We start from the raw sequence: 135,374 nt of genomic DNA on the forward strand, positions 1-135,374 counted from the left end.
ACTAAGCGTATATACTAATAGCAGACGTATAACTATTATAAAACTACTAGCAAAAGCTTACTACTTATATATAAATTAGATTCCTTATTAGATATATATCTAGTAATTTATATTATATCTAGTATCTAGTGTAAAATAAGGTTTTTACTATATATAACATAATATTTAATAAAAAATAAACTTTTAATAGGTTAATAAATAGATTACTTAATAAGCTCTATAAAGCTAATCTTATAGTAATTTAATAATAAATTAATAAGCTAATTATAGCTAGTAATTAATCCTTAATATATAAAGAAGCTAATAAAGAAATAGATAAAGTAATTAAGTATACTAATATTACTTTACTAGGCGCTTTATAATTAGGTAACACACTAGAATATCTATATAAGTAAGTAAAATTCACGCTTCTTCTTACTTTACTACTATTACTACTAAGCGCCTTTTTTATAGCTTTTATAGATATTAATATAAGGGGTAGTAAAATAGGAACTAATAGTTCTAAATTAATTAATCTAATAGCTAATAGCTAAATACTTACTAATAGTAAAATAATTAATAGGTAAATACCTAAATTAATAGCTAATAGCCTATTAATTAATTTATTAATAGCTTATAGCCTATAAGCTAGTAACTTACTTAAGGTAATTAAAGCTAATAATAGTTTAAATAATTTATTAATAGCTAATAGCCTATAAGCTAGTAACTTACTAAGAACTAATAGTTCTAAAATAATAAGGATAGTAATCCCCTATACCTTATCTTATTCTTATATAATTAATTTATAAGACGTTACTAAGCGTAAAAAGGTGTTTAATTCCTAAGTAACTATAGCTAGCCTATTAGGCAATCTCTAGCTAGTAGTAACCTTATTTAAAGGCGTTATAAAAAGGTATTACCTTACTATATATATAGGTAGTTAGATTACACTAAGGACTTTATTTAAGGCTGCTTTCTTTATAAGGCTTACTTTATAGTAAAAGATTACAGACTACACGTAAGGTAGCTTATAGGTAATAATATAGTTTAGTATACTATAAAGTTAACTAATAAGTAAAGATTACTACTTTTAGCTAAAGTGTACCTATAGCTAAAAATTAATTAACTATATAATACTTAATAGGTATAATAATTATAAAGATATTACTAGTAAATTACTAGTATATAATAAAGGAGTTACTAGACTTTATAGGCTAATAGGTATATATTAGAAGTTACTACACCCTCTACTAATCTATAGATAGTTAAAAAGCTACCTATATAAAAAGTAATTTAAAGACACTAAAAAAGCGTATTTATATAGGTATAAAATATTAAAATCTTAGGTAATAGTGCTATAAGTAGTAGCTAAAGGGTATTAAATCCTTAGCTACTACTAAGTATATACCTATAAGCTTAATAAATATAGTTAATTAACTAAATTTAAAGTAAGACTTATTATTTATAGTAACTAATAAGTAAAAGATCTATAAGATACTTATATAGCTACGTTAGTAAGTATATTATTTAAAATACTTATAGTAATAGCTACTTACTTTAATTTAGAATTACTTTAATATAACGTAGTAAATACGTTTATTTATACTACTATTAATAAGGTAGTATTTATAGAGATACCTTTAGGCTATTAAATTACTAGCTAGATCTTCTAGTTATTAAAAGCACTTTATAGGCTTTAATAATTACTACTGCTATAGTAAAAGCACCTTAAAGAAAGACTTACTATATAAGGCTTTTACTAAGTGCTTAGTAAGAATTACTATTAGAAAAAGGATTATATTATATTCTTTTTTTATATTAATAACTACGTATTAGCTTATTACTATATAGATAAAGCGTAAGTAAGTAATAAGATAGTAGCTTTTTAGTAATAATACTACCTTAAAAGCAGAGGCCTATTATAATAGTTCCTTAGCCCTTAAGGTAATTTATAACTAAAGTAACTACTATCTCTAGCTTTTATTAGTAGTATACTATATTAAAATAACTAAACTACTACTAATAAATAAGAAATTTAATAAATTATTACTTATAGTAAAGGCTAAGCTATTACCTAGTAAATATATAGCCTTATTATAAGAGGTTAATTAATATTAAAAAAAGTAAGGATAATCTTATATATAGTAGTAATAACTTAGCTAGATATTACTTTTATAGCTAGCTAGCTTACTTACTTTAACTATAATCTAAATCTAAATTACTAAAAGGTAGTAAATTATATATTTAGATATTTTTACTATATATAGCACCTTTACCTTAAATATAAAGTAACACTAGGTAGTAAAAAAGATATATTAGAGGTTACTTTAGACGCCTTATTTACTAATAACTTACTAGACTATTATAGCTTATAAGCGTATATACTAAAGCTATTTAGAGGGCTTATCTTCTAGTAAGCTAATAAGTAAGATATAGTAATAATATTAACTACTAAGGCTAAATTACTAGCTTAATTATTTACTATAAAGAAGGCACTTTTTACTAGTAGATTAATTACTACGCTAGGTATTTAACTATTAATATAAATAAGAACTAAATTATTACTTAATAAGTAGGTAGCTACTAAATAGCTACTAACTATTTATGTTAGCTATAATAATACCTAGACTATTAGGTTTATTACTAAGGAGTTTATCTAACTATAGATAAGGCTATAGTATATAAATATTTATAACTACTAGCTATAATAAGAAGTAGTAACAGATTAGATTACTATTAAATATAAGAAGTCTACTAAATTAATAGCTAATAGATTAATAAAGGCGCTTAGCACGCTATAATTTACTATATTTATAGCTTAATTAAATATAAGTAACTAACGTATACGCCTTAAAGTAAATTAATAGCAAGAATTAGCTAATAATAAAGTAAAGCTTTACTACTAGATAGAGAAGGAAAATATATAGGATATTAAAGGATAATTAATAAATAAATAGGCTATATATAAAGGATATTTAGTATAGGCTTTATAGTAATTAACTGCGTTACTAGTGCTAAGGGGGTGTATTAAATATAGGAGAATTATATATAAATTAGCTAGTAAATATATAGTTACCTTATAGTAAATTATTAGGGAATAGGTAGTAAATTAGCCCTACTTCTAGTAGTAAGTCTACTAATAATATTACTAGGATTAGCTAGGGATTTCCTAACTAAGAAATAAGGGGTTTTCCTTATTTCTATAGTAATTTACTATAAAGATATAACATATAATAGAATTAATTAACTATTATAATCCTTACTATTTAATAAGAATTCCTATAGTTTATTTTAGCTCTCCCTTTTATACCTTAAGGTAAGTAATCTTTTTAAAAGTATATTAGTATAAAGTTACTTAGCCTTTAGTTAAGGATTAGTAGTTATTTTTATTTCCTTTTATATATTTTTTATTAATATACTACTTTAAAAGGCCTTAATTTAATTAATTATCTTTTTTTTTTTACTTTTTTTACTTCCTCCTCTAGAAAGGCTTTTAGCTTTTTCTCTAATAGCTTACCTAAGTTAATAGTATACTACTTATTTACTAGTAAAGACTTACTTATATTAGGCGTTAGTTATCTTATTATAGCACTTCTTTATTACTAGGCTATAGTTTAGGATTTAGTAAGCACTATTACTACTTTAGTAGTTAATACACTTAAGGATAAAAAAATATTAAAACGTATTAGAGGTAGAGATAGTATTAAGTAAAGGAGTTAGTAGTAGGCGTAGTTAGGGTTTAATTATAATAATTATTCTAATATACCTCCTCTAACCCCTATTTTTTATAAAGTTTTCCCTTTTTGTTATTCCTTTAGTGACTAGTTTATCTGGTCCTGGTCCTACTCTGGTGCCCCCCTGGGGCCCCGCTCTGGGCACCTGACAGCAGTCAAGTTCTTTGCTGCCCACACATAGGACTAGAGATAAATATTACGAGGACGAGATGGAAGACCACTAGATTATTTGTTTTACGGCACGTACGTCGTAAATTCTGAAAAACTGCTTATTGCTTTCTCCCGTGCACCTCTTCTGTTACAGCTATCAAACCCGTCTCTAATATCGTTCCGGATATATACCTTTCCTCAGGCCGGCGACCAAGCCACGACAGGGCATGAGAATGCAGACCATGAACATAGAAAAGGACAGACAAGTTATGAACATGTTTTTAAAATATACCAAGAGAAGTAAAGAGAGGAGAGGTATACTAGGACAAACACGTGACTTAGGAGATTGGTAGTATGGCTTACAGTTGCGATATCGGCGATATGGATTAACGCCGAAATGGCCGGGATAACTACGGCCAATTTACCGTAGATCCACCGGACCCACGGGGATGTTACGCGGTGAATTCACCGCGTAATCCCACGATAGTTTCCCTTGCTTCACGCATAATTCAGAACCGGTATTTACCCTGATTATTTGTCACTGCCTATTGATACGTACGGTTAACCGCATCACCACCTGGTGAAACCAACACTAACGTAATGATAATCCATCTATAGGTTCATCGCTCTAAAGGCCAGTTGGATAAGGCTCAAAAACCCTACCCCATCTTTCCGTTGCTGTCTATATTGGCCATAGGCGCTAAATGCTAGTAGAGCCTGATACATAACTTCCTTTACAGATAGGCTTTCTGCTAAATTATCATAAGCAATGTCTTCACGCATGGTGAAGTGTCTACAAATAGTTCTCTACGCTATTTGTGTTAGTTATCACTAGGGTGGTAATCAGTTAACTGTACGTATCAATAGGCAATAACAAATAATAGGGGTAAATACCAGTTCTAAAATATACATAAAGAGGAAAACTATTATAGGATTACGCGGCGAATTCACCGCGTAATATACCTATGGATCCGGTGGATCCACAGCAAATCAGCTGTAGTTATTCCGGCTATTTCGGCGTTAATCCATACCGCCGATATCCAGGCGATGATCAACATCGCAACAATTTGATTTTAGTCAGCTGCACACTTCCCACGATGCGTGCTGTGACACGCATGTCTATTATACGCCGCGATATCCCTAATAATCTGCTATGTGCGATGATACACGGGCCCTTGGCAAGAAATAGTCCATTCAACACTATCTATACCCCAAAGCGTTTTATGAAACTCTGGAGCGAGTTGACATAGCGCGAAAACAGTTCTGAACTCGACCGATATCTCGCGCTCAAGAAGGTGGAAACGTCGCGATGGGATGTCTGGCTCAATACACTGAAAGTCGAGAGTTAGACTTGGGAGACAGGAAACAACAGCGCATGCTCGCAGGCGCACGAGCGCAACAATATGAAGTGAGTGCCCTCCGTGTTGAGGAGAGGACTTAAGGAATAAGATTTAAATAAGCGTAAGGTTGTTCGCCATCATAGGTTAATACAACGACGTCAAGTTTTAACCAATTTCCCGGAGTTTGTTGCGTGTCTTGAGCAGGAAGCCAATCACAAGCTGGTTCAGTCAGCCAGAGTTAACACTCCCGGCAATCAATGCTTGCTACCACTTCATTACTAGACAATTATGAACACTAGGATCAAGGTAGAGAGTTTCTCCTTGTGCTAGTGTTTACGGGTACAGTATCACATAATAATTCTCCTTTCCACACCCATCATGTTTTTGCTCCTTTAGTCTTGGCCACCGTTCACAGAAATGTAAGCATGCTGTTGCGTAACGAAACAATACTGTTAGTTGAACGTAGCAGTAACTAACCCCTTATACCCCCAAGATTAGGCCTACGTCTAATCTAACACTGCTTTGTAGTAGAAACCTGGATATAGGTAGTGTAGACTACACACCATCTTATAGGCTAGGTATCACAAATCTAACTAGGGGCCCTATAGGAATTGAGCCTATAGTGCTTGAGACTTAAGCTTAGTTACTACATGTACTACTCTGGTATAACAGTACGGAACACATAGTACTTTCTTCTCTGCTTTGTTCTTCCCGTTTCTCATTGTTTATCTTATCTGTTGTCTTTCAACCTTTCTCCATTTCAGTAGATGATCTCGGAGGAGTAGGAAGTTAATTAGACCACACATTAAACCCAGGACACAAGTTCCCTGCCAAAAGTCACACCCAATACCTTGGCCAATTCCTGCCTTCGCCTGTTTAGACACACTTCTATCCAACAAGTGACTTTTCAACCTGCCCAGTACCCCATTCTCTAGCGATCAATGGGCCGCCTTCCTCAGCTTCACCAGCAACGGACCCCGCTTTGCGAGAACATAGAGGCCCTGGTCATCCCAGTTCCGACACGACTCGTCAAGCTCCATGTCGAACTCCCAGAGCAGCTTGGCGAGAAAAGTCTGGGTGGTGAGATGGGCTAGATTTCTGGCAATGCACTTCCTGGGGCCGTAGCCAAACGGGTTGAAAGCATTGCGATCGTCGTTCTCGAATTCGGCTGGTCTGGGATCGAGCCAGCGCTCGGGCCGATAAGAGTCGGCATCGTAGAAGTTGGAGGCCGATCGAGAGGTTGCGAACTGGTTGACGCCGACGACGGTGCCTCCTTGGACGAACTTGCCGCACTGGGGGGGGGGGGGGGGGGGTTGGTTAGACACACGTATGAACAAAAGAGAAAGGTAAGGAGGAAAGTGACCTACAATATGGGCCCCAGCTGGAGGGACCTGGCGAGTGAGAGTTCCGGGGATGGTTGGACGTCTGCGCAGCGTCTCCCGGAAACAAGCGAGCAGGTAGGGCAGATTCTGAACATCCTGAGCCGTGATTTCATCCGACGACTTGAAGGCCCCACGGATCTCTTTGACCGCTGCGGCATATGCGTAGGGAGTCGTCAATAAGTGGTAGATGGTGCTGATGATAGAAGACGGCATGGCCTCTGGGGTTCCGAGGATCAAGTGCACACAGTTGATCCAGACCTTGTCGTCTTCCAAGCCTTCGCTCTTTGCTCTGCTCATCAGGTAAGAAGCAAAGTCACCAGAGTTATCCCCGCCTACGTGCTTCTCCTCGGCCATTCGCTTGAGGGTCATGTCGTGGACGTCCTTGACCGGCAACACGCAGTCGTAACCTGTGAATCCCGGCATGCTCTCGATAGCGTTGACCAGGAATTTGGGGCTTCGACGGAACTGCAGGTAATAGCACTGCACCCAGTCAAAGAGCCTCTTGAAGAGCGCCAACGAGGGGTGAACGGTGCCCTGCGACATGATAGCGTTGAGGTCGCGTCCCACCGTGAGTTGTCCGCCGAGATCGAAGAGCGCATTCTCGGTCCACGCGCCAATGTCAACCACGGCAGAACTGCCATCAACCGAGACCGAAGGTGTACCGATATAGGCGTTCAGGCCCTCGATCATCCTGTCAATGCATCCTGTGATGATGTGGCCCCGTTCAACCAACGCCTGGTGCGAGAAGGCATAGGCAAGCGTCCGCTTCTGCGGTCTGTGCTCGTCACCGTCCGAATCTATCAGCGCCTTGTGTTCGGCAAAGACGGCCGAGTACAAGATGGGGTCCTTGTTGAAGAGCGTGGTCTCGCCGTTGGCCTGCTTGTTGCGCCCGTAGATGTCCACCCAGGCCTGGGCGCAGTTGTATGTCAACTCGTCGGGGGCAATTCGCACCACGGGCCCGTACTTGGCGTGCAAGCGCTTCAGGTCGTAGGGAATCTGGCCCCGGGAGAAGCGAATGACGTAGGGAAGCCTCGAGGCTCGCCACAGGAGGGGTCCCGGGTACGAGCGAAGCGGGTGGAAGAAGAGGTTGTATGTCGCCTTGAGTACCACGGCGAGAACAATGAGTGCCGCTGTCCAGACCGACATGGGCAGCGACGCCAGCGGCTCGCTCAGAAGCCCGAGGACTGCCATGGTGAGTTATGTTGTCGATGTCTATACAGATTTCAGGATGCCCGTCGACCTGGTTAGAACCCACGGATACAGTGTAGAAACCATTGTCTAAACCATGTGGCCTGCAACTGGTATTATTGCTCCCATCCCTTACAAAAAGCTGCATTCTGGTCCCATAAAACTCATGGAACTAGCCCCCACGGTACACGAGTCACGACGGCATTCTGCCACGATGCCCCTGGCTGAGGCGAAGCCCAACAAGCCCGGGAAAAGTCGATCAGATGATACAACCCCTGGCACGTTGCGGCCGCTTCCTTTGCTATTCTTGCGGCGGTGAGCGCAAGGACCATCGCGGCGGTCCCTCCGTGTGCGGGACCCTACCGGACCGACCACAAGGACTGCCCGGCACGCCCGGTCAAACGCAAAGACCGGTGGAGATGCACAATCTCGCGCGTACCCAACCAGGCAATCGCGATTGCAGACTGAGCCACATGTCAGTTATCTTCCGAATCATGACCTCCAGAATTTCAATCATCTCCATGCCCGCAATTCAAGTCTAACCCCTGGACCATTCAATGACTCGAGCTTGGTCCGCTTTGGTGAGCGCTTCGTCATGTCTGGAGCATGAACCCCAGGGGTCTGTCGACCAAAACCGATATGCTTCCAAGAGACTGAGATATCACCATGCCTCCTCCTCCGCCCGTCGTCTTTGACATCTCCCGTGGTATGAGCCTCACTACATTCTGTCTGTTTCCCATCCCCTTACCATGGCTTCGACAATCGAGAACTACCAAGACTGCGGGCCCATGCGGTACAAGTCTTCGGTACCGGTGCCGGCATCTTTGTACGCGAACACTGCCTACCCCTCCAGGTTCCGCCCGAGAATTAGCAAACACGTGGACGTGGCCGACAAGGCGTGCTGGGAAGCGTGCGACGACTTTGAAAACGCGACTGGGTTGAAGTTGAAAGCCGACAGCGTTGGATGCATCAACCCCATCGGCGGCAATGTCAACGCATTGTGGTTTCCAGAGGCCATACCAGAGAGACTCCATATCATTTCCTACCTATCTGAACTTCTCTTCCGACACGACGGTTAGTCTTTATGATCCTGAAGGGTCTAATTTTCCTTGACTTGCTTCTGAGGTCCGCTAACTTGACCTGGACAATGCTGCGTGCAGACCTTACCGACGATGCTGTAACACCAGAGCAGGTACGCTGAGAGCCAAGACTTATCGCATCCCTTCTCTATGGTTCGAATACTAATATACGTGTGTTTATTCCAGTTCGATGAGGTCCACGGACCATTGGCGCGATTCCTCGGTTCCGAGTCGAAGCAAAGCGATCACACCACCAAGCACAACGCAATGAACACGATGCAGGCACGCGTCGCCATCGAAGCGCTCGAACAGGACGAACGGCTGGGCAAACTTGTCATTGAGAAGTGGAAGGGCATCGTGAGTGTTCGCGGGCAGGACGCCTTCATGGAGCACAAGACATTGGACTCATATATGCACGTGCGGCACTACGATGCCGGAGCCTACTCGGTTTGGTCGCAAATACTATTTTGCTGCGACATTAGCCTCACCGACGAGGAGCTCACAAGTCTGGAGCCTCTCACCTGGCTGGCCTTCACGCAGATGATCCTGTGGCATGATTACTGTTCGTGGGATAAAGAAGCAGCCACATACCTGGAGCGCGAAGAAGGCGGATCCAACATGAGCGCCGTGCAGGTCTATATGGCCATGTACGGTCTCGACCAGCATGCCGCCAAGGACTTTTTGCTGTCCGAGATCGGGAGAATAGAGGACGAGTACTGCGAGAGGAAGGCGGTCTACATGGCCGAGTGCTCGCCAGCACACCACATCACACACTACATCGGTCTGATTGAACTGTGTATGGCCGGGAACACGCTGTGGCACCTGTCCTCGCGTCGATACGACCCGGCAGCTCCGCTTCCCAGACGAGAGGACATCGGCAAGGTGAACCAAGTCCCGCTTGATGTTTCCGAGGTCAGCAAGCCTGTAGACGCCTCAGGGTCGGAAGGCATTCTCACTCCGGCCTCGAGCTGTCTCGGCACGAAAAGACTCAGGCCATTCTGGAATAACCAGCGAACCGAGTATACCACCATGACACCCGCTGAGACCAATTCCGACCACAAGAAGAAGGCCAAGGCATCACACGAGACACGGGAGGACCTGCTGACCGTCTCGCCCTGCGCTTGGCCTGCTGAGCTGGACGAGAAGAACATTCTGGCGCCCTACCTGTACACGGCGGCAAGACCTGCAAGTGGCGCTCGTGACAAGCTGATGGACGCGCTTGACAACTGGTACCGCGTTCCTCCCGGTGCCCTGGCCACAATCCGCACGATCGTTCGAATCATGCACAACGCCAGTCTGATGCTGGACGACGTCCAAGATAATTCGCCCGTGAGGAGGGGTAGTCCGAGCGCCCACGTCGTCTTCGGCACGGCCCAGACCACAAACTCGGCAAGCTATCTCATGATCAAGTGCGTGGACCTGGCACGGCGGCTGGGCAACGACACTTTGTCGTGCCTCTTGTCCGAACTCGGCCAGCTGCACCTCGGCCAGAGCCACGACTTGGCATGGACCTTCCATTGCAGGGCGCCCTCAATGCCCGAGTACTACAGCCATCTCGAGCAAAAGACCGGCGGGCTCTTCCGCATGGCATCCCGCATGATGCGCGCCTCGGCGACCCAGAACAAGCATCTCGACGCCTGCAAACTGATGAGCCTCCTCGGCAGGCTCTACCAGCTGCGCGACGACTATCAGGATATCACGTCGGAGTCCCTCTCGACATATGACGACCTGGATGAGGGAAGCTTCACTCTGCCGCTGATCCACGCCCTTCAGCGCGAGAACGAACACGGCGACGTCCAGCTGCACAGCATTCTCCAATCCGCACGGGCAGCGCGCTCCGCCTCGACATCTTCAAATAACAATGGAAGGTTGTCGGTCGAGACAAAACTTCTGATTCGCGAGGTTCTGGAGGAATCAGGCAGCCTGGAATATACGAGGGGAGTAATTCGGGGCTTGTATGACGAGACAAGAGCCGTATTAAACGCACTAGAGAACGAATCTGGGCCGGGTGGCAAGAATTGGATGCTACGGTTGCTTACTTTCCAGTTGAAAATCTAAGACATAGACAATAGCTAATACCTCAGTCAAAATCCGCTTCGCCTGCAACTCAATCATGCTCTTATTAGGTTTAACAATAGTATTTCTAATCTTGAAGCTTAGTACCTTTACATTGCAAAGATTAAATTATCAGTAATGTATATATGGTGAGTTGTATATCGGTTCGACGTTGTCATTCGTGTACGCTGGCAATGAGTCTGAATAAGATTTGCATTCCTTGATAAAGAGCATTCAATATTGATGGGACGCACCAGGGCACTGATGACGCCTTCAGGTCATCGATGACGGAAACATCCATAGGCAATTTCCTGCCTGGAGAAATGGAGGGTCTTTGGGTTTTCCTTCCATAGCAGCCACCCCATTTGGGATTTGGGCTCGGTAGCGATCTTCTGCACAATCTTGGGCAGGATAGTTAAAATCAGATCCATTTAATGATTGCCTACGTCGCGCCTGTAGTTCTCCAGAGATGACTGGCTTTGACGACCAAGAGGGCCAGTGACAACTGCATCTTTACCCAAGGGTTGTGAGTCCAGTCTCATCAACGTCTCGGTGTGGCTTGACGTTCCGGTATCACCCCAGGAGAAACATGTGCCAAATGGCCCGCAAGCGCAGATCTCGGTTCAAAGATCTTTTCGCAGCCTAGTAGACATCGATATGTGCAGATATGATGTTTCAACATGTTTCACATCCTTTCGTCAAGGCCCAAGAGGGTATTGTCAAAAACTGGGAGATTTCTGGCGAGACAAGCTGTATGGTCTGACATTTACCAGCACGTGCTTTCTGACGGTTGTCCATATGTCTGGACTTACTTCCACGAAGCTGCAGTATTCACGAAAATTTCTGTGTGACAGTAGGGACATTCCACGTGCTTTTTGATCCCGCAGTCTGGTAGCTGTTAATATCTTATGCCTGTTTTTTTTCCCGTACCTGTCGTATCCGTGCTCTTCCTGATACTGTCACTAAGGTCTGATGAGGTGCTTGGGATTCTCGCCGCTTCGAGTAGGAGTCCTCGCCGACACCGTCACCCGATGCGTTATCCTGTTTCTCGACTTTTGAGGGAACCGTATCACTGGGCACAGACACGCGTTGACGTGTGCATCCATGGGTGCTAAGATCCAAGCCAGAAGCCTTGTGATGCTGAAAGTGCTCAAATTTTCGTGATATAGCTCTTCCTAGGGTGAGATAAATACTCTTCAGCTGCTGTAAAACCATCATATGCGTGTTGCATATCCAATAGTTTCAAGCCGACGGGGTTTTCCATTCCTGAAGCCAGTATATGATTAGGAGGTGCCGGTTCTTTTATTGAAGCGGTGAGTCTTATTAATCTGCCAATTGTATACGTAATGTCTGCTGGCAGCTGCGGAGTGCTAGTCTCACAGACCACACTCTTAGCGATCAAGCACGTCAGGAAGCTTGAGGTAAAGTGGGAATCGAACAGACTCGTCGGAGGAATCTTTGCATGCAACCTAGAAGCGTTCGAGGGACTCGATGATGCTCGAGGCTAGATTCGCAATGATACTGGCCATTGCTACAAGGATGAAGAGGAGGTGCACAATGATATTGAAACGCGTAAGTTTTATGATGGTTTTTTGGATGTTCGGTTTGGTTTGCAACGCTTCAGAATGAACATGTGGTGGCGAAATGACACATTTCTTGAGGATGGCATTTGCACTTGCTTGGGCAACGGCCAGCCCAGCCCAGGACTCTTCCAACGTATGAAAGGATCTAAAAGCCGAGGATTATATGTAGGCGTCAGTATCCAATCAGGAGATACTAGTTGACAACGCACGATACATAAATTGATAATCTATATTGGAGGGTATTGCAGGCTTACCAGTGGAAGGTAGGCAGAGCTGCCGTTTCACGACCCAGTAGATGGAGGAAAGGAGAACAGCTCATCAGGAACCTTGTGCTTGGAAAAGAATTTGCAGAAAAAATGACATTGGGGGAACATAAAGTAAAGACCATATCTGGGATCAAGGTGGCAGACGCTGTGCTTCGGAGCATCTCGCTTATCATCTCGGCCCTCGAATACTATCAACGAAGCAAAGAGGTCATTAGCATATGGTGTAACTACGATCAAGAGCGGACTAGTCTCATCCAAAACCCCAAGGTAGAGCGGTTAGGCTATAAGACGTTTGAGGGAGGTTCCTCATTGGTCTCGTGCCATCTTGCCAGATCGAACGCATGATTTACAAGGCCTTTGACCCATCATGGTGTCAAGAAGACGTCCAGACGAAGATCAAAGGCTGAATGGGAGCATCTTCCGTCGTGTTCGGGGAGATCATGAGAGACATGGAGGCGGTGGTCAAGGATGTGGTTCGAAGTCCGAATCTAGAGCCTGAAGAGGTGGTAGTGGACGCCCCGGCGTTTTAGTTTCTCGCTGATCATAAAGATAGGGGCAGGCCTGCGCTACGGGATAGTAGTTCGAACGCGCTAGTTGCGTATTCAAGAAGCCTGACTACAAGACCTCACTTGATGCCATTCGAAAGGATATCACAGGCCTCGAGTAAGTGCTGAAGCAAAGTCGCGAAAAACCAATAATACAGAGCCACCGCTACCATTCAGCAACCAGCATTTGCGCCCAAATCCAGTACTCACTCGTCTTTGAGCATCACTCAGGCTGTTGTCAAAGCTCTTCCATGAATCGATCTGTGCGCTGAGCTCAGTTGAAACCAAGCGCGGGACTCGTCAATTGTTTAAGGTCTCTGACCGGACTGAAACCAATGTTTGTGGGGAGAGTCTGGTCGAGCGGTTCTCGACTTGAGCGACGGTGGCTTCAAACAAAGAGTCTATCATGTCAGAGGCTGCGATCGTATGGAGGAAAGGAGGCAACAAGAGGTGTAATAAGAGGTCAATTGTGACGATTATTTGCTAGATCTCTTGCGGAACAACATCTTGTGTGCCCTTCGGCCCACATTAACCCCTTCCGGCTCTACCGCCGGTCCCGCTCCGGTGCCCGCCGGTGCTCCCCTCCGGGCAACTGGCATATGCGCAGGTTATGTTTCTGGAATACGACTACAGATGCGACTGAATCGTATAGGGCCTGAGCTTATATAATCTGAAGAGCCTGGTTGGGCTAAGGACGGAGTGAGTTGCCCGTCCTCACAGATATACCAGGTATGGGCTGGATTAAGAACATAACTCAGCTGATGCGTTCAAGCAGGTTCGATATCCCAGTTCAAATGCTTAATCTATCGATCGTGTAGAGGATCAGAGACATTCAGGGAAACAGCATTAGTATAGAAACGTTCAATGACCATGGTCTTGGTTCTCTTGGGTCCGTCGTCTGCTGTTACTTTGTTCTCGTTTTCTCAGGCAACCTCAAGCAACCAGCGTGGGGCCGTTCAGGTCCGGCGGTCACGTGAGAGAAAAGCCACATACACCTCACCGGGAGTTACCTCGGTGAGGGTTTTGAAACTGACCATCCCACAACAAAGCCAGTCTGGTGCCACCCCAACCCCCGTCCAAAAGCCTGACACCGGTCGTTCGACTCTTTCCCACTATCGAGAAGGGTTTAGAACATACAGATAGTTTTGTTCCCCCACAGTTCGCATCCGCTGTTGCGCTCCCCCCTCGCACACAACTCACCACAACCTTCATCAACCATTATCAACCATCGTCACCGATACCTACACGTCAGAAAAGCCAAAAAGGCTGATCCCCACCCGATTTGAACGGATAACCTTTCGATCTGGAGTCGAACGCGCTACCGTTGCGCCAGAGGACCGTTTGTGGCTATTTCTTGTTGGAAGGCGGGAGGAAAATGCCGCATGTGAAGGCCATGCGGCCCGGACGGGATTTCTTTGCACAATTCCTGTGCGGCAGCCCCTCAGAACCCCACTTGGATGCCGCCGTGCGGGGTCGACCCCATCAGGACTACCAGACGCGGTGAACCTTAACCACCACGTGGGCGAGACATCAAAGCTGCATACCTAGACCTCTCCAGCGGAACTCATGGCGAACTTGCTGAGCATCGAGCTTACAATGGAATCTCTGAGGTCGGGCTCGTTGTACCCGCGTCCCCACAATTTCGTCGGGGTCCTGAAGAGTTGTCAGAGACTCTTGCCCACCAACGCATATGCCATGCTCACAGAGATGCCCATCAAGCAAGTCCAAGCTCGTCCCGTGCTATACCGCAACCCGTTCGACAATTTGATACAAGCAAATGATCGGCATGTATTCAACTTGTGATACCGGCGGCTAGCTCGTTGCCGGTTGGTTGGGGTGTGCTCGGCGGCCCGATGGTTACAGGTTGCCTGCATCGGAGATTCGTTGCCGTCTTCGGCAGGCGACAAGAACCTCCTTGTGCGACCATACACTTTGGTCACGCACGGTGATCAGCGTCCGCCTTGTTGCGGCCGTTGTTGTGGCTGTTGTTGTCATTTGTGCTTTTGGTAGCTGGCGGCCACACGCGCGACTTGACCACCTTCGATGGGCGAGCGAAGCGATGAGTTTGCGGTTTGACTGGCTACGCTGATTGAAATGCAAATTAAGATGTCCAGTGGAAGTGGAACTCGTCGTCACTCAGATGTCATTTACAAGATTCAGACTGCTCTTAATAGCCACCCCTGAGCACATGGGCACTTCTGACGCATCAATCGAACCGCGAATTCCTTTTTTATGTACTAGAGAGTCATCATGAGAGTGAATCAAGCCTCTCGCCCCCTGCTAAGTATAATGTATATGCATGAAGTCGTTATGAAGCGAGCCAATTGGGCTGCCTCCCAGTCATTAAAGCGATATTCCCCGCATCCTCACCACCCCTCGTATATTCACGGCTGCCCCTACACCGCGGCATTGGCGAGGTTGTTGGTAAAGCTGCCGTCCTTCATGGGCACGTTGGCGCTGCCAAAGTCGGTGTTCTGGAGAGCGGTGCGGGCGGCGTCGGTCAGGGACTCCCACGCGATGAGGGGCTGCTGGCCGCCGGTGACGCTGGTGAAGACCATCTGGTGGTTGAGGGGCCAGATGCTTTCGTAGCCGAGGCGCGAGTGGGTGTCGTCGGTCACTTCGAAGCCGGAACTCCTCGCGTCGTACTTGCCGTGGGCCGAGGCGGAGACGCCCACGATGGTGGCATTCTCGCTCATCTCGGACAGCCAGACGACGCCGTTCTCCCAGTCGTGGCGGTGGCCCAGGCCGGGCGAGGGCGAGTCCTTGGGCATGTAGTACGCATACATGATGGCGTAGAGGCCGTTGTAGGTGCCGGCGCGGGCGTAGACCTGGCCGGTGCTTTTGCTGCAGTCGCCGTCCGAGGCGCCAGTGGTTTGGAGGCCAGCGCTGAGTCGTGTGTTAGTCAAACGTGCGAGTGACACGGGGGGAGGGGGGGCAGAGGGGGCCCTTGAGTAGAGGAAGAAGAGGAACATACCCAGTGTTACCTGCGGCGTCGACGGCAGGGAAGGGCACGCAGCCGTTGAAGACCTTGAGGTAGGGCTTGTACTTGAGGTACAGTTCGCCGACGAGGCCTGCGGGGACGGTCTCCGGGAAGCCGACAACTTGATCGTGATCGATGACGGCGCGGCGCTCAACAGGGGAGGCCATGACAGTGCCGGCTGCGGCGGCGAGCCATGAGGCGAGGCGGAAGACGGAGGGAGCCATTGTGGGTTAAGAGAACACGATCAGGGTATCGGAGACGGAGGATGCGGCGGCTTGGCAGTTGTCTCTAGTGATGCGATGGACTTGGAGCGATGAAAATGAGCGTGAGGAACGACTGATGGGGTTCGTTCCTGCATTCGGCAGCGTCGCCCTGGTCTTATAGTCTGGCACCTCGCCCTCCTTCTTGTCTCGTCGCGGTACACGATCCGTACACGAGGCCGAGATGAAGGGGGTACCGGCCACACATGGGTCTACCCCAAACGGGCAGCCCAAGTGTCCAATAACCCATGATACCATCATCTCGGAGCTAGGATTGTGATCACTAGAGCTCCTTCTTTGGCCCCTGGACTCCGCTCGTGGCACGACAGGGCCACGCAATTGGGACAGTCAGAGCCGGGATCTTGATGCCTTGTGCCGCGTGTCGGTAGTATCGCCGACGCCCACTCTCTGCCTGTTGACCAAGAGCAGCTTAGAACGTGACCCCCCTCGATGTCCGCCCCGCGTCGTAGAGTTGCATGCCGCGTTACGCTGTCGTCTGGTGATCAAGCATCAGACCAGGAACAGAAGGCAGGTTGGTGGGAGCCGGGTGCTGGGCACCACTAAGAACATGAGAGTGGTCTGCAATACGGATATTGAATGACGACTACTATGTGTAGTAGTTTGGGTGCCGAGACGACCCCTGTCGTGGTTCCTGCATCTGGCATGTTGTCCGCCGCCAGTCCCAAGTGATGCAACCTCGACCCTGGCCGCCTCCCCGCTCGCCGGTATCAAGAGCTTGGACGAGCTTGGACGAGCCTGGCCAGTTGGCGTCGGAATCTGTTCGCGTTTCTTTTCGTTGGGCCACTTGGGTTTGATTCAAGCGGGGGTACCAATCGGGAATTCGGACGATTTCCGTCACATATCGATCAAGACGGGGCATCAAGATTGTCCAGGTCATTCCTCCTCCTCAAGCAGCGACTCTCAGAATTGCTTAGGCGGTTGCAGGCGCTGCCCACCCTTTTGCAACCGTGGTCGGCGTGAAACGGCAAACCGGTTATGGAGATTGACAGTTTCCACGGGTTCGACGATACGGTTCCGACGACCCTTGACGCGAGGAACACATGCGAAGAAGAGCATCATAACGAGAACCAACACATTACATGGCATTCCTTCCGAGGAACGAAATCAGTGGTTGCGAGTTTGTAAATATGATCTGGAGTAAACGCACCCTAGAAAGAATTAAGGTCGCCTGACAGGAAGTTAGATGTGGTCAAGGCGCCCGACAGTCAATATTGCAATATACACGAGTCAGGTTTCGGTACCAACCGGCGCTGTGACCGTACCAAATACCTCCTTCGATGGGTTTAGGGGGGTTGCTCGTGCGGACCAGATTTAAATTACATACACCGGATATCGGTGCTCACGCGCACATGGGACAGGAATGTAACGGTAGCCAGGAGGGACCATCGATAAGGTTAAAATGAAGAACCAATTGCCATGGTTGCCGACTTATTGCCATAGCGCCGTCAGAATGCGGAATATGGCGTCGTGGCTATGTCCTCCGCGAGTCAAGACAGACAAATACGATTGTTGCATCATTAATACATAGATCTGCCGAGAGAGGTACTGAGATGGGTATCACAAGCTTTCCGAACATCCTAATCGTAACCCGGGACGGGTTTTCGTCCTCCAAAACTCAGGGATAACCCCCTTGGGGCGCCTCGCACGACTCCCCGTTTTTGCCATATCAAGACGGCCGTCGAACCACCATGATAGATAAAAGACAGACACCGCCTCAGCTAAAGTCCCACGATTCTCCCCACAACTCGTTCAAGTTCAATCCCAAAGCTTCAAGACTAAAGTCGGGATTGAACGACTGCGCCTTTGCCAACACACTGTCAGCGACGAGTGCTGGGGAGAAGTCGCCATGGAAACTCACCTGCGGTTCGATGGACGCGGACATCCACGGAAGCGGCTGAGGGAGGAGCCCGTCGACGGGGTTCTGCGACGGCGGGTAGCCCTGGAAGGAGAAGGGCGTGACCGACTTTGATAGAAGAGTCAGCAACTGCGCGATATCTGACGACGACAACGCCGCCGAGAAAAAGTCTGGAATGCTCACCTTTGATCTCTCTGGGACCTCCAAGCCGGGAATCTTGGAGAGTTCCGACGGCTGGCTCGATACTGGGGGCTCCTGGTTCGCCAGCAGCTTGTAGTGCAGGTTGACGAACCGCTCCGCGGACGAGGCCTTGGCCTGCTCGGTGGTCTTCGTGCCCAGATGCGCCTCGAGCAGGCCGAGTGCCGAGCACATGATGGAGTAGCCCCACGGCTCGGTGTTGCCGCACCGGAGGAGCCTGTCTTCCTTCATCGAGAGGCACTTCTCGAGAAGCTTGACCGTGTGCTGCGAGTTTATCATGATCATGTTGGTCGAGCCGCGCGGCTGCAGCATGGTGACGCTGCAGAGGTTGACGGCTGTCGTGAGGGCGTCCTCGCGGAGGAAGTTGAGGCAGCGGATGCCTTGCTCGTAGAGCTTGTCGTGCAAGAGGACAATGTCTCGCGCGGCGTTGTAGTATATGATTTCCGAGTACTGGTACTTGGCGTTGGACTTGCGCAGCTTGAGGAAGGGTTGGTGCAGGGGGATGATGTACTGGCGGAGCTGGATGTGAAGCAGGGTGTAGGCGAGGAGCGGCCGCTTGCCGCCGTGCGTGTTGTTGTTGTTGTGTTCCCAGGAGGGTAGAGAGTCGATTTCGTGCGTGATGTCGTTCGTGTAGCGGATGACTTGGTCGTAGTCAATCTCCCCCGGCGGTCCGCAGAGAAGCCGGCTCAGCTCCATACGCAGGGGCAGGCTCTGACGGGCCAGGTTCTGGTACGAAGAGTACGTGTACTCCTTCCCGTGCTTGGACGGGGGCAGCTGCGTCGTGTCCTCGTCAAAGTCCTCGTCGTCCAAATTCCTCGGCGGTTGCACGTCGTAGTGCAGCTGGCTCACCAACGTGGGCAGGCCGTGGTCGAAGGACGCCTGCATGTCAAACTCCTGGACCGTCGCCCAGATCCTCCGCCTCATTTCCTGGTTATACACCGAGATCTTGCCCGACATGTGGCTGGGCTCCCTGTGCAAGCCGACCGAGATTCCATCTTGAATGAGGGCGCCCGAGTTTGTCCAGAAGCGCTTCTTCTTCAGCGTGTTTACGCGCTTGCTGAGATACAACAGGCAGGCGATTTGGTAGTGGATGAGCTTGCGGTGCTTCATGCTCTGGCGGCTCTGCCACTCTTCAACGGCCTTGATCCACTTCTCGGCAGCGGCATGCGCGTTGGAAATCATGCCCGTGAATCTCAGAGACTCATGAGTGTGGATGCAGTTCGTTACGGCGCAGATTGCCAAGACGAGAGCAGTGAGTGCGGCGTAGCGTGATTCGGTCGGGTTCTCCCAGAACTGTGAGTATTCCCGACGGAACGTGGGGATGTGAACGATGCGATGCATCTGCTCAAATTGGTCAATGTAGACCTCCACCAGCGCGTCGCAGTGGTCCTTGGGCGGAAGCAGAGACTCAAGATGGGGGTCGGGCTGAAGGTAAAACTTGTCCCGATCCTCCTTGCGCTTCTTGCGGTCTTTGCGGTCGTGTGCCTTGACCGGCTTCAGCCACTCATCGGCCGTCTCCTTCATAAAGGGACACAGGCCAGTCAACTAATAAAAGGATCAGACGAGTGCTCAACATGGGCAGAAAGAGGCTCTCGGAGCCTTTTCCAAGAGGCTTACCTCGATGAAGGCCATCGTGGCGTTGTGAGGGCCAAAATACCGCGTCCTGAATTCCTTGCCTCTGAAGAATCGGAGCTCCGACTTGTCCCCATCGCTGTACTGATGCCAGCAGGACTGCAGTTCCGAGTTGTTGGCGCAAGGGTCCGGGGGAGTTTCGCCAATGTCATCCTTTTGGGTGTGCGGTGAGTTCGTACCGGCTATGGTGCTTCCGTCGAATGAAGACATGACCTGTCGTGTGAGCTGGGTTTTGAGCTGAGAAACCTCGAGCTCCAGGCGGCGGATGCGGTCATGGTCCTTGGCTGCCTCGCGAATGACGGACATGTCGGCCTCCTTGCCGGGCATGACCAATTCGCCGTTCCTCCGTGAATCGAGCTGGGCAAAGGCAGGCGGGACACCGGAGCTCGCGTTCAAGACGACTCCCGACTTGGTCTCGTAGGTGCAGCGGTCGGGGGTGCCGCTCTTCAGACACCGCTGGCACGGGTAACCTCTGTCGCAGGACAGCTTCCTCCGACGACACTCGAGGCAGCTCAGGCGTACCCGCTGGCGCTTGCGGGGATGCTGCGAGTTCTCGTCGTCATCACGAGAGTTGGTGGGCGACAGACTCCCTGCTTCATCCACTGAGGGAGACATTGCGCTGTTGTTGGCTGGATTCATTCTCGAAGGGCGGCCCGGGTATGGCACAGTCAGTACGGTACGGCACGCAAGGCGAAAAAAGTGATCGAAAACGAGGGGGAAAATGGCGCGCGCAGGGGATGGCCAAGGGCATGGTTATATCATAAGGTACGAAGTGACAATCCGGACAAAAACGGTCAGACTCCGGACCGGAGAGGGTACTTTTGTTGGCTACCGTTGTTTGCTGTCAAGATGTGCCCTCGAAAATCAAGGGAAGAAACTTGTCCCTGTCAGTCGTTGCCACATACCACCGAGGGCCGAGGGCTGTGCTGTCGACGCGTTAACAGACGACTATGCATGAATCGCGGTTCATGCGTTAAGACACAAGGGAGGTAGATTATATAATCATGGTGATTCCGAGCGCCGAGGTGTCATCGCCGAGCTATCCCGAGGGATGGCGATCCACTTTAAGTCTCTAGGAATACCGGTAGGTACCTAGAGGTGAGTGAGCATTGTGGGGCATCTGATAAGATTAGATCGGGCCTTCCCTCCCAAATGTTTCCATTCTTGACTCACACTATCCGTACAGGGGTTTAGATCAGATAATTTTTTTCAATCCCTCCATACCTAGCCCACAAGCCTGACTCCAACAAAAGATCAGGACATGCATGCATGGGATACGCCGATGCAGGACTCGCGGTTCCCTTCAGTTCCACTTTGATCGGCATGCCCTCTGTCTACCATCATCCACGACCACCCACAACCATCACCGTCGTTGGCCTCGAAGAAGGACCCTATTCTCGTAAAGGGACCGACAATAAGCAGACGACGACACGACGAGGCTAAACAGAGCACTCCAATCCGGAGCCGGCGGATGGCTCTCTTTAAAACATGCAAGAACATTACTAGTAGTGTACGGCCATTCCAGGATCGCCTGCTCCATCCGTCCTGGCAGGCCACGCAATTCATCAAGGGCTTTGCCACACCGACTGAGACTAGCTCTGCCGACCGAGCCGGCCACTTCGAATGGGTCCGTCTCCGTCAATGCATAATGTTTGTTCGTCATTCAAACCACGCACACGCTTGGCGGCTGTTCGCTCTTGACCTGCGTTGACACCAATTGTGGACAATTGACATGGCAGATGGACTGATCAACTCCGAAATGTCACGCTCCCAACAGGGCCACGAGGGGGGAGGGTGAGTGGTTTTTATGTCCACGCGAGCTTACAGCCCCAACCTCTTCAGCCCAAGACATGGGACCAGGAGCATCAATTCGAGGCCATTCATCTTTCCTTGAAGATGGATCCACTTTCCAGCTCCAATGACGCGAGCCCCCCCCCCCCCCCCCCACACCAGTCACAGAAGGTCTCTGGAGGACGCCACAGAGGCTTCCGAATCGCCTTGTCCAGGTTTTCTTCAACCCAACAGAGTCTTTATCAGATCTAGACATCCCTGCCAACGTGGATCATTTCTCGGAAAAGTTGTGTGCATGGGCCGACGCGAGTTACCGTACCTACTGTGCCACAATGAGGCGTCGGGGAGTTTCAAGGAGATCGACATCAAACACCGCACGGGATGATTACAAGCTACGCGACACAGGGCCACCAAGGACCCCCAGTGTGCTGTAGCATGCTGAGACGCACCCGGGGTAGCTGCGAGTCCGTGGGGGCTACAATGTCTTGGAGCATTTCCGTCGCGAGAAACCGCGGCTTTTGCGCCGGAATAAACAAACACTTCACCGCACTCTTGTTCCTCGAGATCGTCACTTGACGACTGCAGCGCCACAACGTGCTCGTCCGGCTGCAATGCGTCTTTCTTTCATTTCTCTGGCCGGATCGCTGGCGATTGTCGGAGCCACTCACATTGGCGGCAGAGCTTTCGATCGCTACATCTCCATCTGGCTGGAAAATCAGGTATGTGAGCACACATCACCCTGTGGGCAGCTCTCACTGACTGGCATTGCTTGCCCAAACAGGACTTTGTCAAGGCCGTCCAGGATTCCTCGATTGCCGATCTGAAGAAGGAGGGGATTTTGTTGTCCAACTACTATGCGCATACCCACCCAAGTCAGGCCAATTATATCGCGGCACTCGCCGGAGACTACTTTGGCATGAACCACAACGACCGGGTGCGACTGCCACTCAACGTGTCCACCATCGTGGATCTTCTCGACTGGCGCGGACTGCCATGGAAAGCATACATGGAGGACATACCTGGCCCGGGGTACATGGCCGCGGCCAGCGACGGCCAGACTGGTGATGGCAAGTGGGACTACGTTAGACAGCACAAGTTTGTTGCCCCGTGAGCGTTGCCGGGTCTGCGGATGCTAACCATCGAGAAAGCCCGTTCGTGTCGTTCGACTCCATAAACCTCAACGGTAGCCGACTACTGAAAATCGTGGGTTTCGATGATTGGAAGGCCGACTTCGAGAAGAAGGAAGTGCCTCAGTGGGTATTCATGTCCCCCAACATGATGAACGATGGCCATAATACATCCCTGGAGTATGCCACCAAGTGGGCGCACGACTTTCTGATGCCAATGCTGCCGCAAGGCGTCTTCAAAGAGCGCACGCTAATCCACCTAACGTACGACGAATCAGAAGACCACGAGAAGCCGAACCAGATTGTGTCATTGTTGCTCGGCAGTGCGATACCTAAACAGTTGAAGGGAACAGAGGACAAGACGTTTTACACCCACTACTCGATGCTATCGACAGTCGAGTACAACTGGGAGATGCCGAATCTGGGCCGATACGACGTGGGCGCCAACATCTTCAAGTTCGTACAGGATCTCGGCAGCCAAATCATCGTTCCGAACAAAGATCCGCCCAACATGGCTTCTGTGAATAACTCGGAATCTTATTTTGGGGCGCTCAACAACGATACGAGCCGATTCCGCCCTTATCCGCCCCCCAATCTTGCCCTCAACGGATCCAGCGGGCTTCCAATTTTGGACCACGTCCGCCTGCAATGGGTCTATCATGAAGAGCCGACACCGTACGATGGAAGCGGTACTCTCTACGACGCCAACTTCCAGCCTCAGTACATCCCAAAGCCTGTATAGAAGGATCGATTAGACAGGCGAGCTCGACAAGGGCACCACGACGAGCCTTGATGGTTCCGTTGGCCAGGATCCTCGCTTACTCGCAGCATCATGACGCCCCTGACTCTCCTCGGTATGCCAGACATGCATTCGATAAATATGGCTGCCTCATCAGGCCTTTTCCTTCCAACATGAACCCACTAAGCCACTTGTGGGGGACCTCCGGACCTCTGACCTCAGTTGTCGGTTCTCCTGATGACAAAACTGCCCTTATCTAGAGCTTGTTTCTTGGCGCTACGAGCGATCTGCCTGATCAGCACAGGGTCTATAACGGCACAAACAATAATGAAAGACCCGGGATTCATATTTCGCCCATTCTTGGCCTTTACTTGTGCCTGGAGTCCATCAGCTTTATCGTAGCGAGCCAACTTAGACTCCTGTGACCGGATCAATATCTATGACCGGAAAACTCGCCTGGCTTGGCTATTATCAGGTTACTGCTTCGAGCGGATGCTCAGGCGGACTCTGGCAGATTTGCTTCTCGGATTGCTCGGTTCCCACTGGCCTATGCTGGAGCAGGACCTAGACAAGACTGAAAACTTTTGTCCTAACTTGGATAAGGTTCGACGGGCCAATTGTGTTTCTTCGGGAGCTTAGACATGGGCCACAGCATTAAGCCTTTATCGCAGACCTTTTCATCGCAATATCCGCCTTGAGGCTCTGAATAGCAGGGGTTCTTCTGGCTCCCAACCCACGATTGCCATGTTACGAACACTAGCGTGCCCGGAAAAATTAATAGATCAATGGAGAGGGAACGGCTTTTCATAGAACAAGCTGGTTGATTTGTTCGGATCTGGAGAGATGTAGGGTGTATGCGGCATCAGCAAACCAGAGATGCGCATGACGGCACCTCCCATCTAATCCATCCACGACGAGCTACAAGCCATGGTTTCACCCGAAATATAGATAATTAGATGTCCAAGCGGCGTCAAAACACAGTCATTCAACGATTCAACGCAGCCACACTATCGAGGGAAACATGACTCTTTACCTAAAGAGTGACATACCGTCATCGGCGACCCCAACAAGGCACCGTCTAACGGATGGGACTGAAATCTTGACCCATTGATGTTATGATGACGCTTGAGATCCGCCGGCTTGAATGACTGTCGTGAGTGGACTCACTGGAAACCGTTCTCGAGAACTTCGTTTCGTTTGACATGACGGCGACTAGAACAATACATCTGACGCGCCTGCATATTAGCGCCACGGAATGTCCGAGATCCATACGCTAAAAGCACACAAGCCCTTCCAGAAGGTCCTTCCTCCTTTTCTGACATGGATCTTCTGTGACAGAGATGTTTTGGTTTTGAACAACAGGTATCAAGGCATCTGTCTTTAGGCGATGTCCCCCTCCTAGCCACCTCACCCTCCATCCTTCGCCGTCGCCGCCGCCTGATGAACCTCCAACGAAGGACAATCCACGTCACAACCGGGTGCGACGAGCACGTGGGATTGGGGCTTCTCCACAACACCGGATTCTAGCGAGCGGAGAGAACATGTAGGTTACCGCCAGGTACGGAACGGGAGGGCTTTGGAGGACAGCCGTCCCCTCCTCAAGAGGCAAGCAAACCTTTGAGCATCCAGGGAACGCTGACGCACTGCAGTTTGACAAAAACGGGCATTGTACCACTGTTTCATGTCTAACATCCCATCGTGGAACCAGGCCTCTCGTCACACGCACACGGATACTATAGTGTGCCTATAAGTGTTACTTGGTGTTCCTGATGGTTGTTAGTATAGATCTCAACTGCTAGTAGCGCTCGTCTCAGCACAAAGGTTTTCCTCAGTAAGAGACGAATGTCGTGCATAGATCGGCTCTGTATAGAAAGAGCGTTTCGTTCAAGGCCCGGCACGGTCCCGGACATTACCACGCCACGATGCACGAGATTCGAAGATCGGTAACTAATACTCATGTAGATGCGATGGAAACCGGGCAAGGTTGACATCACCCACACACCTCAGCTCGCCATACTGTCCGTGTCTTACTTGTGTCGCCCGTAAATCGGATTGAACTTACGCAAGAAATTTCGCGCGCCCTGTCAAAGGCAAGCAAGATTTCAGCCAAGCTCCCAAGGGCAGCCAATCAACCATCATAGAGCATCGACGGATGACACGGCGATCGGAATGGTGATGGGGCTATCCGCATCCTTGCCAAGCGCTTTTCAATTCTGTGCGATCTAGCTCGTCAGTGCCTCATAGCGGCATACGAAATGAACGACGATGAGTCCAGTAAGCCGATTAATCCCCCCGCTCCAGTGCCACAGGATATGCAAGAAACCGTCCCGCCCAGAAAACCTCATGGGCTCGTGGAACTCGGACACAGAATCCGCTGTCCTGAGGGTTCAGTTGTTTGTTCCATCGACAGAAGCCCATTGCCAGACTTATCGCAGATCAGTCGAACCCGTTGAAATCGTGGACGTCTTCGCAGCCTTGACGGTAAAGACCCCTGATCCCAAAATGCCACACGCTTTAGCTCCTACATGCACAGGCAGACCTGGGTAAGTTCGGTTTCGTACTCCGGGCCGCTAGTCATGCATCCCGTTACCCGCTGTGCGCTCTTGAGCCATATGGTTCTAGGTAGGTCTAGGTCGAAGCTGTCGGGGTTGGGTGCTTGCCTCTAGTCAGTGGTTTACAGCGAGTCGCCCACGTTAGACTAGATGACTAACTAGAGCTTGTACTCCGCGCGGTCCTCTGAGAGACTTTAATCTGGATCGAAGCTTGTTCCTTATATTTCAGATGGTTTCCCACACTCGGAAGTGGCGGCAACGGAAGCGTCTGTGGAAGACCTTTAAACACGAGACTTTTTCTCGGCCGCGGCGAACCTCAACCTGCCTTTTCACTATTTCCTCATCCTCCCACACCTGTCGGATATCATCCATATCGGCTGGCGGTATCTTGGCAGTATGAGGCGGCTGCGACTGGTCGGCCTCATGGTCGCGTTTTGTCGGGCCTCATATGGCTCTCTCTTAGATTACGCAGGCAAGCTACCTGAATGTGGGGTGAGTCGCTTCCATCGAGGAGACGCGTAAGAACATGACAGAGCACTTTGCTAACTTGGTTGCATTCACTTAGCTTACATGTAGTCTGGAACATATACCACTTTCGGCGTGCAAAGTTGTGACGAACGATACCTGCCTATGTAACGACGAAAATCTGAGAGCGAGCGTGGAAACGTGCCTTTTTGAGCGGTGCGAGAGGATGGACGCGATAGGTACGCCATTAGTCGACAGGCAACTCCGTGGTGACTAATAGACAAATCGCTACCTAGATGTGGCAAGGTTAGAGGCCAAAGCATGCAAACGACCAATCCGCAACCGAAAGATCGAAATACTGGCACCCATCGTGATACAAGTCATCGGACTGCTCATGGTGCCTCTTCGGTTATATGCTCGCTGGACGACTGTGCATCGAATCGAGACCGACGACTGGATCGTCGCCTTTTGCGCGGTACGTGAGGCGTGCAAGAGAGTACGGACTCTCAATCTGACAGGTGATAGCTCGTTTTCATTGTATTTGTTGTTTTTGGTCAGCTGGGTATGTTGAACCGTTGCTCTACGTCGTCTCGTTTGCTCACTAACAAGAACCCAAGCCGGCTGGGTTGCATTTGGGGAGGATATTTGGATGGTTAAGCCGGACAAGCTCACATTCGGGCTCAAGGTGAGAAAGGACATCATTGTCGTGCTGGTCCCTTTTTTTATGCTGACCGGACGTCTAGATCTTCTTCATCGACGAGAGCTTATACCTTATGTGCCTGTGTCTCACCAAGATTTCGGTTCTCTTCTTCTACTTACGAATATTCCCGAACAAGTCGTTCCGATACGCCACTTACGCGACCATGTCCTACATCGGCTTATCCACCATGATCCTTCTCTTCTTGCAGATATTCCAATGCATACCGTTGTCATACAACTGGGACGGGTGGAAGGGCGACTTCGGCCCGCACCACTGCCTCAACATCAACGTGCTGGCCTTCGTCGCGGGCGGGCTCAGCATCAGCCACGACGTTATCATTCTCTTCCTCCCGATCCCGCTGCTGTGGCACCTCAACATGGGTCTGCGCTCCAAGATTGGCATTTTCATCATGTTCAGCCTGGGGATCTTTGTCCTGGTCACATCGTGCGTGCGATTGAGGTACATCACTTTGTTCACGCGGTCGCTGAACCCGACGTGGGACTTCACAGACCCTCTCATATGGTCGGGCGTCGAGGTGTCCGTGTCAATGATCGTCGTGTGTCTCCCCACCATGCGGATGCTCCTCAAACGCGCCGTGCCGAAGCTGTTCACCATGGCCTCCCTGGGGGTCTCGGCACCCAAGCGACCGTCGGACGCCTCGTCGCCCAAGAGGCCGTCGGACGCCTCGTCCCGCCTCGGGCAGCACGTCAAGCCCATCGGCAGCGGCGGCCACCGGAACAACAGGCCCTTCGACTACGAGACGGCGGCCACCGGGATTGAGGAGCGGAGCAGCAGGTTCTTCTCGCAACGGGCGGCCAGCCCAAAGCCGGACGAAAGCGATCTGGAGCTGGGGGACAAGGTGTTTGGCGAGGTGCGCACACAAATAAGGTTTGGTGACATGGAGTCATCCCGGCGCAGGGGGTCGATGGAGTTGGGCATTCATGTGCGCACCACTACCACGTTTGGAGACATTGGTGAGGTCGACGTAAAGCCTCTTCTGAGGGCGCATGACTCAGTGGCATCGGACCGTCCTCGCGATACCGAAAGCCAGCGGAAGCTGGACTGAGAGCAAAGCTGAGAATGGGACGAAGATGGGCACATTGCGGGGCTGACCCGCGGCAACTGTACTGGGAGAGAAGATTCGGGACACTTGGATCAAAAGGGGGGGAGGGACTAGGGGGACGGGAAATGGGCGTTGGGGAAAGGGATGGTGATACCACTGCATCGGGAGGCGTTGGGCTTAGATATGTGATAAGGGACAACCGTGGCATTGCTGGAGCAATATCGATTTTCTTTTCTTCTTCGCGTTGGGGCACTACCACGTGTTACCTCGAAGGATCTACTTCAAGGGAAAGCCGTCAAGGTACAGGATGAAGATTGACACCGCCCCAAAGGGAAACTCTATCGTCGAATTTCCCGGTCGCAAGTTTGAGCCAATCAGCACACCGCCTACACGCACCTGTCAAGCGACTCGTCGTGCTCGGGGCTTTTTTCTTAAATAGAAGGCAGAGAGACGAGGTTGTATCCTGGCTGGTTGCGGGAGGTCCGCGCCAGGGTTGCCCACCGTCTGAATTCCAGATAGGGGGGAGGATGTGCCGCGTTGCCGGCGAGTTACGTCGAAAAGGCAGAGGGACCATTCTTGCTGCCCGCCATCGCCACCCCAGTCGAACGGTATAAAGTTTCCCGGCCCGAGGGTGGAGACAAGACAGGCACGCGGGGAAGAATGCATGCCAGGGGACCGACGTCCATATTCACCTCCAGGAGGCTCATTCGGCGTCTCACCTGGAGCTTGCTGGCATCCGACGCAGCAGCTCGTCTCGAGTGTCATTAACTACCGCCAGGTTGGCTCTATATGTGGGCGAAAAGGTTGGATTGTCATTAGGAGCGAGGAGTGAGGGTCTTGCGCTCGTTGGCTGGCCGTTTGTCGGAGGCATGGTGCTGAATAGTCGCACCTAGTTGCTTGTATTCTTTAAGTGATAGCCTTCCGGCCGCCTGGAGCATACCTAGGCGGCTCTTGCGAATCATGAGAGCTCGTCGTTTCCTTTCACGAGAACTCAATGAGTCCGAACTGTCGTGTAATGATACCGCCACGTATACCTCAATACCAACCCAGCCATCGTGTCAGAGCTCGGGAGAGGGTGATGCTGAATGATTATCTGATGTTGCACCCCCCATCGAAGCCTTATTGCTGGCTCGAGAGGACGTAACGTCTCTGGCAAGTACTTCTGAAACCGTTGAACCATCCCATCTGCATCTGTCGAGGTGTGTAATCGTATATCATCGGTCCAAGGTGTCGCCGAGGTGTGAACAGCGACATTTGGGAGGAGGGATTTCAGAAGGAATTTTCGACAACGGGGTGGATAAACATGGTCTCGCCCGTTCCTACTGGGAGCCGAAAAAGACGTCGGATATTCCGGTGGCTGGTGTCAATGATGTGCCTACAGACGAATTTCCTCGGGCGAAGAGAATTGTGTACCTACTAGCATCGCACATTCATCCCGTCACCGCTTCTACAACTAAATACCTCTCGACTTGCTCCATACGTGTATCTAGACAAGAGCAAACCCAAGACATCGAGTAGGGAAGTATTATACTCGCGAGGCAACATCTTGAATCTCGGTAATCGGCAGCAGGTCAACCCAAAGGTATGAGTATTGCTCGCACTTGACCCTACGCTTTATCGTCCATCACTGGTTACCAGAAGTGCCGCGGTGATGTCTACTCAACACCAAACGAACCGGTTAGTCGAAACAAGATAAGTAAGCATCCTGTGGCTATATGGAAGCGCCAGAGGGCCTATCATCAGCAGGTGGCAAACTCGGACAGCGATAGTATCCATTGTATCTGCATGGGATGCCGAGTCTCCTATGAGACAGCAACAGTACTATCATATCAAGCCCTTGGCCTTCTTGAACCTCCACTGGTGGGCACAACAGATCTCGTACAGAACACCCAAGATTGGCGTGGCTATCCCGTGTTTCTGCGCTTCGCGGACGACTTCGCCGAGAATATTCTCGTGCTCAATCAAGTTCCCCTGCAACGTGTCAGCACCGCTCCCCAGTCACACATACCATTGAACGCCAGCCGAGGCCAGACCCACCTTCTCGAAGTCGACTTGCATACTGGGCTTGATGTTGTCCTCGACGGGGTTGAGGCTGATGGTCTTCTCTATGACGTCTTCGGGAATGCTGTGGCCTGCAGCCGCCGCCACCGCGAGGACCTCCCTCATGGCCGGGACGACCATCGAGCCCATCGTCCTGCCCGTCATCTGCAGCTCGCTGGCATTCAAGCCCGTCAGGGCGCAGATCGGGTTGAAGGAGGCGTTGTAGACCAGCTTGCTCCATCGATCAAAGTCGACGTCCGGCCTATGCAGGCACGTGGTCATCCCCGCCGCGCTGTAGATCTTGACAAATTGCCGCGCGGCTTCATGTTGCTGCTCCTCGTCGAGCCTGGGGCTTCGGAAGGCGCCGATGTGCAGCAGGTCGTGCTGCTTTTGTTCGACGACGCCCGGAGAGACTTCGTGGGCGTCGACCCGGCTTACGCCCGAGAGGACAATGTTTGAGGGGAACCGGCTGAAGAAGGGCCGCTGGATGTTGAGGCCGTTTTGGATCAAGACGATGACGGTGTGGCTGGGAGACACGGCTGGGGCAATGATGTCAGGAAGGCTCGGGCCGGCATCGGGGATGTTCTTGGTGCAGCAGACGACGTAGTCGTATCGTCCAGCGGGGTTCGAGTCCGGGATGGCCGGGACGGCGTTCAAGACTTTGAAGTCGCGTCAGCTTCGGACGACTCGACTTGACGTTGCGGGAAGGGGCAGCAACGGAGGGGTGGCAGCAGACTGACCTTGACTGGGCCGCCAGTTCTCCAAGCTGCCGTGGTCGCACGACTTTATCGAGAAGCCTTTGCGACTCACAACGTCGTGATTAGAACGGAGCACGGCGGCTACCTCGGCCGATCCCCCGCGCTCGAGATTGAGGGCGGCTATTGTGCCGATGCCGCCGGCGCCAACGAGGAGCACCCGCCACTTGTCCGTCATGACTTTCAGGGAAGGGATGATGCGCGTGGTGGTATTGTAGGTGGTGCGAAGCACAGAAGTCGAGTCTATGAAGCCAAGACAGCCTCGAGGATCAACAATTCAGACCGAGAGACCGAGTCTGGTGGGCTGGCAACGTGGTTATTATGCGTGACAACTAAGTGTCGAGACTGGCGCCGGAACCGGGCCGGCACTTGACACACGGTTTTACCCCGCGGTGCCCCCGCCATCCTGGCCCCACCCAAACGCTGCCTGAAAAGCCCGGGCCGGTCGTCGAGGTGCCCTAGGTCCGGGTTCGGCTCTGGTCCCCGAGGCGCGGCTGATCCCGCTCGGCCACCGTTCTTAAGCTGCTCAAAGCACCGGCCGCGGGCAGCCTGTCACACGTCAGATTCCCAGAGGGCATACGGCCCGCGGTAAGCTCGGGGCGCCACGACGTGTCATAGCATTTGTTACACACGTCTCTGTTGGTGCGTCTTGCAAACAGAGGGCAGTTGTTCAGACGGAACGGTCTGGGTGAGTTAATACTTGCTTGGGGAGGTTCACGGTGGAACGGACCTCGCGCTTTCTCGCATCAGCACCGCGACGAGAGTGTATTGTCGAACACTCTTCCAGCCGTCGGACCTCTGGAGCTGTTGGTTCAATCGCTGGTCCTCGATGAACCTGGGTGTGCGGCGAGGAATGCAAGATCTGTCGATGAGCCGAAAATAAAAACGCGTTGCATCGTCCGTGGGGAAGCCGATGCGCTTTTCCGGCACAAATTAAACACGAAACGGGATCCAGGCTGGAATGGAAAGAAGGGCAAGGGTCGCACGGGCCACTCGTTGGTTCCTATGTTTCAATACCTAACCTCACTGACCCTCTCACTTTCCTACCGAATCGTCATTTTTCATCTCCCCGTCCTCTCCCGCACGCCCACACGTCCGCACACAATCCCGCGCGCAAATCGAATCGCATTGCTTTTCACTTCTTCTCGGAACATTTCTTTGACCTTATCGTCGGGGCTACGCAGAATCTGGGAACCCGGTGGCATCCAGTCGGGAGAATCCGCATCCCCTCTCACCCCACCTATCACGCCTTATTCCGTTCCTCAAACCAGACTTCCAATCAGAAAGGCAAACAATGACACGCCAGACCGACGTCGCCGCTGCCGCCTCTAATGGGGCAGATCCCGCCGTCACGGCCCCGCCGCCTCGCGAGCGCATCATGGCGCACATGAACCGCGACCACAAGCGGGAGCTCTCCCTCTACCTACGCCACTACGCCGGCCTCAGCCGCTCCGCCGCCACAGCGCCGTGGCTCAAGGATGTCACGCTCGAGGGCATGACGATTGCAGCGGGCGGGCTCGGCGGCAAGGAGTTTCACGTCGCCTTCCAGCCCGCTCTCCAGTCGTGGTCCGACGTGCGCCCCGCCGTAGTCGAGATGGAGCGCGTAGCGCGGCAGGCGCTGGGGGACAGCGACATCGTCGTCGGGTACTTTGCGCCGCCGCAGGGCTTTGATGTCGTCGTGTTTGGGGCCGTTTCGTTTTACTTTGTCTGCTGGCTCACGCTCGGGTTTGTGCTGCCGGGCGCGCCCATCTGGTCCTTCCTCCAGGCCGTCTTCCCCGGCGGGCCCATGTTTTACCGGTGGCTGGTCAAGGCCATCTTCCCGTTCGTGTTGGGCATTCATCTGACCGAGTGCTTTTGGTTCCACAGGACGAGGCTCTCGAGGCACGGGATCGAGTTCGGCACGAGTCTCTGGTGGACGTGGATCGGGAGTCTGTTCTTCGAGGGCGTGTGCGGCTTCATGAGGTTTGACAGCATTGTCGCCGCCCTGAAAAAGGAGAAGGAAAACGAGAAGAAGAGCCACTAGGCCCTTACTGTGCGAGGAGGCGACTCAAGTGCCGACAGAGGGCTCTCTTTGACGGCGAGGGACCTTCTCCTCAACCGCCTTTCTCCACGCAGAGCTCCCGTCGGTTTGAGACGCTGCCAGCCAGCTACGCACGACTGGACACGGCCTGGGCAGCGTCTCCAAATACTGTTGTTCTTCATGTTCGCTTTAGGTCTGTTCTCGGGATTGCCGGCATCGGACAAGATGCGAGGCCGCTGGGTCATCAACTTCGTGAAGCCTTGCAAGCCGAGGTTTCTGCCGGTGACGAGAGATGGAGAGAGGTGGAAGCATCCGGCTAATAGCCAAGGAAGAGAGCTGAAGCGGAAGAAGCAACGGATTTGCACCAATCTAAACCATGTTGCTTGGCTGCTGAAGAATTAGTCAGGGATCACGGTTATGAGTAATGTTAATCCATGGTTGATATCCACGAGAATGACGCTTTTTGTGCTCCCAGCCATGTGTTCTTGTGGCGACAACGAGCCGTGACCGAAACCAGGTACCAGTTGCGTACCTAGCCTGTGCTGCTCCCGCGTGAAATATACAGCCAGCTGTGCTCAAGTTGATCCCCCAAAGAGTCAGCCTCGTAAGAGGTCATCGCTCGTAAGAGGGATGAACGAAATGGAACGGGACGGAACCACACAGTTAGGCAAAACAAGAGGAATCTGATAAGATCCGGACGTGGAAAGTGCTGCTTGCCGCGCCTGCCACGCCCAGCCGTGATACCAGACACCTAACCCCGTGACGTTCTCGCTTAGGCGAGAGACCGACCCAAGTCCCACTTTTGATACGTGGACGGCGTCAGCAGCGAAACGAACAATTCTCCCTTCTGCCACTTTGATTAATCGACGTCGATGCAGCAATTGTGTCTTGACTCTCTCCCTCGACCCTTGAAGTTACTCAGATGTACGTACGGTGTACGGATACCTGTAGTACTGTACGGGTACAGACAGATACGGATATACTCCGTACCTGTTCGTGGTAAGCCACGCCAACGTCGATGCCCCATCGCCCCACAATCGTGCTAACCCTTTCCAAGACAAAGTTGCGAATCTGCCAATGGTCGATGGGCCGCGTCCGACTGGGGTAATAATGCCTCCTCTGGGATGCAGTGTATCTCGGGGGAGGGTGTTCATTCTCCATCTTTCAATCTCCTGATCAATAATTAACGCAAGCCACAATCCAACGACCTGGTCCTCCTCAGACTCGAACATCCCTTAGGCAGTATCCCAGTACCATGGTTGATGGCCCGCCGTCGTCACCCGAGCACCCACCCATTGAGACCAATTGCCGACGGCCAACCCACGCCTTGTTGCATCGTCGCTCCCGTTACTTGTCGACGACAACGACAACTCTGATGGATTGCTTGGACCCCGTTCCAATATAACGTGACCGCGGACCGAGGCGCCTTCAACGGGATGTGCACAACTCACAGCCCCTAGCTAGCCTGAACGACCTAGGTATCTTCTGATCTCAACGGCGTGCCACGTATACGGCCAGCCATCCATCTTTCCCACGCTATGCTGAAACCCCTCAAATACCTACTGCGGAAGCTACTATTACAGGGATGACGGCACCGACGACGCTCGCCCCTTGACTTCAAACTAGTTCGCCTTAACCTCCCCCCTCTCTCTGTCCAAAGTCTGCGGGTCTCTCTTCCGTCATCCATCCGAAGGGCTTCGCGCGCTGCCTACACCGTCCAAACGTCCGTGCCAAGTGGGGGCTCCCGTTCTCAATCGAGGCTCTCCCTGGCTTCGACGGCGTCCGAGAAATTGGTGGAGGGAGCGTTCTGCACCTAGCGGGCAGGCCGGCCTAAGGCATACTGTTTTTGGCTGCTTCCATGTATGCGGGAGCTGCCGGAGCGTCGACAGATTGTGCTAGCCAGCGCAACATCAATCTCTAGTTTACGTGTTGACTATGACGAACCTCGGTGCACACGGTGTGCTACGCAAAACCTTGTCCGATCCAGGGCTAAATGCGATTCAAGACAGCATGGGCTGGGCCATTGCAACGACACCGAGGCAAGTACCAGTGATCTGGGTGGTGCTGAACCGAAGCCTTTTACCCTTCTTCTTGCTGTCAACGCGCATGTGTGGTCATTACCATGCTTCAAGTGCGCCGTGCCGGTGCATTGACACTCGAAAAGATCAGGGGAGAAAAAGAAAAGGTCAAAACGGCCTCATGGTAGGCTAGCTTTCCCAGCAAAACCAAGAGGCGCCAACTCTTTGGGCCTCGTACCCCAAACCACCATCGGAACATTCTAGACAATAGCAGCAGCGATCATCTCTTTCACCTGAACGCACCTGCTGTCAAAGAACGGCGGTTTCTCATTCGCGACGCACCCCTTCTGTGGAATGGTGCCAATACGCCACTTCCTTCTCGAGGGTTTGACCGGAAGAGGTGGTTCTCCAAGACGCCAGAGGAGGGGTCCAAGACTGCAAACATCACACCTTGATTACACCACAGCAAGTGATGACCCTGCTCACGTTTGTCCAGGCAGCAACCCAGCTCGATATTTATGCTTGGTTGCGTCCTGGGTTCACCGTTGCTGCGCACATTCCAAGTGCGCCCCCCCACCCCCAAAGTGTCGCACTGCATTGCAAACTGCCAACTAAGGTGTGGAAATCCATGTTGCTTTCTAGATGCATCTTCCGCTGTCACCCACGCTGCAATCGATCGATAGCTGCAGTTTGGTGGAAAAGCAAGCAGCGGAAAAAGAAAACAAGAAAAGGCCCCGAAGTGGACTGTTTGTAAGTCCTTGCTATGAGCTAATTTAGAGCCAAACTTGTGTCCCCGATTCGGACACGCTTGCGAAGTGATCCACCAGCCGTTATGATTGCCAAATCATGAGGCTCTTCTCCATACATACCTAGTGCACAGCAGCTTTGGGTAGAGCAATTTCATGAACAAACTTGCCATTTGCTCTTTTGCCCCGGCAACATGGGAGCAGGGTTCCCTGCGCCATCCCGGTTGAGTCGCGCAAGACCAGCCTAGCCTTCAGCAGAGCCTGTCCCGACGCGGGCTAGCTATCCGAGACCCCCGCCATGCCGATGGGATGATGGCTGGAGACTTCGCGTGTCCTAATAACCGTCCGGGGAGTCATGGACTCATGGATCGGCCCCTCTATGAGCTTGAGCTACTATGGCATCGGCAAAGTTCGTTGGCAGACATAAAGGACGGGGTCAAGGCCACCTTCGAGGTTGCGAGGCCTACCACATCACGGCGTTCCTCTTATATCTCATCTACCCGCAGCCTTGAGACCAGCCGGTCCCGTTCCCGATCTTCTGTCGTCTCACCCACCCTATCCCAGGTCTTTGGTCTCCACCATTTGAGCGGCATCCTCATCGTCATGAGAGTCCACAGCAGCCTCCCCAACGTCCTGAGGGTCGTGGTTACTGCCTCGTGTGTCGTTGCCGCCAGCCCCTACAGCCCACGTTTTTGGACTGTCGGCCAGCCGGTCACGACCACGAGCGGCCGAGTCGACGGGCACGTCGCCTCCGGCGCAGACCAGGTACGCACTGGGAATATTATAGCTGCGATGACGGGTTTTCTAATCATTCTTGTCATCAGGTATCGGAATATTTGGGCATTCCCTATGCTCAGCCGCCTGTTGGAGCGTTGCGCTTCCAACCTCCAGCCACTTACGACGCCTCCTCCTCCCCGATCAATGGGTCAGCATTCGTAAGTAATGTCTCCATGGTTTTCTCCCCACTTCATGCATCATTCTCTGTTTGGAAACTGACAAGCAATTCATCAGGGACACCAGTGCATGCAGCCCGCATCTAACTCGCCCATAAGTCTTGAGACCATCATGCAACTGGGAATACCCGCCTCTGCCGCTGATGTGACCAAGGTGCTCGAGGACACGGGCTCCCAGAGCGAGGACTGTCTGACGCTGAACGTGTGGACCAAGCCACAGACGGGGGATACGAAAAAGGCTGTGCTGGTCTGGGTCCACGGCGGTGCTTTTGTCACAGGTAAGATGCTATGCAACCGTCCGAACAAAAATCGGAAAGCCTATCTACAGCGTGCTGACTCGGAGTGTAGGAAGCTCCCGAATCCCAGCATACAATGGAAAGTTCATCGCGGACCAGGAGGACGTCGTGGTGGTATCCATGAAGTGAGTTTCCGCCAGACCGCCCTTTCTATTCTCTTTGGGGGGAATAAAAATAAAAAGCGGTTTGCTGACGCAGCTTAACCTTGAAGCTACCGCCTCAACATCTTCGGCTTTCCGGGCAACCCCATCTCCGCCCCCAACCTTGGGCTGCTCGACATCCGCATGGCCATGCAATGGATTCGCGATAACGTGGAACAATTCGGCGGCGACGCCAAAAGAATCACCATGTTTGGCCAGTCTGCCGGGGGATCTCTGGTCGACTACTACTCGTATGCATACGCGTCCGACCCTATCGCCAACGGCTTCATCCCGATGAGCGGCGTCGCCAATGGATTTGGCGTCTTCGCCAACGAGACAGTCAGTCAGAAATGGTTCCAAATCTCGTCGATTGTCGGTTGCGGTAGTGCCTCGACCAACCCCAAAGATGTCTCGGACTGCATGTCGAAAAAGAACGCGGCCGAGCTCATTGCCACCCTGGCCAACACCACCAGCCCTGTATCGGCCGGGCTCACGTTTGCACCCGTGGTAGATGAGCATCTCATCTTTGCTGATTACGCTATTCGTGACTCGGCCCAGGCGGGGTACCTCATCGGTAATGCTGAGAACGAGGCCGGTCTTTTTAAGATTGGAGCCCCTACCGTCAACGAAACCTACTGGTTCGGCTTTAACCTCGTGGCCTATACGTGCCCTGCTGCGAGAAGGGCGGCACGAGCGGTGTCTGCCGGTCACCCGACCTGGCGGTACCGTTACTTCGGCGACTTCCCCAATATGGCCGTTACCACGACGCCGCCAAGCGGAGCTTGGCATGCATCAGAGGTTAGTCGAGCTATCTTGTTTCTTTTTACAACCAATTCCATCCTCGGCTTTCTCCCTCTTTTGCGTCACCGGCAGACTTTTCTTGCTTGGGAACACGTCAACTGACATCGCTTAGCTCCCTGTCCTATTCGACACGGCACCTCAGACGGCCGTCAAGAGCACGGAACAGGAGATCGCCGTCGGCAAGTACATGCGCGGCGCGTGGGCAGCCTTTGCAAAGGACACTCAATCCGGCCTCCTCAATTACAACGGCCAGTGGCCCATGTATCAGATCAATGGCGCCACTCTCAACCGCATCTCGTTCGAGAACCAGACGGGCACGAACCTGGCACTTGGAGACTCGTACGACGGGTACTGCGCGCAACTGGGATTTCCCATTGCTTCAGCCCCCTCCTTCCTCCATTAACCCGAATTGTCCACTGAGACGTCTTCAATTCCACTTGTATATATTGGACATGACATAGATAGACTACGTGATACCTCATGGAATTCGACTTTTATCGAGCTTATTTTTCTACCTTTGCTCGCCGCTCGTAACCGCCTTTTTTGAGGTGCCTGCATCGCCTGGTACGGGAACTTTTGTGCATCAAGTGAAGAGAACATAGTGAGACGAGGCCGATCCGGCACGCTCTCAAGCGCCTTGTATCATCGCCATGGCGTTACTTATTTCTTTCAACTACTCAGAATAGACGACGGCATGCGGAACCATTCCCTTTTTTGTTTTCTCTCCCCCCCTTGCGACGAAAACATGCTCATGCAGTGATGTTATTGCGGAGCTCCCATTCGTACGCGGCGAGCAGGAAAGGGCCGACGCCACGCGTGTCGTCATCCACGACAGGGATGCCGATGTAGTACTAATGGGGGTTGCAGGTCAGCATCGTGCTCAACGAGGGGGGGGGGGGTTCTGTTAAGTGCACTAGGGGAGGGCTCTCTCTCTTACCTCGAACGAAGCGTCGCTGTTCAGGGACCCGACCTGGACGGTGTCGGTGAAGGTGACGGTGCCGTTGCCGTTCTCTGTGACGAAGTCGGTGACGAGGTGGGTGTAGGCCTTAGTGGCGGGCTCGAGGTAGGTGGCCTCGTCGAGGTAGCCGAGGCGCAGGCCGGCGAGCCAGCCCCAGGTGAACATGGCGGCGGCGGAGCTCTCTAAGTAGTTGCCCTCGCGGCCGGGGTAGGGCCCGTTCATGACGAGCCACCAGCCGTGGGAGTCGGGGTCCTGGGCGCGCCTGAGGGCGGCGGCGAGGGTGGTGTAGTAGCCGAGGAGGCGGGCGTGGCCCGGGTGGTCGCGCGGGAAGAGGTCGAGGATCTCGACCAGCGACATGAAGTACCAGCCGACGGCGCGGTTCCAGACGAGCGGGGAGGCGCCGGTCTCGGCGTCGGCCCAGACGGCCTCGCGGCCCTCGTCGAAGCCGTGGAAGAGCAGGCCGGTGTCGGGGTCGCGCACGGCGGCCTCAATGAGGTCCCACTGCAGGACGATGTCGTCCCAGGCGGTGGCGTTGGCGGCGTCGAAGAGGGACGTGTAGTGCGCGTAGAAGGTGTCGGCCATGTAGATGCCGTCGAGCCACATCTGGTTCCTGTAGACGGGGTCGCGGTGCCAGAAGCCGCCGGAGGGGGTGCGCGGGTGGCGGTCGAGCATGGCGCGGATGGCGTCGGCGGCGGCGCGGTACTTTGACTCGGCACCGCCGGCGTCACCACCGCCGGTGGTGGTGCGCTGGTGCCAGTAGAGGATGTTGCGGCCGATGCGGTAGTCGTCGAGCGAGTAGTGGGCCGGGTCGAAGCCCGGGATGGAGCCGTCCTCGGCGACGACGGGGCCGTCGATGACGGAGCGGTACCAGGCGAGCAGGGTCTCGTTGCGCGTGAGCTCGTAGACGGCCTCGACGCCCGTGTAGAGCGCCGCGCGGCCGTACCAGCCCGCGCGCTGGGCCTCGTTGTTGTTGCGGATCCACGAGTCGATGGTGCGGCCGGCGAGGGGCTCGTCGACGGTGGCGGCAGCGGCGCCCGAGGCGAGGAAGAGAAGGGCGGAGACGGGCTTCATGACGGACGAGGGGGGGATCGAAGGGCGGGATCGGACAACGATTGCAGAAGAATCTCCTCTCTCTCGGGGCGTACGCTCGTCCGTCTTTATACAAGTGGTGCAGCGGTAACAGTAACAGGAGAGAGCATCAGGTCGTGGCATCCACCCCGACCCGCGTCATGGAGGAATCACTAGCATGGTGACTAGGAAGCTGCAGTCGCGTATGCCCAGGGAGGGGGGGTTAGCTCTCCAATATTGATTTCCCGCATGCAAAGTGACATGTCTGATGAGTTCGTTTCTCTTGGCCCGGCGGACTTTTTCTTCTTCCTTTTATTCTCTTCTTCTTCTTTTTTTTTTTTTTGGAATTGGAGGCGGGCTCTTGCATATGCGCCATGTTGGGGTACAGCATGTCCCCTTTTTCTTCTTTTTCTTCTTCTTCTCTCTCTCTGATTGTTTATTGGTCCCCCCGGGCGTTTGGTTGCATACCGGGACTGGCCTGGGCAGGGCGGGGGAGAGGGCACTGACGGCCAAGACTCGACAACGGCGAGGAACGAGACGTGGAAAAATAGAGGCCGAGATGAGATGAGCGTTGAGGCTCTCCCCCACTCCCAAGAGCTTGGCTGGGCCTTGGCGCATGCGGGGTGGGCGAACGAGGCCGACGGGTCCCGTTGGGGTACATCAAGGCCCGGGTTGGTTTATGGGAATCTCGGCTTTGGTCTCCTCTTCGAGAGTAGCTGTGTAAACGGGAGGGGGAAATACAATCTGATTGTGTTTGCTGCCGGCCATCATTCGATGCTGACTATGGAAAGTTGTGGCGGGTGGCTCGGGAACGGTGAAGGCTCTCGGCGTGGTTCGGGTGCGACTTCGACGGCCTCAAACGGGGAAGATACTGGACCTCCTTGGCGAGAGGGCTGTCCGGCTGGGGGTCGTCATCCCAGGCGGATGATGTTTTCTGAGTTCATGTTGGATGATTTGGTACATGTGGTGATAGCCGGCAAGACGGCTGGAAGGCGGGGAGGAGGTGAAGGGACTGGGAAAAGCCACAGACAGAGAGATAGCTGGCCGTGGTAGACGGGAATGGACCAAATGCCAATGGTTCAAAGTCTTGCTGAAGAAAACGTTCACCCAAAGGGCCGACGAAGAGAGCAAGGCATTTGAGAACTCTGGCGTTGATTTGGGGGGACAATGTTGACGGTGATGGTTTCAATGTTGGTCTCAACGATTGAAAGCACGGTGCGGTAATCTCTCATGGCTCTCGTGAAGGCCTTTTTTCACGTGATCCTAAGAGGAATCTGTCATCGAGTCAACGACAGAAGGAAGCAGCGTCATGCGGTGCGGCGGAGCTGCCCAACGCTCCGAGTAGGTCAAGTAGAGCAGGCAACGAGTTCATCAAAGGGGCAAGAACAGACTGTCTTCTCGACTCAACGAATTCGATTGTTTCCCTTCTTTATCACAACCCCTCTCCGGCATAGTCTTCGACCGTGTTCATCTGCCACATCCAATCTCTCGATCCCGGAATCCCAACCTCCGCCTAGAAACCCAAGATGCCCAACGACCAAGCCGGGGGAAATGACCGTACGGTGGCAGTAAGCAGACTACAGGTTTCTCAGAGCGCTTTATTTCCATCTCCGATTCTCGCTCCGCCGCGGCATTCGGCGCCACCGATGTCCTCGGTTTAGAGTTGGCGACTTTCCAGTTTCCATGGTCCGCCCGAACTGAAAGAAGGGCATCAGTGCAGCTTTCATATGAGACCGACCGTGATGGACCGACAAGGCAGTAAAAATAACCCGGATGGGAGGGAGCCGCAGCCGGCCGTCAAGCTTCAACGATCCGCTGGTTCTGATGAACGCTGTTGAGGATGCGGCGCTCTCTTAACCCTTTCTCCGGTTCTTTGAATCATTCAATCGGAGATTGCGAGCAATCTAAAGTACTTAAACCCTCATAGCATGCGTATTGCTTTCAGCATTCTTCTAGTTTTCTAGATAACATCCTTCTCATCCCGCTTCCAAAGCACACACAGAACTTATCCTTGACCCAGAGAAGAAACAAAATGGACAAAGCTTCTTATATTACAAGAAAGCTGGGTCTCCGCAGGCGCGGTCTGTTTACCTTGTTCGGACGCAGGACAGCGGCGGAGGGTCCCACGGGCAACGACGCGGGAGACATGGCTTTGGATCCAAGTGCCTTGCCCCTCGAACAGCTTACAATCACATGTGGCACTATCGAGCCTGCGAACGCTGAGCCGATGGATTTGGATCCAAGTCCCCTGGACCTTGAACAGCTTACAATCACATCTGGCACTATCGAGCCTGCGAACGCTGAGCCGATGGATTGGGATCCAAGTCCCTTGCCCTCTGAACCACTTACCGCCGTACGCTGCGGGCCATCGCCGTGGGAGAGCAACTTCGACCGGAACCGTCGTCAGAGTCGCCTCATCGGTCTACCAGACGAGCTCCTGCTGCAGGTTATGAAGGTTACAGAAGTGGCCGATCTATACATGCTTCGCCAGGTATCCTTCTCCTTCTGGCGCATCTACCGAGGCAGAGATTTCAGCGAGTTCAACAGTGATAAACTGCGACCGGATACCGAAACCAATGAGACGATCGCCCGACGCGCCAAGTTGCAGGCATTTTGCGGCCCCTGTTCACAGAGGAGGTTGTTACCAGAGAACCGCAGCGGAAGGCTCGGCTTGCGGTATCGTTGCAGAAACATGGACTGCTCTCATTGTAAGGATTGCCATTCGAAGCCGACCTTCTCCGTCCAGCAGCGCCAGCAGCCCCCAGAAGTCCGTCGGTGCATCGGCTCGTATTCGTTCTTTCGGCTGTGTCCTCACCTCATGGTTCCAGCGTACTCCATCTTCAAAAAGGCCGAGGAAGTGTCCGCAAACCACCGCGAGAGGCCATCTGTTATTAAATATGAAGAATTCGTCCTTGGAAGCTGCTCCCAGTGTAAGGATTTGGCGCTCCAGGACATGGCTGGATACGAACGGCAGTACTTCTACCCTCCAACGCTCACTCTTTACAAATACTTGAATTCGAACAAAGCGCAATTCTACACTAGATCCAACTGGTGCTTGCCATTCTGCAAAATCCCTGAAGGAGATTCTCTCACAGCCGCATTCCTGCTCCAGAAACAAGAAGAGTTCAGGAACAGATATGGCAATGTATTCTGTCCTCATTTTGGACCTGGCCATAGCCAGGTCCTCAGAGCGTTTGATCCTCAAAATTGCCATTGTCTGGGCGGGGATAGTCGGATTGGTGTTTTTGTTTCCCGCGACCAACAGGGTTGGGGCAAGGCTTTTGGTGGTAAATGGGCCCCACAGCACGATGCACATTCCGTATCGTGTCAGGCCTGCTCTACCCATTACACGTGGATGAGGAGGGATGGGGATGGGGAAGTGTTTCTGTCACGGCATTCTAATGCTGGTCTCGCTTCGACACATGGCGAGAAAAGCTGGCATGGTGGACATTCATTCCTCGCTTTGCTTGATCCTGAGTCATACGCTGCAAGGTCAGATCACGAAACCCAGTATATGTTTTGGTGCGAAGACTCTCGGTGCAGAAATGGTAGGGACTGGATCGAGTATGGTAAAACTTTGAGGTAGTAGACAACCTTTTCTCACGCGTATGAAAAATCAAGAGAACAAAAAATGAGCAACACAATTTTCCATGCCGGAGTATCAATGATTCCGCATCCCAACCAATTGCTTCCCTCACAGAACTGAACGACCACAACCAAATCCCAAGTCCACTCCAACTTCGCTAGCATCTCTGTATCCAGTTAGTAAATTATTCCCAGACTCTTGCCAAGGGCTCTATTCCAAGATACCAGGGCGATTCCAGCACAGACAAAATTCTAGGTGAAATTCCATGTAATGCCTTGGACGAAAGTTCGGATAATACCCGGGAGAATAACTAGATGATGCCCCAGATGATATATCGCTTTTTGGGAGAAGAGGTAGGGGAAGTGTAGAGGGGGATAAGGACATCAAATACCTCTTCATGAGCACACTGTCTCACTAAATTACCCATCACAAGTGGGCCATATTGGCCGGCTGGGTCATGTGATACTTGAGTTCGCCTTTTAAATCACAGACTTGTTGACTACTCTTCTTCTCGAGCTCTCCGACTGTGTTATCCGTTGTTGTAACCCGGCCTTGCAAGTTGGTAAGGTCTTGCCGTATTTGTTCCAAGGCCTTGGTCAGTGATGAGATCTTGGATCTTGGTGTTCAGGTCGGTAAGGTCTTGCCGTATTGTTCCAAGGCCTTGCTCTTTGGTGAGCTTTTCAACCGTGCTTTTCAGTGCTTGGACCTTGTTCTTCAGGGTCTCGACGTCTGAATCGGTATCCTTCCAGGCTAGGAGTCGTGCGAGCCACTTCCAAGATTTCATGATCCTCTGCTGCAAAAAGCTCAACAGCGTGAACGCCAAGCTGATAACGAGGAAATCGAGTTCAAACTTCCATGTCTCTGGCTCTTGAGGCTCACTCGCTTTCTCTTGGGCCTTGGCGATGCGTTCAAGCAAGCTGAGCAGCTAGGGGTCGGTGTTGTCGGTTTGGCTGTTGTCGCGCTGGAAGCTTTCGACCATGGCAGAGAGCTTGTCTAGCTTGTCTAGCTTGTCTAGCTTGTCTAGCTTGTCTAGCTTGTCTAGCATGTCTAGCCTGTCTAGCCTGTCTAGCCTGTCTAGCCTGTCTAGCCTGTCTAGCTTGTCTAGCTTGTCTAGCTTGTCTAGCTTGTCTAGCTTGTCTAGCTTGTCGTCGATGCTCTGTATTGCAGTGCCGGCTTCGATATATCTAAAAGCAGGCAATAGGGGTTAGCAAATAGTCAAGAAGTTGCCGCTTGATTTCTCACCCTTCGGGATGGCAGATGCCCATCGTGTCGCTTAACGCAGGGCTGGGGTCGGCCGACATGTACTCGATGGCGTCTGGGCTTGAGCGACCACGTCCGAATGGGCCTCTCTTGGGGCCACCACAGTGAGCGACCCTCATCAGAGAGCCCATGACGGCCATGACAAGAGCAATAAGGTGAGACAGTTTCATTTTGATTCAAACTGACGGATCAAACTGACGGATCAAACTGACGGATCAAACTGACGGATCAAACTGACGGATCAAACTGACGGATCAAACTGATGATTGATGAATGACGAGTGGCGGATATGGAAGGGGTTGAGCGTTGAAAAGTGAATCAGGGATCTCGTCGTCAGTTATAAGAATATCAAGGTGAAGTGGTTTGAACCGATCTCTGGTCTGGAGTCTGGTCTGGAAGGAAGGTGCACCGCAGATCAAAGGGAAGGCACCCGAGGCATGATGGGAAAGTGCATCCAAGTGGAAGGCGCGCCAGCCAGCAAACGGTGAGACGGAAAGACGGGTTCAAAGATTTCATTGCCTTAGCAGCTACATACATACATACCGACTGAAGCCCGTTTGTTAGTCTCCCCGGTTCAAAGCCTTCCTTGCTTCTATTATCCCATTGAGTGCCGAGTGACCTCACATAACCTCAGACCAATAAGACTACAGCAATCCAGGCTGACTGTCCAGTAGCTGTAAGTAATTATTTACAGAGACCCACTTTTGGGTTATGTGAGGTCACTGGGCACTCAATGGGATACGGACGGGCTCTGTTCTTGCAGCCATACAATGAACACGCCTGGACTGCATCAAAACCGAAGCAACGCGATGCTTCCATCACTAAAGGCAGTTTGGCAGTTGGGTTCTTCATGGCACTTAGTTCCTTTTCACAGAAGGAACAGTCTACAGAAGGCAGCAGACCTGCAACAACCTAGCCGGAGCATGGCATGGGATGGGCAAACGGGATTTGCATCATCGGTAATACCTCTCTGCTCAACCCAGTCACTCAACCCGCTCATTTCAGGTAGGCTAATTACATATCTAGGAATAGTAAACACTCTTCGTCAATCAACCCACCTAACGGAATTGTCTGGCCAGGTTGAAATCATGCGACGGAATGGATGCATACTGATACGGCGCCTAGACGCATCATGTCATTCTCATTGAGTTTTCACGTTGATTTTCAACGACAAACACTGCCAAAGCCGAAAGCTGACAAAGTGCAACTTGCACCCATGAGCGTCTCCCACTCTTGGGCAGTCGTTGTCTAGCCTAGGATTTAGACAGTGAATTAAACGGACCTCAAAAGTCCCTTCGGACCCCACCCAGCAAAAAGAACATACAACACCAGGTATTCGCTGATCGTCACCGACTCAACTACTAGTCCGGCCCTCACTGGCTTATCTATGGGAGAGCGGACGGGATCCCGAGTTTTCCAATGGGTATGGTCGTATGTGACGACTTGTGGGTGTTGTGGAGATTATGTCGCCCCTCAGCTAAGGGAACAAAAGCAAAAAAACATACAACACCAGGTATTCGCTGATCGTCACCGACTCAGCTACTAATCCGGCCCTCACTGGCTTATCTATGGGAGAGCGGACGGGATCCCGAGTTCTCCAGTAGGTATGGTCGTATGTGTCATGAACCGGCGTTTGACGTGCTCATACTGGTCGGTGACGATGAGAAACTCGGATTAGGACGCGATGCATCTAATGCATTACGCCTTGCACTATCCGTATACCAGGGTCTTATGCAACCAAGGGCGGAGGAGCTGCGACAGGAAGCCCTTGAAAACGCAAAAAAAAAAAAAAAAAAAAAAAAAAACCTCACCCTCGGGCATTTTCTTTATGGTTTTGAATTGAGATCGCAAGACAGAAGCACTGTGTATCTATTACAAGTAGCTTCATACACCTCCGAGTCGGTAGGTTGGATTATGGTTTAGAGTCGGATGAACTACACATAAACTCCAAGCTTATCATACCAAAAACTCTACAGAAGCCTCAGTAGCGCCATTACCTTGGTCTGTTGACTGCAAACAGCTTTTACAAAGGCAGTTCAGAAGCTCAATCAAAGCACGTCCGGCAAAAGATGGGTTTTCCTTTTACTTATCCCAAAGTGCTGCCAGCTGTTCATCTCAAGTGTGAGGTGGGCCGGCGGCATCTTGGATGTCTAGGGGGCTACATACACATGATGTCTGTGGGCTGGCTCGTAACTGGCAGTGCCCGCATTAGCTTGACCCGATGGCTCGGTAACCGGCGCGCGCGTAGCCCCCCCTGGTTGCACTGCATCGAACAGTTTGCCTATCGTCAGCATGCCAAGAATGGTGGATGGTCCAAAAAAGCTGTTGATGGAGGCAAATGTCTCGGAGCCCCGTTGAGCTCAATCCAGCCAAAACCATGGTTGATTAAGCTGATTGCGATACTAAAGCATGTATGCATTGGGGAGGGGGGGTTGTGGTAACCAATTTGAACGGAGCATGGGGCCTATCGGTGCCGGCGTACATGACATACCGGGCCATCAAGGCAAACACACAGCCGTCTCTAGGCTTCCTGAACGACAATTCCAATAAGGTAGTATGCCAAGAGCTTGCTCAGATTGGCAACGGTTGCCGGTATTCAGCCAGTGCACTTTTGGTTGGCGGCCAGTGTCTAACCCGATCTAGAAGTATTACCACACAGGAGCTGGAAATACCATATTCCGTCACCCTAACTCTAACTAACCCAGACCCTAACCCAGACCCTAACCACCCTAACTACTAACCCGTTAGGGTCTGGGTTAGGGTCTGGGTTAGTTAGAGTTAGGGTGATGGAATAGGGTTAGGGTTATCTGTGTCAGGGAAATGTGGTGGTGTTGGCAGTGCCTTCCTAAATAGGCTTAACTCACTGGCCGCCGACCAAAAGTGCACTGGCTGAATACCGGCAACCATTGGCAACACACCTTCGCAGCTACGACACCGCTGATCGCCCCAAGGCCGTGAGTGTGCCGCATATGAGCGGGTGCAAGATTTCCTAACAAGCTAATGCAGACGACCGAGCACGTGGGCGGGCCAAATTAGTTGCATTGAGGTTGGTGATAGAAGGGCATATTATGAATATCAACCCGCGGGGAGGGCGGAAGCCTGTGCACCCGGAGGGGGGGCCTCCGATCCTTTGTGTTTCTAGTTTCTGGTTGCGCATCCAATTCAGCGGTCCAATCGGGCACCGGGGTTTTTTCTTTCATGTCAGGGGTTGACGAGTTGCGTTAAGGAGCCGAAGCTGGACATCTATCAACCGATATCTCTGCAACATTGAATGAATGCGGAACCCTATGGAGGGAGAGACATGCCACCCGTCTACGCTTGCCGTCTTTGGCCTCGCAAGAACAGGTCCGAGGGAGGGGGGGAGGTTAAAAAGTAAGAAGTGAAAGAGATAAAAATGATAATAATAATAATGCCGCGTTTGCGTTGAAATATCAGACTCGGTCATAACCGGCCGGGACGTCCGACGAATGAAAAGCGACGGGGATGTTCATCCTATTTCGTTCCGGTGCTACTACTGTCCCTCCTTTGCTCCGTCTTCCTTTCGGGTACGAGTCAACAACACACACAACTTCCTGACCCTGAACGACTTCCTCGACCGGGATGGGGGGGGGGGGGGGGGGGCTGTTGACGTTCTTTCGACGATACGCATCGTCACCCCGGTCCGCCGACTTGATGCCCTGTTCAGATTGGGCGGACGAATGACGAAAGAATCACCCAAGGGGTACATTGGAGCAGCTGAAGACGAAACCCTAGTGTGGCAATGATGTCTGCTTCGAGGCTGAAAGTTTTCTTTTGTCGAGTCGTGCGTGAGCTGGAAAAAGCTAGAAGCCCAATATCGCTGCTGCCAAGCACAATAACACGAGTAGTATATACAAGGGTTATCATTTCACATACTACTAGGTATATCGCGGGTGGCGTTTCCCCACACGCAAAATCCCTCGCGCCCCGTCCGTCCGAGGACTCCAGTATTTCCCATCCCAGCCGGGGTCTGTTTCCATGATGGGTCTCGTATCGATGACCCCGAATGTATTGCATGCGTCGTCCGTTTGAGACCATGCCGATCTCGACGATCGTCGGGAAGCGTATTTTTGGGCAAGAGAGCGTGTCGCGCGATCAAGTGTCGGGGCTATCAAAGCCAAGTCCAAGGTGAACTTGCGGAGAGCCGTTTCTTGGCGCACAGTAAGGTAAAGTGATGATATCAATGTGTAGAAATGCTGATTAATAATGATTGTTATGGTTCATTCATGCGTGCCCTTTTTTTTCTCTCTTGTGGTTCCAAGTGAATCGCCCGCCGAGGTATGGGCCCAAATCACATATCCGGACGGGCAGGTCCTGGTTCTGCGTCATTCTTTGCAGAGTAGTGTAATCTTTCGCGCCGCTGTTTCTGGCCGTGGCTAAGATGTCCTGCGAGGCGGCGGCGGCGATAGTCCTTGTTGAACGTCTCCTAGTTCGACGTCTAAGAAAGCTTTCGAACGGTCCAAGTCGAAATCCAGGCTCTTGCCAAGGCTGTAGGAGCCGACTGTCAGATCCGGGCCCTCGTTACCCGACAACGGCCACAATTCGGGGAGCGGCGACGCCGGCCGGCGCGGCGACGTAGGCGTGCGAGGCCTGAATGCCGTGTTGTATGGGGACAATGTCGGCCGCCCATCGCTGCTCAATAACGCCCGCTTGCTAGGGAGGGGCGACGTGGGCCGCCGCGGTTTGAATTCCGTGCCGTGTGCTGATCTCGTCGATGGTCCTGCATTGCTGCCCCTCGAGGACCCCCAGCTAGGCAGCGGCGATGTGGGCGGACGCGGCTTGAATTCCGTCTCGTGTGGCGATAACGTTGATGATCCTGCATCGCTGCCCCAGCCGGGGAGCGGCGCCGTGGGCGGCCGCGGCTTGAACTCGGTCTGGAACGGCGTCGCCGAGGAGGGCATGCGAGGGCTGGAGCCCCAGTGGGTTTTGTCGTCGCTGTACTCCTCGGGAATCTCCTGCAGCGCGATCCTCTCGCCCGCGTGCTTGTCGTCGGCTTGGGCGCCGCCCGACACCCGCTTTTTGCTGCTGGTCTTGCTTCCGAACGCCGTGCTGCGGCGGTCAGTCGTGGAGGAGCCGAGTTTCTTGGACGTCAGGGACGTGTGGATCTCGCGGAGAATTGGACGAAGGATAGGGATGCACTGCACGATGATGGTGCCAGTAATCTCGGATGAATACCTACGCAATCTTAGCCAATCTATCCCTCTCCCCGGGTGGGACTTATGGAGTCGACGTGGGCTTGTCTCTCCTGATAAAGAAAAAGAAAAAAAGAAAATGCAAATCTTACCAAACCTGGGACACTCCGTTGCGATCTGATGGACAATATTAGCGGCCGTAGGATCCGTGTAGGTGATTACGTTGACTCACAGATGTACCAAGGGTCGCGGTCATTACCGCTATCTTTCCAGCTGACTCTGATAGCCGAAACAATAGCGACGCTGTGAAGGGTTTAGCATCTTGTCCGAACAGGGTCGAGTAACTGACTCGGGTGCGACTCACATCATTCCCAAACTCATCGTGATGCAGAGGCCGATTTTCTCGGCACGCTTCATCTCCAGTGAGCGGGTGATAAACCATGGGAAAGACGCAAAGACGAAATCCATGATGATGTTGTAAACTGGGCAACAAAGTCAGCCGATGAACAAAGCCCGAGGACAGTGTCGCGCCAATGGCAGACGTACCATTTCCGCCCTCCTTGACGTCGTTACGGGTTTGCTTGTCGAGGCAGAACTGGAGTCGATAGTCGTTGTCGTAAGATTTGCTGCCGCAGACCTTGCCCCACTGGATGAAGACCTTGGCGACCATGTAGATGTTCATCGTGGCGATGCAGAAGTACAAGATCCATCGCTGCCATTGATTGCTCATCCGGATAAGCGTCACTCCAAAGGCCGTCTTGGTCCATGCCTGGCCTATCAACGTGCCGCAGGATGATATGTTGATGAGAATGTGCATGCGGTCGTCCCATGCCTTGGACGAGTCTTCGAGTACATAGCCGGTCGCGAATTCGTAGATGATGAGGCTGTTGTTTGCGAGCAGCACCGACTACACATGCCGTCGTCAGCTTACAAGTCGGGGGGGAAAAAAGGTTGTGTTACCCGTTCCCAGGCCGCCAACCAAACAAACATGAATGCTTGCAGGGAACGTGCATCATGTTCGTGGAAGAGAGGACGAACTGAAGGCGAAGATTTAACTCACCCAAGATACTATAAGAATATAGTCGTCGTACCACAGGCCATGGCGCCTCGTGATCTTACACCAGAGGCGCAGTGCGAGGAAGATGGTTGCACCAGCAAACAGGGACCACAACCCGACGTTCAGCTGCAGATAAGGGTTCACAAAACGGACTGCCTCTTGGTCGTTTTTTTCCCGTGGTTCGATGATCATTGTCACATTCTAGGCCGGGCGTGAGAGCCACAAACCTTGAATGGGGGAGATTCAAGCAGGAGTCGTGGGATGGAGTCGGACGGCAGTCGGCGGACACGAGGCACGGCACGGACGGGATGGGAAAACCAGACTGGGAGGGCGAGGGCCGAGGATGAAGTAGAAACACAAGACGAACCAAAAGAAGGTAAAGAGCGGCCTATGCGCGGGAAAGGGCAATTCAAAGAAAAGGGTAAACGAGTGTATTGGCCGACCTGGCTAGTCAAAGAGAGGCAGCTTGTAAGAGTTAGAGAGATGAGGAGGGAAGTGGGAGTGCGGCACAGGATACAGGATCAGTCGTGATCGGGCACTATCCATCCAAGCGGCACAAGCAATACAGGGAACACCCCCAGACACACACACAAACACGCAACAAACAACAAGGGGGGGCAGGGGGGCGGCCAACGAAGCGAAGGGAAGCGTCGCTTTTGCTGCCCACGTACGCTTCCACCAACGCGAGAGCCAGCAGCTCCTGGAGTTATATGAACGACCGGGGTCGCGAGCGTTGCAGTGCAACTCTGCCCCACCAAGACGCGCAAGGAGCGCCGGCCGGTTCGTCATACGGGCGAGGCGCTTCTTGATCATGTATAAGGCACGCCAAAGAGCCATGCCAAAGGTACCTACATGGCATTGGTGGGTAGTCTTACGCCAAGGCGGGCTGATGCAGTCCAGCCCACGCGGGCGAGCGGTCAGACGGGGCAGGTGAGCTCACGGGAAGGATGGGATGCCGTGCAAAATGGCCTGGGGGAGGCGGAGGACCGTCTGGTACCGGTCATGATGGCTACCAAAAAGAAAGTATTGACGATATCATGCCGAGGGGATCATGCGTGAAAGACCATCATAGCGTCCTCAATGTAACGCACCTCACTGAAACCGCGCTACCACGTGGATAAATAGCAGCTTTCTTCTTTTTCTTCGTTCTCAGGTCGAGATACAGGACCAGGTGAGCCACCGTGGCCTCACCGAGTCAAGATCCCCCCCCAAGCTACATACATACCTAGGTGGTAGTAGAACCAAACTAAACGGGCTGTGAGTGTGTTGGAGTTTCTCCGAGAAGTCGGTGCGACCCTGTCAGTGATCTGCGTCTTCCCCTTCTCGAGCTGGGTTGAACCATACCAATGGGTTCCCGTAAAAAGACTGTGCAACTTTGGGGGGAGCCACGGAGCGTACTCTCGGTCGTTGAAAGCCCTTCAACTTGGCGCCACACAGATGGGTGCGTGGGTAGGTAGTCCGTTCAACGATTCAAACCGATTCCCCGCTTCCATGACTGGGGAGTCCCGGAAACGGCCCATCGAATTCGTGTCGGAAGGATTTGATTTAGATGAGACATCCACACCCCCCCTCCCTTCAAGCAGCTCGCTTCCTGCTCCACTGACCTCTGTATCCCGGCAGATCGTCGCTCGTGTCCACAGTCTACCAAGAGAGCACCCCCGGTACTGCCTCCCAAGAGAAGAATGCCATTGGCTTTTGCGGTTGTCGATTGTTAGCTGGATGGATTTGTGACGGCCCCGGTGACGAGCACTATACCGGGCTTGCTGCGTTCCATCTAGTGGCATCTTCTTGTTGGTTGATGGTCACAAATGCACGCAATGTTTGTCTGTAATCCCCGGGATGGCGATATCACTTGCAGGGATAGGCCTGAACACGATCTCGGGGACAGGGTCGTTGTGGCGTATTATTTCCACCTTGAGTTACATTCTAGCCTTGTCCACCCTGGTCAGGGAGGGTCTGACAACTTCCTCCAATTCTGTTTGGTGGGAGTTTTCCCCCAATCCGGGCTCGCTGGTCGATTCCGTGTGGCCACGCGAAGTCCAACGTTATACCAACAACTTTTCCGAGTTCCCAAAAGAAACTCCGCATATTCCAGAAATGGAATCGTTTCTTGTTCAGGTGGACGATCCTCTGTGTTACCATCGACACTCGAGAGGCGCTGCTACGTATCATTTTGGCGGGCGCCCGCTGTGCGGTCCTATCATCCACTCGTCTCCGGTTGGTTGCCGTCCCATCTTCCGAACCCTTTGATTTGACTGAACTCAGAGCCGCCGGATCATTCGAGGGTTCATGCTTCAAATTCACGTCAATGGAGGGAGGGAATGCGACCTATTTGAAGTTGGTTACGATGTAGGTTTTGTTTCGGCCGAACCGAACCCCGGCTGCCCCTCTCGCCGGTCGCTGTACCATACCTTTACAACCCATGGCTCGGCCAAATAATCACATGCGTCAACTGCTGATGAAATCGGGCATTTTCTATCGCGGCCGCCACATGTGTTGGCGATAGATTAGGGTAGTGGGGAAGGGGGTGGTCCTAGGTAAAGATGGACGGACCACGGGAATTCCCCTTTCCCTCTCTCTCCCCCCCTCTCTCTTTCTGTCTCGCGTATTTTGTTTGTCTTCCCTTTCGGTTCCTTGCCTATCTGTGCCTTTCCGTTTTCTGCTTGTTGGCAGTTGGCCATGTTGGAACAAAGTGTGGCGCGTCAAGTCGCGGTTTCACTTCGGGATGTTGGAGAGTCCGCAGGGTTGCAATCGTCCAGATTAGGATATTAGCAACCGGCCGTCCGAGCGGCCCTTTCCTAGCATGCGGCGGACAGAAACACTCGGTCGCAGTATCCATGGGGGTCTCATGCTTTCAAACAGCAAACTCGGGCCGTGACGAGCCGAAACCCGCGATGCACCCGGTGAAAGGCAAAGGCCGTGAGGAGTTGAAGCTGGAGACGATGAAAGGCCACCAAGATCCACATGCAAAGGTCCAGACTCAAGTCGAAGTGCACACACGGAGCCGCTAGGGTTGGAGTCGGGGGCCCAACATGATCCTTGACTTCGGGAGATTCCAGGAGTGCCGGGCGTGCTCCGCGGACTCGCTCCGATGTGGAACTCTTGGGGTTTGGGGACCCAAGCGACGAATTGCGCTATACGAGAGCGTCGCGCAAATTACGTAGCAATGCCCTATTATCTCAACCCGCAGGGAGACCAATTTTGGTGGCGAACGCAGGTACACCCAAAAGACGGGCGTCGAATTCTAGCTTGCCACCCTATGACGGCACGGGGGAAGCGAGCCTGCAAGTGGTATCGGAGATGGCTCCCCGAAAGACATGCCATCGCCGGATGAGCGCAATGGAGAGACCAATTGGCGGGGAAAGGGAGGGATGGTGTTTGTTCTCGTCACACATGTCCTACACCAGAAGCCATTGCAACGGCTCCAACGGTCGGCCTACTCTAGGTATCGACACGTGGAAATAGCTTGTGCTCTCTATTACCCAGGTAGTGTGCAGTCTCAGCCCCCAAAGGAGCAAGCCGGATCACTGCCCATTCAAGGAAACGTCTGCCGTGCTGGACAGCCGCTTGTGGCGTCATCGCCAAGAGTACATAGCTTCACGTCTATCGAGCATCAAATCCGAGGCTCCCTCACGCCTGGGCAGCTACGTGATTCAGGCAGTGGTGGTGCTCGTCTGCAGCCTCATAGTGCACAGGCGACCTAGCCATCGCATCTTCACCGGCGATGTTGAAGAAGATATCCCATGTATTACAGCGGTCCTTGTTGTGACTCACGCACATGGACGCTTAGCGTCGAGTCAATCTAAACAAGCAACCCTGACACAGAATCTACCAAACGTGTGGTCCGGTTCTTCATCGGAGCTCCATTGCAGCTCACTATCGAGTATCGCAGAAGCCCAAGCAGGCGGTGTGCCAAGGACATGTAAGCTTGAATCTTGGTTCATCGTCACGCGGAGATGCACGTACATAAAGTCAGCAATGTGCAGCCACGTCGCAAGCCTGGCTGCATGCATGCCGCGGAAACTCGCGACTCGAAGCGTTCCGCCAATTGAAACGCAGTTTCTCGACAACCAACTCGACTAAACTGGCCACTGGAAGAAAAATGAAATAACAAAAGGGGGGAGCCTTTAGGCGATCCTAGCGTAACAAATTTGATGGTGTAGCGGAGGGGAGAGGCCCGTCATGCGTGATGCGGGGTTTACCCTGGACGAGCATCTACGGTCATGACCATGACGATGGCAACTCCAACGCTACAAGAGATATGTAGGCGCGTCAATGGAAGCACTCCAAATTCTTGTGAGATCAGAACATCTGATAGTGTATCCATGAATCAAACACGGCGTCAGAGCGGCTAGATTTTGAAGCTGATACGGTGTTGTCGCTGACGACGATTTACGACTGCGGTAACGGCCTTAACTAGCGGCTTAGCAAGCTCATCGCCAGTCTTCTCAGGATTATTGCTCTCATGGCCGGCCAACTTCCGCCTTCATCCTATCCGTCTGTCGCTTCTTGTGCAAGTTCATGGACGTATACTTGAATGCAATGATGCGAGAACCTAGCTAAGCTACTTACCTTTGCGTCAACGCTAAGTAATGGTACGCTACCGTTGACAAAACTTTTCTCTCGTTCCTCATTTCTAGTCTCTGATGGGTTTCTCAAACATGAGACGGGTAGCAGAATGATCAAGGACGGGAAAAGAACAAGGTTTTTAGTTTCTGGAACTAAGGCTACTATGAGACCACGAAGTGAAGCTGGACACATGAAAGTATGTACAGTAACTGGATTCGGTGTACTGAATAACTATGTTGGCATGCATTATGAGCCTTAGAGATTGGACATAAGTCATAGGCCATCACCACGTATTCTTCATATTTGACTTTTTTGTACTTTGCTTGCAAAGAGTTTCTCGGCGAGAGAAATAGGATATAAAATACGATGAAAAAAGAGTAAAGCCCTTCATAAAGGCTTACTCCATATGAACCCAGGTCCCTGGTGTGTGTGCAATATTCTGAACTGTTATAATTTGATACTCAAATCTTACGAAGATATGCTCCGAAGGATATCAAAGATTTGAGCTGTAGTCTTATAGTACTTGTATAGTTTTATCCTACGCTATTTACATTTTCCTCCTTATCCAGTGATATAACAGCTCATACAGTTTCAGAGTAGGTCTTTTTACGTTCTAGCCACCAAAAGAGGTTTAGTCTAGTACACCCTATACACGGAAATCACATGACGTATAGCCTAATACGCAAACACATTTGATCTGTGTTAGAGCTTAACATGACTTAGTGTTGAATAAAGAACGTAATAGTTTAGAGCAGCTGCTGTTACAGGTCTCACTTCAATCGTGGCTAGCAACGATATCAGCTATGAACATAATTCCGGTTGCGTTGAGCCTCACGCCAAAGTCATAACAACTTCAACATTTCAGCCAGGTATGTTTAACGACGGTATTACTAATGTGCCAAACTTGACGACTCCACTGAATCTGTTATCAACGTCGTGAAAACTCGTGCGTCTCGAGTCACGCGGAGGTCGTTTCACTCAATTATCTCCAGGCACCTCGCAGGACACATCCAAGCTTTTACAAGAGCCCGACAGGAAGCCGACCAGCTCTAATTATACAGTGGCTCTCTGCGGTAGATAAGCTCCAGGGACAGGAAATACCAAACTGGATAGAAGATAAATAGAGAGTTGATGATATGGTACGCATGCACTTGCCGATAATCATCGCTTGGCAGTAGAGCTTCAGAGGGCCATGTATCCAGTCTATCTAGCGCGGGATAATAGGCCTTTACTAGTGTGGATTTAAATGGTTCTGGTTCAAGCTTAAATAGTCGATAACAAATGTGTCATGAGTCACAAGTAACATAAGGCGTTAATAACTGCCCCTAATTGACAGCGTTTTCTTTTGCGACAAAATGACAACCAAAAACCTCAAAACTCTACTTAAGGTTTAATAGATGGTATAGAAGACCGTCGAGTAAGCGAGGCTCAATAGACACCGTTTTTTCGGACAAATACTTTAATTTGCGTAGTTCGCTGAACGTCTCACAAGAATTAGGCCTGCGCTCGGTTTCCAGACTGTATAGCTACGTAATAATGGAAAACATTGGCAAATGAGCTTTTTTCAAACCTCATGTTGCAATAGACTTGCTTTGCTGCGAGCAAGGACACTGGAACTAGGGATGGGAAAAGCTACTTGGGCGCTATTGTCGACCTTCGCTATGGCCTCGAGAGTCAAGCCATGGGTTTAAGGGAGAGTAAGAAGGGGCCGTCTTCCTAGCTTTCCATTTTGTTATGGTCTTTGACATTCAAGATACCACACCTCTGACTACAACATTAGCTCGTTTGTAGATGCTTGGTGCTTCTGAGGGGCTGCAGCCAACATCTGGTAGATATGGTGCCGCCCCAAGCCATGCGCATTAGAACTGCTGAAATATTGGTGCATGTCAAGAATCGCCCAGTAGCTTCACTCAAGAGAGGGTGGGGGATGATGCGGTTGAATAGGATTGTATGTATTTGATGCGCGTTAATACAGCTATTTACACCGAACCTGCTTTGTGAAACGGGCTGCCTCCGGCCGAAGCTCATCTCCAGCGACAAAGTGTCGAGGAACGATCATCAAGGCCAACATATGTACATTGAATAAGAGTTTGTCCAATCATGCAACTGTAGATCGAAGACGGGCATAAAAGATTCCCTCCACGGGGCGCAACGCTGCCTTGACTGATCTCAATCCGACAGGCCCGCCATCCCTCATTGTGGTAACGTGTTCCCTCATGTCATGGTCTCGTGCAACGAGAAACAGTTTAGTTGGCGACGACGATGTCGCGAGCGTGGCTACGGCGCTTCTTGGAGCTGTAGACAGCGGGGCCGGGAATGGGGTAGCTGGTGGCACCGCTGTAGATGTCGAAGAGGACGCCCTTGTCGGTAGCAGTGTAGAGGCTGGTGCCGGCAACGCCCGAAGGGTTGGCAGAGCCACCGCCGGTGACTTGGAGGTTGATGCACTGGGGGTAGAACTGAGCACCGTTCTGTTGACCGGCGCTGTGGAGGGCGATGATCTCGTGACGGAGGACGTAGTTGCCGGCGGCGATGTCGCTGGGAATGGTGACCTCCCACTTGTTGCCGTTGCTGATGAGCTCTTCGGCCGCCCACTTACCGCCGCTGAGACCCTTCTCGGAGATCTTGAAGAACTTGAGGTTGGTCTTGGTGGCGGAAGAGCAGTCGCCGCTGCACTTGGCAAGGTACTCGATGACGGGGCCCTTGTGGGAATCGGGCCAAGTGTTCCAGGCGAGGGTGATCTTCTCACCGGCAGCAACCGTGACGCTCTTCTTGCCGGGAGTGGCCGACTTGTGGCAGATGATGTCGGGGTTGTTTGCGGCGCTGGGGGAGACGAAGCCGAGATCAGGCTGGTCGGCGTTCCAGCCAGGGGTCTCCGGCTTCGGGTTGGCGTAAGGAGCGGTCGAGGGGTTGTAGTTGGTGATTGTCTGGCCGCCGGCCGTGATCTTCTCAACGAAGCCGTGGGCAGAGACGGCGGTGGCGCCGAGGAGAGCGGTGACGAGAGCTTTGGCGTACATCTTCAGAGTTGTTTGGTAGGTTGGGGGAAATGGGTATCTTGCTAGCGCGGAAAGAGTGAATGAATGGCTCACAGAGCAAAGAATGAATGGGGTTGAAGATGATGGAGAGCTGAAGAGCAACGGATGTGAAGAATGATGTGAGAAGCGTGCCTAGGAGAGATGCAATACCGCCGGTTGGAACGTCTTTCTTATAGTCGTTTCTGTGCTCCCTTGCCCAGACAAGAGTTCGGATGTCAAGCAAGCCACCTCGTGAACTTCATGGAGTCATGGGCCGCAATCCCGTCAACGGGCCAAGCCCCTTCTCTGAAAAAACTACTGAGTTTGAGCCTGTCAATCGGAGGCCTTCATCACCCGCCCCTGTTTCCTGCCGGCATTCATAGGCGCCGGCAGTGGCAACAATTCCCCCTAAACATGCCCTCCTATTCTAAAAGGAAGGTCGATGTCTTGGTCCGTCGGCTCGCAGAGCATCCTCGTCGGTACACGTGGGCGCCAGCCAGTAGAATCATCGGTAGACATTAAACGCGCGAGAAAGACCACAAAGGCGGAGCGTTGGGGCTGGTCTCGGAGTTCACAAAACAATCTACTTCTCACGGAGGCAGTGGGGCAAAAGTCTCGGCGGGATCGGTGACCGCATCGGGGCCGGGGTTGTGGTGTGGTCAGGCGAGCCATCGGGACGGCCAACGGACACCCGCGTCTAGTGTGCCACTGTATCTGAGCAAAACGGATGACGCTTGTGTCTAAGCCTGGGCCAGTCCGCGGCCTTTGATGGATCCCGACTGATGCAGCATGACACGTGGCGAAAGTCAAGTTGTTTGCCAAGTGCTCAACCAGCGTCAATGGAAACCCGACTAAGCGCCGCATCTATAGTGACCATGCCTGCATGCGTTTGCTCATTGACACAAACTGATGCCGCACTGCGTGTTGAACTCGAGCTATCAACATTTCTTGTTGACAATCGGGTATGATTTCACCATTTCGGATGCGAGTGGCAACTTTTCCTCGACTACGGGTACTCTGGCAGATAGATGTCAAGGGGCAATGTAAAGGCCCCGACAGAAAATCCGGAGAAGGCTGTAGGGATCGGCACTTCTTGCTGCATAGCAAGGGGCTGATGACGATTGTGGCTGGCCGCGGAGCATTTCTCCGTGCGGCCCTTTCTGGCAATCAATTGAACGTGACCAGCAACGGATGCCACAGACGCCGCGGGGAATTTAATTTGCATGCCGCGTCGTCGTTTGTACATCGTACACTAGACAACTCGACCCGATGTTGACAGGTCTTTGAAACATGGGAGAGGCAGGGGTCCCCTCGCTCATCAATATCCAGTCAAGAAGCGGAAAAGCAAAACTTCAATTACCCAGTCTTGCGTCCAGTATAGTCTCTATAGGCCTGGGTTCTTCCTCCGCCTCCCTCGAATCCCTGCTTGGTTCCACCTCAGCAATCAATCCGAGCAAAAATCCGGTCTCAATCCACATGAAAAGGGGGGCGGAACAAAGGGGCCAAAAAGCAAACCAGAGGCCTCGCAGCCATTGCCTTACCACAATGTTTGTTCCAACTCTTTATGCATAAGATTCTGACCAGGAAAACTTGTAAACAAACGCAAACACCAGGGTTGATTCTTCTGTACTAGCGCGGGGACCCCTTGTCTTGATTACATATGTATTCAAGCTTATTGCCCCTGTTGAGTTGTTCTGCAGCTCCGCCGTTGGCGAGGGGTAGCTCACGAATCACCCGCGTTTCTACGGAACCCAATGTCTTCGTGTCAGCATTATCCCAGCAGCAATACTTCAAAATGTAGAAGAAGTAGTCAACCGACAACTTTCCGACGCCAAGCTCAGTTGATTGGTTTCGAACTTGACTATGTATGAATCACCAGCACGAAATAGACCATATATTCAATTTCAAACTTGAACAGCCTGAGAGGGCTGGATTAGAATTGACCCTAAAGTTATTGTACTAAGGCCCGCGAGGTCATCGGGCACTAGGTAGAGGCCTACGAAAGGCCTGGCCAAGTCTAAAGGTGATACTTGATGATACACGGAGCCAAAATTAATGTACCAAGAAACTCCTCTCAACCTCTCAAGTATTCAAATTTCTCCAAGGGAAAAGCGCGTAGCTTAGTGTGTACGGTCACATTGCAAAGCCACAAGTAGCGCGTCGGTCTATAAAGTCGTATGGTTTGCATTTCTTGTGTTTCAAACTTACAGCATTTCCACACAGTAAAGACTAGCAACCCTTGGGCGACTCAAAAATCTCCCATTACCTAACAAGACTTCCTCGAGTTCCCAAAACCCCCCCCCCCTACCATTCTAATCCGAATTTACTTCTTATCGCCAACAGGGACAGGGCATTTAGCAGCCAGCGTAGATGGCTTGGCATGAGTATTAGCAGATTGCTCAACTCAGAAGACATGCACCCCACCACGAAGAGCTTACATTGGGCGAACAGGGTGTATGTGTCGGCATGGTTCAAGTTCTGGGCTGCGCTCAAGCTGCGAACAAAGTTGTATCCGTATCCACCGTAGTCAGAAGTGCCTTTGATCTGGCGAAGATGGGTCATCTCGTGGAGACTATCAGGAACAGTCAGCGCTCAAATCCACCTCGACGAAAGAAGCATCAAGATCACCTACATGGTGGTCTGCTGGTCCTGGGCGTGGCAGGTTGAAGAAGCAGCGGCCATGTTGTTGAAGAAGTAGGGGCAGTTGACCATGTAGTTCTGGGCCGGGACCGTGTAGGCAATGACGCCATTGGAGCAAGCACCGTATACGTCGGTGCAGTACTGGCGAGACACACCAGAGGTGGTACTTCCGCACTCGGACACAATGTTGCGAAAAACCGTGGCAACGGAGTTGCGGGTTGCAGTCGTCGAAGACTTGAAGTACTCTGTCATGCGAGCGACGGGGCCGGAGGCGGCGGCCTGCGAGGCAGCAGCGGCAAGAGCGCGGCAGCGGCTAATGGCGTTGACCTGTTGGTAATTAGTATCATCATAACTTCAGATTGCGCAATCCCAAAGCTCGATATCCCGGAAGTCAAGCAACAAACCAATACCAACTCCGGTACCCGAGCCCGAGATGGGTGCCGAGGGTGGCGACGGAGGGCATCAGAATGGAAAACGGAGGACCCACAGTAGCGGTGCGGCGGGTGCCGGTGCAGTCGGACTGGACGATGGTGCGCTTGGCCAGGAAAGCGGCACGAACGGAGGCGGCCTCGTCACCGTTGATTTCTGTATGGACGCTGTTGCTGGAAAAGGGGATGGTGCCGGCGATCTCGGTAGAGTCGACATCGGCGTAGAGGAAGGAACCCTGAGTGACAATGTCGACGGCACCCCCCTTGCTAAGGTCGTGGAGCTCGGCAGCATCAAACTCAACCTCGAAGGTCTCACCCGCAGCAACGATCTGGAAAGCCTCCTCGGTCAGGCCGGTGGTGGAGATCTGGAGGCGGACGCCGTCAAAGTCGATTTTGCTCCCTGTTTCTGGTCAGCATCAATATTTTCCCGGGACAGACTCGCAGGGCATGTACCGGCGGCGAAGACCTCAACCTTCTCGACGGGGGACTTGTCGAGGAAGGTGCCGGTCTTGAAAAGCTTGATATCGGAGTCACCGGTGTTGGTGAGGACGGCCTTGACACCGGAGTTGCCAAGGGCCTCGAGCTTGACGTTGAGAGGAGACGTGTCGCGCTTGGCCATGTCCACATTGACGGCACCGGCCAATGTGGCCAGCAGGGAGACACCGATAGAGAACTTCATTTTGGCAACTGGGAGGCAGGATCGAGGCCGGTAAGGAGGATGTAGTTGGGGGTGGTAAGACAAGAGAAGCATTCAAAAAGCCGGGCTTCATTCAAGTCTCTTTACAGTTTTTTCATTTTGTAACGTTCATCTCTAGATCCATCCTTGTGATGCCCGTTGGTAGCTAAAGACCGGGGGGTTTCCAACTAAAGCGAAAGAGGAAGATGCAACGGCCGCCCAGCCGCTTGGACGGACTGAATGACACCCTAGAGTTTACATTGGAATGTACATGCCCAACATATGCCAGGGTTGCTGCGACCGTTCTCATCCTAGAATACGACCAGTCCTGATGCTGTCACTGCTTCCATTCGAAGGCATCAATTTTGCGTATTTGACAATACTGTTTAAGAAACGTGAATTCCCACATTTCCGAAGAAAACCAAGAACAGAACTGCCATATATTGACTGCCAGAAGTCCTTAAGAGGTACTCATAGAAGCCTCGGACTCTCGCGAGCTCAGCCTCCATCAACCAATGACTCCGCGATGTTAGCAATCCATCACGGTCGGCAATCTGGTGCCAGATGCAGGCACCCAGTGAGGATTACCAATGACTGTGACCGAAGTTGATGATCAGCGACTCACAGGATTAACGTCAAGCGAAAGCGGACAATGACATATTCACAAAGCTGACTTGCCAAGAGGTTGCCAAGTACACAAGCCGGAGACTAGTTCGGGGGAGGAAGGAGTCAAATAATCATGAAACTACCAAGGTTAATACCTTCTTTTTACGTATACGTTAGCACGATCAATGAAAATGGGGGATATGGCCGTCAAGAAACCATGGTTTATTGAATGAGCCCTAATAAGGCCTATGCAAGTGTATGGCATGCCGTTGGGAAATAGGACACTTCCGGAGGTGAGCACAGCATTTTTAATTATCGCTCGAACTTCGCTACGCCCTCGAAATCTACTAGTTATCAACCATAAGAGTGAGCTTTGGATGTGCCATCGCTAAGTTCGATATCTTATAAACATCGCGGTAACTTTGTCTATAAGCTAAAAGCGCAAGCAACCTTGACAGAGATTCCAAGTTGTCTCCAGCAATCCATGTCTCAATATCACCTAATCAGTAAGTTATTTGGACAGGTACGTAGATACAAAACCATTAAAACTCGGCACTCGACTACCTCTGCAAATATCAGGTCATGTTTTTCGTTTCCACCACTGGGAACCGGAATCCCCAAAGACCTTCCCCCTTAGGTCTGGCGATTGAGGTGCGAGTGGGCATGCCAACTGGAGCTGCTGATCCGTACTCCCTGGGCGTGCCAGGTACGGAGCGGTAGTTGATACCGTAGCTTATTTCTTATTGTCTCTTGGTGCTCTTGGCAATAACACCCCCGCCTCCAACTATCAAGTCCGTCCCTCTCCCCGCAAGAAATTGACTGCAGTCTGCCGACGACAGCAAGCTGAAACACGGCGAGATAATCTGAATGATTGCCGTTGTATTCGGCCCCAAGGCCAATAATGCCGTCTCCTCTGACGCTGGAGCCTTGTTGCATCCATGCCTCAGCGACGACTATCAGAAGAGACAGGTCATAACAGAAGCGAGAAGTATGCCTGTCGACATCTCGGCTAGTCTTGGGGCATGACGGAGGTCTGCGTGTTGAATAGCGGATATGGAGGCTAAGGAGTTTTGCGGTCTTTGCTCTTGAGAGACTGTGCTGTAATTCCCATAAGAAGGGCAAGATCTCACGAGAGTGAGAGGTAATTATTAGATTTCCCTTATTTATTAGGTAGGGAAATTTATCCTGGGTATATTACTAATGTTTACGTAGTAATATTGTCTATTCTAGCCTACTAGGTTATTTACTCTACTATGCCTGATCCCATTGGCAATTCCGTCCAGGTAATTGAGAAAGGCCACTAGCTGTTTTCCAAGCCCATCTGAATAGGTTTGTAGGCTAGCAAGTCGCTGTTTGCACAGATCACCGTACGTACTCCGGATCGACGTCACCACTGAAAAGTGTTGGATGCCAGTTGCGATCTAACTCAATTTTCATAAGAGGGTATGATTGATAACCATGATTGTTTTGGGCCTAAGTGCCTGCTAATATTGATGGGATCAATAATATAGGTAATGCTTGAAAGTTCGAGTGTCCGCCATGGCTATCATGTGGGAAGTCGGAAAGGGTGAGCTTCAGTGTTGAAGACGTATTCATCCAAGCTGATTAGGTCGGGTGAAGAGAATATGAGATAATAATATTTGAGCGTCTCGGAAAGCCAGAAGCTCTAGGAACATGTTGATGTTAGTGATGCACTCGTCACTTGGGACCGGACATTGGCAGCGGGAGAAGGACATACCTCCATAGAGTCTGTTTTCTCGGTCTTATCAGCGGGGGCGGTGACATCAGCAATTGCAGAGTTGGCAAACTCCGTCTTGGTCGCTTTCATGACCGATTGGAACATATTCCAGGCGATATCCTGTAGGTCTTCCTGACCTGTCATCCTATAAAGGAGAAATATGCTTTCGATGGCTTCAGGGCGCAGTATATACCTGGGATCGCGTGCATTCTTGAAGCCTTTCCGCAGTCTTTTGTCGCCTTCCTGCTCCCATATCTTCTCGTCCCAAGGGCACTGCTCTATTGTTGAGAAGCAGGCAATCAGGTTGGATATCTCCGGCATGACACCCGCAGGCATAGCATCATAGGCCCACGCACAACCGCGGGCAAGACGATTGCCGAGCTCGACGTGACTGTCGATCGCAAACAACTTACCACCCAGACCCATCATTCCGCCCGCGAAGCAGGACACATGCTGAGTCTCAGCGATATGATCAACTCGATCCGGGTGAACACGTGCGTCGCCCGCCAAGAGGACATCGACATTGTCCTCGGTCATGGGCCGGAACAGCAGGTGCTGCTCGACAATCGCCATTGAACCAACGTACATCTTCTCGTATGTCTTGTCTAGACCACCAAGAAGGGTGTACATCTTGGGCAGGTACTCGTAGAGCGAATCTGCGAGCGCGCCTAGCGAGAAGCCACTGTCTCCATCGACTCTCTCGTCCTGGAAATTGATCAACTTGGGCCACATGCCAGGAAGCTTAGACTGATACTGTGTGCGATCGAGGAAGCGTATGATGCGCTTGACGGCGTCGTAGTATTTCATATCGCCAGTAAGCTGCGAAAGGCGTGTAAACTCGAGGGATAACGAGCAAGGTGAGGCCGACGGGTCGGCAGTTCCCGCTCGCTGAGCACCCTTCTTGGCATTCTCAAACTTCATCCAGAACCCGGGCATCCGGTTGGGCGTGTCGAATCCCATGTAGAGCATATCCCCAAGCTCTCTCGCCTTCTTGAGAAGGGCCACCTCGCCACTGAGATCATAGGCGCTAAGCAGGCCGCCCAGATGGCGGATTGTGATCTCGAAGATATTGACACTCGTGTCGGTAGTGTTGGCCCAATCCAGCTGGGCAGCTACCTCGGCCGCGGCATAGAATTCTGTGCGGAAGCCCATGATCCACAGCGTGTCCATGGAGTCGACCAGCGAGGCGGCCCATCCTCCGAATGTATCCCTTCCCTGGGCGCTCACGGGCGCCAGCTCGTCGCGGGCCCACGCGTAGCGTTTATAGGCATCGTAGCTCTTCTTGAAGGCGTCTCGAACAGCCTTCTGGCGTTGAGGTGCTTCTGGGTGCGGGTTCACGGGACCGTGGACGTGCTGGATACGGGGGAGCCGAAGCGGTTTACCCGTCGGCAGAGGCGTGATGGGGTCGGAGACGGGATAGAATTGCTGCGCCGCCGACCAATTGAACGAACTCGGGCGGAACTGGACATTTGGCTGCGGTGGCTTCTGCGCCTCAAGCGAAACAATGGCGAGCTCGGACGACCGGTAAGTGCTGTAGAACAGAAACACGACGATGAGGATGAGCAGGGCAATCAAGGTGAGGCGCGGAGTCCGACGTGGTACAATCATTATTCTGAGCGTATTTCCATGGACTAAATCCGTCGAGATGAGGTGTCCATCTTGCTGCAGGGTGACAGGGAGGGATCAAAGGGGACCACACCATATAAATGCACCCAGTCAAGGTTTGCAAAATCGTCATAGCACAAGGATACGATGAAGCTTGACGGCCACCTTGGACGCCTGGAATGCATAGGACGCATGGGACGAGCGCATAGACGAAAACATTGTAGGTATTACCGGCCTGTCGGCAATGGTGGCAACGGGCTGATCAACAGTTCTGTGCTGCGGGTGCTTAGACAAACGACTGACGTCCGAAACATACGAAGACTCACGAACAGATCACAGATCAGATACATGTCTCCCTTATGGGCGCCGAGGCCTGGCTCTGTTACAAAAGAGCCGTAGACACGCGGTCATAGCTTCTAGTTCCATCTCACCCCCCCCTCCAACCTCCCTTCCACCCTTCGACGACGGTAATTGTTTCCGTACTTAAATTAGAGTTTGCTCTCACAACCCGACGGTACGGTAAGGTTTGTGAAGCGCAAGCCGTCCTGCCTTGGCGTGGTCGTTGGCCAAGCGCTTGAAGAAACTCTGCTCTGCCAACCGGTATCTAGCTGGGGATTGAGTAATAAGCCGTCATCAACTAACCTCTTTAAAGATGGGAAAGTTTGGGCTTCAACCCAACCCGCCCGGCTACGCGCTATGGTTCTTGATAATGGGGGTGACCAAATGTCTCCCCACGCGATGTTCTAGCCCAATATAACGCAGCAAGTAGAGGCTGGGATGAAACTAAACCATCAATTCACCGTTACATCCTAACATGAGTGAAAATACATTGTAGAGAGAATCAAACGCCCTTAACCCCCCCCCCCCCCCCCCCCCCCCCCCCGCCGGCACCCGTATCAACATACCCGAATCTAGGTTTCTATGATGCCTCCTGAGTGAGGAGCTTGCTCTTGCCAGCCAAGTCCGTGGCAAGCTGCCTCATCGGCATGTTGGCCATGATGTCAAAGACGCTGATCTCGACCGCCACCTCCTTGGCAATCCAGTTTCTGACCTCAACAGCAACCAAGCTGTCAACGCCATAGGCACTCAACGGCTTTCCCGCATCAACATCGTCCTCGGGCATCATCATCAACTTGGCTAGGCGCTGCACAAGAGCAGACGTGATCAAGCGAACCGCCTCGTCATCAGCCTTCCCACACCGGACAAGCTCGTCGCGGAGCGAGACGCTGGCGGAACCGCCGGCACCGGAGCCCGCGGCCGTCTTCCTAAGACCAGCGAAGCGCTGGTCCTGAATCCAGTACCATGCGTCATCGTGTTCGTTGTAAGGCAGACCGCACATAACCTGGGGAGGGTGCGCTTCCGAGCCTTCTAGGGCAGTCGCCATGAGTCCGTACAGATCACTCTTGTGCATAACCTTGAGACCCATGGCCTTGACGTGGTCGACGTACTCGTCGTGCTCGGCGACGAAACCGACGCTGAGAAGGTACCCAATGTCGATGGTCATGGCACGCAGGCCCTGACTGCGGCGGTAAGCGGCAAAGTAGTCCTGGAAGATGTTACCGCAACCATAGTTGCCCTGTCCACGGTGGCCCATTACACCCGCTAGAGAGCTGAGCATGACGAAGAAGTCAAGCTCTTTAGGCAACAGCTCGTGCAGGTTCCAGGTTCCGTGAACCTTGGGGCCAACGGTTGTACGAACATGATCCGCGGTCATCTTATCAAACAGGGTGTCCTATATTAACTTGTGGTTAGCGATGCAACTCGTGGTAATGAGTTGAGGGTATCGGCCGAACTTACCCTGAGAACCATGGCGCCAGTGACGCATCCCTTGACAATGGGGACGTCCTTAGACTTGAGGTCATCCAGAACTTGTTGAAGTGCTGCCTTGTTTCCAACGTCGCAGTCGTATGCATACGTGGTGGCTCCGTAAGTCTTCTGAAGCTCAGAAGCAAAGGCCTTGTTCTCCTCGCCGCTGGCAGCAGAACGAGACAGCAGAACCAGATGCTTGGCACCCTTCTCAGCAAGCCAACGACCAATCTCCTTGCAAATACCACCGACACCTGCAATGACGTAGGTAGCATCCGCCTGGATACCAACGCGGGGGATCCGGGGAACGGCGGGGACCATGTCGGCGTCGTCGACGCGCACGACAACCTTTCCCATGTGCTTTCCAGCCTGCATGAAACGGAACGCCTTCTCGACATCGGCCATCGAGAACATCTGGATCGGCGCGATCGGCCTAACGGAGCCGTCGTGGATGAGTTTGGCCGTATCCTCCCAGAGAGCAACGGCGCGAGGCGTAGGGTTGTTCTCAAAATCCAACAAGTTGACACCAATGTATGCCTTGTTGTCCAGGAAAGGCTTCATGTCGAGACCGGTGTTGGCAAACAGATCCGCCTTTCCAATCTCCAAAAAGCGTCCAAACTTTGCCAGGCAGTGCCAAGACAAGCGGAGAAGCTCGCCGGCCAGGGAGTTGAGAACGACGTCCACGCCCTGGTCATTGGTGGCTCTCATAACGGCCTTGGCGAAGCTGACGTCACGACTGCTGAAGATGTGATCCTCGGGGATCCCGTATTGGTCCATGATGAGCTGTTTCTTCTCGTCCGACCCAACAGTAGCGAAGATCTCGGCTCCCTTGCGCTGGGCAATCATAATGGCAGCCTGACCGACACCACCGGCGGCGGCGTGGATGAGGATTTTCTCGCCCTTGACGAGGTTGCCGGCAGTGACCAGGGAATAGTATGATGTGAGGAAGATGAGTGGCATGGACGCCGCCTCTTCAAAGCTCATCTTCTCGGGCACGGTAATGGCGCCCTTGGCAGGGAAGCGGACGTATGTGGCGAAAGTATCGCAAGATGCGGTCATTACACGATCCCCGGGCTTGAAGTCCTTGACGGCCGACCCCACACGTGTGACAAGGCCTGATGCATCGACACCGAGCTTGTTCTCGGCGAGGTTTCCCAAGGCGACGAGGACGTCCTTGAAGTTGAGACCCACTGCCTTTACCTCAACCTCGATCCAGTCTTCGGGCAGGGGCTCGTAGTAGACTTCGTCCTCCTCCCATCGAAAGGTATCGAGAAGACCGGGGGTCTTGATTGTGAGCTTTAGGGGACGCCCGCAACCCTTGAACGACACGAGTTCCGGCTGGCCCTTGGCTTCGTACTTGCGAAGAGAAGCGTCGACGTCGAGGGTTCTCTCTACTCGCGGCACGTAGACAGTGCGACCGCGGGCAGCATACTCCCCGTCGAAACCATCGCTGCGGCTGTGGCTCAAGGCTACCTTGAGAACGTTCTTGGCAGCGTCATCAAAGTCAATGCTGCTGGGCGTCTCCAAATCAAGAGTAGCAAGGCGGACTCCTGCGTCTTCGTTGCGAATGGCCCTCGAAAGACCAACCATCAGGGACTTCAGTGGTTCCTGGCAGTCCATTACGGCACCGCCAGTGATCCAAAGCGTCCCAACAGACCCGAGGATGACTTGGCGCAACCTCTCCCAGTTGTTGTCTGTGAGGTCGGAGAGGACTGGGCTCTCCCACTCCGCAAGAGAGAGGCAATACTTTCCGTTCAGCTGGCTGTTGGAAGCGTCAATGTCGTTCCACTGAATAATGGTGACATCCTGGCTCGCAGAAGCGAGTTGCTTCTGAATCGACTGGATGAGCTTATCGGATGCCTCGGAGCCTGTGCTGACAATGACAAACTGAGACGGGCCGGGGATTTCTTGCTCCGGTTTCGTCGACAGAATTAAAGAGACAGGCTCTTTCGAGGTTTCTCGGTCACCACGGATGTCGACGTCGACACCCGAAAACCCAGCCTTTAGCAATGCAGTGTCCCATTCCTCGACGTCGAGGAGAGGGCCACCCGTGCGGCCATCGTCCTCGCCAAGCCACCATCCAGGTAGGGGACCCATAATGAAGCCCGAGAAGATGCGCTTGATTGTGACTTCTGAGAGCACAAGTCTGCCACCAGGTTTGAGCAGAGACTTGCAGTGGGTCAGGGTCTCTTGAATGCTCTTAGTAGCGTGGAGGACGTTAGCGCAGACAATAAGGTCGTAGCTCTCGGGCGTAAACCCCTGCTCCGTGGGCTCGCTCTCGATGTTCAGAGTGGTGAACTCCATGATTGATACATCTTTGGAGAAGCGGTCAGCGGCCTTGGCGAGGAAGCCCGGGGATATATCCGTGAAGCAGTACTTGGCAGCCTTGGAAGTGCCATCTGCATTGCGAAGGCGCTCGAGGACGTGGTAAGTAGTACCACCAGTTCCGGCTCCGATTTCCAAGATCTTGACCCCGGGGCTCTTGTCCGCGATCATTCCCACGTACTCGGCGACATTGGTGTTGAAGCTAGTTCCGAAGGCGCCGCGGTAGAACGAGTACAGAAGGTCACCCTCAGTCATGACCTGCAGGGGCTCGACTTCCCGTGTGAAGATCCTCTTGAGGTTCTCTCCGATGCGGTCGACCATCTGCACTGTGATGTCGCCGCTCTCGGACAGAATGATCCTCTTACGCGCAGCGTCCAATTCCGCCTCGACCTCTGTCTCATCAGCAGAGAGAGGGGGAAACTGCTTGATGGTGTCGCGCATCCACTCAACATAAAGCTTCCAGAAGCCATCTTGGGGTACGAAAGGCTTGCCTTCCTCGCTTTCGAGCCAGGCAAGGCATCGGTAGATGTGTACCAGACAGACGTATTCGAGCTTGTCAAGAACTGATTCATCGTCCTTGCTCTTGAGAGTGCGCCTGTACACCAACTCTTTGATCTGAGAAGGCTCAAGCAGATCGGCATCCTCGTGCCAGGTCTGGCCAAAGCAAGAAGCCCTCGTCTCCTGGGTCTTCTGTGCGTCTCCTTCGCCGACAGAAGCCAGAGAAACACCATCCATGATGATCATGGGCTCTGACAGGTCCTCTGAGATGGTGATAGAAGACTTCCAAGTGGTGTAGCTGGTCTTTTGAGCAGTGGAGCATCCGTGTAGCTTAGTTCCTGGAACTCCCGAAAGCTTAGTCGACACGAAGATACGGTCAAAAGAAAACGGCACTACCGCTTCGTTGAGAGACTGGTCTTCGCCACTGATGGAGGGAAACAGAAGGTGGAGCACAGAATCCAGTGTGGCAGGATGAACGACGTTGGGGTACTCGAAGCCCTTAGGCATGACAGACTTTGTGTCTGGGACACTGATGACGCCGTAGCTTGCATTTGGGCCCGCAAACAGCTCAGTCATGTTCCGGAATGTCGGCCCATACTCCATGCCGATGGTCTCTACGGTATCATAGAGGAAGTTACGCGCGGGCTTCTGGCAGATTTTCTTAGCGTTGGCGAAAGATTGTGCGTGGCGTTCGCGCTCAAGAGCCAGCTCGCGCTCCATAGCGAGGGAAATGGAAGACTTGTAGGTGACGGAGACCAGACCTCTTGCGTGTACGGTCCACTCTTTGATGTCCTCTGACCAGGAAGAGACGGAGAACTCGTTGAGAGTGGCGGAGGGTCCAGCTCTCGTTCCAGTTCGTCGACCATGAAGCTGAATCATGACCTCGATGCCTTTATCGGTGTCGGGCACCCTGAGCGCAGTGTCAATGGCGACGTCACGGAGCTCGTATCCGTAAATCTCCTCGGTGGCCTGCTCCTCGCCAAGCTGGCGAGCTGCTTCAATCGCCATGACGACAATGCCAGCTCCGGGGTACAGGATGTCACCCTGGACCTTGTGCTCACGGATCCAAGGGTTTTCGGTGCACCGCAAGTGACAGCGCCATGTCGGATCCGGCGTGCCCGGGATGCGATATCCCAGTAAGTCTGACCGAGGTTTCTCTCTCAGTCTATACTCACGGCTAAGATAAGATTCTTCCCAGAATGTGCGCGTGTGGTTCCATGCATAGGGCGGCAGGTCAACCAGCATGTTTGCAGTGTCGGAGACTTCGTTGACTCGGTTGATGTCAACGTCGCACCCCTTAGACCAGAGCTGACCCATCGCTTCAAGAGCGGTCTGGACTCCGTTGAACTTTCGTCTAAGGACTGTAGTGTAGGAGAGGTCGGAGAACCGGTTCTCTGTGGCGAAGATGTCTAGAAGATAGCTCCGCAGAGCGGAGTGAGGACCCAACTCGACAAAAGCGCTAGCGAAAGCGGTTCTGTCGTGGGATCGAGTCTTTCCTTCGGTGTGGTGCAGAAGAGATTTGACTGCGTTGACGAAGTTGACCGGAGACACTAGGTTGTCAACCCAGTAAGAAGGTGTCATCTGCTCGGGGGCGACCTGCTTGCCGGTGACAGATGAGAACATAGGAATGTCAGAAGAACCATGCGGGATGCCCGCCAGAGCTTCCTCATATCTCTCCCTTGCGGCCTCCATGTGGAAAGAATGATAGGCGACGTCCATAGGGAGACGTGTGCACGGGATTTGGGCCGCCTTCAAAATCTCCTGAAGCTCGTCAATAGCGACGTTATCTCCAGAAACAGTACAGGCCTTGGGGCTGTTGAAACAACCAACAATAGCCTTGCCGAGCTTTAGAGCTTCAAGATGCTCGCTGATGCTCTCAGCACTCGCAGAGACAGCCAACATTCCACCACTCTTAGAAACTGTCTGGGAGACCTGGCCTCTCAGCCATGCGATCTTGACTGCTGCCTCATGGTCGATGAAGCCTGCACAGTAAGCGGCCGCGATTTCGCCGCTCGAGTGACCCACGGAAGCGACTGGCTTGACACCCCATGCCTTGCAGAGATCGGCAAGAGCAACTTGCAAAGCGGTGCATACAGGCTGGCTGTAGTCCGTCCGGCGCAAGTTACAGCCCGACTCGTCACGGTCCAGCTCCTCTGTCAAGGTCCACGGACAGCCCAGAGACTTAAGAATCAGCTCTGACCGTAGCATGCTATCTCGGAAAGTCTTGTAAACTGAAAGCTCCTTGCCCATCTGAAAGTATTGAGCACCCTGTCCGGTAAAGACAAAGGCTATCCTCGGCACCGAGGAGTTGGAGGATCGGACCACGGCAGGAATCTTTTCAAGACCCTGACGGAGACTTGAGACATCAGAGGCAATGGCAAATGATTTCCATGGGAGCGTGGTTCTCTTGGAAAAGAGAGTATATGCAAGATCGGACAGGAAAGAAGGCTTGCTTGAGGTCTTGCCATCCAAGTAGGATGCCAGTCTCTCAACATTGCGCTTCACACCCTCCTGGTCGTTGGAAGAAAGCACAAAGAGTTTTGAAGCAACTTCTTCGTGACTGACGTCGCTGATTGTCTCTGTTTCGGAGCCATTTTCACTGACTGAACTGGAAATGGTAAGAAGCTTAGGGTTGGCAGTTGTGTAGTGACGTCCTGAACGGCCGTGACGGAACAGGTAAGATGCAGCATCTTCGAGAATAACGTGGGCGTTGGCGCCTCCGAAACCAAAAGAGTTGATGCTGGCCCGTCGTGGACCGCTGCCGGGCCAAACTGTGAGGGTTGTGGGGACCTTGACATTCTCTGGAAGTTCGATCTGGGGATTGAGTTCCTCAAACCTGAAATATATGCCTTAGTAAAGCGTTCGTCAACCTTTTATCGTTTTTATTTTTTGGAGACTGACCACAGGTTCTGAGGGATCAGTCCCCTTTCAACGGCGAAGGCAGCCTTGATGATGCCAGCGACACCCGCTGCGCCCTCCAGATGTCCGATATTGGCTATTGAAAAGGGTCAGTTTCGCCGACATAATAAACTCAGAAAGCCAAGGTACATACTCTTCACTGAACCGACATAGAGATCGGACTTGCGATTGGGCAGATCTCCAATCGTATTCAGAATGGCACGAGCCTCGAGGGGGTCGCCGGCTTGGGTTCCAGTGCCGTGAGCCTCAACATAGCCCGTCTCCGCAGGATCGACGCCTGCATCGCGGTAAGCTTTGCGGATTAGCGCTTGCTGGGCTTCGCTGTTCGGTAGTGAAATTCCGGGGGTTCGGCCGTCTTCGTTTGCTGCCGAAGCCAGCACGACAGCTCGAATGGTGTCTCCATCGCGAAGCGCGGCTTCAAGAGGCTTCAAGATGGTGACGCCGAACCCCTCTCCACGCGCGAATCCGTTGGCCTTGGCGTCCCACATCTTGGACTTGCCATCGGGCGAGAGAATCTTTGCAGCGCCGAGAAGGATAGACATGTCAGGCCCGAACATCAGATTGGCACCTGCAACAACACTCTGTCATGAAAGAAGTGGATTAGCGTCATATTGTTTCTTGGTTTCATTTTCAAATATTTTCTTACCATTTCCGCTTCCCCGGTACGGATACTCTGACAACCCAAGTGAAAAGCAGTCAGACTTGACGAGCATGCAGTGTCGACTGTGACTGACGGTCCTTTGAGATTGTAAAACCAAGACAGCCTATTTGAGGCCAAAGAGGACGATAGGCCAGTGGCATCTTCCTCTTGTGTTAGAAGCAGTCCTTTCATATGTAACAGAAAGATTTGTAACTAACGGTAGATGGAAGGAGCCTCGTTGCTTTGGGCTTGTAAGTTGACAAAGTCGTTCGTAAATGTGCCAATGTAACACGACGTTTGTGTTCCTGAGACATCTTCCAGTCTCAAGCCAGCTGCCTTGGAGTCAGTACGCATTCTGCACGCCAATTGTTCCATGGTTAGGTACCGTTCTCAAAGCCTTCATATGCAGCCTCAAGGAGCATTCTCTGTGTGGGATCCATCGCCTTGGCCTCTTTGGGAGTGACGGAGAAGAAGGGTGCGTCGAAGACCTTGAAGTCTTGCTTCAAGAAATGAGCGTGCCTTGGGAGACGGTGAGTCGATAGCGCATTAGAGTGGCAATCGCATCGTGCTGAAAGCTTACCTCTGCTGTATGCTGCCCAGTCTTTCCGGGTCAGGGTGGTAGAAGCCGTCGACATTGTAGCGGTCTTTTGGTATTTCGGAGCGTGCAGAACGGGCATCAAGGAGCATCTGCCAGAACTTCTCTGGGTCAGAGGCATCTCCTGGGGCTCTCACGCCAATCCCGATGATTGCAATAGGCTGATTTGTGCTTGGCGCACTAACAGACTCGTCGATGAACGGCATTCTGCCAAACAGATGAGGCAGAGAAGGAAAATTAGTAATGGTACGGCTAGCGGGTATCTTAGATATGTAATGAAGGGGAGATTGGAAGGTACGCGAGAGTCAGAGGATAGGGAATACGGACAGATGAGCAGGTTTTGAGTATAATATTTCTCCTTTGGAGAGTCTCTCGGAGCAGCAGTCCGCAGCTTTTCCGCATCCCTAAGATCCATACAAGGACAACGCCAAACGAGCCGACCATTCTATGGTCCTCAGGCAAAGTGACTGGGCCAATGCTATCATGAATTCCAGGCACGTTTCTGGCTCCGATGCCGAAGGCAACTTGAATGCACGGGGGGGCGTGTGGATGTGCCAGAGAAGTTTCCGCGTCCCTGTCCAGCTTCAAGAACAATCTGGGGTTGTCAGTACAATCATGGTATCCAGAATGGAGATGGTCAACTGGGCCAGCCCACTACCGCATGGGTCCCGGATTCCATATGACCCAGCGGGTCCATATATTAGACCGCTGACTATTGTCTCGAAAGACCCCAGCTAGGTCGGAACTGTGGATAGACACTCATATGCATGGCATGGTAAAGATAGCGTCCAGAACCTTTCAGGCACGTGTGTCGCCCGTCGGCAAATGATCGAGATAAAGAGAGAGTTTGAACTCCTACCGGCATCATTCGGCCAGGTTGGTAACTTGTCACTGATAATCTGGCTAGTCTCTTAGGTCCAAGTAGACGACGTAAATGTAATGACTTGCGACAAGTCTTGGTTCTTAAGACATACAATAAGTTAAATACAAGTGAATTATAAGTTCGTCTTGAACGGCTCGCGACTGATGGTTTAAATGTTTTAGACTAGGCTAATTCTCGTACGGCAAGCATGACATTACAAGTGCAGCACATTCTCCTATGATTCTGCTTTCAGATGCAGTGTAATGGCCAATTAAAGCTTCTCTCGGCAACATTATATTCTTGTTTCGTTACTAGTCTTATAGAAGTCTAGCTGTTTCTTCATCAGCCCAGTCCACATTCCAATGCAGGCGACATCAATCAATCACCAATTGTTTCAAGTTCAACATTGAAAACATAACTAGGCCCACGCTCCATTGATCCAAAGTCTTCTGGATGGTTGATGGAAACGACAAGCTGTGTTATCGTCCTATGTAATGGTCAACTTAGAAATGGAGCCCAGTTTAGGCTACTATCTAGGAACAAGACCACGAGCCCGGCGGAAGCTGGTATCCAAATGGCATAGGGAACCAGATAACTGAAATGGGACACCAGCTACGAATCCATATTTCATCGGCTTCCCTTCAAGTCCTACAAGCCTAATATCCGTAGACTCTTCGTCGTCTCCAATAAGAGAATACCGTCAGATGCCTTGACAGGCTCCCGAAGCCAATTTTCTTTTCTTTTTTTTCACTCATTTAATTTTGATAAGCTGTCACTGCTGCGTGTCTACATCAAGACCTCAGTGGGTGGCAAGACGTTCTCAAATGAAATTCGAAGCAACGCCATAACGCATAAGTAGTTAGAACTGAACGTAGTGTTTGCTGCGGATGTGATGAAGTTGTATCTGTCGTTGGCAGTGTCATCACGTCACATATTTTACCAAGGGCCCATAAGCCAAGTCTGTGCAAGGATACGCCGGCTTGGCTATTGTAGCGCTTCCCTGTATCTATCCAATAGCGTGGGCACTGCGACATTGAGCGCCGCCGATTTGTCTAAATTACGGAGATGATCGATAACAGCGAGGAATTGAGTTTATGTGCCGCTACATAGTTGCAGTTGAAGCGTTTACGGAAACGGCCTTGAACGAACACACAGCTACTGCGTGGTAGAACCATTTCTCAGACTCAGACAACTGATTGAGACTACGGGGGGCTGATGTTTTCTATAGTGGACAACATAGTGGACAACCCCGGTTGTCTCCAAGTCTGCCCAATGACTTGAAGCCATTCGAGCACGTTTCCGTGACCAGACTAACAGACGGGAAGTGATAAGGAAATGCCTGTGTGTAAATCAACCCATAATGGGCGGGCTGCGGCGCAAGGGGGTCCCTGGACATCAAACTGAACCCTGAATGACGACTGGGGTTCGTTCCTAGAATTCCAGATTTCTCCTTCAAGTATACGAGAGATTTTGGTGGCTAGCTGCAAATAAAAAGCTTATTACCCGATGTATCCTGGGAGCCCGCTCTACCAGGGTCCACCGAGCACGAGTCAATGCTTGTTTGGACATAGGTTCTGTACCCCGGTCTTGGCTATCCAGTCCTTCAGGAACAGGACCCGATTGGTTTACTCCGATCCCACGTGAAATCGCTATCAGAATCCACGTTGTCTGTCATGAGAGGTGACACAGCTACAGCCTTTTCAGATCCACCCTCACCTTAATTGCAAGTTCCTCTTGGTATGGGGCCCATGAAAATATGCTCAGGAATCCCTCTGTGGACCGATCTCCGCGTCATCATGGTAGCCGAGGTGGTAACGGAATGCGTCATGTCGCCGAAGCCGGCAGTTGTACATTACGAGGTATGATAGGGACTGTCGAAGATTTGTGACTGGCATTTCCCTTGCCTTTCCAGAAGTAACTCACAAGTACGGATTCATCTGCAAGAATGACAGAAGCCATCAGTTCCAAGACAATTGAGAAAGAGCTCGGGCCCAAGCTATCGGCTGGAGCGCGGCTACAGCTCCCCGGATCCGCGGGTTTCGAGAAGTCGAACCTGCGGTTCACCGAATATGAGAGACCGGTGAGTCGAATGCAAGTTTAAGGAGAGAATAATCACTGACCTCGGACTATCACAGATGTATCTAGCGGCCGTGGAGCCGGGTTGTGACGAAGACGTGATCGAGGTGATGAGATACGCCAGAGAGAGAGGCATTCCATTTGCGCCTCGATCAGGACATCATGCAGTGACATCGACGATGCGATACCTGAAGAACGGGATCCTCATCGATATGAGGCCTCTTAACAAGTTGAGCTTTGACGCCGACAACCATCAGGTGACTGTCGGAGGAGGCGTCATCACAGACGATTTCGTCAAGTTTCTCCAGTCCGTGGGAATGGAAGTCAGTGAGTAACTAGCCGTCGAGGCTTGCCACTTTATGGCTTGTGTTGAGGCCAACTAACCCCGGTACAGACGTGGGATCTTGTCCTACCACAGGCGTCATCGGAGTGGCTTTCGGCGCCGGGCTTGGCCGCCTTCAAGGCAAATACGGCTTCTTGCACGACAATATGGTATCCTGCAAACTAGTTCTTGCCGATGGGCGCGTCTTCGTGGCATCGCGCGATTCGGAGCCCGATCTCTTCTGGGCGATTCGGGGAGCCGGGCACAATTTTGGCATCGCGCTCGAAGCCACATTCCGTGTGTATCCCGAGGCAAACAAGGGCATACACTATACGTGGGACCTAGAATACACACTGGATCAGTGCGATCCCGTATTTGACAAGCTTAACAGTGTGCATGAAACCATGCCCCCGGAGATGGCGATATTTGTGCTTTGGCTTCGCCAGAGCGAAGGAGGGCGAAAGGCATGTTTCTCAAATCCATACAAGCTTCCGTGTAGCTAACATCAGACATTTCCCCCCCCTTCCAGCATCACATACTTGTCAACATTGTCTGGTCAGGCAAAGAAAACGAAGCAGCCCCCTGGGTCGACCGATTCGAAAGCCTGAGCCCCGTGGTTAACAGCGGAAAAGTGGCAATCAGCTGGGCAGAGCTCCCATGGACCACATACAAGGGAATGAACAAGATCTTGAGCAAGCCTGAGGTATGGTCTCTGGCGCCCAACAAGATGATGGGCGCGGCCTGCGTGGAGAAGTTCGATCTCGCTACGACCAAGGCCTTCCTGGAGAGCGTCAAGGCGATGAACGAGGAATGGGCAGGTAAGGGCACCTTCGGGGCCATGTTCGAGTGTTTGCCTCACCACAGAGTCAGAGAGCTGCCCAGCGAGGCGACGGCTTTCCCATGGCGCTGGGGCTCGAACCATTTCTTGTGAGTTCCCCGATGAGTTGTGGGAGTTTCCCGCGCCGAACAGACATGCACTGACACGATGGGAACAGGATGCTCATGGCCACGCCGCTGAAGACGGAACACAGGGAGACATTCGAAGCTCACCTCGATCGCTGGAAGAAAGAATTCATTGCGACGTCCGGATACGGTCGGCTGCAACAGTACGTCAACTATGGGAACACCACGTCGACGATGAGGGACCCTCCGGAGGCATTGTACGGCTACGAACCGTGGAGATTGGAGAAGCTGCGCGCGTTGAAAAAGCAATACGATCCTGACAACGTGTTTCGCTGGTATCAACCATTGATAGAGGAGGAAATCCCACAAGGCTAAGATGTTATCTCAACTTGTTTCACAATAGGTTTGGGGCCCCAACATATCAGACAGTGGAATATCTTGGCTGTACGCAACGCTTATTAAAGCCCGATGCCTTTTGAACTAGGCTGGTTGACAAGCTTTTGTGTCTCTTCGATAGGTAGAAACAAGAGACCACCGAGTCTGAATACGGATAAGATCGCACTGGTATGCTTTGGAACTTGTACATGGGCGCCAGGGTAGTCTTCAGCACCATTTGTGACTCGAAATACCATTTGCTAAGCCTGCCATCAACCGAACAATCAATCGGCAGATGTCCTAGTCAGGGAGCTAGCTTCAGGCATCTCTTCCTTTCTCTGGAGACCTAGGACTGATGACCATCCCTTGTCTCGGCTCTAGGATCTAGGGTTTCCTTGCTGTCGGGTCTTCGCCCCGCCACGATGGCACGTTGCCGGGGACCCCCGTCATTCAGAGAGCTCAAGCCCTCGAACCAATGCCAAGCTCTGTCTCAAGCACGTTGGCGGCGATCGGTTTGCAGCAGTGACATACGATCTTTGCTCAAACATGGGCGGCAAGCGAAGACGGAGGAAGGGTGGTTCTGTCAAAGTTGCTGCCGAAGCCGAGAACAGATTGATAACGGATCGTGAGAATGGAAACAGGTGATCGTGTCTTCCGCGTCTGCTCTAGACTCTCAGGGACAGATGATTGATCCGAACCATCTCTAGCTAGACAGACACAAGGGCTGCTGAGATTCACAATGACAACTGAGATTCTCCTACCAGGTTCATGGCGCGAGCTCCTGGTTTCCAAAGCCCGCCATGGCCTCCCATTGTACATCCTGATACCCATTCTTCTCGTCGCCATCAACCTCTCGGTCGGCCTTCATCGCAGAATCTCCCGCGCCCGCCGGGCCAGGAAGCTCTCATGCCGCCCAACGCCCCTCGAACCTTCGAGCCTCCCCCTCGGCATCGACACCGTGCTCTCCTCTCTGCGCGCCGACCGGGAGCAACGCACGCCGGACCACGTCGCCGCGCGCTTCGCCGCCCTCGGCGCGTACACGTTCCGCATCTCACTCCTGGGCACGACGAACCTCGTCACGGCCGACCCACGCAACATCCAGGCCCTCCTCGCCACGCAGTTCTCCGACTTTGGCATGGGCCTGGCTCGGAGCACCAACCTCAAGACGGTGCTCGGCCGCAGCATCTTCGCCGCCGACGGGGCGACGTGGCGGGCCGCGAGAGAGATGATGAGGCCGCTGTTCAACCGCGACAACGTCTCGAGGCTCGACCTCCTGGAGGCGCACATCCAAACGCTGTTCCTCTGCATCGAGAAGGACTTGAACACCACGCCAGATGGTCGCTGGTCCGGTGCCGTAAGCCTCGCCTCGCTGTTCCCTTTTCTCACGCTCGACTCCGCCACGGAGCTGTTCCTCGGCCAGAGCACGTCCACCCTCGAAGCGCGTCTCCGGGGTGACGCCTCCCACATGGGGACGGCATTCAACCACGCGTTCGAGCGCATGCTCACGATCCTCGGCATCCGCATGCGCCTCCGCAGCCTGTACTGGCTCTACGGCACCAAGGAGCTCCAGACCTGCGTCGCGACCCTCCACGCCTTCGTCGACGACGCCATCGCCGCCTCAGACCGCGCTCGGGCCCAGGGCGCCTCCCTGGCGCCGTACGACTTCCTCGACGTCCTGCGCGAGCGCTGCGCCGGCGGAGACGAGGAGGTGAGGGAGCAGGTCCTCGGCCTCCTCGCCGCCGGCCGGGACACGACCGCCTCGCTGATGGGCTGGGCGTGGTACTGCCTCGTCCGTAACCCGCGCGTATTCGCCAAGATCCGCGCCGAGGTCCTCGCGACGTTCGGGCCCGGCGCGTCCCCGGAACGTCCGGACGCCGCCGCCGCGGTGACCTTCGCGTCCCTGAAGCAGTGCGCGTACCTCCAGCACGTCCTCTCCGAGACTCTCCGCCTCCACTCCGTGGTGCCGTTCAACTCGCGCCGCGCGCTGCGCGACACGACCCTCCCCGTGGGCGGCGGGTCCGACGGCGAGAGCCCGGTGTTTGTGCCCGCGGACACCGAGGTCAACTTCAGCACGCATGTCTTGCACCGACGTCCGGACCTCTGGGGCGAGGACGCGGGCGAGTTCGTGCCGGAGCGGTGGGAGAAGAAGAGGGGCGCGGCGGGCGCGGCGTGGCACTTTGTGCCGTTCAACGGCGGGCCGAGGATCTGCATCGGACAACAGCTGGCGTTGACGGAGGCCGGGTACGTGATCGTGAGGATGCTCCAGCGGTACGACGCCGTGGAGGGGTTGGACGTCGATCCGGGCCGGGACTGGCATGACTTCACCGTGGTGTGCAGTCCGGGGAGCCCAGTCGACCGGCACGAGGCGGTGCTCTGTCGGTTGAGGGTTGCCCGGAGGTAGTCTTGATCAGAGTCTCGGTCCGGGGTGATGTTCAAGGTAGTCAATTCACTTAGTTTCCCACTGAGGAGAAACTGCCCAACGGAGACGAAGTGTGTTTCGAAAAGACTGTATAATACGCCAGCTATGAGAGGTTCCACGTGGATATACATACCAACACCGACTGGTGCTAAGGTTTTAACATGTTCCCTTGTCCAAAAGCGACCGTAGGAAGGGCACCAAGTAACAAAGGGTATCGTAAAAGAGCGCCAGAACCATTTACACCATACGAATCCTCGCCCTACCTCACTCAGACATCCTCCCTGGGCTTTACTGGAGGGATCCCCATCACACCATTCAAAGAGCCGACCAATTTGTTATGGAAACTCCACGTGCCTTTACCCACGCCGGCGTCTGTCCTGCCAGATGTGCCGTCGGGTCCATCGCGCAGCTCCCAGCTGCCGTGGCGCTCGTGGTGCGACCCGCGCCTCGATACCGACAGGTCCGGGTCGCTGGCCATCTTCTCGTTGGACCTGAGCCCGCCGAACAACATGGGGATCCGGCTTTCCCGCCGGGGTCTAGGTACCGTCCTCGGCGTCTCCGGTCGCTGAATGCGGAAGCCGCCGAAAAGGATCGCGGCGACGGCGGCCAGGCCCAGGACGGCGAGGGCGATTATTGCGCCGATGATGCCCGCGACGAAGGGCTTCTGCACAGCCGAGCGAATGGCCTCGCCGATGGTGGGCTGGGCGGTTCTCCATTGGCAAAAGGACTGCACCGAGCCGCAGATCTTGCACCACGCCGAGACGTCGACGCCGAAGTTGAGCATCTCCTGCTTGAATCGGCTGTATGGCACGCGGGCTTCGGTGTCGGCGAGGCCGAAGAGGGCGTATTCCTTGAAGGGCGTGTTCGGATCGGCGTTTTCTCTGTACAGAAAACGTACGTAGAGGTTATCCTCGGTCGGGTAGGCGTCGGCGTCGTCGCCGGCGGTATCTGGTATGTCGCCGATGAGCTCAAAGACCATAACCGCACCGTTCTGAGGGATGTTCCAGAAGGTGCTCGGCAAAGTGGGATCGCCCTGATGGAGTCGGGCGAGGGAGAAGAAGGACATAAAGGGTTCGTGGGAGCTGAACATGAGCGTCATTTTGTCGGTGGAACCGGCGTGGTCCCCGTTGGCCCGGAAAGCGTCGACAACCTTCCGGGCCAATGTCCTTCCGGCTATGGTCCGGATCATGTCACCCTTTTGCAGGCCTGAGACTGCCTGGTTGGACGTCATGTTGAGTTGCTGTAGTCTGGCGTACGTCATGAGGAATTCGTTCCGCGATGCGTACCCGTCTTTCATCGCGTCGTAGATGGCCTGCTCGTGTGAGTAGCGGTAGCTGACGTACTGCTGAATGTTGTAGGCGTCCCAAAAGCTCGCGCTGGATAGGGGAACCACGCCGTCATTCAAAGGCGGGGTGCTGAACAACGACAGGTATCCGGGAAGAGAAGCTTCGTCGAGCTTCTTCATGTCGGGGTCGAGCTGCATACCAGTTGTGGTTGAGATCCCCCATTGTGGGCATTCCGTGTTGCCTCGAATGCTATAGTGGCCTTGTCAGTCATCTACACGCCGTTATACGAGGCCATTTAACTTACTCGACGGACCTCTCGTCCGATGATCCCAGGATTTCAATCACTGGGTACTGGTAGCCGTCCAATGGGTACTGAGTCGAGTTCCCGGTCAATGTCGAATAGGAGATGTTGGTCCCACCAGTGTCTGCTGCAAAGGCCTTGGCGATGGGTGGGTACAGGCCCTGCATAAAGGCGTTGGCGCCGGCAACGATGTGGGAGTCGGGGGCCGAAAGGATCGCGAGCTGCTCATGCTCAAGGACGTTTCTCGCCATGCCTTGGATCGGGAAGCGAGAGGTGATGCGGCCCTCGGAGGCGTTCAACATCAGCCTTGCGCTGGTCAGATAGCGCGATCTGAAGGCATCGCCCTGAGCATACAGCTGTTGAGCACCCTGGGGCGTCAAGGTGTTCTGGAGGCCGCCAAGCAGAGGCGTGCGCTCACCGTGCATGACCATCGCGACGGATGCCCATACTGAAGGGTTAGAGGACTGGGCCGACGTTGTCGCCAGCAATGCGCTCGGTAGCAAGATCAACGACGAGGGACCCATGCCGAGGACTGTTTGCAGCGATCAGGTTCACAGGGACGGTGTAGGGCTTTCAAGCACGAGAACCAGGATTGAAAAGAAGACTGAGGTCCGCCAAGAGAGGGGCGTGAGGGGAAGTTCTTTGCTTAAAAGAACAAGACAACTTGCTTGAGACTGAAGATGGGGAGACACGATCTTGTCCCAAGACAGCGGGAGGCCGGTCTACCAAGCTACATAGAATGGCGAGACAACTTACAAAACACCTCAATCCGAAAGGCATCTCACCAGAACGCGTGCTGTAGAGGGGCCATGTAGATGGTAGTAAGACATGTTAAGAAACAGCGCAAAGGAGCAAGTCATACTACAACCGGGGCGTAGGCAGGGCTGCAGCAAGGAACCTAAAGCGTTTGCAGACAAACTAGTGGGAACGGTGATATACGGCCGACATTGACAAACTCAACAAAGCCGGGTAGATGACGAGGCGACAAGAGAAGGACGAACGATCGTGCCGAGCCGAGCCAGAAGAGACGAGAGATCGGTGCGGCGAGTGAGTACACCGGTACGGGAGACCTCCCCGCTTCGTCATCAGACACCAGTTCGAAGATTCCAGACCAATAGGTGATGAGAAAGCCATTCAGCCAGATGGCGCTCAATGGATGAACGGGCGAAGATGCCGCAATCGTCTTTGATTGCCGGGAGATGCTGTGGCGGCACCGGCTAACGTCGATCGGGCGGGGAGGGAGAAACGTCCCGAATCGATGCGGGCAGTAAGACAGACATGAGCTTGATCGTATTTAGCCCAACTCATATGCAGTTAGTCGGCTCAGCCTGGGTAGATAGAGCCCTGTCGACGCAAATGGGATATATGACGGCCACTTCAGGTTCATGGAGGCCGGCAAACTCCGGTGACTGGGAGCATCTTGATATCAAAAAAGAGAGATGGAAAAAGAAGGGAAGCAAATCTTGGTCAAAACAAAACTGCGAGCGGCTAGTTACGTAGAAGAGGTAGAGAAGAAAGAAAAGTGCAGTGAGCTGGAAGCGGACGATAAACAGAGTGATGCAGCTTTGAGCTTCATTTTAGCTCGCGCCACCATCCAAACCCCCGCGGCTGGACCTGTCTAAAATAGGGTTACGCCAAAGTGCTCACATGAGCCTCTTGCGACGGACGGATGAGGAACACTGGCGTCGTCCACCCAATAAGCTTAAGTCCTGTTGATATCTGAAACTGGCGTAGCGGGCTAACAGGAATCTAAGACAGCAAACGAACGCATCGAGGGCAGATCTGCAGCAGAGGGCCGACGGCTCGTTGATGCGACAACCCTCATTCGGCATTCGAGTTGTGGCATCTGGAAGTGTTCTTTGGGAGTGAAAGGTTGCCGCACTTCAGCCTGCAGCCCACGGCCCGGGGGGTTCGACGCAGCTAGCGCGGTGAGGAGGTCCGAGTAGACCACGACGAACGCGTATAGATACTGTAAGCGGGGTTGCAAGGGGATAGCCATGGCGTCTATCGAATGTGAAGTGAAATGAAAAACACCAAGGGTGGCCAATTCTATGCGGCACGCAGGAACGATACGATGTGATAGCTCCTCTTCGTTGGCCCATTCGTGCCCGTGATATAGTTCCAAAACGAATCATCTCGGACCTCATGTTCTGCTACCCTCAGAGCGTTGGGTAGTCCTTGATGGCTGCGGATCCCTTATCCGAGCGACAGCGCGCGCGCCGGTGCCGGACCCTTGGCCGGGACCGCCTCCGAACCGGGCTGGGTCCCGAGATCGCTGGTCCCTGCTCATAGCTCCCCCTTCGGGAACCTCGCGCTTCGAGGAGGAGCAATTGTCACACGATTCATCTCATCGTATCACAACCGCAACAGCTCGAAGAAAGTTTCTCATCCGCAATGGGTTCGATCGAGAAGAGGACATGCGCGTTTGAGCGGGCATAGTTCATCCCGCCCGACGCCATTTTCGACGTCACCAGGCGGTACGTCGCAGACACCAACCCCGACAAGGTCAACCTCGCCCAGGGCACGTATCGCGACGAGGACGGGCAGCCGTGGATTCTGCCGTCGGTGCGGCTGGCCGAGGAATCTCTTGGGACGCCCGGGCACGAGTACCTCCCCATCGCGGGACTGAAGCCCTTCCGGGACGAGGCCGTCAAGCTCGTCTTCGGCGCCACCAAGGCGTATGCAGAGAACCGGGTAAGTCTCGCGCGCGGCGACGACAATCACCGTTTTCCCGGCACGCAGTTGTTGTTCTGACCTTGGACCACCACCACGCAGATCGCGTCGTGCCAGTCGCTCTCGGGCACCGGCGCCCTCCTCTTCGCCGGGCTCGCACTGAAGAAAGCCGCCACGGGGATCACGACCGTCTACATCACCGACCCGACGTGGTCCAACCACGAGCTCCTCTTCAGCTCGCTTGGCTTCGAGGTGCGGCAGCTGCCCTACTACAAGGACCGCGCGTTCGACTTTGACGGCTGCATGGCGGCCCTCGCGTCCGCCGACGCCGCCTCCGCCGTCGTCCTGCACGCCTGCGCGCACAACCACACGGGCTGCGACCCCTCGCCGGAGCAGTGGAAGCGGATCGCCTCCGTCATCGTCGAGCGGGGCGCTTTCCCCGTCTTCGACTCGGCGTACCTCGGCTTCAACTCGGGCTCGGTCGACGATGACGCGTGGGCGATCCGGTACTTCGTCGACGAGCTCGGCCTCGAGGCGGCCGTGTGCCTCTCGTTCGCCAAGAACATGGGCCTGTACGGCGAGCGCGTGGGCGCCGTGACGTTCGTCGCGGGCTCCGCGGACGGGGCCAGGACCGTGGGCTCCGTCTTGGAGAACGTGCAGAGGGCGACCGTGTCCAACCCTCCGGCTCACGGCGCGCGCATCGCCGCCGCCGTGCTGGGCACCCCTTCGATCAGGGAGCAGTGGGCCAAGGATCTCGTCACCATGTCCGGACGCATCCGGGCCATGAGGCAGAAGCTCTACGACGAGCTGGTCCGGCTGCAGACGCCAGGGGCCTGGTCCCATATCGTCAAGCAGAGCGGCATGTTTGGGTACACGGGCATTAGCAAGTCTCAGGTCCAACATCTCGAAGGTTCGTTACACATCAACAGTGTCGCTGGTATCACAAGTCACTGACGCTTTCTTTTTTTCCCTTTCTTTTTTACAGAAAAATATCATGTCTATATGGCCGATACATTACGAATCTCAATCGCGGGGCTCAATGAGAAGAACGTCGAGTACTTTGCAAAGGCACTCGACGATACAGTCCGGAGTGTGGAATGAGGGGCCCTAATGGAATTTTAAGTCAATAGCAATACCCTCCAATGTCAAATCCCGTTTCCAGATCATTATCCATGTTTGAGCATCCAAGATGGCGGCGTAAACAAGCAGTGACAGTCTACGCATAATCACTCAGATCAAGTGATGATGCCGGCGCCGAGGCGGAGCTCTACCTTCGGCATCCCCTTCCGACAGGGACTGACTGACCGACTGACAGATAAGCCGGCGACCCCGCCACACTCGACCTCACTGCGGGGACACTGAGGGGTAGATTCGGCCCGTTATCGCACTGTTGGTCGATTCCCCAGATGACGCGGGAGCTCTTCTCTCTTCCTCCACACCCCCCCCCCCCCAATCGTCTATCGAGATGGCCATGTGGATCATCGCGGCCCAGTGATAGATAGATAGGTACCTTGGTTAGTTTCATGGGCCTCCGAAGAGTCTGCCGAAGGAGCTCTGGTGATGATTTGCGGGTGACTCTCGGAGGCTTGCCGCTTTCGGCTTATCGGTGTTCCTGTGCTTGACTTTATGGAAGCTGTAAAATCGATTCGATGCCAGCTTCATCTTTAGCTACGCTCGTTCCAAATCGATATAACTCATCTTATCGCATTCAATCTCACTGTTTGTTCCTCCAACCCGAGATACCGGGCTCGTAACTTCTCACACCTGCCCAACTCACCAACACATCACGCCGCAGAAAGCCGTCGCCATCATGGGTTCGCTCCCGGGTCCTGTCCAGGGCATCAGAATATCCATCGACCGCGGTGGCACGTTCACGGATGTGAGTATCTGCGTTCTCGGTGGTTCGGGGTCCCCCAGCTGACGTTTCAGTGTGTGGCGTCGGTGCCCGGTCAAGATGATATCCTCGTGAAGTTGCTCTCCGTCGACCCCGGTAACTATCCCGATGCCCCCGTCGAAGCGATCAGGAGAGTCCTGGAAAAGGCGACGGGGAGGGCATACCCAAGGGGCAAGAAGATCTCTCTGAGAGGAGTCGGTCCGTTCACGATCAGTCTGCGACGGTCTATGCTTCCCCATTGCTGAACCGAGTGTCGCAGAGTCCATCAAGATGGGGACAACAGTCGCCACAAACGCCCTACTCGAGAGGAAAGGAGAGCGCACGGTATTCGCCGTCACCAAGGGCCTCAAGGTGAGTCCGCGATCCCCTGGCGCCGCTTCACCAACAGGGGCTAACGCGCGCGTTCAAGGACCTGCTTCACATCGGCAACCAATCGAGGCCGAAGCTCTTCGACCTCGCCATCCGCAAGCCCGACGTGCTCTACTCCAAAGTCATTGAGATTCCGGAACGGGTGACGCTCGAGGCCTGGTCAGAAAATAACAAGCCAGACGTCATTGACGTCTCTTCAGATCCCGCCCTGGTGACGGGCGTCACTGGCGAGGTAGTCCGGGTGTTGGAGCCCTTGGGTAAACTCATCCCCCACCCTCTCCTCCCCTTCTGCTTTGGTCATTCGCACGGAACTGACGGGATTGGGGACAGACCTCGAAGCCTCTAGGAAAGCCCTCCAGGAGGCGTACGACGAAGGCTACCGCTCCATCGCCGTCTGTCTCATGCACAGCTACACCTTCCGCGAGCACGAGGCCGCCGTCGCGGACCTCGCCGCCGACATCGGCTTCACCCACGTCTCCCCCAGCGCGGAGCTGTCGCCGGTCGTCAAGATCGTGCCGCGCGGCAACTCGTCTACGGCGGACGCGTACCTCACCCCCGAGATCAAGCGCTACATCGCCGGGTTCGAGTCCGGGTTCGAGGACCTCGCCACCAGCGGCTGCCGGTGCGAGTTCATGCAGAGCGACGGCGGTCTCGTCGAGTTCTCCGGCCTGTCCGGCCTGAGGGCCATCCTCTCCGGCCCGGCTGGCGGCGTCGTGGGCTACGCGAGGACGTGCTTCGACGAGACGGACAAGACACCCGTCATCGGCTTCGATATGGGCGGGACGAGTACCGACGTCTCAAGGTAACGTGATGGGCTCGACGGATATATCTCGGTGCCGATGGCTGACCGGGACCTTTGTAGATATGCTGGCGAGCTTGAGCAGGTTTTCGAGACAACGACAGCCGGCGTCATGGTCCAGACGCCTCAGCTGGACATCAACACCGTCGCAGCCGGCGGCGGTAGCATCCTCAGCTGGCAGAGCGGCATGTTCAAGGTCGGCCCCGAGAGCGCGTCGGCCCACCCCGGCCCGGCTTGCTATAGGAAGGGCGGCCCCCTGACCGTGACGGATGCCAACGTCGTCCTCGGCCGTGTGCGCCCCGAGTTCTTCCCCAAGATCTTTGGCCTCAACGAGGACCTGCCCCTGGACGTCGACGCCAGCAGACGCCTTTTTGAGGACCTCACGGCGAGCATCAACAAGGACGAGAACACGAACCTCAGCGTGGAGGAAGTAGCCGCGGGGTAAGCACATTCCCACGAGCCCCCCAAATCCTATAGACTAACACACGGCGCCCCTCCCCACAGCTTCCTCGACGTCGCCAACGAGTCCATGTGCCGCCCCATCCGCACCCTCACCGAGGCAAAGGGGTACGACGCCGGCCTTCACAACCTCGCCTCGTTCGGCGGCGCCGGCGGCCAGCACGCCTGCGACATCGCCAAGACGCTGGGCATCTCCCGCGTCCTCGTCCACAAGTACTCCTCCGTCCTCTCCGCGTACGGCATGGCCCTCGCCGACGTCGTCCGCGAGGAGCGCAGCCCCTGCGCGCTGACCTACGACGAGGCCAACCGCGCCGTCTTCGCCGCCGAGCTCGACAAGCTGGTGGCCAAGGCCGGTGACGCCCTGCTGCTGCAGCGCATCCCCCGGGACCGCATCGTTCCGGAGAGGTACCTCAACATGCGCTTCCAGGGCAGCGACACCCCGCTCATGATCCAGGAGACGGCCAGGCCCGGCGGGTACCTCGCGGCGTTCAGGGACGAGCACCAGAAGCAGTTCGGCTTCCTGCCCGTCGGGCGCGAGGTCATCGTCGACGACTACCGCGTGCGGGCCGTCGGCAAGACGACGGTGCAGTTACCCACGCCCTGGCCCGAGGAGCTCGCCTCCGCCGAGGCCGCACCGTCGCCGCCGCCGCCGGCGGCCAAGATCACGAAGCCGGTCTACTTCAAGGGCCTGGGCTGGTCCGAGACGCCAGTCTCATAAAAGGTGTAAGGCCCGCGACGCTTCATATGTGCCTGGCACGCATTGCTTGCGAGTACAAACGGGGCCATTAGCCCTGTCACTTTAGTATGGGTAACGGTACGCCGCCCCGCCGAAAGACAGCGGCCCCAAGATTTAATATTACCCTGGGTCTTAATCAGTATAGGTAATTCCGCTTAGAGTCGTGAACTTGCAAGCAAGCCTGGAAGGGGTTGGGCACGCGCTGACGGGGGGGCTGGTGGAAAACCGTGACACCTCGTTATCGAGTTTTCCTTTCCGGCCGAATGTCGTGCTGGAGACGTGCCCATAATAAGCCGTTGAATTGTCTAAGAGACCATTTTAGTACCTTGGACACGGCATCCGATCCCTTAATACAGGAGAGTGCTGGTGACCAGGGGAGTTGGGGATCCGCATAGATCCATGTGTCTGCTAAAGGAGATATCGGAAGTCGACGCGATTGATCGTTCACCGGAACAAGTGATGGCCTGTTACTCATGTCGACATTTAGCTTCCAGTGTCCAGAGCGCACACCAGGATCGCCGGCCCGGCGCTCGTCATGGACGACAAACAGACCATCGTGGTCATTCCCGGCGCGGCGGCGACGGTGCTCTCCGAGACGGTCGTCGTCGACGTCGCCGTCGGCACCAGGGAGACCATCTCGGCGACGGCCGTCGACCCCATCCAGCTGTCCATCTTCGGGCACCGCTTCATGGGCGTCGCGGAGCAGGCCGGCCGGGCGCTGCAGAAGACGAGCGTCAGCACCAACATCAAGGAGAGGCTCGACTTCTCGTGCACCGTCTTCTCGCCCGACGGCGGGCTCGTGGCCAATGCGCCGCATGTTCCTGCGATGGTAAGTTTCTTTGCGGCCTTATTTTGAGACTCCCCCCCCCCCGAGATATATGGGTCAAGAAAGCTAAGGGAGGGTAGATTGGGAGCATGGCGTATGCCGTCAAGTGGCAGATCGACCACTGGGGCGAAGACCTCAAGCCTGGCGATGTGATCCTGTCCAACGCACCCGGTAAGATCTCACGAACCGCCTTTCTCCCGATATACGTGCTAACAAGCAGTCAAGTCTGTGGCGGCACCCATCTTCCTGATCTCACTGTCATCACTCCCGTCTTCGATGCGGAGGGCAAGAAAATCATGTTCTGGACCGCGTCGAGAGGCCACCACGCTGACGTGAGTATGCACACCATTCTGCTCAGCAGATGCCAGTGGCTAACACCCAACCCCCTTCTCCAGGTCGGCGGCATTCTCCCAGGCTCGATGCCCCCCAACTCCAAGGAGCTCTGGGAAGAAGGCGCCGTGATCAAGGCCTTCAAGGTCGTCGAGGGTGGCGTGTTCAAGGAGAAGGAGCTCATCGATTTGCTGATGGCACCCGCGCACCACCCAGGCTGCTCCGGCACGAGATGCCTGCGCGACAACATCTCGGACATCAAGGCCCAAGCCGCGGCCAACCACCGCGGGAGCCAGCTCATCCACTCCCTGATTGACGACTATGGTCTCGACGTGGTCCAGTTCTACAGTGAGTCTGACTGCCCTTCCACTTCCAGTCGTGCCCACCCCCCCCAATGCGTGTGCTGATTTCCATCGCCAGTGGAGGGAATTCAAGGCGCTGCCGAGCGGGCCGTCCGCGACATGCTCAAGACGATCCACAAGCGCACGGCCGGCAAGCCCCTCTCGGCCGTCGACTACATGGATGACGGCACGCCCATCCAGCTCGAGGTGACGATCGACCCGGCCACGGGCGGGGCCGTCTTCGACTTCAGCGGCACGGGGCCGGAGGCGTACGGCAACTGGAACGCGCCGATCGCCATTTGCAACTCGTCCATCATATTCGCGCTGCGCTGCATGGTCGACGCCGAGATCCCGCTCAACCAGGGCGCCATCCGGCCGGTCGAGGTGCGGGTGCCCGAGGCGTCGCTCCTCCGGCCGACGGAGCACGCCGCCGTGTGCGCGGGCAACGTGCTGACGTCGCAGCGCGTGGTGGACGTCATCTTCCGGGCGTTCGGCGCCGCGGCCGCGAGCCAGGGGTGCATGAACAACCTGACGTTCGGCACCGACGACCCGGACAGCGGGTTCGGCTACTACGAGACCATCTGCGGCGGCGCGGGCGGCGGGCCGACGTGGGACGGCGCCAGCGGCGTGCACACCAACATGACCAACACGCGCATCACGGACCCGGAGTCGCTCGAGAGGCGGTACCCCGTCGTCCTGAGGCGGTTCTGCCTGAGGGAGGGCAGCGGCGGGAGGGGGGCGCACATGGGCGGCGACGGCGTCGTCCGTGACATGGAGTTCGGCATCCCCATCAAGGTCAGCATCCTCAGCGAGCGCCGGGCGTTTGCGCCGTACGGCATGGCCGGCGGCGAGGACGGGCAGAGGGGCCGCAACGTGTGGGTCAAGAAGAGCGGGCGCGTCGTGAACCTCGGCGGGAAGAACACGGCCAGGATGGAGGCCGGCGACCGCATCATCATCATGTCGCCCGGCGGTGGTGGCTACGGAAGGCCCGAGGACAGGGTCGAGGTGGGGGGGAAGCAGCCGAAGGGGTTTGTCGGTGTCGCCAACGGCACGGTCGACATGATCCAGAGCATGGGAGAGTCTGCATAAACCAGGCCGGACGGCGTGGCGCTCAGTGTGTCATTAGGAAACGAATATCATGAGAGAATCGATACGAGGACGCTTGGATATCCCGCCTCTGGACACGGGAGTAAACTCTTCTTTGCGTGTTATCTGGTTGAAGCAGCGCGGGGGAGGGAGTCCTTGCTCACGGGAACGTAAGCCACTATTCAGATACCATCATTGACCACTATTTGAAAAAGGTGAGATTCGTCTACCTGTTCATCACCCCTCGCCAGCGAACCTTGATCGTTCCAGGCCCTTCGCTCGCATCTCCGTCTTCAGACATATGATGGGAAGTGAAAACGCCATGAGAAACGCCATGATCATGACGTAGCCGGGAAAATAGCGGCTTTGAGGTCTTGAAGGCCACCAAAGGAGGGAGGGGGGATCGGTTCACTGGAGAATCAGTTGGCTGGATGTCACAGACTGGTTACTTAGTTGCGAGCTGGCTGATAGATAGATGAAGTTGCTTGGTATCATTCAACGTGGTATTGAAAAGTTACATCGAGGTCATGTACACATTTTGCGCCAGAAGTCCCACCACTGTTCATTATTGTCCTTTTTTCCCCGGCCGATTTTCCCCTTAAAATAGAGGGCCGCCCATACGGATAGCGACAGACTTGTTCTGTGTGTAGTTTGCGAGGGCAGCCTCGCCGAGCTCTCTTCCGATTCCAGACTCCTTGAAGCCTCCAAAGGGGACCTGGTACGTGAGCATGTTATAGCCTGCGAGTTACGGGTGCGATCAGTATTGTGAAAAAATTGCACGATCAGTGGGCATTAGAAAGAGAGACTTACAGTTGACCCAGACGGTGCCGGCCTTGAGGGCGTTGCTCACGCGGATGGCTCTGTTGAGGTTGGTGGTGTGAACGGCGGCGGCGAGGCCGTAGGTGGTGTCGTTGCCGAGCTTGATGACCTCGTCCTCGTCCTTGAACTTGGCAATGGCGCAGACGGGGCCGAAGATCTCCTCCTGCATGATCTTCATGTCGGGGCGGACGTTGCTGAAGATGGTGGGCTGGATAAAGTAGCCCTTGTCGCCGTGGCGGGCACCGCCGGTCTCGACGGTGGCGCCCTCGTCCTTGCCGGCCTTGATGTAGCCCATGATGCGGTCGAACTGCAACTGACTGACCTGGGGGCCCTGGAAGGTCTCGGGGTGGAAGGGGTCGCCGACCTTGTTCTGCTCAGCACGCTTCTTGAAGGCGGCGAGGAACTTGTCGTAGATGCTCTCCTGAACGAAGATGCGGGTGCCGGCGCAGCAGCACTGGCCGTGGTTGTAGTAGATGCCGAAGTTGACCCAGGAGATGGCCTGCTCGATGTCGGCGTCGTCGAAGACGATGTTGGGGGACTTGCCGCCGAGCTCGAGGGTGACCTTCTTGAGGTTTGAGCTGGCGGCGGCCTTCATGATCTGGCGGCCGACGAGGGTGGAGCCGGTGAAAGCGATCTTGTCGACGTCCATGTGGGCGGAGAGGGCGGCGCCAGCGACCTTGCCGAAACCGTTGATGAGGTTGAAGACGCCGGGGGGGAAGCCGGCCTCCTTGACGAGGTTGGCAAAGACGAGGGCGGACAAGGGGGTCTGCTCGGCCGTCTTCATGACGATGGTGTTGCCGGTGGCCAGAGCGGGACCGATCTTCCAGGCGAGCATGAGGAGAGGGAAGTTCCAGGGGATGATCTGGGCGCAGACACCGATCTGGTGGGTTTAGCGGTCAGTCATGATCAGAGGTCCGAAGAGAGACGGAGAGAAGGAGAGAGGGAGAAAGAGAGAGAGAAGAGAAGACAAAGGAGGGTGAGGTCGACTCACGGGCTCGGGGCGGGTGTAGTGGAACATGTCGGGGGCGACGTCAATGGTCTTGCCCTCAATCTTGTCGGCCCAACCGGCGTAGTAACGGATGCAGCCGACGACGGCGGAAACGTCGCCCTTGGCCATGGAGATGGACTTTCCGTTGTCGAGGGATTCGACGGCGGCGAGGAGGTCGGTGTTCTTCTCGGCGAGGTCGGCGAGCTTGCCCATCAGGACGCCGCGCTGGCTGGGGGGGATCTGCCTCCACTCGCCCTCGAAAGCCTTGCGGGCGGCGGCGACGGCGATGTCTACATCCTTCTCAGTGGCCTCGTGCACGGAGGTGATGACCTCCTCGGTGGAGGGGTTAATGACCTCGAAGGTCTGCTTGTCAACACCCTCGACCCACTCATTGTTGATAAACCTGAGAGCAGGAGAAGAAGGCATGTCAGTCTTGGGATCATCGAGAGGGGTGGCAGGGACAAAAGGGTTACGTACAGTCCGGTGGGTTGGGTGTAAGGGCCCGTCGCCGGGGTCTTGAGCTCAACAGACAAACCCATTGTATATGTATGTGTGCGTGGTAGACAGAATAGGGTAATGGTATCAAGGTATCACGAAGAAACAGAAGAGGAGGGTTTGTTGAGTTGAGTGTAAAGAGAGAGAGGGAGAGAAGCAAGTATGGACAGAGAGCTTTTGGGGGGAGGAGCAGACTGTTATAAAGCGGGGTCTGGGGCACAGAGCTCGGGGGTGGGAAGAAGCCCGAGAATGAGACTCGCGAAGACCAAAGACATAAATGTCGGAGAATAGGGTGGACTTGATGCAAGCATCATCTCGGCGGGGGAGGGTGTAGCGGTACAGTTACACCTCATTACCTAAGGTAAGGTACATCGTACATACGTAGTGTAGTGTACCTGTACGGACGGAGGGAGAGAAGGAGGGGACCAGACGAGGGGGTGGGGGGGGGGGCTCTGCACCGAGTACGGATACGCTTCTGTCCTTGTGTAGCACATACAGCACAGCACAGCGCAGCTATCTTCGGCCGTGGGTCGGAGCAAGGTCAAACACGGTCACTTGGTATTAACAATCGTCGAGCTCCCCCACATCGTAGCAGCCAAACAGGTGATGCGAGGGGGGGTTGTTAGTGACGAGGCCCTGCGGTGCTGGTAAAACTGATTAGTATGCACAGACACAATCCCTCCGCCAAGGCGTGGTGGGGCCGAAGCGAAGGGGAGCGCCAGGTTTGGTGGATGGTGGGTGGGGGTGGTGGCAAGAGGGGCAATAATGTTTGCTATGGATCCATACACTACGGATACACTAGCAATATGCATGTCTCTGGTGCACCGACGGGGTGGAGGGGGGGGGGATGAATGGTGGACGCCGCCGCCTCGGGCCAACGCGTGTTCCCCTCGGCCGTTTTGTTGCCGTCCCAAAGGATGAATGAGGTAATGGAGTCCCGATCTCTCTCATTGTGATCTGGAGATGCATACCTAGTGCATCCATCTTATCTGTATGTATTTTCGGTCAATAGCCAACCCTTTCTTTCCATCTTACTGGGTAATGCCTGTTGGACTCGGCTCGAACTCACCTGAACGTGCCACCCTCCATTGGGCTAAAGCGGAATCGAGTTCCACTTGCCCGTTCGGTCATTCCCCGGGCGGGCCCCAGATCAGGTACGCAAACTGCGAAGGTGGTGGAGTATGTATCGTAAAGACCCTTAGATACCTATCTAGGGAATGATAGGTAGTGAAATGAGATTGAACGAGCGCTGGGTTGTCGAGCTGTCACGTGTACTGTAAGATGGACAGTCTTTTTTTTTTTTCTAAGGCTCTCGTGAAAAAATAAAATAAAATACATAAAATAAAAACCCTTCCTTACTCAGCAAGCAAAAAACCTGGAAACCCCTCCCTTCCTTCCACCTTCCCCTCTCCCGCATGGTTCTTGACCCCGCACTTTCTCCATCGAGAGCTGCGTCCTCTCCCAAAGGCACCCCGCCAATCAGACGGCTGTCACAATGCCGCTCCGTCTGCGAGCAGGAGCCACACGGCCGATACAACCAAGATGACAGCTTTTACAAGGTGTACACAGTACTTCATACATAGTACATCTTAGTGCGCATGGAATACCCTCCCCTCTGCCGCGATGCACTATCCCGAGCCACAACCAGAACTGCGTTACCCCAGACTCTTCGGCATGAAGCCAGCCGCCTACCTACACTACGATGGCTCTATTCAGCGTTTTTCTTTCCCTCATCCAACAGCTGCAGTCGGCAAACTCGCAGAGGTCCAAGTATACACTACGTACTTGAAGGCTGACAGGGACACAAATACCGTACCGTAGTACCATACCCGCCCCACATGAATGTACCTGTACCATCTCCAAGTTTTATTCTGAATTGGGGGACTTGTCTCCTAGATATGCTCCCAGGATATCGCTATGTGGCCTTGAGTAAAAAAAAGGCGAAACGAAGTAAATGGGGTTGCGCTATCGTCCTGGAGAGTCCACACTATGCTTTATGCCTCGAGCTCGGCATCAGCATCCTGGAATCATCCTTGTTTGCTCTCCTCTCGGGCTGTCTTTGCTGTTGTTGGCTTGCCGTGCGTGAATCTCGGTACAAAGCCCCGCGAGCGCTCTCTCTCCCCCGCACCAAAAGCGCAGAACATGGTGGGGGTGTCATTTTAGATTTCGGGGGACGTCGATATATCATCCTGCAAACGCCGCCAGCTGCCTTCCTTCCTTCCATCCTGTGTAGGTAGTGTAGGTATCCGTACACTACATAGTAGGTATCTGTAAACTCCGTGCCGTCCCCGATCCGAAACTACCCACCACTCCCCTGCCTCCTCTTCCTTGTCCCCGACATCATTCGACAGCAACAAATCCTCTTGGCCGAAGCTAGTTGCCTACCACATCACTACTCTATTTAGGGGTTGTGTATGTGGGGCCAAAGCTTCGGTCTGATGGCAGTTTCACGGCGATACGGAGCTCTTGTCTCTGCATCTCTCTGCCTCGCTTGCCCGACGTCCTCCAACCCAGCCGGAGCGGACGCCGGCCCAGCGACGTGGGACGCTGCCAGAACCGCCAATCGTGAAAATTCTAATTGTCTGTACAGATGCCGGGCCAGCCATTCGGGGCGAGACCAAGAGCACCTTCATTGTCCACGCGTCACACTCTCCGGCCATGTCAACTGCCTTCCCCAGGTTTCTCCACACCCCATCATTGGTCATGGTGTACTACATAGTACATAGTGCATCGTACGACCCGACCGGTCCTGAACAGGGCAGTTCCAACTCCCAAACATCCAGATCAATTCCGAACGAGATGCTGGGGATGAGCAAACCCCGACTGGATCTGCGTTCGATTGTTCCCGGAGACTACAAAAGCCGAGACACCAATACTGACCGTTCGTTGGCGATACGGATCCGCCCTCGCTTCGTTGCCTGTTGGCCTTCCTCGGCCTTGGGGCGGCCCAGGTGACTTGGCCCGATGGTACCACGCTCATGACCACCAAGGGTCTAGATCGGGGTGGGGTGGTGTGAATCCGTGACTCGTTTAAGGCCCTACTTACTGCCTGTGTATCCTTAATGCCTGCCCGCCTACCGTTGCCCCCAGGATTGGACGCCATTTCCGGCGAGTCCCCCGGGTCCCCCGCATTTGCGGCTCCCTTGCGACGAACCGCTTTCCTTGTTCCCGCGTCGCTGCCAATGCCCGTTAAGCCTCTCGAAGTTTGCGCGGATGCCAATACCGATACCCCCGGAGTACTGCGCATATGCGTCCCACCAAGGTTTCTTCGCGGCACTCTGGCGGCTTCTCCCGCTCGTCAACTTGGAAACCTTCCGAGAGCCAACCGTCGAGACCGTCCGAAGATACCGCTCGCCCGGACTTGTGGGTGCCAGCTACTGTGCTCCCGACTGGCCTGTCCCAAGAGCTGCCAAGGGTAGATGTTTTTGAGAGCCGGGCGCCTTGGAGCGACAAAAGCATGGATAGTTACCACACGAATGTCCCTCCAAATCCTTGGGACATCATCGGATGAAGGCAATTTGACCACTTCGCACACCCTTGCCCGATGAACAAGCTCGCCGAATCGGGCATACGCACCAAGTGCCGCACCAACTTCTCGGCCACCCCTTGCTTTCACAGAGAACCACATATACCGTGATGTACGGTTCCAAACTTATATGTCTACCTAACTCGGGAACATATTCGACGTATTCAACATTCCTGAAAGCCAACTGGCATGGACAAAGCTTCAGCACATTTCGGCTAACTGCAAGGGCCTCGTCGCGACAAGTGAAGATAGCTGCTCCTCACTTTTGACCTGTCGGTCTAGAACATATGTTTTGTGGCAATATAGGCCTTTACGACCACTTATGGAAAATATCGTTAGGTGACATTAGGAACACCAAAGTTTTACCCTACTGCAAAAGATAGCATGAGAAGTATATGCCTGGGTTTATAATCGCTGATCCTACTCCAAGAAAAGGGTATCAATACTCATTGAGGGAACGTACATGTTGGGATGGGCAACGCGAAGGAGACCACGAGCGACTTCATAGCTTCAAGATGTCTGTCTACTGGTGGTATACCAGCGTAGTAGAACAACTCCTCAAACATCAGTGACTGCTTTCCGGTTGTTGAGAAGAACTTTCCGCCATGGAAACATCATGTCCCTTAGACAAGGCCATGGTTGATGCTTAGGACATGTTTCATCAGTACTCGGCCAGATCTCCCAGAGGTACTCAAGCAGAGGAGGGATAGAACAGTAGCATAGAGCACGTTTGGTATACCGACTCGGCCGCGGCGAGGAGCAAAGCATGATAGCAACAATTAACCGTTGCGTGGTTCGGTGCTGCATGTGCTTGCTTGCCATCACTGGCTAACACACATCTGCTGCAAGTCAGATTGGATCTTTCTGCACCCACGTGCGAGTCACAGTGTTGTCGGTATTGCCTTCCAGTTTTCACCTTGGCACCAAGCATTCAAGTAACTGGGCCGCTCGTCGATGTGGCCTCCGGCGGTCGCGACTGGCAGAACCAGTCAGTGACATGTCCCGTTTGATCCCCGGCCGCCAATCTCCCCAGATGGCGGATCTGCCTAGTCCCCAGAGTTGTCGACATGCTGAATCTGGGGAATGACGTCACGCAGGGCAAAAGTGACATGCAACCACCTTTGCAATGGAGCCATTGACGGGTCAAAATACCTGGCCAAGAAAACAGGTGTCAGATACAGACCCATCAGAGACATCAGAAGAGGCTACGTCAGATGGAGTGATAAGACTGAATATCAATTGATGCGGTTGCCTGTCCTCAGGCAGAAACCATTCTGTCGCGAGGAGAGAAAAAGAAAAACCTTCCAGGATGGAAGGAACTCTGTTCACGGAAAAATTGAGGGGTTGGGATGGTTAGTATGGCAAATATGCACCGCCGTCCTGGGCAGGGGACAGTTAAGAGAGAAAGAGAAAAAAAATTGTTGCGATAAAGTGGCAGGAGCGGGGACCCACGCACCGACCATGTCGCATTTTGAGCCAACAGGCCAATCACAGACCGCTCTTTACTGGGAAGCAGCGGTGATTTTTTTTGCAGCGGTCGTTCCTTCCTGTGTATCTGTGGTGACATCTTCTTTGGGGCAGATTATAAGGGCATCGGCGCTCGGATTTTCTTCCCAAAAAGTTTTTCCGCCTCAGTCGAAGAAACCGCAAAGATCACGGCAACCCCCCCCCCCCCCCCTCCGCCATTGAGCTGCACGCCGACCAGTCTGACCCCGAAACCGCTGTCGACGTGCTCCTCAATGCTCATGGAGGGCGCTGAAGAAGCTATTGCAGAGTCGGCCCAGGCCGCAAAGGCCGAGGCGCACTCCCCAACAGGTACGGACGGCCTTTGACTTCCTGCCATCCCACTTGGCGCAAAAAAGAAAAAAAGAAACAGCATCTTCACACGCCCGGCCTCGACCTCAAGTTCGAGCGTCGAGATGCCACGCGGAGAGGACCCTTCTAAAAAGCGTCGCAAAAGATGCTGACTCGCCGTAGTAGGACCGGAGATGAAGCAGGAGTCGCCCACCGTTGCGACCGACCTGGGCGAAACCCCTCCATTCCCACTGAAGCGACCCCGCGATGCGAGCGCAGAAGACCCCGATGCCGAGCCCAAGAGGCTAAAGGTCGACGACGAGGCCCCCTCTCTCGACCTCAACTTCGACATGGACGCCATGATCCAGGGCGTCATGATGGACATCAACAACGAGATGGGCAAGGTCGACGGCCTGGATTCCGTCTCGGACGTCGACATGACGGCCGACGCCTTGGCCTCTGTGTCGCAAGACACCAACCATTCCGTCGAGCCGCACCCCATTATCCTCTCCGAACCCTTGGCCTTGATGAGGCGCACAACCACCTCATGTTTGTCAAACTTTGTACGTGGCGGTCTCGTCAATGTCCGAGGCGCCGCTAATCGTTTTCCCTTGTCCAGGCCATGCAGCTCCTTGTCATCATGTCGCAACACGTCTACGACGATATCTACCGCCAGTTGCAAGACAAGGATACCGAACTCTCAAAGTCCTACAGCACGCTCAAGACCATTTTTCGCCAAACGCGATCGATTTACTCGACGACCGATCTTATCTTGGACCCCGCCGTACTAGATCTGACTGCGCCAGACAACCTGACCGATATCCAAGTCGCGAATCTGGCAAGCTTCTGTTGCGAGCTTTTCGCCTTCGACGGACACCACGATTTGGCCTCGCAACAGCTTCTGGCACTTAAAGACAAGTTTTTCCCCGTCTTCCTGTCTGGCGACGAGAGCGTCTCGCACGACATCTCCGAGCTGTTTGTGGCAGTCAAGACACAACTAGTCATTGAGTCTGTAACAACAGCAGATCAGTCAGCACCAGTTGATCAGTTGATCGCCGAGGCCTTCTCCTCCGATCTCGAAGATAAGCTACGCGCCAGACACGATGGGACCGAGCTTACCCCCGAGGAGAAAGCCATGGTAACGGCTGTGGAGGAGCGTAAAGCGGGCTTGATTGCTTATGCGTCAGGCCTCCCTGATACTGGTTGGTTATCGAATGCTAGTAGTGTCTCTGGAGCAAAGCTGACATACTGCGGGCAGTGCTATTGAAGATCGGCTACCCCGAAGAGGATCTTTTCCGCCTGCTGAACACGTACCTTCGACAGAAGCTACACTCATTGTCAGGACTCGCATCAAGACATGGCATCGAGCTACCGCAGATCCTGACGGACAGCGACTTGGACGCTTCGATGCCTCCTGATCTGGACGACCTGGGCATATCGTCCCTGTTGGAGGCTACGGATGGCCTGGTTGCGCAGTACCTGCCTAGCGATCCCATTGACGGCTTGCCCTCCGAACAACCGCCCGTCCCGACGACCGAAACCAGTGCACCCCCCGCAGAGCCCACCACATCCGCTCCGGAATCCACTCCCTCGGCCGCGCCAGCTCCGAACGGTACCACGACCGAAACCCACGACTCGACAAGCGATATCCTTGCCCTGGTCGCCCAAAGCACACAAGAATACGTCCGTACTACCCTCAACAATCTCTCCCCGGCACCGTATCAACCGACCGTGCCGACGCCGACGGGAGTAGTCCCAGCCACGCAGACGACATATCTGTCGCACCTACAACAGACTCAGCAGCAATCCCCATACTACGGATACCCGCCGCCGGTCGAGCAACCGCCGCAGCCTGCGTCTCACGACAGCAACGAAAAGCTCCCACCTAGCCAGAGCCTGCCCAGCGCCGTGCTGTACGACAGAGCCCGCCAAGCCGCGTTGAGCAAGACCAACAACCAGCAGAGACGGGAGGGTACCACTTCAACAAGACGTCCTTGGACGCAGGAGGAGGAAAAGGCGCTCATGACGGGGCTGGACATGGTTCAGGGACCGCACTGGAGTCAGATCTTGTCGCTCTTCGGCGCCGAGGGCACGCTTTCCAACATACTCAAGGACCGGACCCAGGTGCAGTTGAAGGACAAGGCGCGGAACCTCAAGCTCTTCTTCCTGAAGACGAACTCGGAAATGCCTTACTATCTACAGGCCGTCACTGGCGAGCTCAAGACGCGTGCGCCCACGCAAGCAGCTCGCAAGGAAGCCGAAGAGCGAGCTCGGATGAACTCGGAGGAGGAGCAAGCTCGCGTGCAGGGAATCATGACCCTCGCTGGCGGTCTCCAGCACCCGCAGCAGAACCGCCCGAGTGTCGCGCCGCCGACCGCACCCAGCACCCCTTTACAGTCTGCTGCCCAGATGTCGTCGCACCACATGGCCGCCCACGCCACGACACCGACGCACGCTGCTGCGTCTGCACCACCTGCGACACCGGCCGCCGCCACGCCCACTCACGCCCGAGTGCCGCATGCCTCGTCACCATACGCTGCAACGGCTGCCCAGCTTTCCCACACTCCCCACCACGCCCTCTCGCAGGCGCAAGCGCAAGTGCAGCCGCAAACGCCATCGCACTCTCACATCCAACAACACCACTCTCACCCGGGAACGCCACAACCGCAACATCAGCAACAGCAACCGCAGCAGCCTCAGCAGGAGCATGTTCAGCCGCAGGTCTCTCAAGCCGCAGAGCCCGCGCCACAATACTCGACGGACTCGTCAGCGCCAGTCTACAGCCAAGAGAACGAAGATCTCAAGGAGGCTGCACTCATGCAGAGCCTGCGCGAGCTCGAAGCGTACAGCGGCAGCAGTGCCAGCCTGTCATAGAGTGACAGCCAACTTTTCACGTCGTATCTTGATCAACCCGCCGTCATCAACAACTATCAACATTCGTTTTTCAGCTCCGGTACCGTTTGCCCGCGAACCGGGACTGTCAGTGTTTTTGGAGGACTCGGATGGTTGGAAGACCACCCCATTCCCGATGGCCTTTAGGCGTTGGAGACTTGGCGGCATTGGAATCTAGAAACGTCAACATTGGAACACGGAACAACCCAAGTGAGGAAGATGTACGCAGGACAATGACAACCGGCATGCTGCGTCATCATTCGATTGACTGCGTTCGAAGCCGCCGGATCAGGTGCCTAGGAGAGAGCACCATCCTGGATGCGATTATTCTCTCTCTCACTCTCTCTCACTCACTCTCTCTCTCTCTCTCTCTCTCTCTCTCTATAAGAAGCAGTATTCTTCCTAAGAGGAGTAGCGTTACATACGGAAAGACAGGTTTTGTCATGTGGGCACTGGCATGGGACGAAGAAGAAAAGTAAAGTATAATATACTTGGGAAAAGGGGATGAGGAAGAGGGGAAAGACGCTGGGCGACGGGACGGGAATGGCGGGCGGCACCAAAAAGCGATGTTTTGTTTGCTCATGATACCACGAATGACCGAGGACAAGGCGATTGGGGCGGTGATTCCGCCTTTTTGGTAAGGGGATAGAGAGAAGAAAAAAGACTTACGGCATAGCGATATGGAACAGGAATTCAGAGCATGGTTACTGCAAGGGCCGCGTGGAATTGTTCATTGCCACCCCAAGTGACCAATACTGAAGCGGGCTACGTGTTTTTGTTTTCCTTTGCTACAGACTATCTATCCCGTTCAACCCCAGTGTTTTGCTGAGAAACACTAAAGGTCCGAAACGCCAAAGCAACATGACCGAACCCATAAGAAGATTGTCTTTCTGCACCGTTCCTTCCGTATCCTATGATATAATAGCTGTTCCTTCCACACGCAAGAACCTTTGACGCGTCCTTTCCCTTCCCGTTTGATAGGCCTCACCTCCCCTTCATCCCTTTCTCAACGTCAACTCTCGTCCAAACACTTGGTTCATCATTCACAATCACTTCGCAAAGATCAGGCAGCCCCTTTTGCAAAGCTTTCGACCGGCGACTACGTTGTCTCCTCTACATCACCAATCTCTGGCCTCCTTCAACCTCCCCCCTTGGTCTTCAGTCACCGTTCTACCCTCTCCGACTACCAGTCTAACCTAAATACCATGTCTCGTGCTGCCGACCTTCAAGGATCGCTCCCCGAGCAGGAATCCTTGCATCAGAAGGAAGGAAAAGTTTCCAAGGTAAGACGAAGCTCTGCTCCTCACCGCCGTCTCTCTCCCGTCACTGACATCTCGCAGAAAGAAAAGAAGCGTATTCGGAGAAAACTCAAGATGGATGCGAAGGCCGAGATGATCAAGCAAGAAGACCCCGAGATGGTTAGACAGGAACAGCCCGTCGTCAAGCAAGAGCAAATCGAGCGCTCGGCAGACGCCGACACGGCTATGGACCACGACTCTGAGAGCGAGTGGGAGGGCTTCCCTGACCCGCCCACCTCGCCTACGCACATGAGTGCCGTCGTCTCGCAGTCCAGCGTAGGCAGCAGCGTCGTCGTCGACGAACCGGCGATCGAGGGCAAATTTGGCATCGGCGCGCTGCAGGAAAGCATAGCGCACCAGTTCCCGGGAGAACCCCGTCCGGCTACCCACGTCCTACTGGATCTCCTCGACGGTCCTGCCCTCCGCGGCCTCGCGGCCCCCTCCCGGCCGGGCAACCACACCGTCCACCAGCTCGCCCTCGGGACGCGCCTCTGGTTCGACGATTACAGGGGCAAGCAGATTCGCCTGGGCGTCGTGCGCAAGAACAAAGACCCCGTCATTGACATGTCCGGCGGCCGCCGAAACGGTATCCTCTGGATCCGAGCTATCGAAGCTAGTCCATCCCAGCCGGGACAGAAACCCACCAAGTTTCGGGGAATACAATTTATCACTGCGGATATCCGCCTGTACGAGAAGGAGTCCGCGAAGACGAACGGCGGCATCCACTGAGATGGGGGAGAAGCCGTGAGTGCAGGACGTCTGGCAGTTTGTCAGTCCGGAAGAGGATCCCAAGATTGGGGAGCTGCGAAGCAGTTATGTGGGAGTCTATTATTGAGTGGTCATGTTGCTTCTTTCTGGCAAGCTGAAGCTTTCAGAAAGCGTAGAAATGCCTCACCCCAATGCAAGGACATACACCAAGCTTGAGGCTGTTTGTTTTCCGCCAAACCCCTCCATTTGTCTATGTTAACCCTATTATCTGGCCCGTCTAACCGCATAATTCTCATGAGACTTTCAGGCACTGGCATCAAAGCAATGTTGCGCAATATGACAGCAACATGGTATGTTGCAAGCTTGCTAAACTCCATCAGGTTGCTGTGCTTCTCGGTTCTCTTGTCTGGTCTTTCTGTTTCTTACAATCAAAACCCACAGCAGGGCATCACAATACAAGTCAGCAATTGGTCTCTTGTAAGGCTACGACTTCAACACAACGAAGTGTCCTGCATGCTAAAAACTGTAGCCTCGGCCACGAAGCCCACACCAATGATGACTGATACCCCGCCATGCACTGTCCGGCCACGTGAGCCGCCCCATCGCCCGAGGCATCCGCCCAGCTGTTCGACATGGTGGGGATAATCAACGGACCAATCTTTAGCTAAGTATAAGCAAGGACGGATTCCGAGTCGAGGTTCTCTTCTAGGCACTCTTGACTGTGTCGCCCGGAGAGTCAGAATCGATGTAGTGCCGTGTGCGTTGCCGTCTTGCCAGAGTCGATGAAACAAAGATCGACATGAAGAGGGCGACGGGCTGACAACCTTGTTTATTATAACTCTGCTTAGACACTAGTAGAATTATTTGATGAAAGTGTGCCGTTGAACCCTCTTGTTTGTTTCCCACGGTGGATTGATGAAGAACCGTCCATGGCCCGCCCCTTCAGATATTCCTTTTAATCGTCAGCGAAGAGAATGATGGCCCTCTCTTTTACCCAACATCCTCGTATCTACGACAGAAACGAGGCATTATTCGTCAGATATGTCTTCTTTGGTACGTGCGTGACCTCTGCGGTAATGTTTATCATCCTGTATTCTGGCCTTGTTGCATTCCATTCTTACCGAACGTTTGTAGCCCATTGATCTGTTCGAGGACTGCCTTTAAGCTATCCATGCTAGAGAGGCAGACTTGGCGCACTTGTCCCGTTTATGAGGGAGCCGTGGCGGGTAGTGTCTTTCCGCACATGTCTTTTCCCAAGGGTTAAAATATGGCGCGATGTAAAGCCCATGGGTCAATATAAACCAACGCGGCTCTCCACTCTTGGACTTGGCGAGAGCAATACTGCGTCGAAATCGACACCGCATTTTCTGCCTTTCCTGTCCAGCTCATAAAGTTCATAAGAACACATTGAGGGGGGCCGTCGTAACTAGCAAATGAGTTCAGGGAGGAACGCAAAGGCTGTCGAGAGTTGGAGGTGTGCCGTCCAACGTCTAGTGCTATCCATATCTGATACCTACGTGTCGAAAAAAAAGAAAAAGAAACAGTACACACACTGTACTCGTACTCCCCCTCAACCCCACCAGACCTTCAACGCCCTGGTGACCACCCCGCCATCACCGCCAGACGCGCGCGCAGACTCCACGACGCCATCTCATCCAGCCTTCGCGACCGCACCCACCCGCAACAACATGTCGTCACATCAGCGGTCCTTCTCCCATTCCCAGTCCCAGTCCGGGGCCAAGGAAAAGACCTATTTCGAGCAGCAGCGCGAAGAGCTCATCGGCGAGATTGCCATGGTAGGGGTTCCCCCCACCCAGCGGTGCTGCTACGCGCAGCGTCAACAAAATAAAAGTGCGGACGCTAACAAGAAACACAAAAAACAGAGCTTCGAGCATGTCCTCGCCAACATCAACAAACTGAACCGGTCGCTTGAGGCTGTCATCACAGTACTGTCTCCCGGCGTAACCGGACCAGGCCAACAAGCAGCAGAGCGCTAACTACCATTTACTCCAGGTCGGAAACGAATTCTCCTCCGTCGAGGCGCTGTGGTCGCAGTTCGAGAACGTTATGGCCAAGGAGCCCGAACAGAACAAGGAGGGTGAGGGCAGCGGCGAGGGAGAGACGAGGAACGACGAGAGATCATGATACCCCACGGATTGACATGAGAGCATGATGTTTTTTTGTTTTTGTTTTTCTTCCTTTTTTTCCCCTTGCAGGTTACACTGTTGTCATCTTTCACAACCCCCCCCGACCATGCCGAAGCTCTCTACCGCAACCCCAGACAGCTGGTGAAGGACGTGCGTGGTCTCTCGGCCGACTTGCACATCTCCCAGGACTTCCTCCTCTCCTTCTCTTCCTTCTTCTTCTCGTGTTTCTGGATCGTAATGCCTCTCGCCAGGTCCTTGACGCCAAGCACCAAATCCCCAGAGCCGGATTTCTGGAGGGCGCTCAACCTCGCCGCGATGCCGAGGCACCTGTCCCCCACCGCCCGCAGAGGCTCCTCCTTGTCCCGCAACTCGGATCTGAGCTTCGAAAGCTTCGACCGGAAAACCCCCATACGGATTCCCAGCTTGGCGACGAGCGATCTCTCAGCTTTGGGCGTTGTGCCGTCGCGTTGGAGCCGGAGGGACTCGACCTTGGCCTGCTGCTTCTCCGCATTGTGCGCAGCCCAGTGAGTCTCCTGCTCCAGGTGCGTAATCTCCGCGTCGCTGCGCTCGATCAAAAGGCCTATTACCGTGGTATGTCTGCCGGCGGCTATGTCAGGAAACAGAGATGTGGGGTAATCTTCTCCGGCAGCCTGCTGCATCTCCAACTTCTCCTTCTTCGCCCTCGCCTCTTGCTCCCGCTCGCGATGCTTTGCGAGCGTCAGGGTCCTGTTGGACCATATCTTCAGTCCCATTTCGATCTTGTCGTCTAGGGCCCTCTGTTTGCGTTCTTGAAAGGCGTTGACCTCATCGATGGAGCCGAGCACCTGCCTGGCGTCATCCCCGAGCTTCTTGGCCCTCTCGCCGAGCTCTGCCAGCGGCCGGACGGCATCCTGGTACCGCTTGACGACTTTTTCATACGTGTCCCGGGCTATCCCAACATGCCTTCGCAGCATGTCGCACTTCTTGGAGTGTTTGAAAGGGTGGCACAGCTTCCAAAGCGTGCCTTTGATGTCCCGATGGGCCGAAGCAACGAGCAGACTATCGGCTACTTCCAGACCAGCGAGACATCTGTCGACGGCGTCTTCATCAAGGGCCTTGTGCTCTTTAGTCAATGCAGCAAGCGCCTGCTCCAACCGTTGCATTCGGTGGTCGATAGCAGCGACGGACGGGACCAGTGTGGTGGACCGGCGGGTGCCGTCCGTGAGAAGACGATTAGTCCGCGGGAGATCGGCGACGTAAATCTGGGCGGACGGTTCCATGATGCGCGAAGGATCGGCAGATGCTCTTTTATAAATAGAGTTGTTAATGGCAACCCTAGTTCTCGAGTGTGTGCAGTGTATGCTTCGCAGTAGAAATTGAAAGCGGAATTAGATTGCGAGAATCCCATTGCTATCTATGGCCTTCCGTGCCGCCTTTCTCCGATGGGGGGGGGGAAGGGGTTCACTCTCTCTACTTACCTGGACGGACACTTTTGGCTGCCACGGGCGCGGCTGCACTTCTACCGAGACAACTACAAGCTCGGAAAGCCGACGACGGTCTAACGAATCACTATCGCTCATTTTCACTTATCAAACTGCGGGAATGTGGGACATTTGGTTTTGATGCTTTTAACATTTCATGTTTCCTGCCTCCTTTGGACTGCCTATCAAGACAGAAAACCCAATGCTGCTACAGGAGAGGGAGAAGAAGAATAAGAAGAAAAAGAAAAAGAAGAACAAGAAAATGGGAAAATAAGAAAAATCATCCCAGGGAGACCTGGAAGTTACCCGAGGAATAGAGAAACTGGTCAAAGCCTTCGCTCCCCCCCTGTTTCCCGCTCCATTTGTGTGTTGTGTGTGTGTGTGTGTTTGTGTTTGTTTTGTTTCAAGGAAAAAGGGTATGGATGAGCCTCGAGACTCCAATGAGAATACCACTCACTTTCCCTCCCACTCCTCCTTTGTTTTCCCGCCCCCTATATACCAATCCTTCTCCTCCGTCGGGGAGAAGAAGAAAAACAACAGTTTCCACGTCCCCCGGTCTAGAGTTCGTCCAGCCCCTAGAACAGGAGACGCCGCTCGCTAATGGTGGCGCATGCTTTCTCCAGATCGTAATAGTAGCAGGTCGTAACGAGATCATGCAGATAAAACAAAAGTCATTCATTACGCCCCCCGCCTGTGTCCAATGCCTGGTCGTTACAACCCCGAGATCCTCAGCGAGGACCTCAAAGGATCTTGCAATTCCTCTTCTTCTTCTTCTTAAGAGCGATGCCATGGAAGCCTGCGCTGCTTCCTGGTGGGCCGCCGGATGATGAAGGGACGGCGGCTTGAGCCTCCATGTTTTTCCGGTCGTTAGCCACGACAGTCAGGATGGCTTGTTCAAAGATCTCGTCGACGCCCGTCATCTCCTTGCTGCTGCACTCCACGTACTGGGCGCCCATCTTTCGCGCCACGGCCCGACCTTGCTCCTGAGTGACGGGTGTGAGGCCTTGTGTCTTGAGCATGTCGATGCACGTCTTCTTGAAGCGGAGGTCGGATTTAAGGCCAACAAGAACGAGAGGGGTGTAAGGACAGAAGTGTAGGACTTCGGGATACCACTGGAGACGAATGGAAGTCAGCATTAGCGCCAGAAATGTCCGCCTCCTTGTTATCGGAGGAGCGGTGACTGAAGTTACCTTGTCCATGACGTTTTCTAGCGAGTTGGGGCAATCAATCGCAAAACAGACAAAAATCAGGTCGGTCTCGGGGTACGAGAGCGGTCGCAATCGGTCGTACTCCTCCTGGCCGGCCGTATCCCACAGCGCCAACTCTACGGTCTTACCAGACGGCGGGTGTGTCGGGTACGTGATGTAGTTCTCGAATACGGTAGGGACATATTTCTGTTGTCGATCAGAGTCAGCAAGCACTGTTTTGGTTCATCTCAAGGACTCGCGAACGACGCTCACGCAGCGCCAGCTGCCGCCGCCGCCGCCGCCGCCGCCTGGAGAGTCTGAGCGGGCGGAGGAGGAAGGAGCTCACCTCTGGGAAATAGCCTTGGCTGTAGCTGATGAGAAGACATGTCTTGCCGCAACCACCGTCGCCGACAACGACAATCTTCTTGGAGTAGGCAGGGCCTTCGGTGACGTGGGTGGCGGCGCTCTCGCGGCCTGTGGAAGAGCTCATGGTGGTGCTGACGGTGCCGTCGCTGCTCCTAAGGCGGGTGTTGCGGCGGGATGTGGCCGGGCGTCCCAGGCCGTCGTCGTACTTTTCGCTGATGTTTTGGGAGGGGCTGTGGTATGAGTTGCGATACTGGTATGAGGACGCCATAATGCGGCAGACTCTAAGTGGTGTGTGTTGTGTTGGTGCGCGGTGACGGCGAGGTCGTTTCGCTGCGCGTCCCCCCTCGCGTGTGTTTGCGAGATGAGTATGAGTTGGTGTGTAATTACCGTGGGTCGGTGCGTTGGCTCGTATGGGGGAAGGAGGAGGGGGGGGAGGGGTTGTTGGGGAGACCTGAGTGGTTTGTGCTTTTATGCGATGTTATTCCCCGTTTGTCTAGATGCTAGCGTATCTTGGTTTGCGACGAGAGATGCTGGTATGGCTGCTGAGGTTGGGCGCCTCTCTCCTAGACCAGATTTCGTGCTCTCAGCAGCTAGATGCTGTTGCTGCTCTCTGATGGTGATTTTGAGTGTGATGCCGTTGAGATATGGTTCGGATGAGAGGCACGCGATGCGGGTGGCTTGAATAGAGGAATGTTGAAGAAGGGCTTTGCTTGCGTATTGTATTGTGTATTGTATTGTATGGGGGTGGGTTTGTGTGGTGAGGTGGATGGGCGGGTTGTATTCTTGAGGAGAAGGGACGGGGGAGCAAGGAGGGCAAGTGTAAACAAGTCGACGGGGCAACCAGCCACTTCTTGCCGGGGTGATGACGGCAGGCGCCAAGGGGCGCCACAGCGATAATACACGTACTATCGTACAGGTACAAAAACCGGGGCGCGCCAACATGGATGAACTACCTATCAACTGACATCCCTGGCGGTTGGCCTGGACCAGGGCCAAAAACCTGGCGGCCCCCTGCAGTCCGAAAACAGGAAGCTACGAGGTACGCACCTACGTGATAATACGTAGGTAATCAGTTTTTCCGGCGCGCGCCTGCCTTGCTTCCGGCCGCCGGACGGGATAATCGATATGTGGCCCGAGCTCCAAACCCCACCACCGCCTCCCTCAAAACCGCGACTTGAATTTTTCGTTCCTCGGCGATTTTTTTCATTAGACGAACGCGTCAAAGATCTTGACAAGAAGGAACGCTTCCATCCCCCTCCCACGAGCGAGCAAGCAAGCAAGCAAGGGAAACGAGGAGGGGCTTCGTCATTTGCGCGCAAAGTTACGCATCCCGCAATCAGAATTCCACTGGCTTTCAGCTCCTTCGCCTGCTTCAGCCGCCACCATGGATGCCAACGGCGCGACCGAGAGCAAGTACGTGACTCTGGTCTCGAGTGACGGCTACGAGTTCGTCGTCTTGCGCGAGGCCGCCATGATCAGCCCGGCCATCAAGGGCATGCTCGACACCAGGAACAACTTCCGCGAGGCTGCCCTGGGCCGCTGCGTCTTTGAGGAGATCAGGTAAGCTCGACGACTCTCATCCCTCCTTTTCTCATCATCACAAATCACGCCCCCCCATCCGCTGGCTTGTTGCTATGATGAACTACGATTATTTCGCTGTGTTCTTACTGACAGACCGCCGCTACAACGGCCGGTCTGCTTGATTGCCAAACTACACTTGATCTGAAACAAGCGCAACATTTCTTATTCGTCATCTTCCTTTTTCTTTTTTCTTCTTCTGCCGACCCCTCCTTGTTCCAAGAGTTCTGGAAGCATCTGACCGTTCGTCCTCGGTAGTGGCGTTGTGCTCGAAAAAGTATGCGAGTATTTCCAATACTGGTACCGCTACCGCGAGCGAGAGGATGTCCCCGATATGGACATTCCGGTCGAGCTGTGTCTGGAATTGCTGGTCGCAGCCGACTACCTGGGCCTAGATAGTAAGACAACCTCCCAGCCTTCCTATTCACTCCCCAGAGTGACGAGGAGGGGTTTGCCACACAGGGACGGCATTTCTGACGCGCTTTTTCCCACCCCTTCCAGAGCAAAACACCGGCACCGTCTGATGACCATGAGCACATGAACCCTTTTCGGGGTCTATCATTTTTATGACGCGGAGTTCAAGCGTTTTGAGCATCATTGTTGGCCAACGGGACACAGATGCCTTTTGCTATCATGACACCATGACAAAATGCCATTGCACAACAGGCATTATTCTTGCTCGTTTTCCTCTTTACCATCTGACGGCGACCCATGTTGCTACCCCACACGTGGAAGAGAAGAAAAAAAACCACATACCATATACCCTCCCCATCTTAGCATATGCGTTCCTCTCTCACTCTTCCGTGGGTTGAACGTCTATTAAAGATGGAAGATTGACTCTATTCCACTCACTCTGCTTGACTCAACTTTCTACCATTGAGATCTACGCTTTTTCTGTTGGGATACATGCTTGCACGCGCTAGTATAGCTGGTGGGGTGTCAATACAAATCTCTTTTCCGCCGTCTTTTTAATGCTCCAGTCGTGAACGTGAACGATGACCCTGGCGACTCACAATCTATCTAGTAGCTGTGATTAATACCGATTTGGACACGAGCTCAGTGGTAATCTCTAGGCAAGCCCCATACTCCATCAGCCGCAGCTCACATGGTCGTAATGTAATCAGTGCCAACCTCTGCCCCGGCCTCTGCCCCCTCCTCTGCCACGTCCCCGACCACCCCGTCCTCCCCCCCGATGGAACCCCCTACCGCCGCCGCCGCCGCCGCCGCCCCGGTGCCCCCTGAACTCGCCAGCAGGCGGCCCCCTCGCCCTCCTCTCCATCCTCTCCTCGTCGCTGGCGTCCCACAGGTTCCTCAACCCCAGCAGCTCGCAGAACGCCGACGTCTGCGGGTTCGTGTACTCGAACGGCTGGTGCGCCACCGACTCGGGCGCGCCCTCGACGTGCGGCGGCGCCGTCACGGCGAAGTTGAGCGGCACGTCCAGCCCGCCGTCCTTGGCGGCGACGACGTTCTCCTCGACCCACCGGCGCTCCGCGTCGATGAGCGGCGCGTAGTGCTCCTCGCCCAGGTCCGGGCTCGGCTGCGCCGACGGGTCGCCGATCGAGAGCGACGCGTGGAACACGCGCGTGATGGCGAGCCACTCCGGGTCGTACTGCAGGCGGAACGGGCGCGCGGGCGCGGGCTGGTCCGCGGGCGGCACGTTGTGCGGCCGCGCCTCGAGGAGCTGGAGGAAGTGGCGTCTGGGCAGGCACTTGTCGAGGGCGAGGAAGTTGACCTGTTTGTTCGTGATTGTCGGGGGAACGGGCTGGCCCGGCGTTCTCTTGGGCTGCGGCGGGGGACGCATGAAGGAGGCGGGAAGTTGGGCTCGGAGCTCGTCGGGAACAGAGGTTTTGGCCGTAGACTTTTCCTTGCTCGTCGCCTCCTTGGGGGTGCTGCCGGGCTGCTCCTCGTCGTCGTCGTCGTCGAGGCTGATCTCGTTCGGGTTCGCCTGTGCCGGAGCAGGAGCATCTGTGATCTCCTCGTCGCCGTCGATATCGATTTCGTCCGGGTTATCGGGCGCAATCACCGGCCCGTGTGCCGGGGCGGGTGTCGCCTCCTCGACCGCAGCCGGAGCGGTCTCGGTCGCGTTTGGCTCCTTGTCCTTGTAAATTTTCAACGCGGCAAACTTGCAGTGCAGATGCGCCGAGAACCAGTAGGGCGGCCTCAAGCGGTCGCACACATATTCCGCCGCGACGTTTCCCAGCGTGCCGTCCTTTGACTCCCTCTCGAAGTCGGGCTTCATCCTCCACAGTGCCTTCTCGTCGCCCCACCTCTCAATCGCCCTGGGCCAGTCGTGGCTGATTCCCACGTCGACCTGCTCTCTCACCAAGAGGAGCTTCCTCACGTCCACCTCTCTGACGTGGTAGAAGCTCTTGATCTCGTCCGGCCCCATCGGCAGCCGCTCGTGGTGCGCCTTGCGGTAGTCGAAGCCCTTCCAGATGCCGCTCATGCCGGCGATCCGCAGCGGGCCCAGGCGCAGCACGTTGGCGGCGCCCAGGTAGTAGATGTTGGGCGCGGCCCAGCCGCCGTAAAAGAGCTCCCACATGTGGCTCGCCGCCTCGTGGTTCCCGCCCGTGAAGATGGTCAGGTAGGGCGCCGTGCGTCGTCCGGCATAGTACTCCCAGAAGTCGCCCAGCTCGCGGTACTTTGCGGGGACGGACATGACGCTGAGGTCGGCGGCGTTGCGGGCGGCCTGGAAGTCGCCGCCGATGATGAGGAGATCGACGCCCTCCCAGCCGCGGGCCTCGCAAGAGGCCGCGACGGCGGCGTAGATTGCATTGAGGGTGCCGTGGCCCTGGCGCACTGTTAGTAGATGAACCCGAGGGTACGTTTGTAGCGAACATGGCTGGACTTACGCAGCCCTCGACGGCAATTCGGACACCGTTGGTCTCGAGCGTCTGCGTGGCCATTTTGATGGCTGGGGGGTGGACGAACGGGGGTTCTGTTGTTGTGTGGCGGAGGTTGAGTGCGATTCGGACTGCGACCGCGAAATTTTCCTACAGGGCCGCTCAATGAGTGAGTATAAGATGATACCTGAACTGTCATGCCTCAGCCACCACAAGGGGTCGATGACTTCATTGAATAATTGAACATGAAACCAGATTGAATTGCGTTTAGTTGGTCTTGTAATTCAAGTTTATGAAAATCGCAGAATTTTGAAGTGCATTCATCGACCCACCTCGCACACTACACTCAACCCGACCACTGGCTGATTGTTTTTCATGATAGAAATCATTGAGTTGAGCTGATCCGCTAATTCTAATATCTACAGCTGCTCGTAGAATTCAAGCAGTTTCTTCGCACCGATCTCCCACATCGCATCGTTCTGCAAATGATGTCCGGCGCCTGGTACCCAGGCAAGCCTGACCCCGCCGCCCTCATCGTCGTCGTCGCCCTCGCCATCGAGAGGCTTAACTACTTCAACCTTTGCGTCCAGCTTCTTACCACCCACAAGGTCTGCAAATTCCTTTCTGTAGAGCGCGGCCAGGTTTGACATGACATCTCTTGTCATCATCTTGTCCTGAGTGCCGGCTAACACCATGATGCGCTCGCCGCTGCCCCGGCTAGCGATGGAGCCGATAATGTTAGCAGCCGAGCTGAAGGGCCTCATCATACTGATGGGCCAGAGGAAGGACTCGTAGCGGTTCACGTGCTTCTGGAACTCGAGGGCGGCGGATTCTGGCATCTGGTCGCCGAAGAAGGCTTGCTTGACCAGGAAGGGGTGGGAAAGGGGTGAGTTGGGGTGCCAGCCGTGGAACAGCATGCGGACGGCAAACCACGGGTCAAACATTGCCCAGTTGGCGTATACTCCATAACTGTGACTCGTCAGCTACGGCAAGAGTATGGACTTCCTCGTGTGATGCTCACGATCCGAAGGCCGGTACAGCTCCAAGCAGCGCAAGGCCCTTTACACGGGCTTGCCTTGCCGAGAGGATGCCCTGGCTCAAACCGCCGCCGCTCGAGTGTCCCACGAGCATGACTTCGCTTCCTTGGCGCTCCCGAACCCATTTTATGGCCGCAACGGCATCATCGGCCAGGTTTCTTCTGGTGGTCAAGTACACCATCCGGAAGTATGAGGGGTGCCAGCTGTTACCATGCCCTCTCAGGGAGACAGCATAACACGGTATGTCGTGCCTGGCAAAATACTGCATATACTCGGACCACACCCATGCGCTGCCCATGCCGCCATGAATGAAGAATATGGGCGTTTTTGACATAGTCGGGTTGGCACCCTGGTTCGAAAGAACCTCGATTCTGCCTGATGGCGTCTCTACCCAGTATCTTGTGAGGCCCTTGGGGGCAGCGGGCGGTTCACCAGTGGGTGCGGTCCAGTAGAGCCACTGGTAAGTCAGTTTGAAATCGAGTAAACCCATGTCTGAGACGGCTGTGCTATGAGTATGAGTGGCCTGCAAGATGTAAAGTACGAGTTTTCGAAATGACAAGGTTATTCTTGACCTCGCCAAGGGTTCAGTTGGATAGCTTCGATGAGGACACACTGGCGGCCGGGGAGCTTCATGACCTTTTATCCCATTCCAAGACCTGGGGGCGCTGAGACGCGAATACTTAGAGACGCCGTGTAAGCCACAAGCTGCAAAGGGCAGCGTGGAAGCATGTTGCGGTGTTGTTCCCGAGCCGTTTTCGAGAGTAAGGACTCATCACGGGACTTTCAGGAACGGCACGACCACCTGGTCCATGTAACCATGGCGCCCGTTGCGGCCGCCAATTGGACAATTGACGCCTGCATGGATGCTAGCCACCACACACGGGCTGAAACTGTAAGCCTTGGCTCATGGACTCAAGAAGTCGGAATCTTGAGGGCGTCGGCAACTTTTCTTTTATTGCTCGTGACCTCCAGATTTGAGTCACCGTGTCCGCGGTGCGGTTTAGTCATGTAACGAGTGCGCGTCGAGCACGGTTGGGTTTAACATGACCGTCCAAAGGTTCCGCTCGCAAATGCCAGTTATCTCAACTCAGCGCCGATGTAATTTTCCTCCTCCCCTTCGTCGGCGATCCGAGGTAACTTCCCGGCTAGCATCTTTCGACTCGTCGCGATAGCCTCAAGAAGGCTATTCGGGGCGAAGAGGCGAGACGACGATGATGCAGGACGAAGGGGACAACCGCACTTGGGCCGGCGACCCCCAGATTTTTGGGTTGCATCGCCCAGCCGTACCTTATAGTGGGAACCCGATGATTTTCCGACAGCCTCACCACACCCACACACTGTAAGCAACCCCCCAGTGCACTGTGCCCGCCTAAAAATTGTCAGTCTTTCCCGGACCAGACACCACCCCCCAAAGGAGGAGCCTCGCGATCGCAGCCTCGACCGCGCAAATCCATCTTTCCACCATCCACACATTACATGGGCAGTTTCTCTCCCTCGAATCGCCCACCATGAGCGTATGTCACCACCCGTACACTCCTTCACTCACCTCTCTTAATCATCGTGATGGAAGCTGACCAGATCCTTTCGCGCAGTTCGTGCCCATTAACCCGCGGCCTATGCTGCAAGACCTGTATGTCCTTTCCCGGCGGGAACGCGACCTCACGCCGCGCATCCCAGCCCCCCTCCCCCCTATCGCGAACGACAATGAGCAACCCGCTAATATCTCTTCCCCTCTCTCTTTAGTGTCAACCAGGATGTCGTTATCAGACTCAAGTGGGGCGAGACCGAGTACAAGGGCAAGTTGGTCAGCATCGACAGCTACATGAACGTCCAGCTCAGCGGCGCCGAGGAGTACATTGACCAGAAGATGACGGGAGCTCTCGGCCAAGTTCTGATCCGGTACGCAGACCCGGCCCTTCTCGCAGACCTCCTTCATGGACAACTGGCTGACGCGCTAACAGGTGTAACAACGTCCTCTGGATCCGCGGCGCGAAACAAGGCGAGAACGGCGACGTCAGTATGGATGGTTGAGCAGGACGATTGAACGAGCGGAAGCATCAACACAGCCTCGGCCACCACCAACCCCAACCCCCCCGCTTTCGTACTCTGGTATGGTGGTCAAGAAAGAAGGGAGAGGAGGATGCGATTTTCACAGGAAAGGTTTGGAGCATGGACGACGACGACAGACATCAAGTTCAAACAGGACCAACAGAAAGCAAGAAAAAAAAAAGCCGTCGACAATGGATTCGCAGTTCCATTTCCAGGTTGAATACCCGCCCACCCCAGGCCGCGCTGCAGCGTAAAGGAAAATCATATGTCTCCCTCCGCAGCAAACTATAGAGAAGAAGAAGAAAAAGGAAGGTCGCGACATCTCGGGCGCCTTCCGTGCCGTTTCCTCCAGTTTAAACTAGCTACCACATTCGCAGATACTTACATAAGACAAGCAACCTTGCGACTACTGCAGAGATCCGATGACGCCACCTTGATGCGCTGTGTCTCGCTAACCCATGTGTACGCTTCGATAAGCCACTCGTACCACACCCGCGAATCGTCCGTCTGTCGCCACATCGTGACCTCCAGCTCCGTGTCGGCGGGGTAGTAGATGGGTTGCTGTGAATATTAGTGACCCAATCAAAAAGAAGAAGAAAAGGGGCAAAGAAAAGAAAAAGTTGAAAAAAAAAAACCACTTTCAAGCAGGAATCATCGGGACGCCGCTCACCTTGATGGGGAAAAAGATGGGGAACCACGAAATCATGTCCTTGCTCTTGCGGTCGATCAACTCGGGGTGCGTGCTGATCTCCACCTTTTCCTTGTTGCCGGTCTGTGGCGCGTAGAGGACCGACTCGAAGTAGCCGGCCAAGCCGTGGATGACACCCCTCGTGCGGCAGACGAAGGTGAGATGGGCGAAGCGCGAGTTGTGGTCGTTGGCACCGACGGCACCGGCCATGCTTCCGCCTCCGCCGCCCATGACGCCGCCGGCGCGCCTCGTCTCGATCTGCTTCAGCGTAGCCTCGGGCACGGGGTGGGAGAACTCCCACGTCTGCTGGAAGCGGGGGTGGTCGGGCACGCGGACGGCGGCGAAGTCGAGGGCGAAGAGACGCACAACCCAGGGGGTGTCGAAGGCGTTGGGCTCCGTCGGCACCCTGGTGAGGAGGTCGGCGTGGATGCGCGGCGTCGCAATGGGGCTCAGGTGCGCCGTGTACGACTCTGGGATGGAGATTCCGCCGGGGGCCAGGACGTGCTGGACGCCGTCCAGGCACTCGGGGGATAGCTCGTTGTCGGCAAAGGAGCCGAGGAGCTCCGACACGAGGATGTCGACCTTGCCGTAGACGGGGTTGTTGTCGGGCGTGCCGGAGATGAGAGGACCCTTCCACGAACGCATGTCCGTCTTGACGACCGTGACCTTGCCGCCCCAGATCATTTCGTTCTGTCTCAGGAGGTAGACGTAAGCGTTGGGGTTCTTCTCGACGGCCCAGACCTGGACGGGTACGCCCGTCGCCTCGCTGGCCTTGAGGGCCCTCGTTACGAGTGGTCCACGGCCAGAGCCGACAACGGCGATGACAACGGCGCCGTTCTGCGAAGAGGTGGCCCGGCCCAGCTGGCGCCACTCGGCCAGCGCCTCGGTGCAGGCGGCCTCGTACTGGTTGTACTTGACCGGGTCTCCCTCAAAGACCTCATACGTGGCCGACTCGAGGTTGTCGGACAAGGGCTGCAGGGGCGACTGAAGCCAGTCTTGGAAGCTCGTGAGCGTCGTCTGTTCCAGGTACGACAGCGGTCGCTGCTGCGTCTCGAGCCACTTGAGGTAGGCGGCGTAAGCGCGGAAAGACTTGAGCGAGTCTTTCGTCAGCTGGGCCGACGAGTCGCCCAGAGCAGGGAAGTCGGCGGCAGTAGGGAGGGCCTGGTTCGTCAGGCTGACGGCCTGGAGCTGGGCTTCGGCGGTCAAGGAGGCAGGGTCCGGGCCAACGTCGCTGAGCAGAAGCCAGGGGGAGTTCTTCAGGCGCATGTAGTTGAAAATCATGTCCTGGTGGGCTCTGGGCAGGGCAGGGTGGCCGGTCTTGTTCTTCTGGAAGGTGTTTCCGCCAAGAGACAGGAAGTGCAGGGGCTCGGCAAACCACCTGTCCTGGAGCGCCTTCTCAGGCAGGGCTCTAGGAATACGGATGGCTATTGGAATTAGCGGCCACATATCGTGCATGACACAGAGGTTATATCTTACCGACGTAGAGACGCATGCTGTATTCACACATGGTGCGGACGGAATGCCAAGAGTCCCAGGTGCTGTAGATGTCAATCTCCCTGCTCTCCTCAGGGTGAGGCAGCTCAGACAGGGTGGAGAGCAGCTCGGCCGTCTCCTCCAGACCAGGCTCGCGGTACATGGGAATGTGGATGATGAAGTTGAGGCGCGAGGCAATGGTCATGGCCTCCTGGACAGCTCGGCCGTACTGGGCGATGCCCTGATTTCCTCCATTCTTGGATGCGTCTCTCCTGGGGCCGGGAACGACGATGCTTCGGACGCCGCAGAAATTGGCATAGGCAATTTCGAGGTTGAGGACCTGCCTTGAGACGCTGGCGACGACAGGGTCGGTCGAGGCCAAATCGATCCAGGGGCTGGCGTAAGCGATGTAAGTGGTGACTGCATGGCTGGGGAAGAGAGAGGTGTCCTTGGGGGTCAAAGGGGGAACAACGGCATCTGCCAAAGAACCGGCATTTTGCTTTGCCTTTGCGAGGTGTTGAGAGACGAGGTCCTTGACACGAGCATGGAAGTGCTTGTTGGTGATGGGTGCTGTCACGAAGTTGACCTGAAGTGGGGGGTTTGTGAGTGAGCGAGTGAGAGGGAGAGAGGGGAAATTCAGGGTCAAGGGTCACTTACACCGGTGTTCAGGATCTGGCCATACTGGAGGTCATCTAGGGGCTGATCTCTGTTGGAATCATGCTGACCGAGGCTGAAAATAGGCCTGATTTGGTTGATATTGGCGCCGTCCATGGTTGACTCGGGCACTTTGAGAGAGTGGTGTAAATGCTCGGCGCACAAATCACACACAACGAGGGGGAGTGGGGGGTTATGCAAAAAGCAGCACCTGTCGGGTTGAAACCTGGTGCTTCGGCAAGGAAGAAACAGAGAAGAGAGAAAGAAAGAGCGACGTGATCAGCACTTCATGCTTGACGGGCTGCTCGTCAAGTCTAGAAATATTTCAGAAATAAGAGACGAAAAGGGTGTATTTGGGGTCACTGTCAACCCGATGTTTGTGTGATCTGACAAGACAGGCCCGTGTGGTTCCCACCCCGAAAGGCAAAAATGCACCAGATTTTGCGAGTTGCGACTCGGTGCCATTGGTTGGTCGCGTTTGCATACAGTGGACTCGAGCTGGGACTGGACCCTGAAGCATAAGGCGAGAGACAGTGTCCGCTGTCACGCAGGACTACCTACTAGCATCGATTTGGTCACTTTGGAGACGACTATGGTCTTTTCTTATAGCACCTTGATGACGCCGTGTTACACTCTCTCTGGACATGGTGGGTGCGCTCCTCAACACACACGACTCCAGTCTCACGATGACCTGGTGAATAGTTGTTTAGTTTCTAGTACATGCCGTGTCAGTTTCCAAAACGCCCAAAGTCCCTTTACAGTGTAATGATTGTCTCTCAAACGGTACCTCTAATGCATCCGTACTGCTACATACGGAGTACTACATAGTATGTACAAGTATCCGTATGTAGGTAGTTAACCTAGGTACGTATCTATAGCCCCCTTATCTTATCATCCCACCATGCTATTGGTCCGTGCGCGAACCCGCCCAAATTTTTCCCGCGACATCAAAAAAGTTTCCAGGCGGTAGTAGCCTCGCCCACTTGTAGTCGCCTTTCCGACTTTGTTGCCGTCGCTGTCCAATTCCCCGGGCCGCAACTTCAGCCAGATTCTCCCAGTCTTCTTTTCTCACCACTTCTCCCCCCCCCCCCCCCCCCCTCTCCTGTGACGGAAGGAAACGCGATAATGGCCGACACCGATCCCAAAGGCTTCAAGCGCTCCAGCGCCGACAGAGAGGGCAGCTCGAGGAAGAAGGCCAAGAAGGAGGAATCCGACTCAGAGGAACCCAAGTACAACCCTTACCTGGCGCATATGGACGACAGCGGCGTGGACTCCAGCTCGGCCTTCGCTGGTTTCAAGCAGCGCGCCACCACCGCCAAGCAGGCTGAGAAGGTCGAGGACCTCGATACCAACGCCTTCACCGGCCGTCCCCATTCGCAAAAGTACTTCCAGATCCTGCAGACGCGCCGGGATCTGCCAGTCCAAAAACAAAGGTAAAGCTATGATCTAATCCCCTCCCCGACTTCTCCGGCTTGCTAATGCCCCCGTCATAGACAAGAGTTCCTCGACAAGTACCACTCCACCCAGATTCTCGTCTTTGTCGGCGAGACGGGTTCCGGAAAGACGACACAGATTCCCCAGTATGTCGTCTATGATGAACTTCCCCAGCTCAACCGCAAAATGGTCGCCTGCACCCAGCCTCGCCGTGTCGCCGCCATGTCCGTCGCCCAGCGTGTTTCCGACGAGATGGATGTTGAGCTCGGCGAGGAGGTCGGATACAGCATTCGTTTCGAGGATAGGACAAGCCCCAAGACGATCCTGAAGTACATGACGGACGGTATGCTTCTCCGAGAAGCCATCCACGACCACGAAATGTCCCGTTACAGCTGTATCATCCTCGACGAGGCCCACGAACGTACCCTCGCCACCGATATCCTCATGGCCTTGCTCAAGCAGATTGCTGCCCGCCGTCCCGACCTCAAGATCATCGTCATGTCCGCCACCCTCGATGCCCAAAAGTTCCAGCGCTACTTCAACGATGCCCCTCTTCTCACCGTCCCCGGCCGTACCTTTCCCGTCGAGATCTTCTACACCCCCGAGCCCGAGCGCGACTACGTCGAGGCGGCCATCAGGACGGTGCTGCAGATCCACGCTTCCGAGGGCGAGGGAGACATCCTGCTCTTCCTGACGGGTGAGGAGGAGATCGAGGACGCGTGTAGGAAGATCAATCTCGAGGCCGACGAGATGACGAGAGAAATCGACGCCGGGCCCCTGGCAGTCTACCCCCTTTACGGCACACTGCCGCCGCATCAGCAGCAAAAGATTTTCGACAAGCCCCCGGCCCCCTACAGGAAGGGCGGCCGGCCGGGTCGCAAGGTCATCGTGTCGACCAACATTGCCGAGACGTCGCTGACAATCGACGGTATCGTCTACGTCGTCGATCCGGGCTTCAGCAAGCAGAAGATCTATAACCCTCGCATCCGTGTTGAGTCGCTCCTGGTCTCGCCCATCTCAAAGGCTTCGGCCCAGCAGCGTGCCGGTCGTGCCGGTCGAACAAAGCCCGGAAAATGCTTCCGCCTCTACACCGAGAACGCCTTCAAGAAGGAGCTCATTGAACAAACGCACCCCGAGATTCTGCGCTCCAACCTGGCCAACACGGTGCTCGAGCTGAAGAAACTTGGCGTGCAAGACCTTGTCCACTTCGACCTCATGGACCCCCCCGCCCCTGAGACCATGATGCGCGCCCTCGAGGAGCTCAACTACCTGGCCTGTCTCGACGACGACGGCGAGCTGACGACCCTCGGCAGCCTGGCGTCCGAGTTCCCCCTCGACCCGGCGCTGGCCGTCATGCTCATCTCCTCGCCAGAGTTCTACTGCTCCAACGAGATCCTCTCCATCACCGCCCTTCTCTCCGTGCCGCAAATCTGGGTCCGCCCGGCCGCGCAGCGCAAGCGCGCCGACGAGATGAAGGCGCAGTTCTCCCACCCCGAGGGCGACCACCTCACGCTACTCAACGCCTACCACGCCTTCAAGGGCACGGCCAACCAGCCCGACGTCGATCCCAAGAAGTGGTGTCACGAGCACTTCCTCTCGTTCCGCCACCTCAGCAGTGCGGACAACGTCCGCGCCCAGCTGAAGCGCATCATGGAGACCCACGGCCTCGAGCTCATATCGACGCCCTTTGAAGACAAGAACTACTACACAAACATCCGCCGCGCGCTTCTCTCGGGATTCTTCATGCAGGTCGCCATGAAGGAGAGCTCCGGCAAGGTGTACCGCACCATCAAGGACGACCAGGCCGTCATGATGCACCCCTCGACCGTCCTAAAGACGGACTACGAATGGGTACTTTACAACGAGTTTGTCCTGACCTCGAAGCAGTACATCCGTACTTGCACCGGAATCAGACCGGAATGGTTACTGGTAAGTACCCCGCTGCCACCTCAACCCTCCCACCGATTCAGTTTGGGCGCATGAATGGATGAATTGCACATGCCCATCATTTCTACCCTCTCAACCTTGTTGCTGTGACCCCTCGGCACCCTGTCTTCTTGCCCCCCCCTGTCAGCTTACTCCTCGGCTAACGCGAACGTCACAGGAAATTGCTCCGGTCTACTACGACCTCGCCACTTTTGAGAAGGGCGACGTGAAGACGGCCCTCACCCGTGCCGCCGAGAAGAAGCGCCGCAAGGAGGCTATGAAGAACGGCCGGTGAGCGGCACTTGTGCAGGTCCCATTATACAGCTGCGGGGGGGGGTATGTTGGCTTGAAAGTCAATCTCCTTCAACCCTCTATGGCGGTGGCGGTGTCAATGTTCCAAAACAAGAAGGAACCCAGGCGAACTGAAGGGCAGCTAAAACTCTCTTATACCGGGGTGAGGCGATCGTATACAGAAGTACCGCGACTGCACATGCCGCTTTTGCGAGGGCCGCTCGCGTCGCGAGAAGGGGTGGCTTGACGACCAGAGGGCCCCTCTGAGCTGCTCTAAACCCTTTGCGTTATATTGGACAGAGGAGAAATTCTCCCTCGCCGTCCCGGGCTTTTTTCTTTCTTACCCTCCCTTCTCCTTGGCAAACCGTCAACTCGCACACAGACTACAAATTCTTGGAGGGGGGAACTCAAGCGGTAGAACAAAAAGGCTCGGTGGTCAACGTCAACACCAGGATGGCCCCATATCAGAAGAAGAGGTGGGAACGGGTTTGGGGGACAGGCGGGTTCGATAGAAGCCGGCCTGGTTTAGAAGTTTTAGATTTTTTTTCCCCCCCACGGCGTCCCAAGGAACGCCAAACAGAGAAAGAAGAGAAAATAAATAAAAAATATAAATTACCGAAGCATCGATGGAGGCACATTTTACGTAAGATGCGACTTTTCTTTTTTTCCCCCTTTCTTTTGTTCCATTTTCTTTACCGTCTTTCTCTTCTGCTTCGTCTTACCCTTGTCCTCTCTCTCTCTCTCCCTCTTCCGTAAGCCCCCACCCCATGCGCGTTCGACGTGGACACACATGCATCCCGCAGATGCAAATCGATGCATCACGAGTCTTTCCCGCCCCCCTTCTCTCTATCGGAAAGTCCCTCGGACCCGAATGGGCTTTTGACACACGGGTGTAGAACTCGACGTGGCACCCGGCCCATAGTGTACACACCCGCGGCTATCAGCGGGGAAACAGCGGTCTGTTCCGGGTTTTACACTAATTTCATCAAGGAAAAGAAATGAAAGCAAAACAAAACCATTGTTCGCGTTCCTTTTTTTTTCGTCAAAAGTCCACTTTGATGCTGGCCGGGCATAGGGCGGCAAGTAGGTAAGTCTTATCATGCATGCAGCATGCATACGCGACTAGTGTGTGTAACAATACCTGGCATCTGGTTTCAAGGAAAGGCCTTTTTTTTAGGGGTTTTTTTGTTTTTGCCTCAGCCCCGATCCCCACAAGTTCGGGCGCCGTTCGGACCTGGGCTACCGGATCCAAGAATGTCTCACAAGGGCATGGCTCATTAACGACATGGGGTAATTCTCGGCAGGAAGGCCGGACTCTCCCTCACCGCCTGGTCTTCCAGCACAGTGGATCTTGGGTTCTGTCTCTCTGCTGACATCGTTTGCATCGTTTGCTACCTAGTCTGGTAGCCTAGCGGTTCTCGCTCACTTGGCCGATGGGTGAGGCGTCCTGCTCGACCTCTTGGCAAATCTCTTCATTGGTAATGTAATGGTCACGGTTTGCCCATCCATCACTCCTAGATTTCATACTACGACCCTGAGGCCCCCCTGTCTTCATCGTCATCCTACATCTTTTTCAATCTTCAAAGTCGACAGGGAGGGGAGGCAAGGCAAAGACGCAGGAGGATCAATAAGCCAAGTGGAGTTGGAAAAGAAGTAAGAAATGGGGGGGGATGAAGGAGGGTTGAAGAAAAAAAAGGAAAAAAAAAGAAAGAAAAAAAAAAGACCGCAGATTCCCATCCTGTTGCCGCCACATTGAAAAAAACAGGAAAAGTTGTAGACAGGACTTACGAAGGATGAGGCGCCCCAGTGGGCCGACCAGAAGCGTCTCCCCTTCCGAAGCCCTGGGACAAGGCCCTGGAGGTGGGTGTTCTTTTCCCATAAATGTCTGAATTGACATATTCTCCTGCGGGCGAGACGACGCTCGTAGATGCGGTGCGGCGGCGTACTACTATGGTACCGTACCCACGGTCGTCGTGATATCCGGCGGTATCCGGCAGCAGGCGGGGGGGGGGGGGGGGGGGGGCCGCAGGTTTCCCGAGCCCGGTCACCTTACTTCGCCAAGGGCCAGAGTAGCAATATCCGGCCTCGGAGAAGGCTGCGTTCTGCTAAACATCAGCATCTAGCAACGCCTTGATTAGTGAACGGTAGTGGGTGGCGTGCGTTTCAACGTTTCCCGTGGTGGTGGCGAGTGCAGGTCGGGAACCGAAATCGAACAGTCCAGACCCTTTCGCACGCACCCCTCTCCATGCCCCTCCCCCTGTTGCGCCTTGGACCCCTATACCATATTATGTATAAGGGTGCAAAGGACTCCAGGCAAGTCCCTGGCAGGTTAGAGAAGCTGATATTAGCCTTGTCGAGTCTGGCGGCCATACAAGAAACAAAAGTAGATTATGCAAGTGTCCAAAGGGATTTGGGGGCCAAGGGGGAGACTGGTGATTACAGTTGAGACGGACAGAGAAAAGGGTCGGTCTAGGCATTCATTCTGTGGCCGAAAAAAGAAAAAGACCACCGCCTGTAATGGGGCAGAGTGACGTAGGAACGTAGAGAAACCTACCTACAATCGCGACATCGGCTCATCAGCGACGATGACGCAACGGAGCAGGGGAGGGGGAATGATGGACGAGTATATGTCCGTTTTTGTACACACGTAAAGACTTTATTGCGGCTTCCCCCCCGTGTGGCTATCCTATGAGGATCCGGCGACGGCGACGGGGAGTCATGTGACTCAAGCTTTAGATTTGCAAAGAATGAAATAAAATAAAAGTCGAATGAGTGTGAGTAGCGTAGCTTTTGGTCCAACGTCCAGAGACGTCCCCGTTGTACGAGGGAAAGAAAAGAAAAGAAGATAAAAGAAATAGGAATGGCCAACGTCCTCATCGACGGTCATTGGTTGGACGTCCCCTGTGTGGCAATCCCAGGACGCCGGTGAAGTGCATGTCAGTCGACGACCTGGCGAATCCCCGCCCTCGGACTAGACCACACTCGGATGCGCTGCCCAATCACACCGCCATGGACAGGGACATAGACAACATGTCCGAGCAGCAGCCCTGGCGTCACAAGACAACACGCTTGCTCTCTGTGCCACCCTTTTGGGCCGTTTCTAGGGAGTGCCGGAAGGGTCCGCTCGAATACATGCCGGACACGACGCATAGCTCTGCAAGCGTCGTCGACAGACGGTATAGCAGAGCATACCATAGCACGGCACAGCATCGTAAAACTCAGACTGGTAATAATTTATCCGCATTCGAGGATCGAGATTCGAGACTGTGGCGAACCGCGGCCGACCACATCGTGGAGTGGCACGCTGTCAGTGGGGTCTGTGTGTGGTGTGTGTGTGTGTGTGTGTGTGTGTGTGTGTGTGTGTGTGTGTGTGTGTGTGTGTGGTGTGTGTGTTAACGGGGCATTCGCTTGATGGTGCCTGCAAGCGATGACGTGCAAGACTGGTGTACCGGTATACGACCCAAAGACAGCCCTGCTTTTCTTGACCTTGCTTTGCCTGGATGGGCCAGGGTTCTTGGGAGTTTCCAAGGGGTGGCTTCTAGCCTGCCAGGCGGGATGGTCCCCGACGACCTGTCTTCCTTTCCTGTCAGAGCCGACATGTATTGGCCCCGAATCTCATAGTCAGCCATGCCGACCCGCTGCATGTCGTTTGAGGCCAGTCGTAAGAGGAACGGTTGCCGCACTGGCACATGTCTCCCGGGTCGACCCAATATCAGGCCTGACTCAAGATGCCCTGGCGAATCAAGACTATAAGGCGGTCGGTTTGGCTGCGGTACACTAAGGATTCGTTCAAATTGCTGGTTGGCAGGCGAAATGGTGTAGAATCAGTAGCGTTCAGGGTGCAGGACGGGTCGATGAATCCACTCGCTATTTTAACTTTATCAAAGGTCGAGGCGAAAGATAACCAGTGTGCTATAGCTCCAGGCTGGGGCCGGTCCAGTAACGAGGACGACCAGGCGACTGATTGGAGACGATCGACACAGCCCGCGATGCTCTCCTTAGCAGTCTCGGTCATCCGTCCCACAAGGCATATTGCCCGCCCCTTTCTCACTTTCTCGGCGAGCAACTGGCGTGTGTATTTCCTTCTTAGTCTTGGTGAATAACTTGCTGGCCTTGAGCAGTCAGTACCAGTTTGAGCCACTCTTACAGCGGGCCAACTGCACCCACCTAATGTGAGTGCCCGTCGGGTGGCCGCTAGTTCCTGCAGGCATGAAGCCAAACACATTTGCCGTAGAGGTTCTTGAGCAGAACAGAGGGAAAGCCTGGGTTCTGGCCCCAAGGTAAGGTGTCAAAGTACACTAGTCAAGCAACGATCGTAGAGACTAGTCGCTCTAGCCAAGGCTACCCTGCTCCATCACTTGGTTAGCTCTTAGGCTTCATCTCCCAATCAAACGTCTTGGAGTCTGTCCCGTGGACTAGGTCGCGGAGCTTTCTAGACATCAACATGACGAGACCTTGCTCGTTGGGAGCGGAACCCTGGAAGCCGTGGGATACCAACCACGGCCTGCTTCCGCTGCCATGCATGGATGGGCTCATCATTCTGCACGCGTTACGAGTACCATCCAAGACCGCTCTGTGCCGGTGCCCCTGTGGTTCAAAGTTAGTCTCAAGTATAGAACAGTTTTATGGCCTTGATGTTGCACCTATCAAAATAAATCTAGGTACAGTGCCCTTGCTTGCTGTAAAAGGTACCAAGTCAGCTCTGTCGTTTTTAGAGCATGGCAGCTCTGTGGTTTAACTTCACAAGCAAGTTTCCAGGAAACACTTATGTTTCCGCACCAACAGATAAATGAAGTCGAGAATCATGGGTGGTATACGTTGCGGTGTAGTAAGCTCAATCCGGACAAGATAGAAGCTCTCACAATCTTGTTCCACGCTAGAGCACCAAGCAACTCCCGTCGCTCTAGAGAGAGCCACAACAGATCGCTAGGATGTGGCATCCACCCCAAAGTACACGAAACGCTTGTACACAACTGCGGGTAAAGCCGTCTGCAGCTTGTGTCCGTTGCCCCCTGAGTGAGTGACCACTGACTGTGGTACGTGTGAATCCCTCCACTTGTACTGCCATTTTATTCACCCAGGCTGACGGCATAGTGTCTTTTACTCGTGTAGATACAGGTCCGCTTTTGGACTGTACTGCGCTAGCCCGAGGTGCCGCGGGACGGGCGTTTAACCATCGCTGCGGTCAGGCCACAACGATTTTGTTACCCAAGGGGAAGAGATACCAATACCATGGCTGAGTCGAGGAGGATCTTCGAGGCCATCATGAAGGCTCAATACCGAACAAGTACGCAGACGTGTCTTGAAAGATTAGGCCAGCCATTTTTTGTACAAGCCCAATGGTCGTACTGGGAGTGGGTAAAGGGATACTTGGGTCTGGCAGGCGGGATGACTTCCTTCGGCAGTTGAGCACAAGGGCCGCAACGTACATTGCCCACTACCTCGGACTTGGCGGGATCTCAGAGACCGTTTGCTACTCCCCAAAGACCACTCCCACCCGCGTCGAGTGTCAACGGAAACGCATGTACATGCTGGCCTGAGCAAGCGAGCATGGTTGCTTCGTCTACCAGCTGAGTGGTACTTAAATGGCAGTTCGAAGCGACCATAGGCCAATGCGACCGTCTCACCGGCACAACCAGTCCAAGACTCCCATTGCAATCTGGAGAACGGCTGCACTTCTGGATGTCAGTGGAAAATATCGGCCGATAATGAAGACATCAAATCTAGAGTTTAAAGGCGCCAAGAGCCGTAAGAGATGAGACAGGTCCCGGAGAATCCACGTCTACAGCCTTTGATTCAAGCATGCTTGCCAGTTCGATTCGAGGGAAGGGGCCCTTACCTTGCCTCCCCGAACTGTGCATGATGGCGAGCATCTCGACACTCCATTTACACGGACACCGTACTGGCGTGGTTCTAACACAAGGGATCCTCGACCTGCCAACCATTTCGGGAAAATACTGCATTAGTCGAGAGAATCTGAGTGGTCAGCGAGCCTGCAATAGTATGCAGGATTTCGAATACCATGGATAAGATACCTTGATGTACACCAAAGCACTGAATATGCCGCCGATGCCCCTCCACCCGTCGTGCCGCTTCATCAATATGCCATATGCCTAGCAAGATATCACCTGGCTGACGGTTGTTCCAGATATGGTGAAATTCCCTTGCCTGATTCGTTCCTGGTCATACTTTGTCATCAAGTATACTCAGGCGTGTCAGGCAAGCGGCATCGACTGTCGGCTTTGTCAATGCTTCACTTAACCAAAGCTTAGGTATCAACCGGCTTCTCGCCCGTCACTCCCCGCTTTACAGGGCTCCTGCAGACCGCGATGCTTTTCACCACGCCTCCTTTGAGCCTCATGGGGGTCCGAACGCGTCTTGTGTTGCACGGCTGTTGAGGACAGCTCAGAACAGCATCCTGCAGCAAGCCTGAAAGTAGGACCGGCCTTCCAGATGTCTTCGAAGATTGGCGCATACTGCAGGCTTCTGACCTAACCGACTTGAGACCAAACTTGGCGTATCCACTTGGCAGGTCGAAGGGCCAGCAAGGCGCCGAACGGGGATAGAATTACTCTCCACCGGGAGAACCGGATAAGGCTTGCACGATTACGGATAAAACTTTGGTGTCAGTTTTCATTTTTCTCGTTTCTGTCAATGCAAGCCACTTTTACCCATGGAGCCAATCCTAAATGAGCTTCCAGCTGGATACGATCCCTGGGCCACGCCCGAAGGGACGCTTTGCAGATGTATGGTAGTGAGTAATGTGGAGGTTCATTATGGAAAGCCATCGTGCCTTCTGAGTATTCCGTAACTAGCAACCTGCGGGCAGTTACCATGCAATCTTGCAGGAAACCCGTTGTGTGAACATTGAGCCGGTCGGTTGCAAGCGTGCAGAGCACAGCCAGAGGTAGCCAGCGGTCAGCAGCCACAGTCCGTAATGTAAGTATAAAGAGGGCCCATTGCGACTCGTCAACCGTATTTCAACTTCTCTGCAAACAGACATTAGTCACACAAACCTCTCAACCCATTCTCAAAGCATACCGGACTTCTTATCCTCCTTCGAGTGTTTTCAATATGGACCGGTACCCCTGCGTCAACAGATATAAACATGGCGTTGACTGTCCTGGCTGGGTCAACGTTCACGGTGCCCGGTGCGAGGATTGCGTTATGGTAAGTAAAGTCAAGGTTAACGGGTACATCAATGGATGTTAATGTGACACGCAGTACAACCTATAGGGCTCAAGACCTCGATAACAAACAAAGCTTGACCTTGGATTTGTAAAACCGCGGAAGACTGTAAGGAACAGTGCCGCGAGAGACCACAGAGCTGGCGAGATTGAGTATGACATAGACGACCACGTAGACGGCTATTTGGTTCCAGAATGCGCTAAGACTGAGGTGATAGTCAGGAGGACCACGCAATACAATGATTAATGGCAAGTTTTGGGTCGGTACCTGTAGTCTATATGCGTCTTCATGGGAAGTTTTGGCACGAGAAGGTTGTTTGGTCAGTTGGCTGCATCATGAGTATTCATCGGTAAATAGGAATGAGACTCCCTTCGATTCTCGTGTCATCCAGGCAGAAGAAAGCTGATGCGGCCGTCGGTATTTGAATGATGACGTGCCTGGCCACGAGATGCCGTTGCTGAAGGCGAACCAAACAGCGTACCAGTCGCACCCGTTCCTCTACTTCGAATCATCATTGACCTGAGTTCCCGCGGACGACACATCGTATGGGAACCGACAGCGCAAGAGGGCTATCGGATGTTGATAATATTGCGAAAGAAACGCCGACACAGAAGCGCACGCCACCGAGTTGCTTGCAGGGGCAGGCATGGGTTAGCAGAATGGCGCTACGGTTGTCATCGCCACCACCCTATCATAGGATCGTGGGGTGAGGGATCAGCCAATCGGATCGATAATTGAACCTCGAATTCGATTCAACATAAATTGGCAGAGGTTCCAACTTGCGATTCAGCCCAATTCAGTCGATGGAGGGGGTGTCGTCCAACAAGCCGGCGATGGGCATAGTCGCAACCAGCAGGGCCGGAAGGGGAGGGTGTGAAGGAAGGTGGCGACGTGCATATAACTGATCGAACGGGCGAAAAAAGAAGTAGAAAAAAGGAAGGGGAAAATGCCGACTTTCAAAACCGACGTTTGCGTTGCATCGGGCCAAGTTGAAGAAGGCGAGGTGCTAACCACCTCGCGGGCACATGTGAGCGGGAATTCAAACTGCTGGAAGAGCAGGCACAAGATTCAAGGCTCAAAGCTCATCTCCTCGAAAATACCAAAGGATGTCACACCGGAATGATCGAAAGAGGCTGCCAAGCGTCAACGTTGTCCTACGAGATGGTGGCGTTGGTTCCGACAGGTTTGTGCCACCCGGTCCCCCCTCCAAAGATGGCCTAAATTAGCTCGTCAGCGATCTGCAGCGAAGGGTCAGGATGGTCATAAGTACCTCGTGGCTGGAAGATAGGTAGGCAGGTTGGGTATATCAAGGGACATATAGGCGAGAAGTCGGTATAGCGATGGATGGCCTCGGTTAGTAATGATTGTTGAGGCTCATTATGGGATGGTGGTTTTCCCACAGGATGTAAGCCACATTTGGCGGTTTGGCGTTCGTATCAGGCATGCCCTCTCCTCCTCCTCTTCCTCCTCCTCCTCAGGGCTGCCATATGCCACATTCCATCCAGGATAGTACCCGACAGGATAGGTGAGGTTACCGTCGTCTGGGTCGTAAGTGTGGCTAACAGGTCAATTTTCGTGACAGGCCTCATGCTTGCTGTGTGGTGCACGGCAGAGACGACGGCAAGCCGTCGGATGTGTAGCAGGAAAGGGCCTCCAATAAAAGGCTCTAATGCGAGTAAGCAATGCCGGAGTTCAGACGAGCGTTCTGGCAAGGGCGGCTCCGTCCGATGTCGGGTGACTTGGAGGGGTGTCAAATCGGGATGGCATGTTGGTGTTCTTGAGCGGCGCTGATGTTGGTATGTAATTGAAAGGAAGATGAGCAGCGGAGCGGACTGGAAGTGGACGGCAGAAATGCAATGACATGCATGGCAAGGATGTCCTGGAATGGAAGGCGCCCGCCACCAGAAACGAGTGCTCTTGCCGTGTGCCTCAGCTTACGTGATGCATATCAGGAACAGTTAGTGTGCCCAGATATGCTCCCTCGACTTTGTTCGGACTATCCTGCATGTTGCAGCGAGCCTGCAGCATGGTGTGTGTATGTAAGCTACTTCGTCCAGTGAGTCTCGCTTCGGTTCAGAGCATGATTGCAGGCTTCCTCTCGTTGTAGACACGCGCATTGGACGGGTGACTACCAGGTGATTTTCGACTACGCGACATAACCCTACACCAGAGAAATTTCACCACGAGTCGTCGATATTTGGCCGCAAAAAAAAAAAAAAACCCCCCGGTTACACAGCATCGACAGACAGCACGGCAGACGAATTCGGATATTGGCGCAGGTGAGGGTCGTCATTGGCACAGCAGCACCAACACCAGTGTCAACCATGATCCGGAATGTTTGTTCCGCCAACTTCACAGGAAGTTATTTGGCATAAGCTGATGATGACATGCCATGCGAGAAGGCGGAGGCTGTCCCGGAGCAGATGAGAGGCACAATTTGAAAACGATATCTGAACATCCAATAACAACAACATGTCATGATCCCAGTAGCATTACCAAGAGCGAAGTTGCACGGCCCACACATGTGGCCTGGCCAAACCGAGTTCGGCTCCGGGATGTCCATCCCAAACCCTGAGGGCTTCCGACGCTTTTCTTTGCTTTCTGTCATTGCCGCCAAATGGTCCTCCAAGCAATGATTAGACCGTCAATCCGCTGCAGGACCCCGATAAAGCAGACTCGCCCACACACCTGCCACACACTGCACGCCAGAAGCGACTCGCCATTGTGACCAGGGCCAGTAGGGGGTTACTGAGATTTAGTCACGTATGGAACACTCTGAAGAGCCCGGGGGTTATTGATAGGCATCCGCGTCATGTGCAAGTCTGCAGATGAGTTGTGACCAGGTTGCGGTTTATGCACAATGTCACAATCAACAGACCGGGCGGGCT

The 135,374-nt window shown here is 53.9% G+C and overlaps 34 protein-coding genes and 3 non-coding genes across 37 annotated transcripts; 16 read left to right on the forward strand and 21 right to left on the reverse strand.

Annotated features, from left to right (window-relative positions):
• Positions 1-6,141: 6,141 nt before the first annotated feature.
• Positions 6,142-7,776, reverse strand: GLRG_10301 (cytochrome P450; the record flags this gene model as incomplete). The annotated part of the gene is made up of 2 exons (XM_008100986.1): positions 6,142-6,495; positions 6,571-7,776. The coding sequence occupies 2 exons, from the start codon at positions 7,774-7,776 to the stop codon at positions 6,142-6,144; spliced, it is 1,560 nt and encodes a 519-aa protein (XP_008099177.1).
• A 746-nt stretch (positions 7,777-8,522) lies between these two features.
• On the forward strand, positions 8,523-10,910 carry GLRG_10302 (polyprenyl synthetase; the record flags this gene model as incomplete). Its single annotated transcript, XM_008100987.1, has 3 exons — positions 8,523-8,847; positions 8,934-8,965; positions 9,039-10,910. The coding sequence occupies 3 exons, from the start codon at positions 8,523-8,525 to the stop codon at positions 10,908-10,910; spliced, it is 2,229 nt and encodes a 742-aa protein (XP_008099178.1).
• A 3,658-nt stretch (positions 10,911-14,568) lies between these two features.
• On the reverse strand, positions 14,569-14,640 carry GLRG_13260. The gene has a single exon. It is a non-coding gene; the product is annotated as a tRNA-Trp (tRNA).
• A 1,057-nt stretch (positions 14,641-15,697) lies between these two features.
• GLRG_10303 (necrosis inducing protein) lies at positions 15,698-16,505 on the reverse strand (the record flags this gene model as incomplete). Its single annotated transcript, XM_008100988.1, has 2 exons — positions 15,698-16,187; positions 16,276-16,505. 2 exons carry the CDS (start codon positions 16,503-16,505, stop codon positions 15,698-15,700), a joined length of 720 nt encoding a protein of 239 aa, XP_008099179.1.
• Positions 16,506-18,276: 1,771 nt separating this feature from the next.
• GLRG_10304 (uncharacterized protein) lies at positions 18,277-20,862 on the reverse strand (the record flags this gene model as incomplete). The annotated part of the gene is made up of 4 exons (XM_008100989.1): positions 18,277-18,363; positions 18,421-18,525; positions 18,601-20,160; positions 20,233-20,862. 4 exons carry the CDS (start codon positions 20,860-20,862, stop codon positions 18,277-18,279), a joined length of 2,382 nt encoding a protein of 793 aa, XP_008099180.1.
• A 1,787-nt stretch (positions 20,863-22,649) lies between these two features.
• GLRG_10305 (phosphoesterase) lies at positions 22,650-23,907 on the forward strand (the record flags this gene model as incomplete). Its single annotated transcript, XM_008100990.1, has 3 exons — positions 22,650-22,757; positions 22,820-23,133; positions 23,187-23,907. The coding sequence occupies 3 exons, from the start codon at positions 22,650-22,652 to the stop codon at positions 23,905-23,907; spliced, it is 1,143 nt and encodes a 380-aa protein (XP_008099181.1).
• Positions 23,908-27,147: 3,240 nt separating this feature from the next.
• GLRG_10306 (CFEM domain-containing protein) lies at positions 27,148-28,687 on the forward strand (the record flags this gene model as incomplete). The annotated part of the gene is made up of 5 exons (XM_008100991.1): positions 27,148-27,160; positions 27,218-27,396; positions 27,447-27,483; positions 27,539-27,606; positions 27,665-28,687. 5 exons carry the CDS (start codon positions 27,148-27,150, stop codon positions 28,685-28,687), a joined length of 1,320 nt encoding a protein of 439 aa, XP_008099182.1.
• Positions 28,688-30,508: 1,821 nt separating this feature from the next.
• On the reverse strand, positions 30,509-31,657 carry GLRG_10307 (uncharacterized protein; the record flags this gene model as incomplete). Its single annotated transcript, XM_008100992.1, has 3 exons — positions 30,509-30,655; positions 30,722-31,383; positions 31,465-31,657. 3 exons carry the CDS (start codon positions 31,655-31,657, stop codon positions 30,509-30,511), a joined length of 1,002 nt encoding a protein of 333 aa, XP_008099183.1.
• A 1,116-nt stretch (positions 31,658-32,773) lies between these two features.
• GLRG_10308 (uncharacterized protein) lies at positions 32,774-33,502 on the forward strand (the record flags this gene model as incomplete). Its single annotated transcript, XM_008100993.1, has 1 exon — positions 32,774-33,502. The coding sequence occupies one exon, from the start codon at positions 32,774-32,776 to the stop codon at positions 33,500-33,502; it is 729 nt and encodes a 242-aa protein (XP_008099184.1).
• Positions 33,503-36,866: 3,364 nt separating this feature from the next.
• GLRG_10309 (carboxylesterase) lies at positions 36,867-38,856 on the forward strand (the record flags this gene model as incomplete). The annotated part of the gene is made up of 6 exons (XM_008100994.1): positions 36,867-37,028; positions 37,088-37,198; positions 37,275-37,494; positions 37,565-37,637; positions 37,724-38,450; positions 38,566-38,856. The coding sequence occupies 6 exons, from the start codon at positions 36,867-36,869 to the stop codon at positions 38,854-38,856; spliced, it is 1,584 nt and encodes a 527-aa protein (XP_008099185.1).
• Positions 38,857-39,202: 346 nt separating this feature from the next.
• Positions 39,203-40,482, reverse strand: GLRG_10310 (glycosyl Hydrolase Family 88; the record flags this gene model as incomplete). Its single annotated transcript, XM_008100995.1, has 2 exons — positions 39,203-39,304; positions 39,391-40,482. The coding sequence occupies 2 exons, from the start codon at positions 40,480-40,482 to the stop codon at positions 39,203-39,205; spliced, it is 1,194 nt and encodes a 397-aa protein (XP_008099186.1).
• A 2,029-nt stretch (positions 40,483-42,511) lies between these two features.
• On the forward strand, positions 42,512-44,528 carry GLRG_10311 (uncharacterized protein; the record flags this gene model as incomplete). Its single annotated transcript, XM_008100996.1, has 2 exons — positions 42,512-43,624; positions 44,499-44,528. 2 exons carry the CDS (start codon positions 42,512-42,514, stop codon positions 44,526-44,528), a joined length of 1,143 nt encoding a protein of 380 aa, XP_008099187.1.
• Positions 44,529-44,990: 462 nt separating this feature from the next.
• Positions 44,991-45,495, reverse strand: GLRG_10312 (uncharacterized protein; the record flags this gene model as incomplete). Its single annotated transcript, XM_008100997.1, has 2 exons — positions 44,991-45,249; positions 45,308-45,495. 2 exons carry the CDS (start codon positions 45,493-45,495, stop codon positions 44,991-44,993), a joined length of 447 nt encoding a protein of 148 aa, XP_008099188.1.
• A 1,147-nt stretch (positions 45,496-46,642) lies between these two features.
• GLRG_12540 lies at positions 46,643-46,758 on the reverse strand. Its single transcript, XR_001139474.1, has one exon. It is a non-coding gene; the product is annotated as a 5S ribosomal RNA (ribosomal RNA).
• Positions 46,759-46,823: 65 nt separating this feature from the next.
• GLRG_12541 lies at positions 46,824-46,939 on the reverse strand. Its single transcript, XR_001139475.1, has one exon. It is a non-coding gene; the product is annotated as a 5S ribosomal RNA (ribosomal RNA).
• A 2,780-nt stretch (positions 46,940-49,719) lies between these two features.
• Positions 49,720-51,724, reverse strand: GLRG_10313 (uncharacterized protein; the record flags this gene model as incomplete). Its single annotated transcript, XM_008100998.1, has 6 exons — positions 49,720-50,518; positions 50,628-50,652; positions 50,708-50,778; positions 50,840-50,957; positions 51,022-51,382; positions 51,536-51,724. 6 exons carry the CDS (start codon positions 51,722-51,724, stop codon positions 49,720-49,722), a joined length of 1,563 nt encoding a protein of 520 aa, XP_008099189.1.
• A 6,623-nt stretch (positions 51,725-58,347) lies between these two features.
• GLRG_10314 (glycosyl hydrolase family 61) lies at positions 58,348-59,115 on the reverse strand (the record flags this gene model as incomplete). The annotated part of the gene is made up of 1 exon (XM_008100999.1): positions 58,348-59,115. One exon carries the CDS (start codon positions 59,113-59,115, stop codon positions 58,348-58,350), a length of 768 nt encoding a protein of 255 aa, XP_008099190.1.
• Positions 59,116-61,466: 2,351 nt separating this feature from the next.
• On the reverse strand, positions 61,467-62,859 carry GLRG_10315 (deuterolysin metalloprotease; the record flags this gene model as incomplete). The annotated part of the gene is made up of 5 exons (XM_008101000.1): positions 61,467-61,486; positions 61,551-61,684; positions 61,745-62,079; positions 62,240-62,580; positions 62,634-62,859. 5 exons carry the CDS (start codon positions 62,857-62,859, stop codon positions 61,467-61,469), a joined length of 1,056 nt encoding a protein of 351 aa, XP_008099191.1.
• Positions 62,860-65,008: 2,149 nt separating this feature from the next.
• On the reverse strand, positions 65,009-66,808 carry GLRG_10316 (glycosyl hydrolase family 47; the record flags this gene model as incomplete). The annotated part of the gene is made up of 2 exons (XM_008101001.1): positions 65,009-65,128; positions 65,201-66,808. The coding sequence occupies 2 exons, from the start codon at positions 66,806-66,808 to the stop codon at positions 65,009-65,011; spliced, it is 1,728 nt and encodes a 575-aa protein (XP_008099192.1).
• A 916-nt stretch (positions 66,809-67,724) lies between these two features.
• On the reverse strand, positions 67,725-75,794 carry GLRG_10317 (beta-ketoacyl synthase domain-containing protein; the record flags this gene model as incomplete). The annotated part of the gene is made up of 8 exons (XM_008101002.1): positions 67,725-68,537; positions 68,603-74,270; positions 74,336-74,429; positions 74,487-74,934; positions 75,000-75,154; positions 75,212-75,325; positions 75,379-75,512; positions 75,574-75,794. 8 exons carry the CDS (start codon positions 75,792-75,794, stop codon positions 67,725-67,727), a joined length of 7,647 nt encoding a protein of 2,548 aa, XP_008099193.1.
• A 2,601-nt stretch (positions 75,795-78,395) lies between these two features.
• On the forward strand, positions 78,396-80,126 carry GLRG_10318 (FAD binding domain-containing protein; the record flags this gene model as incomplete). The annotated part of the gene is made up of 5 exons (XM_008101003.1): positions 78,396-78,530; positions 78,586-78,853; positions 78,921-79,316; positions 79,358-79,775; positions 79,844-80,126. 5 exons carry the CDS (start codon positions 78,396-78,398, stop codon positions 80,124-80,126), a joined length of 1,500 nt encoding a protein of 499 aa, XP_008099194.1.
• A 739-nt stretch (positions 80,127-80,865) lies between these two features.
• Positions 80,866-82,527, forward strand: GLRG_10319 (cytochrome P450; the record flags this gene model as incomplete). Its single annotated transcript, XM_008101004.1, has 1 exon — positions 80,866-82,527. The coding sequence occupies one exon, from the start codon at positions 80,866-80,868 to the stop codon at positions 82,525-82,527; it is 1,662 nt and encodes a 553-aa protein (XP_008099195.1).
• Positions 82,528-82,813: 286 nt separating this feature from the next.
• On the reverse strand, positions 82,814-84,656 carry GLRG_10320 (uncharacterized protein; the record flags this gene model as incomplete). The annotated part of the gene is made up of 2 exons (XM_008101005.1): positions 82,814-84,080; positions 84,136-84,656. The coding sequence occupies 2 exons, from the start codon at positions 84,654-84,656 to the stop codon at positions 82,814-82,816; spliced, it is 1,788 nt and encodes a 595-aa protein (XP_008099196.1).
• Positions 84,657-86,526: 1,870 nt separating this feature from the next.
• On the forward strand, positions 86,527-87,906 carry GLRG_10321 (aminotransferase class I and II; the record flags this gene model as incomplete). Its single annotated transcript, XM_008101006.1, has 4 exons — positions 86,527-86,530; positions 86,621-86,826; positions 86,908-87,715; positions 87,791-87,906. 4 exons carry the CDS (start codon positions 86,527-86,529, stop codon positions 87,904-87,906), a joined length of 1,134 nt encoding a protein of 377 aa, XP_008099197.1.
• Positions 87,907-88,615: 709 nt separating this feature from the next.
• Positions 88,616-93,648, forward strand: GLRG_10322 (hydantoinase B/oxoprolinase; the record flags this gene model as incomplete). The annotated part of the gene is made up of 12 exons (XM_008101007.1): positions 88,616-88,684; positions 88,735-88,897; positions 88,959-89,050; positions 89,109-89,325; positions 89,399-89,870; positions 89,931-90,308; positions 90,372-91,022; positions 91,576-91,891; positions 91,969-92,059; positions 92,114-92,220; positions 92,284-92,566; positions 92,639-93,648. The coding sequence occupies 12 exons, from the start codon at positions 88,616-88,618 to the stop codon at positions 93,646-93,648; spliced, it is 3,849 nt and encodes a 1,282-aa protein (XP_008099198.1).
• Positions 93,649-94,243: 595 nt separating this feature from the next.
• GLRG_10323 (aldehyde dehydrogenase) lies at positions 94,244-95,991 on the reverse strand (the record flags this gene model as incomplete). Its single annotated transcript, XM_008101008.1, has 4 exons — positions 94,244-94,383; positions 94,456-95,344; positions 95,456-95,855; positions 95,930-95,991. The coding sequence occupies 4 exons, from the start codon at positions 95,989-95,991 to the stop codon at positions 94,244-94,246; spliced, it is 1,491 nt and encodes a 496-aa protein (XP_008099199.1).
• Positions 95,992-101,212: 5,221 nt separating this feature from the next.
• On the forward strand, positions 101,213-104,141 carry GLRG_10324 (myb-like DNA-binding domain-containing protein; the record flags this gene model as incomplete). Its single annotated transcript, XM_008101009.1, has 4 exons — positions 101,213-101,288; positions 101,454-101,830; positions 101,887-102,469; positions 102,526-104,141. The coding sequence occupies 4 exons, from the start codon at positions 101,213-101,215 to the stop codon at positions 104,139-104,141; spliced, it is 2,652 nt and encodes an 883-aa protein (XP_008099200.1).
• A 1,223-nt stretch (positions 104,142-105,364) lies between these two features.
• GLRG_10325 (uncharacterized protein) lies at positions 105,365-106,186 on the forward strand (the record flags this gene model as incomplete). The annotated part of the gene is made up of 2 exons (XM_008101010.1): positions 105,365-105,442; positions 105,500-106,186. The coding sequence occupies 2 exons, from the start codon at positions 105,365-105,367 to the stop codon at positions 106,184-106,186; spliced, it is 765 nt and encodes a 254-aa protein (XP_008099201.1).
• A 1,667-nt stretch (positions 106,187-107,853) lies between these two features.
• Positions 107,854-108,310, forward strand: GLRG_10326 (DASH complex subunit Dad1; the record flags this gene model as incomplete). The annotated part of the gene is made up of 3 exons (XM_008101011.1): positions 107,854-107,961; positions 108,049-108,111; positions 108,179-108,310. 3 exons carry the CDS (start codon positions 107,854-107,856, stop codon positions 108,308-108,310), a joined length of 303 nt encoding a protein of 100 aa, XP_008099202.1.
• A 121-nt stretch (positions 108,311-108,431) lies between these two features.
• Positions 108,432-109,571, reverse strand: GLRG_10327 (uncharacterized protein; the record flags this gene model as incomplete). Its single annotated transcript, XM_008101012.1, has 1 exon — positions 108,432-109,571. One exon carries the CDS (start codon positions 109,569-109,571, stop codon positions 108,432-108,434), a length of 1,140 nt encoding a protein of 379 aa, XP_008099203.1.
• A 941-nt stretch (positions 109,572-110,512) lies between these two features.
• Positions 110,513-111,593, reverse strand: GLRG_10328 (Ras family protein; the record flags this gene model as incomplete). The annotated part of the gene is made up of 3 exons (XM_008101013.1): positions 110,513-110,884; positions 110,963-111,166; positions 111,306-111,593. 3 exons carry the CDS (start codon positions 111,591-111,593, stop codon positions 110,513-110,515), a joined length of 864 nt encoding a protein of 287 aa, XP_008099204.1.
• Positions 111,594-112,709: 1,116 nt separating this feature from the next.
• Positions 112,710-113,427, forward strand: GLRG_10329 (Skp1 family protein; the record flags this gene model as incomplete). The annotated part of the gene is made up of 3 exons (XM_008101014.1): positions 112,710-112,885; positions 113,162-113,301; positions 113,405-113,427. 3 exons carry the CDS (start codon positions 112,710-112,712, stop codon positions 113,425-113,427), a joined length of 339 nt encoding a protein of 112 aa, XP_008099205.1.
• Positions 113,428-114,023: 596 nt separating this feature from the next.
• Positions 114,024-115,809, reverse strand: GLRG_10330 (lariat debranching enzyme domain-containing protein; the record flags this gene model as incomplete). The annotated part of the gene is made up of 2 exons (XM_008101015.1): positions 114,024-115,694; positions 115,756-115,809. The coding sequence occupies 2 exons, from the start codon at positions 115,807-115,809 to the stop codon at positions 114,024-114,026; spliced, it is 1,725 nt and encodes a 574-aa protein (XP_008099206.1).
• Positions 115,810-116,165: 356 nt separating this feature from the next.
• GLRG_10331 (uncharacterized protein) lies at positions 116,166-117,273 on the reverse strand (the record flags this gene model as incomplete). The annotated part of the gene is made up of 2 exons (XM_008101016.1): positions 116,166-116,715; positions 116,768-117,273. 2 exons carry the CDS (start codon positions 117,271-117,273, stop codon positions 116,166-116,168), a joined length of 1,056 nt encoding a protein of 351 aa, XP_008099207.1.
• Positions 117,274-118,291: 1,018 nt separating this feature from the next.
• GLRG_10332 (LSM domain-containing protein) lies at positions 118,292-118,814 on the forward strand (the record flags this gene model as incomplete). Its single annotated transcript, XM_008101017.1, has 4 exons — positions 118,292-118,297; positions 118,376-118,413; positions 118,527-118,682; positions 118,745-118,814. 4 exons carry the CDS (start codon positions 118,292-118,294, stop codon positions 118,812-118,814), a joined length of 270 nt encoding a protein of 89 aa, XP_008099208.1.
• Positions 118,815-119,213: 399 nt separating this feature from the next.
• Positions 119,214-121,764, reverse strand: GLRG_10333 (PRMT5 arginine-N-methyltransferase; the record flags this gene model as incomplete). The annotated part of the gene is made up of 4 exons (XM_008101018.1): positions 119,214-119,393; positions 119,503-120,944; positions 120,997-121,579; positions 121,651-121,764. The coding sequence occupies 4 exons, from the start codon at positions 121,762-121,764 to the stop codon at positions 119,214-119,216; spliced, it is 2,319 nt and encodes a 772-aa protein (XP_008099209.1).
• A 1,008-nt stretch (positions 121,765-122,772) lies between these two features.
• On the forward strand, positions 122,773-125,302 carry GLRG_10334 (helicase associated domain-containing protein; the record flags this gene model as incomplete). Its single annotated transcript, XM_008101019.1, has 3 exons — positions 122,773-123,080; positions 123,141-125,010; positions 125,186-125,302. 3 exons carry the CDS (start codon positions 122,773-122,775, stop codon positions 125,300-125,302), a joined length of 2,295 nt encoding a protein of 764 aa, XP_008099210.1.
• Positions 125,303-135,374: the final 10,072 nt, after the last annotated feature.

Source organism: Colletotrichum graminicola, assembly GCF_000149035.1.
Source record: "Colletotrichum graminicola M1.001 genomic scaffold supercont1.59, whole genome shotgun sequence".
Lineage (NCBI taxonomy): Eukaryota > Fungi > Ascomycota > Sordariomycetes > Glomerellales > Glomerellaceae > Colletotrichum > Colletotrichum graminicola.